This window comes from Camellia sinensis, chromosome 3, assembly GCF_055761805.1.
Source record: "Camellia sinensis isolate YWXY chromosome 3, ASM5576180v1, whole genome shotgun sequence".
NCBI classification, from domain to species: Eukaryota; Viridiplantae; Streptophyta; class Magnoliopsida; order Ericales; family Theaceae; genus Camellia; species Camellia sinensis.
This window is the reverse complement of record NC_138963.1, coordinates 171439861-171584039: the sequence shown is the minus strand read 5'-3', so window position 1 is coordinate 171584039 and position 144179 is coordinate 171439861. Positions and strand designations below refer to the sequence as shown.

The window sequence follows — 144179 nt, the reverse complement described above, 5'->3', positions numbered from 1 at the left end:
TTTTCATATATATATATATATATATATATGTAGAAAAATATTTTACAAACAAAATTGTATACATAAAAATTATATAAATTTACACATAATGATGTGACAATGATATTTTTATAACAAAAATGCTATCCATACATAAAATTCATACAAAAAGTCACACAAGAATGGTGTGGCAATACCATTTTGGTAAATAAATGTCATCTTTGTGTGTGTTTTGATTTAAAATGAATGACTTACATTAAGCCACATTGTTATGTATAGAAAGAGAGCTACTATTTGCCCATACCTTTTTACTTTAGCTCTCCCACTTTGTTGAACCCCCCAGCTAGCAAAATGAAATTCCTCCATTTTTCTTTCAATCTCTGCCTTAATACCAACTATACCCTTAACCCCAAAACCAAACCCAAACCCTAACCCTAACCCCAACCCCACCTCCACCTCCACCTCCACCTCTACTCCTTTCCGATCGGCAGCCTTCTCCGGCAACCACCCTCCCACCATCTCTCACCACCGCGACCCCCTTACACTTCTCTCTCTAATATGGGCTCTCTCTCTCTCTCTGTAGACATCCCATTTTGACTGGTCCTAAGACTTGAGCGCTTTCTTTTGATTTACCCTATGATGAATAACAAGAAGGTGTTTCTTACAAAATCATAAACAAGAAAAATGGAATTTGGTTTTCTCTCAAAAAAACCTTACGCCCCATTTTGGCCAAACTATTTTAGACCTTAAAACCCTATTTTCAAAATATTTTTCCAAATGTTTCTACGATGTTCCGAGGCTCCCATTTCAATTAACATATTGCACTTTTCAATAAACCAAGTAAGGACAAAGTGAAAATAAATGGAAAGGAGATGAACTCTTTGAAAAATATTTAAAAGCATTTTCTTTATAGGTTTGGAATTGAAGGAAATAGGAGGGGGTGAAGAAAACTGGTTTAGGAAACGGATGAGCACCAAATTGTTAAGAAAGAAATGAATAGCATTCACTAAATTAGGCATATCTCTTTGTACACTTAGAATTTAGATGTAAAGCCACCACCATTGGAAAGTAGACTTTTGGGGTTTTAATTTAGACTCAAGAATCACCTAAAATGGAGTTTGGATAAAGGAGATATGCCCGTTGGAAGTCGGGCTTAAGGGTAGATTTTGTTGACTCGGCCCGAGACAACTCCATTTTTTTGGTTTTGGTTCGGTTGGGACACCCCATTGACCCATTTTCTGATATATTCATCACCAAATGCATATACACTCAGTCTCCATTATCTAGTGCTTGATCCATTGAAGATAAGGCTCCACTTTTGTCTCCCATTAGCTCCATTAGTCTTTCATTAGCTCCATTATCTTCCTTTATGCTCTATCTTGTCTTCCACCTTGTCGCCCACCATTTCTCCATTTTGTTAGCCTATATGTATACATCACATTGTTGAGAGGAGCAAGAGGATAGATTAAGGAGAGAACATTTGAGCTAGAGAAAAGTTGAGTTTTTGAGCTAAAAACACTCCAATCTTCCATATACACCCTATACCTTCCATATAAACTAAAATTCTATCTTTTGTACACCCAAAACTCCTCCAAATTTTTTGAAATACTTGAATTTCAGTAGCTTTGATCAAGAAAAAGAGTGGGTATTGGTAAAAGTGAACAAAAACAAGAGAGATAATCACTTTTCACCACATACACCTCCAAGCCATCATTCTAGCAAGAATTCCAAGCTTTCAAATTGAGGGTTGAGAATATAATTCATACACTTGAGGGTGATCAAAAGGAATTTTGGAAATCATGAAGTTTATCCTTTCTTGAAAAGGTGAATTTTCAATTTATTTCATTTTCATGCATTTCTTACTTATTTAACTCTTTTGCTTTGATTTCTTATTATGTTATATATTGTTGTAATCTAATTGAAAGTCCCATATATATTGTTTTTAGTTCTGTTTTAAGCATGACTAAAAGACCTTCCATGCTTAATGGTTTAATCTCTTTGGAGGTTCATTACCAGGGCATTACCTCTCTCTCATGTTAAGAACAAACTTCTTGTTTGACGCTTCTCTTCATTAGTGGATGTAATTATTACTTTTGGACAAAATGATTAAAGAATGGAAAAATAATAAAAAGGGCTAATAAAATTGGACTAAAAGAGGCACAAGATAATCAAATTGAGTTGGGTTCAATCGGACGTCAAATTAAACCCATTGCATTTCTTACTTATTTTGCTCTTTTGCTTTGATTTCTCGTTATATTATATATTGTTGTAATCTAATTAAAAGTGGTGAGTTGAGACTCCCATATATATTGTTTTTAGTTCTATTTTTGTTGTGGAAATCTAAGAAAACAGAGTTTAGCTGAGCCTACTGGGCTACCCGGCCAGTTAGTTGGTCGGGTAGCCACCTAAAAGTACACCATCGCGCCCGTGACCTTCATGACCATACCCGCGACCTCTAGGCAAAATCGGACAGCCTTCCAACGTTAAGAAGATCAACCTCCGATGGTTTTTGAGGCACTTAAAGCTGCTATTTTCTTACGTTTATTTTATTTTGAGTGTTTGTGAGAATTTTTATATTGTGTTGCAATATTTATTCATCTCCTTCGGATTTGTAATATTTAAAGTGTTGTAATAATTCCCCATCCCCACTTCTTGTCTATCCTATTCTTTAATCACTGTCCCTAACTATACATATGTATATATCTTGCATACCATGCATATCCATGCTTTTACATACATGATTCATGTCTAGATCCGACTAAATTTGCATCTTCGCACTTTAATTAATTATTACATGATTTTGTGCGCTATTTCATGTTTTGCAATGTTTCACATGTCATGTTTTAGAAGACGGATCTTTAGAAGCATTCTTGTGTATGTATTGCAGTAGGATATATAAGATCATGCATATTTTACTAATTTTTCTTTGTAGCTGTTCACGGGACGTCGGTAAATATGTAAGTTGTAATGCTTTAACATTCCGCTTATACATAATTTTCTTATTATGTTTAGCATCCTACCATGTGGCTATTTGTTTACTTGATATAACTGTATGAATGCTAGTGAATGGAGGTCGTGTCGCTTAATTTGGAATGATGTCAATTTTTTTCATGTTTGTAAACTCAATTTATTTGGGTTGTACATCTTTCAAACTCTTTCAAAACTATATGAAATCAAGTTGTTCCAAAGTGGGTGACATAGTCTATACTTGTATGCTTCACACAGTAATTTTTTTAGGATTTATTAAATAATCGGAATATGAACACATAAAGGAAATAAAAATCATATCATGGTTAGTAAAGGCCGATCTCTTGATCGGGTGAGCGGGGGTGCTCAATTAATGACCTTCTCCCTTCATACTTAAGGTTCCAAGCCAAGTATCCTTGGTTACGACGAACAGTGGCCTTGGCATGAGTCACGGGTTTCCTAATTTTCCCAAAATAAATATTAGGTAGTGACTCTGAGATCTGACGATGCAGTCCATTTCTGACAAATGTTTTTGCAATAAAATAAATTTTCTAAAAGTTTCCAAATGTAGACTCTCGTCTACATTTTACATTGCACTCGTGAGACTAGATCAAAGAGACTGAGGGTCTAAATTGTTTAACGCGCATGGGTACCCCCCAGGCCTCTTACACACACACACACACACACACACACTCTCTCTCTCTCTCTCTCTCTATCTCTCTCTCTCTCTCTCTCTATCTCTCTCTCTATTTTCTTGCATTCCAATAAAGTATGAGTGAGAAACAGAGCAAGAGGAAAGACCCATCAACAATGGCCACCATTAAAATCACTATCATAGGCTATATGGCGAGTGATTTCATGGTAATATGTCTTGCCCTCCTTCTCATTTTTCTTCTTCATCTTCTTTTGAAAACCCTAGGTTTTCATCTTTCTCTCTCTCTCTCTCTCTCTCGCAATGGATGGGGAGGTCACGATGGTGGAGTGGGTTTGACAACATAGCGCTGAATGAACCTTGAATGTTCGGTAACACAGTGCTGAAAGAATCCTTCTGGTTCAGTAACACAATGCTGAATAGGTCAACGTCACAATCGTGATCTCTACCCCTACTACTATTGCGATCACAGCGCACGCAATAGAGATCAATTTCTCTCTCTCTCTCTCTCTCTCTCTCTCTCTCTCTTTCTCTCTTCTCTGATTTAGATTTGCAATAGGGGCTAAAGATGCTTGTCGGTGGAGGTGGTGGCTGATTGCGATAGAGGAAGTGGTAGTTGCGACGGTAAGGGGGGGTCGGAGATGGTGATATTGCTGGAGGTGATTGAGGTTAGGTTTAGGGTTTGAAAAATTAGGGTTAGAAGATTAGGAATGAGGGTAAAAATGAAATTTTAGGTTGGGAAAAATTGGAACTAAAAAAAAAATAAAGAACGCGGGGGGTTCTAAGAAGAAAGATAGGGATTAATAGCAATGCTCAGATAGAAATTATGTATGAATTTTTTGTTTGTATATCTGTTGGCACCATAAATCTATAATTTTATTATTATTTATTATTTATATAATTGCAGGACATGTGGCACCCTTCTACTTATTTGGAGGTTATGAGAAATTATGAAGTATTAAACACACATGGAAAGATGATAGAGGACAAAGTGGAGAACATGGAGCATGAAGTGGAGGTTGAAGGAAGCTATGGAAGATCATGGAGTATGAAATAGAGGAGATGGAAGAATAGAGTAGTTACTAGGTAGTTTTTTCCTACAAGTCTTTGCCTATAAATAGCCATTCATGGCTACAGTGTAATGATCCAACTAAAATCAAAGACAATTGATTTCTATTCTTCTTGTCATTTATCTTTCTTGAACTTTATTTTATGCACTTTGTTTACGAAGAATAGGAGAAGAGGTAATTAATGATTACTTTGATTGTTCACTCAATCATCTTTCTCCATCTCCCTCCTTATTCTTTTAATTTTTATTTTCTCTATACTTGGCAATTTTGAAATCATTGCTGGCATGCCTAGTGGGACGTCAAGTGTGAGAAATGAAAAATGAATTGGATTCATCCATTTCAAATAGCCTAAATGAAATAATCTGGCGTAAACAAAAAATTTTAGATCTTCAAGAAGAGATTCATGTTCTCGATGAAATAAACTTTCATCCATTACAATGTTATTTGGTGGAAGAAAAAAGACACTATTTAATTGGAGAAATTCCTCAACTTGATATGAAAATTCGCCAATGCAATGATGAGTTGCCAACTCTCACTACCAAGTCTTTAAATGAGGCTTTAATGGCCGAAATTGATGAATTTTTTCAAAAATTTTCCATGGTTGAATATAGCGAAAGAAAATAGTTGATTTCATCAATGGCCCGGGGGGTCAAAAACCCGTTTTTACATAGCCAACTTATGAAACTAACATAGATAAAAAGCATGTTGTTGAGCCAAATATGATTAAAATGGTGTTCCATATAGGGCTCGGATGGTTGAAAAACTCATTCTTAGAGAGTCAAACCATGGAAACAACATGCCTATGGAGGATTTTCATAAGCCATTAATGGTCAAAATAGAAAACAACCCATTAGGCCAAGAAATGATGAAATCTCACATGTTTACAGAAGAAATTCATAAGCCATTAATGGCTAAAATAGAAAAAACAGTTCATTAGGCCAAGAAATGATGAAATTCAAGTGGCCGAAGAATATATTCTTAAGCCAAACATAGTTAAGAATGATGAACAACCCAACGTTCAGAGTTTGAATTTTCAAAGCCCCCTTTTTTAATGACTTTCATTGTTCAAAACTTACTTTGGATTTGTGGATTCCACCAAAATATAATTTTGATGACGTGGCTAATAAAATTAACAAATTGTTCTTATGAGTTCGAAGCACTAAGAACAGGAGATGGCCATTTAAAATGCATTAACTTGGCTAGGAAAATGCTATGCATTTAAATTAGCGGTTGAGAATGGCTTATCTTTTCAAATTGATGGCCAATTTTTTATTTTTTTATTTTTTTTAAAGGTGCAAAATAATGACAGTATGTGTGTTTTGGTTGTAGTCGAACAATGGCTCTTGGATTCAAAGCATCAAGAGTTGTTTTGGAGGTTGACTACTTCACCTTCAAAGCTTTATAAAACTTCAAATCATATCATGAAGTAAGATTACTTTTGAATATATATATATATATATATATATATATGTACATGCATAAATACGCAATTGGTTGTTTAAAATAGCCTAATTTTGGTTCGTCTCTTTGAAATTTAGAAGCATATTGTAAGATGAGAGAATGTTCTAGTATGTGGCGACTACTTATTACATGATCATTATATTAATAAAAATGGTCGAATATGTGGTTCAAACCACTTTGTTGGTGTTATAATGGTATTTTAAGCAAGTTTGTTGCTCATACCAAGCAAAAGAATTTTTTGTAAAATTCACAAAATCAATTTGTTTGGTATTTATATTTGAAGATGAGAAACCAATTTTTTGGTTTGATCTTTAAGTATTCACCCAATTATTGGTTTGAGTATATTACCTTCGAAGATTTACATGAAAAAAAAAAACAATCATTGGTTTAATAAAAAAAATACCTTCGAAGACTAGTCACATGCCATATGTGTTGGCATACTTCATTACCACACCATTATATATTTCGAAGTAATTTACTAATTAATGTCAATATTAATGATTTTTTTTGTATTGAAGCCACATCTTTTGGTGATTTTAGTCTTCTTATATTACCTTAAAACAACTTTGAAGCTTCATAGGCCTATAAAGCATGCCACGGGTGCCTTTGAAGCATGATTTTGGCCTGTTATTGACTTCTTCGAAGCATGATTTCATATGTTATTGACACCTCCGAGCATGATATTGGTCCATTACTAATAGTGGCCACCCAAAAATTTATTTTTACATGTAGAATTGTTTGTGGTTTACACTTCCAAGGTCACATGTCTATATTCCTGGACATATGTTTATGTCAAATAGATTGGCCAAGTGTTCCTAACTTGGCCTATAATGAATTTTTGAATGTATGATGTTATTTGGGGTTGCATGCAAACATAAATTTCCATGATGTATAATACATTGCATCTATGAAGAACACATGTTAGTTTTGAAAACCCACATTTGAAACTCTAAAGGTCTTCCCTTGAAGCTTTTGTTAAAGCGTGTGGTGACATTTTCGAAGCAAAGTTTGTTCGTCTAGCATCACTCTTGACCTTTGAAGGGAGGTTTTGGCCCCTTGAAACTTTGTTGTAAGTATCTTCGAAAGATGATGTTCATCTTATATTAATGTCTCCAACCTTTGAGGGGTGATTTCGATCCTTCGAAGCTTTGCTGCAAGACCTTCGAAGTCATTTATAAACACTTTGACCATAAAATGGTGATTTTTGGTCCTCTATACCACCTTCGAAGCTTGTTACTAGTCCATAATAGCTAGTATGTGTAACAGCTTGTTAAGGTGAATCATGTTTGGATTGGCTTTGCCTTGAAAATATGAGGTTCTGAATGATTCTAAGTGCATGCAACACCAACCTACTTCAAAAGGTTCCAAGTTTTCAAAGTGTTTGAAGTACGAATAAAACAAAATTGTTTAATTTCTTTCAAAGGATTGATGCCAATTCAAAGCACATATATAATATCCCTTCAAAGCATATATATATTGTGATAACCCTACCATGCAGTACACTTACATTTATTTATTGAATGCTAATTATGTATTTGGTGTGTAATTTGTGTATATTTGTTCATTTGGTGAATTATATGCCATGATTTTTGTTCTAAATTTGAAATTGAAAGCCTTAGTGACTTTAGAACTGAAATTGATAGTCTAATTGGGTTATCATAATTTTTAGAACCTTTTGAGAAATTTGATTTAAATTATTTTAAGTTTAGTAAAATTAAGTTTTGATTAATCAAGCTTCAGTCCTGATTAACTAGCTTAATCCTTAATTAGCAACCTAAACTAATTGCATTTATATATATGTTAAAAAGAGGAGAGTTAGTCATTTTTGATCTCAAAAATTCTGCTGGAAGAATTCTAGAGTGAGAGAGTATTCAAGTTTTAGAGAGAGAGAGAGAGAACTTGAGAGCATGGAGAAATTGTTAGAAGATTGAAGAATTGAGAAGAGGAACTCAAGATTTTGCTAGAACAAGCTAAATTCAAGACTCTAGGGAAGAATTTGATCTTTAATTCATGTAATCAAGTTACCTAGCTAATGAATTCATGGAGGATTTGTGATTAATACAAGTAATTTGGAAGAAATGAGTTTAAGAATGAGTTAAATTGAAGTTAGGCATATACATACAAGCATAATTTTGTGAAGTTTCATCATTTTGAGCATGAATCATGTTATCTATGTTGAATTTAGAAGTTGTATCATACATGCATCCATGATTCATAGAGTTTCGAAGTTCACTTTCATGCTTTGAGAATTGTGGAAGAAGAATTTGAAAATATTTCAACATGCATGAAGATTTGAGTTTCATTTTGAAGAATTCTTGAAGTTTTGAGCTAAGGGTTTGAAATTGACTATGCATTCATGTGTTTCAAAGTATTTCTAAGTGTTTGGACAAGCCATGCAAGATCTTTTTCTTTGGAATTGAGTTTGGAGCATTTTTCTTCATGTTTTGGAAATCTAGAATTCAGCTTCATCTCTTAAGCGCACAATGAGGGCTTCCAGTATTTTTGCAGAACATTGCATATAGCTCGAGTGACCAATAGTCAACTCGAGTGACCTCAATTTTCTTCACACATTGGCTTGAGTGATCGTCGATCCTACGTTTTGACCATCCTGTACTTTTCCAGACCATGTGGTCCGCTCAAGCGACCAATTGTGTTGTTTCAGCTTATTTCGAAAAGTTGCATTATATCCGTATTTGCGTTCTCATTTCTTTTCGAGCATTCTTAGGCATGATGTGAAATCCCGTATTTTTGAGGTATTAATATTTTAATGAGAGATATTGGTGGTAGTTTGGTGGTGAGATTTTTAGATGAGAACCTAACTTATTTTCTTTATTTGTTTTTTCTCTATTTGTTTTATCTCTTTTTACCTCAATTTCATTATTATCATTTTTTATCCCATTTATTTATTTATTTATTTATTTATTTTTAGTTTGCTTGGGCTCCAAGTAAAGGTTCTTTTCTTTCCCTCTATGCAAAGGTTCTTTTCTTTCCCTCCAAGCAACCTTTATTTGTCTACAAGTTAATTATCTTTTGTTCTCTCCAAGTTTACTTGAGGCTACTCTTTGTTTTGCCTATAATTTGGAACTCATCCTCTCAACTTCTTTCTATTCTTCTTCTTGGTCCATCCATATCTCTCTCTCATATTGTTCTCTATTAAATTATAGAAATTTAGAGTTTAGATTAAGAGTATTTAGAGTGAGAGTTAGTATTTTATTCAAGAGGAGATTCGTAGATTTTGTTAAACTTTACATACATTTTGGATCCACAACCTTTGGAGATTTATGGTGATATAGCAGATGATTAAAGCATTGGTGTTGGAGGGATTTTGCATCAAGTGGTCATGGAATTGTTTTGAGGTAATTCAGGTGGTATACAATATACTTCCTCTAAATCTCTTCGCAAAGAGTTTTTATCTTAATTACTTCACATTTGTACTCCTTTGGATTAACCTAGTCATATGTTAAATTATGTGGAATCATTCTTGTTGATATGTTTGATTATTCTAGTCATTTGATAAATTATGTGAAGTTGTTCTGTGTAGTTAGTGTTGATTTGTCTGGCTAAATGACATGGAAACGTTCCGTACATGGATTGAGTGGACCTTGCCAATAGCTTGGACCAATAGCCCGGATAAGCGGTTGTGCTTAGGTGAGGTGGGTGAGGTCGGTCACTGGTCATGTACCAAGTAAGATCGGGTATTTGGTCCTGAATAAATTATCATACGTTGAGTTAACTTGTCTGTGCAATTTGGTAAATTGCTTGGTATCTCAAATCGAATTGTTTTTGCCATGTCATAAATTGTTGGATCCCTGTTAATTTATTCTCTATCCGAGCATTATTATTCCTGCCATATCGTATACTTCCTGAATTAATTTATTTTTCATGTGTGGAGCAAATCTAGTGGTGATTGGAGTTGAAACATTTAAAGGATTATTGAGTTGGAGATTTTTGGACCCATCACTATATATTATTTTTGGAGATTTGTATAAATTATAAATTATAGACATTTGTGTTGTTAGGTTTCTTTCTATTCCTAATATACTTAGGATTCTTGTATTCTTGTACACCTAGGTTTCCTATACACCTAGGCTTCTTGGCTTATATATACATGCTTCTCTTATTGTAATTGATAGATTGAATATATACAATACATATTATTTTCTCTCTCTCTCTCTACTATTGTCATAACATGGTATCGGAGCCTAGGTTTTTTTCCTAGCCTCATTTTCTTTTTCATCACGTTTTTTTTATTTTTCCTGGCAGATTGCTTCCTTCTGTTTCTACGTATCACGTCCTTTTCTGTTTCAACAATTATCCTATACCATCTTCTTCGTCTCTTCGCGACGAAGCCAACGCCACCAGCCTCATTGTCATCCGACGTTCCATGCGCCTCCAGAGGCTTGGCGAGCGCTGTACCGTTTTCCCACGCGCCTCTTGCAATTGTCTCACACTATCGTGCGTCGCGGCCTCATCTGCTAACATGAGCCACGCGTTTCTGACGTCAGCCCTGGTTTCTTGCGCGCCGTTGCTACTGTTGTTATCATGCGCTGTGCGACTCTCTACTAACGTGTGTCGCGCATGCTGACGTCACCCTCTTGCTGTGACATCAGCCCTCCGTTGACCAGACTGGTCACCCAGTTTGAACAGCTGTTTTCTTACCTTTTTTGGTGTGTTTTTGGCCTGTTCAGACCATATCCCAACTATTTTCGGCCTCCTGAATCCGCTAGTGGTTTCCGTTTTGGAAAAATCAGCCTCTACACAGTCTCGTCTTCTTTTTTTTCCCCCTGTTTGCGCATTATGGATCGTACCGAGCACATCCACTCTATTTTTGTTATCCTTGATGGGTCAAATTATGTTAGTTGGGCCCAAGCTCTCTCCAGCTTCATCAAAGGGAAACGTCTTTGGCGAATCATTACTGGTGCTCTTCTCAAACCCAACCAGACGGAGAATGAGACTGACTCTGCCTTCGATGACCGTCTTAATGAATGGGAAAGTAAGAATTATCAAATAATCACCTGGTTCCGAGCTACCTAAGTTCCCTCCATTTGTCTCCGATTTGGCCGGTTCCAGGATGATGTTCACATTACTTCCCTTGCCAAAGCAATTTAGGATTTCTTGAGAGACCGTTATCAGACCACTGGCCACGCTCATTAATATCAACTGTTGCAGACTCTTCATCATATGTGCCAGGCACCCGATCAGTCTATCAATGACTTCTTATCCCATATGTCATTTGTTTAGGACTAGCTAGCTCTTTCTGAGCCTCCATGGGCATTTTTTGAGGATACATAGCTGTTTATTACTTATTAGAATCATCAGCAATTATGACAGTTCCTTATGGCTCTTCATAGCACTTTTGAGCCCGTACTTGCTTCATTGCTCCATTGTTTACCCTTGCCCACTTTAGAGCAAGCCATTACTGAACTATAATCAGAGGAGATTCGTTTTGGGACTCTCAAAACTCAGAATATGGATGTTGTTCTTGCTACGCCATCATCACAGAGTTCCTCATCTTCACAGCCCGCTAGTTCATGCTAGTATTGTCTCAATCGTGGCCTGCCAGCCACTCATTCTTTTGTTCAGTGCCAGGTTTGTGAATGCTTTACTTGTCATAAGACTGCTCTCGGTCATCTTTAACGCTATTGTCCTCGAGCCCCTTCCAAGAAAGGGTCTTCTCGTTCTAGGTATCAGTTCAAATCTGGCCAAGGTTCTCGCTCTGCTGCTGTTGCCTCTGAGGGTTCTTCTACTCACCACTCCACTGATTCCGCTACTCCTTCATTCTTTATGGATGATGTTGAGTCCCTCATCTAACAGGTGCTTGCAAAAACCGGTACTCCTCCCTCTACTGCTATTTCCGTGACTTCAGGAAATTCTCCCTAGTATTTAGGTTTCGCATGCTGTTGTAGACACCCCATTTTTGACCGTCCTCAAGATTTGGACGTCATCGTTTGAACACTCGATGATTATCCATGTTTGTGTTCATCTTGAGTTCCCGGAGGTCTCGGCTATGCGCCCTGCCTCAGGATCTCTCGACTCGACTGTTTTGTGTCTGGTTTTGGACCAAACACTTATTGTTTTGCTTCTGAGGGTAGGAAATAGCTTGTTGGCCATCCCCACACCTCACCGGCCATGGCTTGAGGCCACCGGCCTTGTTTCCTTGCCACCGGCCATTAGTGATGGCCGGTCGGCACTATTGATGGTCGGTCGACATTGTGTTTGGTCGGCCGGCCACTGTTTCTGATCAATCTGCCACTTTTCCTGGCCGAGACCTTTTCTTGAGGGAGCTTGACCCTTTTGAACCCTTTTTTAGCTTCTTGAGGAAGCTTGACCCTTTTTTTTAGCTTCTCCAAGAAGCTTGACCCTTTTTTTAGCTTCTCCAAGAAGCTTGAACCCTTCTAAGCTTCCAAGAGAAGCTTGCACCTCTTGACCCCTTGTCTAGCTTCTCCAAGAAGCTTGACCCATTTGCCTAGCTTCTCCAAGAAGCTTGACCCTTTTGTCTAGCTTCTCCAAGAAGCTTGGCCTTCTTGGCCCTTTTGCTCCAAGCTTCTAAGAGAAGCTTGGCCTTTTTGGTCAAAGCTTCTAAGAGAAGCTTTGCCCCATTGGTTTCTCTATATAAAGAGAGCCTCTCCTCCCCTTTAGAGGGTTAGAAAAATCTAATATATCACATATATATCACTCCCTCTCTATATCTCCCTCTCTCTCTACATTTGTGTTGGTTAGAAGGTTCAAAAGGGTCTAGTTTTTGGCCATTTGAACTACAACTCTTGGCCTAACACCTCCATCATTAACCTAAGGAGCTTGGAGGCCATTTTTAGAGGTTGAGGGTTGCATTTTTGGGTCTAGAGGCTGCTGTCCCCTTTTGGCTACAAAGGTAACCCATTTTCCCTCTTTATTCTCCGTTTTTGCACACCATTTTAGTCTGTCTTGCTTGCTGATATGAGCTTTGTGTATAACATAAAAAAGTTCTGTTTTTTTGTGTTTAAGATACTTTATTAAGGACACTTTTGTGTTTGGGGTCGTTTACCCCCTCTTAGGCCTTGTTTGGCCCCATTTTGTGCTATTTTTGGTGAACTTCGGGACCACCTTGTTTGGGCCTCCTCACCACTGAAATCTTGAGGGATTTCAGTGGTGAGGATGGTGGTTTAAGGTCCTAAGAAGGAGAGGGTCATCCCCTCTCCTTGTTGTCTTCAAAAAGTGCCATTTTAGCCTCATCTGTGAGCACCTTTTTTAAGTTCATGTTGGCCATGTCTTAAGTGTTATTTGTGCTTATTTTGCCATGATATAGCACTGTTTTTAATTGGTTTAGACACACCATGCATGCTTAGCATACTTGTCTTGTAATGCCATGAAATTGCCTCAACATGTATCTAGCATTTAGACCACTATGCTTACTTGTTTTGGCTTAGCTTTGTGAAGCTTTTATGCTTGTTTTAGTGTGCTAAGGGACTGTTTTTGGTCATTTGAGGCATCAATGCTTTGCTTTGTATAGCTACCATGTAATCCCCCTTGGCTTGCCTTGAGCTTTAGACCATTGTTGCATGCTTGGCTTGTCTTGTTTACTTGGTTTTGCACCTTCTATAACATGATTTCGGAGCTTTCTATGCATGCCATGTATCCATGTTTATTCTCTTTTAAGTGTACTTAAAAGTTGCTCTTTGGTGCCTAAGTGTTGAACCTTGTGTGCATACATGCTTGTATGTGTTTTGGCCCTCATTTCCATGGCATTTGGCCACTGATTTGGGCCTATTTGAGAGCTGCCCATTTTGGTTTAAGACCATTCCCACATGTCGTTGCATGCTCATCCATCTTTCATGCTTGTTAGTTTGCATAACTTGCATGCTTGCATGTTTACATTGTTTGTTTGCATGATCATGTTGCACACTTAGTTAACATGCTTAGGTTGCATTGCATTGGCATGCATGCTTGGCCTCTTGACTATCCATGATAGAGGTTAAGTCCCCATTGGTTTGATTGTTTGCATTGCATTTGACATGGAAATGCATAACTTGGTCTCTTGGGCCATCACGCATTGAAATGCGCGATTGATGGTCCGAGAACCAAGGAGCATGTCCCTTTGAGTCACTAACATGATAAGGGACATGATTGGTGCATATATGCCTTGAATTGTATTGCCATGCTCTGCCTTGCCCTCTGTTGCTGTCAATTGCAGATTTTGCAGGAGCTTTCTGCCAACCGGCAGTTCTAAGTGCCGACCGGCAATCCTCCCTCTGCCGATAGCTTCACCAATGGCCGGTGATTACATTCCACTGCCGGTGGGCATTCTACCCAGCCGATGGCATTCCCCAATATCCAGAGAAGCAATCCTGAGGTTTTGGCAGCCTCCAGAGGAGTAAAGAAAGGAAAACAGAGGTAGCCTATGCATGGTGGTGCACTTCCGAGCAAGACCCGAGCACGCATTGCATCGAGCTCTCCTCCCGAGGCGGTTTATTATTTTTTCTAGCTTAGTTAGTTTGTCAGCTAATTAGGCAATTTGTAATAATTAATTAGCTTGTAGGTTAATTATCTGTATTATTCTTTTGGTCCCTCCGAGTGAGAGTAAATTTGTAATAAGTGTGGGTGCGTGTGTGCATGTCTTCCAACCCTCACTTCTTTCTCCCTTTTACTTACCTGCTTTTGATGGTTAGTATTAGGACATGTTTACTTTAGCATACCTTATGCTATGCATGCGTGCATCATTTATCAGTATTGCATGCACTAGGCTCGGCGCATCATACTAACTGCATAAGTATTTCAAATCTAACTTGAATACATGCTACTTATGCATTTTCACATGTCATTTATAGACTAGCCGAGCCTACTCTAATTGCATTCTGTATGTGATGCATTAGGCACTTAACATGAACTAGGATCACGCATGTTTGCTAACTAGTTTATTGTTTTGGCACGGAGTACGATGTAAGTATTTATGCTTTAGCATCTCACATGCGTGTGAATGTTAACATGATAGCATGCTTACCATGTGACTAGATGCTTATGTGATAAACTATTTGAATGCCTGTGGATGAAGGTTGGATTGTTTGAGTTGGAAAAACTCGTTGAAATCCGTATTTTAGCCTACTTGCGAGTAGCAAATTCCAAAATGTTTTTTAAGATAAACGGATATGCAATGCTTGTTTCCAAATTAGGCAATCTAGTCTATACTTGTTTGCTGTGCGCATAACATAGTAATTCTAGGCTAACAATTGGAATAAGAACATATAACGTTTTCAAAAAAAGGATATCACGGTTAGTAGAGGCCGGTCTTTGGACCGGGCGAAAGGGGGTGCTCATAGCTGACCTTCCCCGATCGTACCCAAGCTCCCGAGCCGAGACAACTCCGGTGATGACGGACACGTGGCCTTTGGCACCGAGTCAGGGTTTCCTAAATTCCCCCATAAAAAATATTTAGGTGGCGACTCTGTATCTGGCAAAGCAGTCCATGTTTGGCACTTCTTTCCTAAAATCTGTTTTCTCAAAACGATTTGCCAGATTTGGACTCTTTGGTTCAGATTTAGAACCGTGACACAAATCGAGTCCGAACTGTAGCGGGGCCCCTCGCGGGACGCGTTTACAGCTGTAATCATATGACTTCTGACTCCACCATGTTTTCTTCTATATCATCATCATCTTCTGTCCCCATCATACATACTACTGATGGTTCTCATATGACTGTCTGTCACACTAGCCACATTTCTACTTCTATTGTGTCTCTTTTTGATGCTTATCACATTCGTGCTCTTCACTTGAACCTTATCTCTGTTGGTCAGTTATGTGAACTTGGTCTAACCGTTACCTTTTCTTCTAATGGTTGTTTGGTGCAAGACCCTCAGACGAGACAGATTTTTGGGATAGGCTGCAAGCATGAACGTCTGTTCGAGCTTACCCATCTTCGCATTCCTTATAAATCATCTACTGCTGCTCTCCCCACATCAACTACTACTGCTCCCATTACTTCCTCTGTTGCATCTACTTCTTCATTGTCTTATTTACAACTTTGGCATTGTCACTTAGGACATGTCTTTTTTAGTCGTTTGAAAACTTTAGTTTCTAGTGGTCAGTTACGTCATGTCCATCTTGAAGATGTCGATTGTTTATCTTGTCAAATTGCTAAACAACCCGCTTTATCTTTTAATAACAGTACTTCTATGTCTACTGCTCCTTTTGATCTTGTGCATTCAGATATTTGGGGACCTTCCCCCACATCGACCATGGGGGGGTCAAGATATTTTGTGATTTTTGTTGATGATTTTTCTCGTTATACTTGGTTTTTTCTTCTCAAAAATCGATCTGAACTTAAACAGATTTATTATAATTTCTTTGCCATGGTTCGCACTCAGTTTTCTCGTACTATTAAAATATTTGATTCTGATAATGCTAAAGAGTACTTGGATTCTGAATTTCTGTCTTTTCTTCAGGCTAATGGTACCCTATCCCATCGCTCTTGTGCAGACACGTCCCAACAAAATGGATGAGCCGAAAGAAAGCACCGTCATATTCTATACACTACCCGGGCTCTTCTCATCTCATCTTCTTGTCCTGAACAGTTTTGGGGGGAAGTAGCTTTCACTACCATCAACACTACAAATCGTGTACCTACACCTGTCATAGCTAATATTTCCCCTTATGAGCGCTTGTATGGTTCTCCTCCTGACTACACCACTCTTAAAGTTTTTGGTTCTGCTTGCTTTGTTCTACTTCAGTCTCACGAACACACTAAACTAGAACCTTACTCTTGTCTTTGCTGTTTTTTGGGGTATGATATAGAACATAAAGGGTATCGTTGTTGGGATCCTATCTTCAAGCGACTTTGTATTTCCCGTCATGTGGTCTTCTGGGAACATAAAATGTTCTCCACACTTTCCAAGTTTCACTTACCACAGTCCACCCACTCACCGATCTTTACTGATCTCTCTATAGACCTGTTTTCTAATGACTTTGATGGAGATTCTGGCTCTATGCTTTCACAACCGCCTACGCCTATTGTCCATCCTGAGGATCCTGTGTTTGTTGATGGCCCTACACCTTCTAATGTTGAGGTTCCTCCTCCACAAGGGCGTCATTCCACACGGGGAAGGCAATCTTCTGTTCTTCTCCGTGATTATATTGTTTGTTCCACTGCCTTTTCCTCTCATGAACCTACTTCCTATCAAGAAGCTTGTTCTAATCCTCTTTGGCAACAAGCTATGACTGATGAACTGCAGGCTTTCGATAAGACTCATACCTGGGATGTGGTTGATCTTCCTCCTGGCAAGAGTACTGTTAGTTGCAAATGGGTTTACAAGCTCAAAACTCATTCCGACGGTTCCATTGAGCGTTACAAAGCTCGCCTTGTCGCCCGAGGGTTTACTCAAAAGTATGGCATTGACTATGAAGAAACATTTGCTCTTGTTGCTCGTCTTATTTCCGTTCGTAGCTTACTTGCAGTGGCTGCTGTTCGCCACTGGAGTCTTTATCAGATGGATGTCAAGAATGCATTCTTCAATGGTGATGTCACTGAGGAAGTTTATATGCAACCTCCTCTTGGTTTTTCTGTTCTATCAAACAAAGTTTGCAAACTTCGTCGTGCTTTGTATGGTTTGAAACAAGCTCCGCGTGCCTGGTTTGCCAAGTTCAGCTTTACCATTTGTGACTTTGGCTTTTCCTCCAGTGCCCATGATTCTACCTTGTTTATACGTAAGACGGAGCGTAGTACTATTCTCCTTCTCCTCTATATGGATGATATGATTATCACTGGAGATGACCTCGTGGGTATTTCTAGTCTCCAACAGTTTCTCTGTCGCCAGTTTGAGATGAAAGATTTGGGTTTGCTTAGCTACTTCCTTGGCTTGGAAATTTTTCAAGATTCATTTGGTTACTTTCTTACCCAGGCCAAGTATACTTCTGATTTTTTGGCTCATGTCGGCCTTACCAATTGCAAGACTGCCACTACTCCTGTTGATCCTCAGACTCGTCTTACACCTCTTGAAGGTTTCCTATTGTTTGATGCTACCAAATATTGTCAGCTAGTTGGCAGTCTTGTTTATCTTACGGTTACTTGTCCCGATATTACTTATGCTATTCACATTGTCAATCAATTCATGGCTGCCCCCGTTCTCCACACTATGATGCTCTGATTCGCATTTTGCGCTATCTCAAAGGCACTGTGTTTCATGGTCTTCACTACTTTGCACAATTTTCTCTACGGCTTCATGCCTTTTCTGATGCAGATTAGGTGGGGGATCCTTCTGACTGTCGTTCCACTACTGGGTTCTGCTTCTTCTTAGGCACCTCTCTTATTGTCTGGCATAGGAAGAAGCAAACTCTTGTTGCTCGTTCTAGTACCGAGGTTGAGTATCGTGCTCTTGCTGACACTACTCAGGAGCTTGTGTGGCTTCGTTGGCTTTTTTTTGATTTGGGAGTTTCTCATTTTTTTGCCACCAATCTTTATTGTGACAACCAGAGTGCTATTCAAATTGCACATAATGATGTCTTCCATGATCGCACCAAGTACGTTGAGATAGATTGCTACTTCATATGCCAACATGTTACTCGGGGCACTGTTCGTCTTCTCTTTGTTACCTCTGCTAAGCAAACCGCCGACCTCTTCACCGAAGCCCATTTTCCAGGACGCTTCTCTGATCTTCTTGCCAAGCTCAAGTTACTATCTGCCTTACCACCTTGAGCTTGGGAGAGGGGGGGGGGTGTTAGGTTTCTTTCTATTCCTAATATACTTAGGATTCTTGTATTCTTGTACACTTAGGTTTCCTATACACCTAGGTTTCTTGACCTATATATACAAGCTTCTCCTATTGTAATTGATAGATTGAATATATACAATACATATTATTTTCTCTCTCTACTATTCTCATAACATGTGTAATTATTTTGAAGCTAGTTTGAATTTTTGAGGTTATTAATTAGTTAAAATTTTAATTTTGAGGTTGATTTGATTTATTAATGGCCTGGAAGTTGGGGAGTTACAGAATGGTATCAGAGCGTAGGGATTACGTCTTACATGGAATCTGTTGGGTGATTAATATTTGGGTTCAATATTTGAGGTTAAAAAAATGATTGATATTTGAGGTAAAAATAAAAAATAAAAAAATCGTTGTTTATATCAGAGTGCGCAATGAAAGCATGTTATTTAAGGAGTTAGTAGTTATTAAATTTTGGAGTATTAGAGATTGTGAATTTCGAGGACGAAATTTGTTCAAGGGGGATAGATTGTGAAATCCCGTATTTTTTAGGTATAAATATTTTAGTGAGAAATATTGGTGGTAGTTTGGTGGTGAGATTTTAGATAAGAACCTAACTTATTTTCTCTATTTGTTTTATCTCATTTTACCTCCATTTCATTATTATCATTATTCATTCCTTTTATTTATTTTAGTTTGCTTGGGTTCCAAGTAAAGGTTCTTTTCTTTCCCTCTACGCAAAGGTTTTTTTGTTTCCCTCCAAGCAACCTTTCTTTGTCTACAAGTCAATTATCTTTCTTTCTCTCCAAGTTTACTTGAGGCTACTCTTTGTTTTGCCTATAATTTGGAACTCATCCTCTCAACTTCTTTCTATTCTTCTTCTTGGTCCATCCATATCTCTCTCTCTCATATTGTTCTCTCTTAAATTATAAAAATTTAGAGTTTAGATTAAGAGTATTTAGAGTGAGAGTTAGCATTTTATTCAAGAGGAGATTCATAGATTTTGTTAAACTTTACATACATTTTGGATCCACAACCTTGGAGATTTGTGGTGATATAGCAGATGATTAAAGCATTGGTGTTGGAGGGATTTTGCATCAAGTGGTCATGGAATTGTTTTGAGGTAATTTGGGTGGTATACAATATATTTCCTCTAAATCTCTTTGCAAAGAGTTTTTTTATCTTAATTACTTCACATTTGTACTCCTTTGGATTAACGTAGTCATATGTTAAATTATGTGGAATCATTCTTGTTGATACGTTTGATTATTCTAGTCATTTGATAAATTATGTGAAGTTGTTCTGTGTAGTTAGTGTTGATTTGTCTGGCTAAATGGCGTGAAAATGTTTCGTACATGGATTGAGTGGACCTTGCCAATAACTTGGACCAATAGCCTGGATAAGCGATTGTACTTGGGTGAGGTGGGTGAGGTCAGTCACTGATCATGTACAAAGTAGGACCGGGTATTTGGTCCTGGATAAATTATCATATGTTGAGTTGACTTGTCTGTGCAATTTGGTAAATTGCTTGGTATTTTAAATCGAATCGTTTGTGCCATGTCATAAATTGTTAGATCCTTGTTGATTTATTCTCTATCCGAGCATTATTATTCCTGTCATATTGTATACTTTCCGAATTAATTTAATTTTCAGGTGTGGAGCAAATCTAGTGGCAATTGGAGTTGAAGCATTTAAAGGATTATTGAGTTGGAGATTTTTGGACCCACCCCTATATATTATTTTTGAAGATTTGTATAAATTATAAATTATAGATATTTGTGCAATTATTTTGGAGTCAATTTGTATTTTTGAGGTTATTAATTAGTTAGAATTTTAATTTTGAGGTTGATTTAATTTATTAACGGCTTGGAAGTTGGGGCGTTACACATGAGTTAAACCTCACAAATGACTTAATAAGTTAGAATTGAATTTTGTTTTTTTTTTGTTTTTTTTTTAGGACTAAGCATCAAAATATGTTAGATAAATAACTTAATAATATCAGTTGCCAGCATATGTGCTGGTTGGATTACATTCGTTCCGACCTTACAAATATAAACATATTCAAAATCCTTACTATAATTAATAATATCACTAACTATAGACATAATTTGCCAATCTTGGACTTCTCTTTTGTTCTGTAGTAGCTTGACCAAGACTTGACAATCTATTTGAATAGTTAAAATTTTTATCGCATTTTCCTTCACCCATTTTAGAGCTTCCACGCATGCCTTTGCCTCGGCTGCCAATGGACTAGGGACTGGGTTCACAGCTGGAGCATTTTGATATAGATTTTGAACCCCATTGTCCATGCACACCCAAGCAATACCTGCACCTGTGTTAGATGTTTTTCATGCTCCATCTATTATGATCACCCAAGGAGAGAAACCAGTAGACTGCTTCTTTACTTGTGCTTGTTGCAAAACACGGAGGTTAGCTTGATAATTCCCAGGACCTGCATTATCAATAATATGAACATAATGACCATGATGTGCAACATTTATAGCCAAAACTGAAAGGTCTTTCACGGCCTCAATTGTGTCTTTAATACTCTTAGGACTATGATTGAATATAAAACCATTCCGTTGTCGCCATATAGCCCAAAGAATAGCAACGGATTGAATAATGACTATGTCATCCTTCACTTGCTCAACCCATGTTTTGAACCACCGAAAAAAGGATACCTGTACCCCAATGCTAAAATCCAGCCCCAGTGCTGATCCCCGCTATACCCTTTGCGAAAATGAACAGTCAAAAAACACATGTTTTAATGTTTCATCCTTTGTTTTACATTAGGGACACTCTGTTTCATCTAACATTCCTCGTCTTTTTAACTCCCATTTGACTAGGAGAATTCTATGAAGGCACTTCCATATAAATAAAGCTCATTTTGGAGGTAACCTCAACTTCCATAACTTCTTCCATACTATTTTATAATAACAAAGCAAGGCTTTGCATGCTTTGCTAATAAAGCTTGATTAAAACATCTAAGATCTCTAAACCCTAAACCACCCCATTCCTTTGGCAAGCAAACAGAGGACCACTTCTTCCAATATGTACCCATTTCACAATTAGACTTCCATAAAAAATTCCTAACCAAACATGTCAGCTTCGCTAAAAAAGATGAAGGCATTTGAAACACAAACATTAAATAAACCGGAATAGAATGCAACACATGACTGACTAACACCTCCCTTCCTGCAAAATTCAAGAATTCACATTTCCAACCCTGTAACTTATGCTGAACTTTGTCAATTATAGCTTGGAAAATTTCACCTTTCGATCTACCCCTAAAACCCAGATTAGCCCCAAGATACAGCCCTGGCTCATCTACCATTTTCACGCCCAATAGTGACTCAATCCACTGTTTATCATTCGAAGGCAAATTCAGACTAGGATGAAATTTAGATTTTTGAAAATTAATACGCAAACCCGACTGATCGTAAAAAGCACTTAAAAACCACTATAAACACCACACTTCCGACATTTCATACTTTTGAAAAATGAAACAATCATCAGCAAATAACATGTGCGAAATAGCAGGCGAAAACCTTCCAAAAGCAATACCCCAACAAATGCCTTGATTCGACAAATGTTCAAAACCATCTAATAAATCTTGCATTACAACCAAGAAGAGATAAGGCGATAGAGGATCACCCTACCTAAGGCCAACTCTTGGTTCAAAAAAATTTGATTCAGTCCCATTAAACAAAACCAAAAAAGTGGTCGTTGAAATACATTGTGAGATCATCCAAACCCATATCCTAGAGAACCCATTTTTTCCATCATAGCTAGCAGAAATTCCCAATTAACCCTATCATATGCTTTATTCATATCCAATATCAACCCAAAAACTGAGCTCCGCCCAACCTTCTTTTTTTTAATACATTCAACAAGCCCATGTACCAACAAAATATTATCTGAAATTAATCGCCCTTTTAAAAATGCACTTTGATTGAAAGAAATCAAGTCTGGTAAAATATCTCTTAACCTATTAGCCAAAACTTTAGTGCCAATTTTGTACAGAACATTGCAAAGACTAATAGGTCGATAATCATTCACCGTCAACGGACTTTTCTTCTTAGGGATTAATATTAATGTGCTTAAGCAAATACCCCAAATTAAGGAAACTAAGGACAGACTCACTAATTGACGCACCCACCTCTACCCAATATTTTTTATAAAAACCCGCAATAAACCCATCTGACCCAGGTGCCTTAAATTTGCCCATTTGAAAAATAGCCTTTTCAATTTCCTCCATAGTAAATGGTTGTTCTAACAATTCAACATGTGAAGAACTAATCTTACACTTGACAACACTTAAAATATTAAAATTGGTAGGTTATGAACCTGTATCCAAAAGTCCAGCTGCCCTAGCCGACGGTCTTGAAAAAAGTAGCTTGAAATAGTCCATGAAAGCTTTCTGAACGCCCAGTGGTTTAGAAATTAAATTACCCGCCTCGTGATGAACAAAATAAATATGATTTCAAATTCTCCTTCACGAAGCCATACGATAAAAAAATTTGTTGTTTCGATCACCTAGATCCATCGACAATTGTTTAGATTGCTGTGTAGGTTGATTCACGGAGAAGTGACAACAATCTAATCACTGTGAGTAATATCTTAGTAAAGATACTTTTTGTATAATCTACTTTCTAAATGTTCTATTGTGGTAAGTTTTTCTGAACTTATGATTTTGTGAATATGAATGAGTTTCCCATCTGTCTGATTAACATGATATCTATAAATGGAATTGATGAGTACAAATGTGTATGATAGACTCGAGGTTGTTCTATATATCTGATGAGATGGACCTAAGGTCGTTCTGCATATCTAAAAAATATGTGATATCTGTTTCGTGTTTGACCAAATGGTCGTTATATTAATTCGATACAACTGTAATCAATCAGACCCAAGGTCATTCTGTCAAGTTAAGATCTGTTCAGTTCAGTACATCTGTTATATGTTGGACCAGAAGTCGTTCTGTCATGTATTGAACCAGAGGTTATTCCTCTATGTAAAGAACTTGATACGAAAATGATTATGATTAAGCATTGGAACTCATTCATGAAACCCTTTACTTTGATGTTATTCATTGGGCTCTAGCTCACTCTTATATATATGTACGTAGGTTATAGCAATCCGATTTTGACCCGACCCTTGTTATAATCTGGATACGGGTTTCTTGGTTTCGTACTATTGGATATGTCTTTCTTATCTTCTTTTTCCTTAAACTTGGCTTTGGGATTGTTGTGATTGTGCTTGGAATAGGTTGGTTGCTCGTTTTCCCAACTCTTGTTGCCTGGAATTTTGCTCTTTCGCTCGAGTGACATTTCTTGGCTCAAGCGGGCTTTGCAAACTCTCAATACTTTTGCAGGCCTAAAAAAATACTGGGAGAGTGTATTCTATGCTTGAGCGACTGTGAGCTTGAGCGGCCATTTTTGTGCTCGAGTGATATTCTTCTGTCTGCAAAACTACTGAATGTGTGTATCCTGCGCTCGAGCGGACATTTCTTGCGCTCAAGCGGAACAACTTATTGTGTCTGACGCTTGAGCGTCAACTCTTGCGCTCGAGCGGACTGTGCGTATATCAGTTCACAGCAGTGTTAAATAAATCCACGATGAGACAAAAGTTGTGTCTATCTTACTCTCGATATGGGACAACCATAGCAGTGTTAAATAACACATACCGATGAGCCTATACCCATGTTGTGTTATCAAGCACAAAACCTTTTCCTTTTCCCAAAGCCCGTCCTATTAATATCTTAGGATTGTCGCTAATATCACAATTCCTTAATGGTCGATGCAATTTTGACTCGACATCATGCAAGTACCTTGATCAAAATGTCATACATTCTTCGACTAAGTATCCATGTGCAATTGAACCTTCAGGATGACTTTGATTACGCATGTATGATTTAAGTGTCATAAGGTACCTATAAACAAAAAATTACATGTATGACTTCCAAGTATAAACAAGCAAATATATACAAAATGGACATTGGAGTAGAATTACACACCTTTCTACAAAGTACATCCATCGATATTGCACTAGACCAGCAATCTTCGCATCATTTGCTAGGTAAATGGGCAAGTGCTCCATTATATTGAAAAATGATGGAGGAAAACTTCTCTCAAGATGGCAAAGTGTAACAGTAATTTGGAACTGAAGATGATCTAGACCATCTACCTCTAGGGTTTTGGAGCACAACTGTCTAAAGAAATTTCTTAACTCAATCAATGGTTTAACCACTTTCTTCGGTAACAAACTTCTCACTGCTATTGGAAGTATTTGTTGCATGAGTATATGGTTGTCTTGACTTTTTAGTCCAGATATGCTATGTTGTTTGAGGTTAACCCAACGAGAGATATTGGATACATAACCATCTAGAACTTCGATATTCTTCAGAAGTGTATAGAATAGACTTTTCTCTCTGTTGTTCATGGCAAAACATGCAGGTGGCAAATAATACTTGTTCCAAACCATTTTCTAATGATGTAGTGCCTTTCCAATTCCCATATCTTGCAAGTCTCGACAAGTAGTTAATTTGTCCTTCCTTTTCCCATCAACATTTAGTATCGCCCACAATACATTATTACACACATTCTTCTCAATATGCATCACATCAAGATTGTGGCGAATCAAATTATGCTCCCAATATGACAGTTCAAAGAAAATACTCTTTTTCTTCCAATTATGACCAGAGTCCTTTTCATTTTCCTCATTTCCCTTCACCTTTCTATTTCGTTTGCTAGATTGTTAACACGTAGAATTCAATTTGAACTTAGGCTTAGGCCCTAGTTGTCGTAGCACATTAGCCCTTGATAATCGAGTTGGACATGGTTCGAATTCAAGAGTGCCATCAAAAAGCGCGCCAGCTTTTCGAAATTTGTGAGCCACATTCAACCAGCGACGATGCCCTTATAACAAAATTTCTTTTTGTTATTCAAATATCGAGGAAATTCTATTTCCACACATCTAGTTATCTCAATCCACACACTTAATAAAATATTATTTTAATAACAATTATACCCTAAACTAAAATGGCTATACTGGACATCCACCAACACCCATAATATTATATCAAAATATTCTCTGTACGCATTTTTTCAAAACAAAAAAGATCTCAATTTACATATTTTGAGTATAAATAAAATAAATAAATAAACCCTAGTTTCTTCATTATTTGTCACTTCTTCCATTGTTTCTCACTTTACTTGCTACAAATTCTATACTGTTTTATTACTTGTAAAATAATACTCTCATAACAACTCTAATATTGTTTTATTTTACTTTGTTGTTGTCGTTTTAATGTGTTTTTCACTTTTTGATGTCCATCCATTCGTTGTACTTTTAATATCATGTATAACAACAGATTTATACAAGATTGTGAGTTATTTCATTGGCAAGTCCAATCAATTCATAGCCTGGTCCCACATTTATGCAAGAAGTTGTGATTGAGGATTAATATAAACCTTTATCAAATAATACCAGACCCTATTGAGATTGTCCAATTCCAAGAGGAAATAATCATTTCCTTACCACTTATCACTTTCATAATACCAGAAAAGCACGTCTTCCCTTCAAAGCCTCCCAATAGACACTACCGTGTAAGTTGTAATTCATCTGTTACACAATTAGAAACTCAAAATCAAATAAAGATATGTCTGGTGATAGCAAAAGCAGTAATAAAAAGGGTTAGTTTTTTTGTGTAGAAGTTTTTTTTTCCTGCGATTAATTCTGAGAACCAGTGCTGAAATATTATATTTTATTTGGAACTATAGTGTTGAACAAATCAATATATTTCAGAATTACAATGTCAAACAAATCAATCTATTTCGGAAACCAAGTGTTGAATTAAAAAATGAATTTCGGAAAACTAGTGTCGAATTCCCGAAATCACAACTCTTCAAGAAAAAAACAAGGGTTTGTTCTAATTTGTTAATGCACTCAACAGAGAAAACGAAATGGTACCAAATGCGATAACGAAATCGAAACAAAGTAATAGTTACCTTCAACAGCTTTCGGAACTAGAATGTCGAATGGAGGATAAGGGTCTTCAATGGAGTTAGTGTCAATGAAGGTTCTTCAATGGAGGGTCTTCGGTCTTCATTTTCTTCAATGGAGTTTCCCTCACTGTGAACCGAAATAGGGCAGACCGTTGTTCTTCAATTTTGAATAGGTGTGTGAAAAGAAGGTTGATGTAGTGTATGTACAAAATATGAGTTGAGGGTATGATTGGAATAATTAGTGTGTAGAATGAGAACAAAAATTAATAATCAAATTATTAAGTGTATGCACTGAGAAAAGATGTGCACTGAGATAATTAGGTGTGTGGAAATAGAATTTCTCCAAATATCAAGTATATGCGTTACAATAAGGACAAACTAAAGTGTCTTTCGTGCTCCATCTAGACAAGGAAAGAGAGAAAGGAGCACACGATCATGTCCCCTTTTATAGGGATTTGATCCTATCACCATCAAAACCATGATTGCAGTAAATCCACCACCAAATTTGTCACCATTTGAAATGTTAAGTTATCCACTTTTAGTCACTAACAAGACACATGGTAATTTCCCATTGGGATATCATATTCGGTACAAACAAAGAGTCACGACTGTGGGCATAAATTGAATTATGAAAATATCCATTGGGATGATGGAAGCATTAGAATGACCACAATCTGTTATAATTTATATGAATCATAAATTATTCCAAATGAATAACCCATTTCAGTGGATGTGTTCTGTATGTGCTATGGTGAGGTAGCGGTGGTCCCATAATGACTTGTGTTGTTGGAGGAAGTGAGGGAGAAGCAAATAGATATGAGAAGGTGGAGATAAGCCATGCTCAGAAGAAGGATAAGGGAGAGTGGTTCAGTCGCTGCTGTGCAATTATAGAGGAACAAGAAGAATAGAAGAACAAAAAATAAAAATAAAAGAAAAATAAGAGGGCAAAAACGTCTATTTAAGTGCTACTGCCTTTCGAATTACACATGCTAGTTTAGTGCGTGTTACACCCGCAGTGTTAAGTTAGCAGGAATCTGTTATTTTTGTATTTCACTACATAGTATAAGGAGGTTAAATGTGTATTTTTAGATCATAATTTTTGAAGTACAGTGTAATTTACCCTAGCTATATTTTATTTATTTAATTATCAGTCATATTTTAATTCATAATAGTTAATGGTTAATTAATTGCAATAGTAATATATATATATATATGATTCACACCAAATTTCTATAATATGCAATATTTATATAGCTATATTTTACCTTTTTTTTTTAAAAAATTTAAGGAGTGTAAAAATTATTAGTTAAATTTTAATGCATAATATTTAACATTAAAAATGAATGGGGCACTTACACACAAGTCCTAATTTATGAATTTGTACTCCATCAAGTCCTTATTATTTGGACCTTCAAATCCATTAAAATTTTAATAGTCGGACTTACTCTTCAAATAATGATAGTTCATCATTTACAGTTATCTATAAAAAAATATGATGATTTGATATTTATTTTGATTTTCAAAACTTTAAAATATCAATTTTTAAATTGAAGAAATTTTTAAAAAAAAAATTGAAAAAATTTTAAAAACTGAATTATTATTTTTTTTTTTTTGCAAAATTGAAAATTTTGTATTTATAAAGGAGCATGGTGATGGAACATTGATGTGTAAAACTGAAAAAAAAACAAAAAACAAAAAACAAAAAACAAAAAAATGAAAAAAAATTGATAATATTTTCAATTTTAAAATTGAAAATATCTAATAATATTTTAGATTTTGTTAGATAGTTGAATCAAACTAATAAGTAGATGTGTGGGTGATTTTCTTACCATACTGCCCGCCTAGTAATCAGCTGGAGAGCACCGGCAGAATAGATGGCTTTAGTAATCCTGTAACAGAAAGAAAAAGGCTCCGGCGGTGGCTTTTCCACCCAGGGACACTCCGACGATCAAGTCAGTATATCTCTCAAAGATAAATCAAGTGCTAAACTCATAAGCTTAAGCATGAAACTGCATACTTTAGACCCACGGGGGTGCCTCTCTTTTATAGTTTACTCAATCCAAGTCCCACTAGAAGCCTGACTTCTATGGACTCCAATTCAGTCCTTACTTTGGATTCCTTAAGAGTTAAGGATAAAACTCCCTAAAAGTTTTATTCTTATCTCAGCAAAGTTTTCTCTTTACTCTAGGACTCTTGTCCTTTATCCGCTTATCTCGAATTCCGATATCTTCGGAGATCACCTCGGCCTTGCTTAGGTAACCTCGGCATAACTACCAGGACACGTGGCACCTCGGCTGACACGTCGGCGTCACCATGCCACGTGTTGGTATTTCAGAAAATACATCCCCACAACTGCCCCCTAGGTTCTATTACCTCGGCATTCTGAGGTGATGGGACCTATATCTGTATTTTCTTCCAGTACCTCGGCGTGAGAATTCTTCGGCCGAGATCATTCGTTTTAGGCCGACATGCCTTCATCAGAGAATAAGAGCTCAAACGAACTCCCCCACGCGCATGAGCTGTCATGCACCTCTTCTCAACCGTCCCTCTTATGTGTTCTATCTTCATTGGCCCGTGTCTGTGACGCGCTTGTAAGCCGTCTTCCACCTGTCTGCGCCGTCTGACGCATACGTTCCTCCAGGCACAATAAATGCCCTGTTTTGCCGCCGTTTCAAGTTTTTTACAAAACTTTACTTTCTTTCTTCGTTTCTTTACTTTTGCACTTGATTCTCTGGCTTTCTCTCTCTCTCCCAAATCTGCCATTGCTCCAGCTTCAAGCTCTGCAACCGTCTTCATTCTTTCATTTCAGCGAGGATTTCGCCGTTTTGTCGTGTCTATAACCGTTGCCTTACTTCGGCGACTTTCATCCCGGCTTCATTTGTTCTGGTAAGCCTCTGTTCCTCTCATTCCCAATTTCTTCTATGTGCTTTCGTTTACTTACTGCCATTATTGCTCTGTTCAAACCTTTGATTTGCTGAACTATTTATCTGGATGTGTCTATTCCATGATTTCACTCATATTTTGATCTTTTGCATTGTTTCAATACTTTTCTTGCCACTGTTCTTGACCTTTTACTTCTGTATTCTTCATGTTCTTGATAGCCCATCCTTGTTCTTGTTTCTGAAATTTCGCCTTTGTTTTCTGTTTTTTGTGTCTTTGCCAGATCTCTGCCCTCTTTCAATCTTTGCCCCCATAGTTTTAGGTTTGGGCTTTGTCTATAGAACCTTCAATTTTTAGGGAAAACTGAAACAATCCTTACCAGCATATACCTAGGGTTTCGCCGAGGTCCCGATAACCCCTTAAGAACACCTATCTTTCTGAAACCTAGCCCTCTGTCTTTAGGCCGACGTTATGGGTATGTGGAGACATAGGGTAGATACCCCGACCAAACTCGAGTACTTTAGGCGGGAGTTCTCTATTCCTGCTGAGAGGGTAATTTTTGGTGAAAATTGGGCCGAGCTATGAGATGGACTTCATGGCCCAAAGTACGACGGACTGGGTAAAATGGGCCGAGAAGTTACTACGGCGCAAGAGAAATAAAATTACTTCGGCCGGAAGAGATAAAGTTACTTCGGCTCAAGAATTGTAAAGCTACTTCGGTTTGGACAACTTGGAGTTAGTCCGGTCTCCGAGTTAGTCCGGTCATGACGTATTCTGGATAGATCGGTCAAGACCTTGCTACTCGGTAGCTCGGTCCCAACATATCATGGTTCATGCAAAGGAGAACTGAGATGAGGAGTAAGAGGAAGGGCCGAACTAAGGATAGTTCGGCCTACCTTGTGGCTCTGCTTAGCCAGTTTACTTCGGTCAATTGGTAGTTCGACCGCAACCATCCCACTTGGTTTAAGCAGTGGGGGGGTGTAAAAGGATAAGCATTATCCTTTAGAAGTATGAATCCTAGGAGGACTCTGCATGGAGGAATAAAAGTCCTACTAGGATTGTGCCACTTGAAACCTATAAAAGCTCACAAGCATCACCTTGGAGGAGGTAACATAACACAACATACAATTTTGCTTTCTGAATACATTGAGCTTTGTCTATTTGTCAAGTTTTCTGACTTAGGCATCGGAGAGGTTTCCGGCACACACCCGCCGGCTAGCTCACGTTTGTGTTTTCAGGTAACAAAGCGACGTCGTACGGAGGAGCATGGACTTAGTCAACAGGATTATACGAGGAAAATTATTTCTTTCTCGTACAATTGGCGATGTCTGTGGGAAGAACAGACAAGAACAAAACCTCTTGATTAAAGCTTCTCCCCTTTACGATCAATGGCACACATCAAAGAATTGTCGCAGTCCGCCGTCGACGGGCTAACTCCAGAAGGGGGCGCAAGGCGTGAAGGCTTACCTTCTGTCCCTCCCGTGGCAGACTTAGAGCCCCAACGACATGGCTCCAGGAGGGATACTAGGGGAAGACGAAATAACAGCTCTCGTTCACAAAGCCCTGACAGACAAAGACGGAGGATTGACCCTCAAGCTCTGGAAGATCGCGTGAAAGAGCAAGATGAATTGTTAAGAAAGATGGCAGCGGACATGGAGGCCTTGAAACGCCAGATGAAGAAAAAAGAAATGGCGACAGGAGAGGGGCGCAAAAACAAGACGCCCCCTCGCCACTCAGAAAATCGTAGCAAAAATACTACGCCCTCACAAGGAGAGAGTAGAAGCCTCAGGACAGGCGATACTCAATCATGGTCTTCTAGAACTCGTCACTCCAGGTCTGAGAGAACGAAGTTTGAAAGATCATACACTGAAGGAAGCACATACTGGCCCTCTCATTCGCATCAAACTAGATCTAGACAGACGGAATTACCCAGATCATCTGACTTACGAACCGTGCTAGAAGAGAAAGCACGATGCAAGGAGGATGCCAGGGCGCGGGATCCGCACAGAGTTTCTGCCTTACAGCGGTTAGCTCCTCGGACGCATGGAAGCGTCAAGGTTGGAATGCCAATACCACGCCCAGCCTACGAACCAACGGACAAAGCATTGGCAAGACTACAGACTTCGCCGTTTGTTCCAGCGATCGAAAACGCGCCCCTACCATCAGGCTTCCTTCAGCCGAAATTCACCACATATGAAGGGAAGACGGACCCGTACTCACACTTAAGCCACTTTCGCCAAGTCATGGCCATTTACAGGCGAAACGAGGCCTTAATGTGCATACTCTTCCCGTCTAGCCTTGGCGACCTAGGCTTGACTTGGTTCGAGAAACTTCCTGAGGGCAACATAGCCTCTTGGGCATAATTGGCAGAAGCCTTCGTGACAAGGTTCCGGACAAACACTAAAACCCCGGTGGAGATCGACCAGCTACTCTCCATCGACATGGGTGATAAAGAGACCCTAAGATCTTACAACAGTCGCTACTGGGAGACATTCAATCAGATTGGGGACTGCCCCACCAATCTTGCCATTGCACAGTATAAAAGAGGCCTTCCAGTTGGGAATAGACTAAGGGACTCGATCACCATGACACCACCCCTCACTATGGAAGCCCAGATGGAAAGAGTGCATCAGCACATCAGGGTAGAAGAGGATGGCGCATGTGCCAAAGCAAAATCTAGTGCGACCGCAATACCAGAAAAGAAAACCTCAGCCAAGGTCAACACGGTAGACCGAAGTAATAGAAACGGACGTGGCAGACGAGATAACGGAGAAGACCCCAATAAGCGATGGTTGAGAATCCGCACTGCCATAACCACGGTGTTCAAGAAATCGATATATCGGATTTTAAGCGAGATAAGAGATGAACCTTTCGTCAAGTGGCCAGCCAAGCTAGGAGAAACTCAGAAGGACTATGACGAGAGATCACGGTGCACCTTCCACAAAGAAAAAGGGCACCGCACTGAGAATTGCACACCATTGAGACAACACTTGGAGGAATTGGTGGCAGCAGGTCACTTGGATAAGTACATCAAAGGAGGGACGCAACCAGCCCCCCAGGATCACAATAACCCCAACAGAATGCCAATTGACGCCCCGCCTCAAGGCGTTATCAATGTAATACATGGAGTCTTTGAACCTGAGCGTGTATGCGAGCTCAGGGGATCAATCAAGAAGGCTGAGCACTTTAGAGAGGTGTTAAGTGCCCAACCTGCCATCAAGAAGGGAAAGACAGAGTCAACAAACGTCATGTCTTTTTGGATAAGGACCTGGATCGAATATACTGTCCTCACAATGATGCTCTGGTCGTCACTCTCCGAGTCAAGGATTTTGACGTCAAGCGGATTCTGATTGACCAGGGTAGTTCATGTGAGATCATGTACTACGAAACATTCAAACAACTGAAGCTACAAGACAAAGACTTGGCGCTTGCCGTATCTCCCTTAACTGGATTCAACTCCATGCCAGAATGGCCCGTTGGCAAGATAATTCTTCTGGTCAGAGCAGGAAGCGTAACAAAACAAGTGGAGTTCTGGGTATTGAAGGTCCCCTCCACTTACAACATCATCTTGGGCAGAACATGGCTGCACGCCATGCGTTCGGTGGCGTCATCCTACCACCAGGTAATGCGATTCCCCAACGACACCGGTATAATTGAAGAAGTCTATGGAGATCAGATCATGTCAAAACAATGTTTCGCCACGGTAAATGGCAGCCGCGCTGCCAAAGGATACGTTCATTCGGTGGAGGAACCTGAAAGCAATGAACTATTCGCGGACGTCGGCAAAGAGGCTGATCAAAAAGCGGTGGAGGACTTGGTGGAGGTAAAAATAGATGAGAAGAACCCGGATAAGTTCTTCTTGCTTGGCTCATCGTTGTCCAGCACTGAGAGATTAGAGGTCTTGGAATTCTTGACCTCTAACATCGAAGTGTTTGCCTGGACACCCTACGACATGCCAGGCATTGATCCAAACTTCATCAGTCACCAACTCAATGTCCACCCATCCGCCAGACCAGTCATTCAGTGCACACGCAGATCGGCACTCCACCACGCCGAAATAGTGGCGGAAGAAGTAGGCAACCTGCTGGAGGCAGGAACAATTAGAGAAGTGCACTACCCAAGATGGATCTCCAACACAGTCGTAGTGCCAAAGAAAAATGGCAAATGGCGAGTCTGCGTCGACTACAAAACAGTCAACAAGGCGTGCCCAAAAGACAACTTTCCTCTACCGCGGATAGATCAACTAGTGGACCTAACGGCGGGGCACAACCGACTTAGCTTTCTGGATGCATACAGAGGCTATCACCAAATCGCCATGCATGAACCAGACCAGGAGGTCACATCTTTTACAACTCCAAGAGGATTATACTGCTACAAGGTCATGCCCTTTGGCCTAAAGAACGCAGGGGCAACATTCCAACGGATGGTCACTAAGATGTTTGAACCATTGTTAGGCAGAATAATGGAAGCTTACATCGACGACATGGTGGTCAAAAGCAAGGACGAGAATGACCATCTTAAGGACCTAGGCGAGATGTTTGAGATCCTGAAGAAACACAAATTGCGCCTCAATGCGTCCAAGTGTGCATTCGGAATAGGATCTGGCAAATTCCTGGGCTTCCTCGTGACTAACCGAGGTATAGAGGCAGACCCCTCTCAAATCAAGGCAATCCAAGATCTGGAGAGACCAAACTCAGTAAAAGAAGTGCAGCATCTCACCGGCATGGCAGCTGCACTCAACCGGTTCATAAGCAGGTCGTCAGATAGACTACGACCATTTTTTCATGCCTTAAAAGCCAAGTTTGAGTGGGATGAAGAATGCGACCGAGCTCTGGAAAGCTTGAAGGAGTATATGTCTTCCCCACCACTGCTTGTTACCCCAGTACCTGGTGAAGAACTCTTCTTATACTTGGCGGTCTCTCAGCATGTAGTTAGCGCAGTGTTGGTTCGTGCAGAAGGAATCCAACACCTGCCCATCTATTATGTCAGCAAGACGCTGCTGGGAGCCGAAACAAGGTATTTGCCATTGGAAAAACTGGCATTGGCCTTGATGATGGCCTCCAGGAAATTGGCACACTACTTTCACGCCCACACCATAGTCGTCCTCACAGCTTTCCCACTAAAAGCTTTGTTTGAGAGGGCGAACTTTTCTGGGCGAATTTTGAAGTGGGCAGTAGAGTTGGGGCAATTCGACATCAAGTTCCAACCCAGGACCGCAATAAAAGCCCAATCTTTGGCAGACTTTGTCGCAGAGTTTACTCTTGGAAGTCATCATATCTGCCCCGTCGACCTAACTGACACAACCAAACTAGGGACGGAAGTTGACGCCGGAATAGCACAACCCCTAGTAGAAGGTACTCAGTCAAACTCTAAGGCAGACCAGACTAAGGACAACAAGGAAGAAACAAACAAAGGCTCACCAACAATACAATCAGATGACGAAGGGCGGACAGCAAGCATGGACTTTGAAGAAAACACCACTCTTGACTCCACGACATCATCTGACCCCTCCACATGCTGGAAGTTGTTCGTTGGAGAGATGTGGAAGCTCTTTATGGATGGAGCATCCAACCGGCATGGTGCAGGACTTGGCATAGTCCTCATCTCCCCAGACGGCCTGGTTGTAGAGCAAGCAATCAACCTTGGCTTCCCAGCATCAAACAATGAAGCGGAATATGAAGCGCTTCTCGCAGGACTCAAATCAGCATGCTACATGAAGGCCACCGAACTAATGGTTTACAGCGACTCACAGCTAGTGGTAAATCAAATTTCTGGCGACTATGAAGCGAAGGATGATAGGATGGCCAAATACCAAGAGTTGGTCAGAACAGAGATCAAGAAATTTGAAGTAGTAAGGATAGAGCAAATCGGCAGGGAGGAAAACAGCAGAGCAAACGAACTAGCAGGTTTCGCCTCCATGGCAGATACCTCCATACCCCATCCACTACTGATCGACTACCTACCTAGACCAAGCATAGAAGACCCCGAAGCAGAAGAAGTATGTTGCACAGAACTAGGCCCCTCTTGGATGGATCCCATCATCTTGTTCTTAAAAGACGGCATCCTACCAGAAGAGAAAAAAGAAGCCAACAGAATAAGAGCAAAATCACAGCGATTTTGGCTCTCCCCATCCTTAGCATTATACAAGAAGTCATTCTCAGGACCCTACCTAAAATACGTACATCCCAGCAAAGTAGAAGCTTTCTTGTACGAGATACATGAAGGGGTGTGCGGAAGCCATCAAGGCGGAAGATCGCTAGCTTACAAGGCCATTTCACAAGGTTACTGGTGGCCATACATGCAGGCAGACTCAGAGAAATATGTAAAGAAGTGTGAGAAATGCCAAAAATTCGCACACCAAATTCATCAACCAGCAAGAGAACTCCTACCATTGACCAGCCCATGGCCTTTCGCAATGTGGGGCTTGGACATAGTAGGACCGCTTCCAACAGCACCCGGCAACAGGAAGTTCTTTATTGCAGCAACAGACTACTTCACGAAGTGGGTGGAAGCAGAAGCATTGGCATCAATCAAAGAAAAAGATGTGAAGAAGTTTGTTTGGCAGAATATCATCACTCGGTTTGGCATACCAAAGGCCCTAGTCTCAGACAATGGCACTCAGTTCGACGGCAGAATCTTCAGAAGCTTTTGTGAAGAATACAAGATAGAGTTCTACAATTCTACACCGGCATATCCTCAAGCGAATGGCCAAGCAGAAGCATCAGATAAAGTCGTCTTGGATGGACTTAAGAAAAGACTAGAGAAGGCAAAAGGCAAGTGGGCGGACGAACTTCCTCATGTTTTGTGGGCTTACCGCACCACACCTCGACGATCAACAGGAGAGACACCATTCTCCTTAGCCTATGGAATAGAAGCAGTAATCTCACTAGAAGTCGGCCTCCCCACAATTCGAAGCGAGAATTTTGATCCAGACTTAAATGAAGAAGCCATAGCATTGGAACTCGACCTTGCGGAAGAAAGAAGAGAAAGGGCACTAGTTCACATTGCTTCATACCAACGAGAGTTAATTAGAAAATACAACAAAAAGGTGCATCCAAGACAATTCAAGATCGGCGATTGGGTGCTGCGCAAAGTAATGGGAAACACCTTGGTACCAGGAGATGGCAAGTTAGGGCCAAACTGGGAAGGTCCTTACAAAGTGGTCGGGTTAGCAGGCAAAGGGGCATACCACCTAGAAGACAAGGACGACAAAGCAATCCCTAGGCCATGGAACACAGCCAATCTAAAGTTGTTTTATTTTTAGCTTTTTCTCTTTCAAACATGTAATTTCTTCTTTTCTCTCAATAAGACAATCAATTCTTTTTCGGCATACGTTGTTCTCTGTAAAAGTTAGCTTTAGTAAAATTAGGAATATTGCAAACCTTTTATTCTAGGTTAGCGGGAAAAAACTAACTTAGAGGTTGGCTGGAATAAACCAACTCCTATTATTCTTCAGCCGAAGTATGGGGATGGCTGACGAATGGTTGGCTGGAATAAACCAACACCCTTCATAAGCCCAGGATAAGGATCCAGGCTGCAGGACGTTTGGTCGGAATAACCAAACAATATTCTAAGTTAGCTGGAAAAAACTAACTTAGAGGTTGGCTGGAATAAACCAACACCCTTCCTAAGCCCAGGATAAGGATCCAGGCTGCAGGACGTTTGGTCGGAATAACCAAACAATGTTCTAAGGTAGCTGGAAAAAACTAACTTAGAGGTTGACTGGAATAAACCAACTTTAGTACTCCTCAGCCGAAGTATGAGTATGGCTGAAGAGTGGTTGGCTGGAATAAACCAACTCTTGGTACTCTTCAGCCGAAGTAAGGGTATGGCTGAAGAGTGGTTGGCTGGAATAAACCAACTCTTTGTACTCTTCAGCCGAAGTATGAGTACGGCTGAAGAGTGGTTGGCTGGAATAAACCAACTCTTTGTACTCCTCAGCCGAAGTATGAGTACGGCTGAAGAGTGGTTGGCTGGAATAAACCAACTCTTGGTACTCTTCAGCCGAAGTAAGGGTATGGCTGAAGAATGGTTGGCTGGAATAAACCAACTCTTTGTACTCCTCAGTCGAAGTATGAGTACGGCTGAAGAGTGGTTGGCTGGAATAAACCAACTCTTTGTACTCCTCAGCCGAAGTATGAGTACGGCTGAAGAGTGGTTAGCTGGAATAAACCAACTCTTGGTACTCTTCAGCCAAAGTATGGGTATGGCTGAAGAGTGGTTGGCTACAAAACCAACTCATCGTACTCCTCAGCCGAAGTAACAATGTCGGCTAAGGAGTGGTTGGCTGATAAGCATAGTTTAACCATTTAAAACCGGAATAGCAGTTGGAACAATAGAAGACATTACAAGTGCAAGCACACATCAAAACCGGAATAAGAGTCCTACAAAATTTTCATTCATTAAAAAGCAAGTACAGAGGGGCATAGCCCGGTTACAAAGAAAAGGTAACAAAAAAGAGAAAAAATCAAGAAAAAAGATCTTCAATTTCGGCGTCAAAGGCAGCATCGGCATCAACATGAAGACCGGTTTCAGGCGGAAGGACGTTTTCAGTCGCAAGAGTGGTTTCGGTCGGAACCACGGTTTCACCTGGTTGTTCAATAGTTAGATCTTCCACCATGGGCTCCGACCGAACTTCCTGATCTACATGCACAACCGGAGTATCCTCAGGGGCAGAGTCTTCATCAGAGTCTGAGCCCTCAAGAAACTGCTATTGCATGGCATTTGCATATTCCATGAAGGAGTTCGGTATAAAGTAGGCTGGAGGGTTGAAAACCTCGGTCTATGGATCATGACCGAGCTTCTCAACGGCTCCCCTCCAGCCGCACTTAAAGAACAGATCCTTGGCGGCCTCACACTGTTTGACATATATATCCTTTGCCTTCTTAAAGCCTTTCTTTTCGGCCTCTTTTGCGCTCTCCTTCGCTTGGGATATTTCGGCATCTTTCTTCTTTTCAAGCTTTACCAGCTCGCGCAGGTACTTGTCCTTCAGAGCAATGGCAGCCTTCTGCTTTCGGCTTCGGCCGAACTAACCAGTCCAGTCAGTCTACCGATCTCACCTTGTAGCTCGGCCAGTTGCTTTCTGGCCTCCTCCAGCTCGGTGGCTTTTGCTTCAGCTTCTGCCGTGGCTTGCCTTGTTATTTTCCTAAGCTCCAGCACTTTCCTATGAGTGATTTGGTTTTTTTGAATGGCCTGACAAAGCAAAGATTTCCCTTTAGCCGAAGTAAAAGTTGAAAAAAAAAGAAAAAAAAAAAAGAAAAAGAAAAGTATACAGAGAGACGACCGAAGTCACTTACCAGAATCATGGATTTTGTCAAAGACCGGATGGCCTTCAGTTCGGTGTTCAGTTGTTTTTGGTGGTGCTCCATGTCTTTGGGGAGGCACACACCCTTGGCCAGGTTGAAGGCCAACTGATGGTCTTTTTCAGCAACAATCGAGTCCGAGACTTGGATGTCCCGGTTGTTGAAAGTAAGTTTTGGTGCCCAGCTGCCGATAGTTCGGTCAGAAGGCTCTGGTTGGGGGCTTGGTGGTAAGCTCGGTGGAAAAGCAGGTTCTTCTTCATCAACCAAAACTTGTTCGGTTTCGGCAGTCCGGGCACGCTTGGTTCGGCGGGAAGAGGACGGCTGTTGAGAAGGGAGGGCCACAACCGCAGGCTGCGATTGGCTGGGTGGCGTTACTTCGGGCTTGGTTGTCTCGGTTAAAAGCGCCCTGACTCTGTTCTTTTTTGCCATCTCTTCTTCAGCTGTAAGTGGGACTAGTCTAATCTCGGGCAAGGATGGGTCCGGTTCTGGGGCGTCTTCAAGAAGGAAGTCAGTTACTCTGGCTTTCCGGCGACCACTATATCGATAGGTCGGCTCGAATTGCAGCAATTTGGCCCAGCTACGTTCAGGATATCGTAGTGCGGCTTGCAAAGTTGCAAGGTTTGGATAACTGTATAGAGAGTGAAGGTGGGCAAAATCTGCGAGAAAAGACAACTATTAGTCCGGCTGAAACATTAAAAAGCCGAAGTAAAAAATGCAAGGAAGAAGACCGAAGTTAAATTACCAGGCTCTCCTTTTTTCCAATTTATAGGTCGGCCAGGAATTTGGGCTTGAAAATCCTCAAAGTTCCCAGAGACCCAGAAAAAATCGTCGTCGTTTAAGTCTTTGTCCGGAGTATGTTTTATTATCTTCTCTCGGCGGCAACGTATTCTAAGGTAATAAACCCATCCATCCTCTTTTGAGCCAATGGAATATTGATGGAAGATTTCGGCCAGGCCAAGGTTTAGTCCGGCTTGACGGTTCAGTTCGGCTATTTCCATGATGATGCGGTAGGAGTTAGTAGATAGTTGGGTTGGGCATAGTCTGGTTTGCCTAAGGAATTTGCAAATCAATGGCTGGACTGGAAACCGTAGTCCGGTTTCTATGATGGATAAAAGGGTGAAGGGGACGAAGCCTTCATTGTCCCAGGGAATGACATCTTTTTCAGCCAAGACCAGATGGACGTCGTCAGGTATTTGGTAGTCTTTCCTGAATTCGGCTAGGCCGCCCGGAGTATTTACTAGGTATCTATACTTCCCCATCTATCGTATAATTTAAGAATAAGTTATATCGGTGCAAAAATTGTGCTCAGTAGCTCGTTGAGCGCACGCAGGAGTGCCTGGGCAACCTAAGTCTGCAAAGTAGAAGACATAGGGGTTAAGCACAGATCATTGGACCGTGCTACAAATTAAAAGCGAGGTAAAAAGTCCTACTTCGGCTTTATGGACGGGTTTTATCTCGGTTCAGCAAAATGCTTGGTAGCTCGGTTTGAGCAAAGTTCTTATTAGCCAAATCTTGGCAGGCATCTCGGCATACTGGCTTTAGAAACAATTTTGTTAGACCGGTTCATCGTCTAGGGGTAGCTTTCTGAGTTCGGTCTAAAAAACTAAGAAAGCTGGCTCAGCCCCAAAGGCCTAAATCGGTTGAACTATGAGTTTTGTTACTTCGGTTAAGCCTCTAGGGGCAGCTTTCTGAGTTTGGTTTAGAAACTAGGAAAGCTGGCTTAGCCCCAAAGGCTTAGCTCGGTTGAAGACCGAGGTTCCTTATTTATTAAAGTCAAACTTCGTTCGGTGGGCTTATCTCGGCTAGAGTTATTCAGGAGTTGATAACCTACTGAAACTACTGATTTCTGGAGTTCTAGTTCGGTTATTATCTAAAGTGATCTACCTATATAGGACAAACAGTATCCTAGTTCGGTTGCTACTTGATTTTGGATTCAAGACTAATTTTCTACAGAATTGGTCTTATACGCATAAGTTCTGCTAATGTTTTTTCAAGGAAGTACAGAAGCAAAGCAGAAATGGAAGAAAATATTTTGCAAAAATACAGTAAACAAAAACGCATAGAACGAATGCAAAAAACAAACAGAACAGGGAAGATGGATCTGCTTACCAGATTGAAGAAGGGAGAGCTGGAGACGAAAACAGTGGCAGCAAATGAAGAACACGAGCTTGGTAGTTGGAAAAGCAGAGGCACGAAGAGAGAAGATGAATAGAATAGATGAATGATCCAAAGATGAAAGGGCTGTTTTGTGAAAAGGGAGAGAGGGAAAAAAAACGGGAACTGTTCAAAATTTTCGTAGTACGAGGGCGGCGTGACAGCTGCTCATAGCCTATCAGAGCCTGCCACGTGTCATTGGAAAGTGAAGCGTTACAGTCAGTGATTGAAGAGACGTTTTGACCGGACAAGCGGAACCCGGACTAAAGTAAGCTCGGCTAGAGAGGCTAAAGGAGGGTTTTTAGCCCGGCTGGAAAGGCTTAAAACGTTAGCTCGGCTGGTCACTAGGTAATCCCAATCATGCTGTGCAGATGGAATTAAGGGGCAATTGAGAGGGTAATTTTTGGGGAAAATTGGGCCGAGCTATGAGATGGACTTCATGGCCCAAAGTACGACGGACTGGGTAAAATGGGCCGAGAAGTTACTACGGCCTAAGAGAAATAAAATTACTTCGGCCGGAAGAGATGAAGTTACTTCGGCTCAAGAATTGTAAAGCTACTTCGGTTTGGACAACTTGGAGTTAGTCCGGTCTCCGAGTTAGTCCGGTCATGACGTATTCTGGATAGATCGGTCAAGACCTTGCTACTCGGTAGCTCGGTCCCAACATATCATGGTTCATGCAAAGGAGAACCGAGATGAGGAGTAAGAGGAAGGGGCCGAACTAAGGATAGTTCAGCCTACCTTGTGGCTCAGCTTAGCTAGTTTACTTAGGTCAATTGGTAGTTCGGCCGCAACCATCCCACTTGGTTTAAGCAGTGGGGGGGGTGTAAAAGGATAAGCATTATCCTTTAGAAGTATGAATCCTAGGAGGACTCTGCATGGAGGAATAAAAGTCCTACTAGGATTGTGCCACTCGAAACCTATAAAAGCTCACAAGCATCACCTTGGAGGAGGTAACATAACACAACATACAATTTTGCTTTTTGAATACATTGAGCTTTGTCTATTTGTCAAGTTTTCTGACTTAGGTATCGGAGAGGTTTCCGGCACACACCCGCCGGCTAGCTCACGTTTGTGTTTTCAGGTAACAAAGCGACGTCGTACGGAGGAGCGTGGACTTAGTCAACAGGATTATACGAGGAAAATTATTTCTTTCCCGTACACCTGCCGATGTCCATCTGAGGCTAGCTGAAGATAATGACTCTATCATGCCCACAGATGATTCAATGCCCTTTCCTATAGTAGCTTTTATTGAGTGCGGACTCCGGCTCCCACTTAACATTCTCTTTCGCGAAATTCTTCACTTTTACAAGTTGAACCCTATGCAACTTGCCATAAACTCTTATCGAGTGATCAATGGCATCATAGCTTTAGCTAGGTAGGAGAACGCTAGGATTACCCTGGCCGACATTCAGTATTGCTATACCATGTGCCCCCTTAGCCTAAAGGAAAAAGGCTTTGTTTATTATCTTAAGCCGAGGTCTACAGAATACAAAATCGTAGCTGACCTCCCAGACTCCAACAAGGGGGCTGGAGATGACTATGTTATTGCTTCGGGAAATTGGGAGTTTGGCCCAGACGAGGACGCCCATCTCTACCCTCTTCCCTGATCTATTAAAGAGGGCAAGGGTAAGAGCCCAATGTCAATACTTTAGTTGTTTCTGTTCAAGTCTTTAATATTTTATCTGTTTCTAATGTTTGTCTCTTCTTGCAGACGTTCGTAAGTTACCAAAAGACTTTCGCCAATCCTACGTTCCCAGCAGAGACTTGAAGAAGCTCCTAGATCTGCCAATCCAAAAGCGCAAGGCCCCACTGGTACTGAATTTTATTCTGACGTACAAGTCGACTTTGTCCGACGTTCCAAAATGAAAGAAGAAAAGCCTTTCTCCTCCTACTGCCACAACTCAAACCGCCTCTTCATCACGAACGGATCAAGAGTCAACATCTGACCCAGCTGATCTGCCATCTACTTCAGCCCCATACTTAATACCAATTCCAGAAAGAAAACGTCGGCGACGACTTGTCAAGACTGCTGAGGTGGGTCGCCCGAAGCCTGTCGCTGTTGATCTCTTAGCAGACCTACCTGTCGACGGTAATGCTGTTCCAGCTCAATCCATGCCCCCACCAAAGCCAAAAAGAATTAAAAAGGCTCAGCCCAAGGCCAAAGCTACTGAGGTTGAGGCTGAGGATGCTTTACCCATCTCACAATTGGCTGAGAGTAAAAAGAGTGTTTCTGCTTCTACCAAGAGGTTTGCTGAGGCCCCGCCGTCAGAGTCCACTCAATCGAAGAAGCCGAGGTCATCGTCTACGACGACCTCGGGTTCCAAAATACAAAGAGTCCCTTGGGTGCCTGAAATCACCCTGGAGGATAAGCCTGTTCTAGTTTCTGACAGTGCCGAAGACATAAACGTCGGCGTGGCACTCAGTACTGCTGTTCTCCTTCCTGGTGATCTTGAGCGAAATGCCAAGATAAGCGAGTACGAGAACTACGCCCTCATGCTCCAACGCTCTGTACAAGTAAGTTCCCCATTTGGTAACTTGTTTTTCTGTCCCTTTTTCTATACTTGCAAGGTTTGTGTAATAACTTTTCCCTTGGGTTCTTTCAGGCCATTCAACATGCCTATTCTCTCTCCATGCAAGCTTTTGAAACAAGAGAGAAGTTGGCCGATATGAGGCGGGAGGTTTCTACCTTGAAAAAGGAAAACAAAACTGTTCTGACAAAGATGAAGAAGCTGGAAGATCAGGCCGAGGCTGCCACTAAGGCCCAACAGATGGTCGAAGAAAAAGCGGAGTCTGCTGAGGCTATCAGAAAAGTTGCCGAGGATGAGAAAAAAGAGGCAGAGGTAAAAAAGGCTGAAGCCGAAAAAGAGCTTCAGCAGGCTCTGGCCACCAAAAAAGCCGAAATCAAGGAAGCTGATGAGAAGGCTTATGCCCAGGGCATGGCCGACGTCACTGAGGAGTATAAACTTCAAGTCAGGAAGGCATGCAACAGGGGCTTCTCCCTTGGTTGGATGGCCCTTACCAAGAAGCTTAACATTCCTGATGATTCGCCCCTGCGCAAAGCCGACGCTATTCCTCTTCCATTTCCTTCACCTCCAAGCCAAGCTGAAGATGAATCTAAGTTTGAATCTGAGGATGAGGATAAGGATGATGATGAAGCTTTGGTAAGGAAGCCCAAGGATACCAGTGAGACCAAGTCTCCTCTTCAGGAGGATCAAGTCCTAGACTTGACTCATGAGGAGAATGAAGAGGTTATCAAGGAGACCACTCCTGAGCAAGCATCATTTGATGTTCCTCAAATCGGCAAGAGCATTGATGAAACCCTTGCCGAGATCAACGCCGAGATTGCTGCAGATGAGGAAGACGAGGTATCTCTTCAGGAGACCTCTGAAGTTCAGATCCAGCCAGATGCTGATATTAAGAAGTCTTAACTTTCATGTCTTTTCTTTTGTACCCTTGTACTTTGTTTTGTTTTCTGGACAATGTAAGTTTCCTCTCATGGCCGATGTGCCTTTCTTTGTTACTTCGAAACAATTTACTTTTGGTAGGCCGTAGTGCCTTCTTTTATATGCAACTGCAACTGTTTTTCTATGGATGCTGTAATCTTTTAATTTCTCTTGATTTGCTTCTGCATGGTTTCTATACTTAGAATATTTTGTATGCCTTTCATATCTTGCCACCTTTGTGCAATCTTCTCGGGGTTACATACTTCGGGCATAATAACTACAAAACTTTTACTTCGGCAAGATACTGACCTGCGAACTTTTCATAAGTTTCAACAAGAGTAAAACATATACTATTCAATGTTAACTTTGTAAACTTTTTCTTAAGTTTCAACAAGTATTTAAACAGTGATCTCGGTCTAACCTACTTGTAAATTGCTGCAAATTTCAACAAGTGTTAACATATACTGTAAATTTTTCTCAAGTTGTAACAATGATCTACTTGTAAATTGCTACAAATTTTAACAATATACTTAGCTTTTACCTCAACCTGTAAATTGCTGCAAATTTCAACAGATGATCACATGTCGGCTTAACATTATCTTGTAAATTGCTACAAATTTCAACAAGTGTTAAGCATCTTCTTTGGTTGGACCAACCTGTGGATTGCTATAAGTGTGCAAACTATAACATCGGTTTCACTTCGACTTGTAAATTGCTACAAATTTCAACAAGTGAAGAGAACCAGTAATCTCGGCTTAACTTCAATTTGTAAATTGCTACAAATTTCAACAAGTGAAGATAAGGAATCGGCTTAACTCTAACTTGTAAATTGCTACAAATTTCAACAAGTGAATTCAGGAATAATCTCGGCTTAACTTCAACTTGTAAACTGCTACAAATTTCAACAAGTGAAGATAAGGAATCAGCTTAACTCCAACTTGTAAATTGCTACAAATTTCAACAAGTGAATTAAGGAATAATCTCGGCTTAACTTTAACTTGTAAATTGCTACAAATTTCAACAAGTGAATTAAGGAATAATCTCGGCTTAACTTCAACTTGTAAATTGCTACAAATTTCAACAAGTAAAGATAAGGAATCAACTTAACTCCAACTTGTAAATTGCTACAAATTTCAACAAGTGAATTAAGTGTCTCAGTCTTCCTTCTGCCCCTAATGTGAACCTGAGTTCTACTTGGGTTCTCATTATTCATGTCTCCAAAAACACTGATATGCAACTTTTTCAATTATATGTGTTTTAAGGAATAGGGAAAAGATTTTATTGATGACATCGGTCAAAAATACTGCACATCTAATGATAGAAGAATTTCAAATTACAAGTGTTCCAAGGTCTTGGCAGTGCTTTGCCCTCGTTATCTTCAAGCCGATAAGCTCCACTGCCTAATACCGAAGTAATTCTGTACGGTCCTTCCCAGTTTGGGCCAAGCTTGCCCTCTCTGGGACCCTTCTTGTTGCCGACGACTTTTTTCATGACTAGGTCGCCGACTTGAAAATCTCTTGGATTGACCTTCTTGTTGTAAGCTCTGGCAAGCTGTTGCTGGTATACTGCGAGCTGTATTGCAGCTTTCTCTCTTCGTTCTTATAGAAGATCCAGATCTCGGGCTAAGAGTATGTTATTGGTGCCATTCTCTACTCCCTGGGTCCTGATCCCTGGGATACCGATCTCTAATGGGATGACTGCTTCTGTGCCATAAGCCATGGCAAAGGGGATTCCCCTGTTGATCTTCTCGGCGTAGTCCGATATGCCCAAAGCACGTTGGGCAATTCGTCTACCCACTTTCCTTTTGCTGCCTGCAGCCTCTTCTTTATTCCATCCAAAATTAATTTGTTGGATACTTCTGCTTGACCATTACTTTGGGAAAAACTTGGTGTTGAAAAGTAATTCTTGATCTTGAATTTCGCACAAAAGTTCTTGATGAGTTTGCTGTCAAACTGTGTTCCGTTGTCGATAACTATTGCTCTTGGAATCCCAAATCTGGCGATGATGTTTCTCCATATAAAGTTCTTGACGTCCATATCTCGGATTTTGGCAAGAGGTTCTGCCTCTATCTACTTCGTAAAGTAATCCGTTGCTACCAGCAAGTATTTTCTCTACCCAGTTGCCTGGGGAAGTTGCCCAACAAGATCCATGCCCCATTGGGCAAACGGCCAAGGGCTGGATACTGGGTTTAGGTCAGCAGCTGGCTGATGTATCAAAGGTGCAAACCTTTGGCATTGTTCACACTTCTTTACGTAGGCTTCAGTATCCTTTTGCATGTAGGGCCACCAATACCCCTGGGTAATGGCCCTGTGGGCTAACGATCTGCCCCCAGCATGGCTTCCACAAATTCCTTCATGAATTTCATATAGGAAATCTTCAACTTGCAAAGGGTGTACGCACCTTAAAAGGGGTCCAGTGAAGGACCTTCTATAAAGATGTCCATCTTCTGTCAGACTGAATCTTGTAGATTTCAATCTGACTTTGTGTGCCTCCTTACGATCTTCTGGCAGCTTTCCTTCTTTCAGGAATGCAACAATTGCATCCATCTAGCTTGGCCCCATGTCCACACACATTGCTTGCTGCTCTGTGTTCTCTAGTTCTATGCTCGGGCCCGACCTATAGTCGATCATAATTGTCCTTGTTTTTCCAGTCTGCATTGAACTTGCCAGGTTAGCTAATGCGTCGGTGTGGGTGTTGTCATCTCGGCTAACTTGGAGTAGTCGGCAGTTCTGAAATAGGGCTGCCAATCTGATGACCTCTTTTGCATATGCCGGCATCCTTTCGTCCCTGGCTGCAAATTCACCTGTTGACTGGTTAACAATAAGTTGTGAATCACAAAAAACTATTACCTCATCTGCTTCTGCTGCTGCTGCCAGTTTTAGCCCTGCGATTAATGCTTCGTATTCCGCTTCATTGTTTGAGGCCTTGAACCCTAAATGGATGGACTGTTCTATTATTTCTCCATCTGGAGATATCAGCAGTACTCCTGCCCCCGCTCCTTGTCGGTTTGAACTTCTATCCACGAACAGTCTGAATGAATCGCCGATGTAGATGCTGCAGGGTCTGAGTTTTTCCTTCCTTTGCTCTTTTGCCCTAGGCTGGGATTCTTTTTGCTTGCTGGGACAATGCTCATCCTGGCTCAACGGAGCCCGATGTTCGATGGTTTCGGGTGTGAATTCTGTCACGAAGTCGGCCAAAACTTGGCCTTTAATTGCTGTTCTCGGCCTGAACTCCAGGTCATACTGGCCCAGGGCTACTGCCCATCTTGCTATTCTTCCTGTTAAGTCTCCTTGTTGCAACAAGGACTTCAGTGGGTGCTCTGTTAGGACCACAATCTTGTGCGCCTGAAAGTAATGGTTCAACTTCTTTGAAGCCATTCCTAAGGCTAGCATTAATTTCTCCAGTGGTAGATACCTTGTTTCTGCATCGGCCAAGGTTTTACTTACATAATAAACAGCCTTTTGCTCCCCTTTTTCTTCTCAGATTAGTACTGCACTGACTGCGTGTTCTGAAACTGCCAAGTACAAAAACAGTTCTTCCCCTGATTCTCGATTGGAAAGAACCGGAGTTGTGGTCAAGCACTTCTTTAGGTCGATTAAAGCGGCTTCGCATTCTTCTGTCCACAGAAAGTCTGTGGCTTTTTTCACCGAGTTGAAGAAGGGTCTGCATTTATCTGAGCTTCTGCTGATGAATTTGTTTAGGGCTGCGGCCCTTCCTGTAAGCATCTGAACCTGTTTTGCCGACGTTGGGCTCTTCAGCTCTAGGATGGCCTTGATTTGGTCTGGGCTGGCCTCAATGCCCTTTCTTGTTACCAGATACCCTAAAAACTTACCTGATCCAACTCCAAACGCGCACTTTGATGCGTTGAGTCGGAACCAGAATGTTTTAAGTATATCAAAGACTTCTTTTAGGTCGGCAAGATGACCCTTAGATTCCTTTGTCTTCACGACCATGTCATCGATGTAGACTTCTACCGTTTTGCCAATCAGGTGCTTGAACATCTTTGTTACTAACCTTTGGTAAGTTGCTCCTGCGTTTTTCAACCCAAAAGGCATTACCTTGTAACAGTACAAGCCTTTAGGGGTGATGAACGCGGTCTTCTCCTCGTCTGGAGGGTACATAGCAATCTGGTGGTATCCCCTGTATGCATCCAAAAAACTCATCCTTTCGTGCCCTGAAGTTGCATCTACTAGCTGGTCAATCTTGGGCAGAGGAAAGCTGTCTTTGGGGCAGGCTTTGTTGAGGCTGGTAAAGTCTACACAGACCCTCCATTTGCCGTTCTTCTTTTTCACTACTACTGTGTTGGACAGCCATGTCGGGTAGTGAACTTCTCGGATGGCCCTGGCCTCTAGAAGTTTGTCTACTTCTTCTTCTACTGCCTCGACGTGCATCAACGTCGGTCTTCTGGCTCGTTGAATCACAGGTTTTGCCGACCTGTCGACATTCAGTCTGTGGCAAGTGACCTCGGGGTCAATGCCAGGCATTTTGTAAGGTGTCTAGGCGAACACCTCAATGTTGGCTTTCAAAAAATCTTCCAGTTCTCTTTCCTCATCTTCGGCTAAGCCTGAACCGAGAAGAAAGAAGCGTTCTTCGTTGCCCTCCTGGACAAGGATTTTCTTTAGTGTCTCTTCGCTCTTTTCGGTTGGCTCCTTGCCGACATCATCTAGGACCTCCATGTCCTCGTCTTCAATCTCTGCCTCTTTCGGCTCTCGAATGCTGCAAGTAGACTTCGTTGCTGCCATGGAGCAACTTTTTGCCTGCAGTTGATCTCCTCTGACTTCTTCAATCCTATGCTCTGTGGGGAACCGTAGTAGTTGATGCAATGTTGAGGGAACTGCCCCCATTGCATGCAACCATGGTCTTCCCAAGATGATGTTATATGGTGAGGGTGTGTCAATCACCATAAATTCTGTCTTGATCTTCTTAGTGCCCGCTTGTACTTCCACGCTTGCTGCGCCCAGTGGCCATGTCGGCGTTCCATTGAAGCCGACCATAGGGTTGCTGGATTGTTCCAAGTCGTCAGGATGAATGCCCAACTCCTTGTAACATCTGACGTGCATGATGTCGCAAGAGCTGCCTTGATCTATTAGGATGCGTTTTACTTGGCATTCCCCAACCTAGAGGGATACTACCAAGGCATCATTATGCGGATGCTAGACCATCTCTTGGTCGGCTTCAGTGATGGTTATCATCGGTCCTTGGCATTCTTCAGGCCAAGGTCTTTTGTGTCCGACCTGGTTCACGTGCTGCAGATGTTTGACTCTTTGGGTTTCTCCTCGAATGTCGTTTTCGCTCACTCTTGAGTGGATGACATTAACCACCCGTGGTCCTCCTGCCTGTGGTTATTGTGCTGGGGGAGGCGGAGCTGCAGGTGCTTGAGGCAATCTTGCTTGTTCTTCTCTTGTCCTGGCCTCATCAACAAGGTCCCTCAGATGGCCTTGCCTTACTAGGTCTTCTAAGTGTGCTTTTAAGGCTCTGCAACCCTGAGTTGGGTGTCCTTCTTCATTGTGGTAAGCACAGCGCCTACCAACGTTTCTTTCCATAAATTCCCCTGGTGCTCTTGCTGGTGTCCTGAAATAGGGTTGATTTCGTATTTGGTCCAAGACTTTATGGATAGAGATTCGGAACACCGTCGTCACTGCCTGTTTACCCTTCAATTCTGTTTCTTGTTTGGTCGTCCCGTTGTTACCTTGGCCTCGCTTCGGCGAGCCGTTTCCCTTCTCCTGCTTCATCTCTTTGTTTCCTGACGTATCTTCCTCGGCTCTGGCGTACTTCTCGATTCTCGCCATGAGTTCTTCCATGCTTTTTGGCAATATTTTTGCCAAGGACTTCCGTAATGGGCAGTCATCTTTCAGGCCGTTCTTGAAAGATACGACCGCTACTTCTTGGTTGCATTCGGGTATTCGATTGAACACCTCATAATATCTCTTCGCGTAGGCCCTAAGGCCTTCTTCCTTGGTGATTTTTAAAGCCATCAGGGCGTCGACCCTCAAGGGCTGTAATTTGTTCATCACAAACCTGGCCACAAACATCTTGGCCAGGCCTTCCCATGTTTTTACGCTTCCCTTCGGTAGTTTATGGAACCAATCGGATGCAATTTCCCCAAAGGATGAGGGAAATACTTTGCAGAGCAATGGCTCGTTCCCACTATATAATGCCATTGAGTTCAGGTATAGTCTAACATGAAAGTTGGGATTTGACTTACCATCATAAATTTAGAACCTTGGCATACTGAATCTTTTTGGCGCTTCAAATTTGTCTAGTTCCACCGAGAATGGTGTCCTCGGCTTAACTGGGGAAGTTACCTCGGCTTCAACATTCTGTTGCCTCCTCTTGAGGTAATCTCTTAAATCTTCTTTACTCTTCCCTGGAGCTCGGCAGTCTTTTGATTTCAATCTTTTCGACACACTACTTTCGGCTTCGTGATGAGCTCGTTTTGATCTCTCTCCATGTGTTGTGTCAAAGCAAAGTGCCAGCCCTTGAACATGGCGATGTTCTTTGGGCTCTGGATCCTTCGTGTGATACGTCCTTTGGGACTCTTCTCGTCTCGGTTCCTCTCGTCTGCCTTCCCTGGAAGGTCGGTGAGAGTGCCTTCCGCTCCTGGTGTGCTGAGGGACTTCGGGGATTATTCTTCTTCCTCCCTTCTGGGCATTGGTTGTTGGCATCGGTGTATCCTGCAGCGGGTATGGTGGCTGCATGACATTATTTTGCATCATGAAGTTGACGATCGACTGTAGGTCCGCCAACTTGTTTGCCAAGTCTTTTACTTCCTCATTCCTCCGTAGGCACCTATCCCTCCACACCTGAAGGTTATCTTCGTTATAGCTTTCCTTGGTCTGTCTTCTTTGAAGTGTTGCCCTCCTGGCCGACGTCTTTCTCTCCATGGCCCTGGCCATGAGTTTCTGTGTTGTGGTTGTCTCCTTCAAAGTCAAGATCAATTGGTCTGCCACTCCCAGCAGGAGTGTCGCCCCCAATGTTTTCCTTCCGTCCGTCACTGGCCATCTATTCTTCTAAGTTCCCACAGACGGCGCCAAATTGTGTGGGTGATTTTCTTACCACATTGCCCACCTAGTAATCAGCTGGAGAGCACCGGCAGAATAGATGGCTTTAGTAATCCTGTAACAGAAAGAAAAAGGCTCCGGCGGTGGCTTTTCCACCCGGGGGCACTCCGACGATCAAGTCAGTATATCTCTCAAAGATAAATTAAGTGCTAAACTCACAAGCTTAAGCATGAAACTGCATACCTTAGACCCACGGGAGTGCCTCTCTTTTATAGTTTACTCAATCCAAGTCCCACTAGAAGCCTGACTTCTATGGACTCCAATTCAGTCCTTACTTTGGATTCCTTAAGAGATAAGGATAAAACTCTTTACTCTAGGACTCTTGTCCTTTATCCGCTTATCTCGGATTCTGATATTTTCGGAGATCACCTCGACATAACTACCAGGACACGTGGCACCTCGGCTGACACGTCGGCGTCACCATACCACGTGTTGGTATTTCAGAAAATACATCCCCACAATAGAATAACAAAAACGTTTAATTTTATGCTCTTTTTTTTCTTCAATTAGTGATACAATTATCTGAAACATTACTATGCAAAATGTTCTTAGTTTTAAAATTTTAAAAAAACTGAGAATATTTTCAATTTTACTAAATAATATTTATTGATTCAAAAAATCTTAAATAAAATCTGAGCTCCCATAACGTTTGTAAATAAAAATTTTATATTATTAATTCAAAATTATTATCAATATATACATATATATATATATATATATATATATATATATTTATGTATATTTTTACGATTGATTTTCAAAAACATTGTCTTGCTATTTAAACAGGTTGACTACCAGAACCCGTTGGCGCTTCTCTCGCATATAATTGGTTTAGGGCTTGTCCCTCTGTCCCTCTGTCACTACTATTTTCTGATTAGGGCTTTCTGAGAGAACTGAAGTTGTGCGATTTCGACGATGAGGATTTCGCTTTCCCTTTCTTTTTTTCTTTTTTTTTTTCTACTTCAGTGGTGAATTGTAGAAGTTCTTCCATCACTTTCCAGTTTTCCAAAGTTTCGTTGTAAATTATAGCTTCAATAGTCTCCCATAAGTCCTCTGCTCTTCTCTCTCTCTCTCTCCCTCTCTCTCTCTCTTAATTTGTTTCAATGGCTTGAACTCATTACAGTTTATTTATTTTGATTTCAATTACACATTTTTTATTTTCAGTGTACACCATTTACGCGTCTGTGAAAATCTACTCTCTGTTTGTTTATCCATCTGTAATTTTAGTTATTATTATTATTATTATTATTATTATTATTTGTTTTGTTAATTAAAAGTGTAAGATGTACAGAGGATTATTTCACATGGAGAGTGGTTGTTTTGGCATTTTAAACCCCGTATATTATACTATTATGGTGAAGAAATAAAAGGCATGAAGATGAGAACAGGGAATAGAAATTTTCATGTGCATTAGTCAAATTTGGCTTCTTAGCTTGACTTGAATTGGGACAGATACTCCTAACTAATACACTTAGGGCATGTTTGTTTGAGTGGACATGTGCTTGGGATTGGATTAATAATCCAATAAAATTATTAATTCGATATTTGGTTAAACAATTGAAGTAGGGACTAATTATTTTAAACTTAACTATTAGTTAAGATAGGATACATAATCCAACGGATTCATAGTCTTAGGATTATTAGTCATGGGAATGCTAATCCAGTCCGCCCAAACAAACATGGCCTTATATTCTTTTGATTACGATGTGATTAAGATTTGTATAATTTCTATTCCCTTCCGGTCTATGCACGCCAATGACTTCCAAATTTTGAACAAGTTACATGACAATTTCCAAGCAGTTATCATTTAAGTAATAATAATAATAATAATAATAATAATAATAATAATAGTAATAACCATCATATATTGCATTTTTCTAATTTTTATACGTAAAACAATGATGTGACGATTATATTTTTGTAATTTTGAGGGAGTGTTTTAGCTTGATGTGAAACACAAAAGGATAGTTATATATGAATTTTTTGTACGAAAAGTTTATATTTCTCTTAAAGTTACCTACCCATAAATACCTCTCCATGTATTCTATAAGAAAATTGAGAGAGATTGAGAGAGCAATTTAGCTCTGTATGTTTTTGATGTATTTAGCAATCAAATGGAACCTCCATTATATAGGAGATGGTTTACAAGACAGAATGATATGAAGCCACCGAAAGGTAGCAAAAGGAAAGGAAAAGCAAGCATCTCTGTGCTAGCACCAACTATGCAACAACTAGCAAAAGGAAAAGAAAAGAAAGCATACAACTCTCTACAGATATTATCTATTAAATATAATATCTACATATATTATCTACTATTATAATATTAACATCCCCCCTCAAACTCAAGGAGGACAAACATCAACCAACTTGAGTTTGGAGACAAGGTCAATGAAGCGGCCAGGAGAATGAGCTTTGGTGAAGATATCAGCAGGTTGATCAACAGAAGAGATCGGATGGAGATGGACAGTACCATGAGTAACGTGTTGCCGAATAAAATGACAGTCAATCTCAATGTGCTTGGTGCGATCATGAAAAACATCATTGTGAGCAATTTGAAGAGCACTGTGATTGTCACAAAAGAGGGCAGTAGCGCCAGAGGGAGTAACACCCATGTCAGCAAGAAGCCAACGAAGCCAGAGAAGCTCCTGAGTAGTATCAGCAAGGGCACGGTATTCGGCTTCGGTACTAGAACGAGCAGTAAGAGATTGTTTCTTACTGCGCCAAGAAATAAGAGAATCACCCAAAAAAAAGCAAAACCCAGTAGTAGAGCGGCGGTCAGTAGGATCGCCAGCCCAATCAGCATCAGAGAAAGCACGAAGCTGGAGAGAGGAGCGGGCGGAATAATGAAGACCATGAAACATGGTGCCTTTGAGATAGCGAATGATACGAATTAAGGCAGCATAATGTGTGGTACGAGGAGCCGACATAAACTGACTGACAATATGGACGGCATAGGCAATATCAGGACGAGTAACAGTGAGATAGACAAGACTGCCAACCAGCTGACGATATATAGTAGCATCAGAGAGAAGAGTGCCATCAAGAGGGGTAAGACGACTCTGAGGCTCCAGGGGAGTTGAGGCAGTCTTGCAATCGGTAAGACCAGCACGGGTGAGAAGATCAGATGTGTACTTAGCCTGAGAGAGAAAAGAACCCGTGGAATCATGGAAGATTTCAAGACCCAAGAAATAGCTGAGAGGACCAAGGTCTTTCATCTCGAAATGATGGCTAAGAAATTGTTTAAGATTAAGAATACCATTGACATCATCACCGGTGATAATCATATCATCCACATAAAGAAGAAGCAAGGTGGTCCCTTGAGCAGTTTTGCGGATAAACAGTGCAGTATCATAAGAGCTGGAGGTGAAACCACAGTCATGAATAGTAGAGCTGAACTTGGCAAACCAAGCGCGGGGAGCTTGTTTGAGACCATATAAAGCACGTTGAAGTTTGCAGACTTTATGAGGTGGATAAGTAGACCCAGGGGGAGGTTGCATGTAGACCTCCTCAAGAAGAACACCATTAAGAAAGGCATTTTTCACATCCATTTGATAAAGATCCCAGTGTCGGGTAGTAGCAACTGCAATGAGGCTGCGAACAGAGGTGAGACGAGCAACAGGAGCAAAGGTCTCCTCATAGTCAATACCATATTCTTGATTGAAGCCTTTAGCAACAAGGCGAGCTTTATAGCGCTCAATAGAGCCATCAGAACAGGTTTTGATTTTGTATACCCATTTACAGCCAATGGCAGTCTTGCCAGGAGGAAGATCAACAATGTCCCAAGTGTGAGTTTTGTCTAAAGCCTGTAATTCATCAGTCATAGCTTGCTGCCAAAGAGGATTAGAGCGAGCCTCCCGATAGGAGGTGGGTTCATAAGTAGAAAAAGCAGTAGAACCAACAATAAAGTCACGAAGACGAGTAGAAGGTTGGATTACCCGGTGTGGTCGAGCAGGAGGAGGAGGAGCCACAGGAAGAGACTCAACAGGGGGTGAGGAGTCCGAGGGAGCAAGATCAGGACCATCAGAGCTGGCAGGTGCTTGAGAAAGACCAGTAGGCAAGGCAGTCTCAAGAGAGTCAGGCATGGGCAGTGAAGGAAGCTCATCAGAAAACAGATCTGCAGAAGGGTTAGTAAAACACAGAGAGGGTGAGGGAACGGATAAACGGAATTGAGAGAGGGAGGAAAACATTGTGTGTTCCCAAAAGACCACATGACGAGAGATACGGAGACGCTGGGAGAGAGGATCCCAACAGCGATACCCTTTATGTTCAATACCATACCCCAAGAAGCAACAAAGGCGAGAACGAGGTTCAAGTTTGGTACGTTCATGAGGTTGGAGAAGAACAAAACAGGCAGAGCCAAAAACCCTAAGGGTGTCGTAAGGGGGACGGGTGCCATGTAAATGCTCATATGGAGTGTGATTATGAATGACTGGTGTAGGGATACAATTGATAGTGTAAGCAGCAGTGAGAGCGGATTCACCCCAAAAATTTTCGGGACAAGAGGAAGAGAGAAGGAGGGCTCGAGTAGTGTCAAGTAGATGCCGATGTTTTCGTTCAGCACGGCCATTTTGTTGGGACGTACCTGGACAGGAACGATGAGGTTGAGTACCATGACTCCTAAGGAAAGAAAGAAAGTCAAAATCTTTATATTCCATGGCATTGTCGGAGCGAAAAATCTTGATAGTTTTAGAAAATTGGGTTTTAACCATTGCAGCAAAATTGTAATAAAGTTGTTTGAGTTCAGAGCGATTTTTCATAAGAAACAACCATGTAAAACGAGAAAAATCATCTATAAAAACAACAAAATAACGTGCGCCTCCCATAGTAGGAGTAGGAGAGGGTCCCCAAATATCAGAATGAATGAGATCAAAGGGCGCAAGAGAAACAGAATCACTTTTATTAAACGACAAAGCAGGTTGTTTTGCAAGTTGACAGGACACACAATTGAAAGCATCAGAACTTACAGTACCCAAATGACCACTAGAAATTAAAGACTTCAAACGACCAACAGAAAGATGGCCCAAACGATAGTGCCAAAGCTGAAAATGAGATAAAGGAGGAGCAGTGGTAGCAGTGGTAGGAGCAGTGATTTGAGAGGAATTCGGAACATGAAGATGGATAAGTTCGTAGAGACGTCCTTGCTTACGGCCGATCCCAAGAGTTTGCCCGGTCCAAGGGTCCTGCACCAAACAACCAGTATGGGAAAAGGTAACAGTTAGACCATGCTCACATAATTGACTAATGGAGATAAGATTTAAAGTGAGAGCAGGCATAAGATATACATGGGATAAAGATAAGTGAGAGGTGGAAACAGACCCAACATGACTTACAGACAGAAGAGACCCATCAGCAGTATGGATAGAAGGAACATGAGAAGTCGAAGAGAGAGGAGTAAAAATAGTAGGATCAAAGGTCATGTGATTATAACAAGCGGAGTCAAAGTACCAGGAAGTGTTACCTGCGGTGGTAGACAAAGCAGGAGATGGAGGAGTACCGGAATGCTGCCAAAAATGTTGAAACATGGCTTCAACATCGGTATGAGAGAAGACCGGAGTGGAAGGATCTACAGGGACAGAAGAAGGTGAATCTTCGGAGGCGGCAGCAGCAGTGCGTGGAGCAGGCATGTTTTTAAATGGAGTCCCAGAACGGTGAGAGTTGCTGCGGGAAAGATTCCCGGTGGAAGGACCATGGCGAGAGGCACGGGTAGGATTGCGGAAGCAATCTTGTTGGAGATGACCGGGGCCAGTCTTGTTGCAAAATCGACAAAGACGAACGGGACAATGAACCAGAAGATGAGTCGATGGAAGATTGCGGTTGTGACAATAGTTGCAGGTAGTGGACCGCTGTGGTGAAGGAGAACTTCGAATCTGGGGAGTAGCAAGAACAGAGTCCACAGGGTGTGGATGGAGAGTACCAAACCTGGTTTCCTCGGACAGGAGTTCAGAAACGGCTTGCTCAAGAGTGGGTAAAGGAGTGCGATGTAGGAGAGATGCGCGGACGGGCTCAAAACGAGGAGTGAGAGCCATGAGAAACTGAACCAAGCGTTGTTGGTCACGGTAGGTAGTAAACAAGGCAGCATCCTCAGTATGAGGCCATGGAGGCTCAGAAAGAGCGAGTTGATCCCAAACATAATACATTTGGGAGAGGAAATCATTAATGGTCTGAGTGTTTTCTTGGCGCATACGGTGAAGATGACTTAGAAGCTGATATTGGTGAGCAAGACCGGTAGTCTGATAGCGTTCTTGCAAAAAATCCCAGATGGCCTTGGCTGGAGAGGAAGCAGACTCAAGTTGGAACCTACCAAACTGAAGGCTGATGGATGTAATAGAAGTATTGCGAAGCCAGGTGATGATCTGATAATTTTTACTATCCCAATCTTCTAGTCGGTCGATATATTTGGCAGCGGAGTCCGTGGCAGCGGATTCCGTGGTTGTTGGGACTGGTTTGCACACATCCCCAGTAATGATACGCCAAAGTTTCTTGCCTTTGAGGAAGCCAGACATGGCTTGTGCCCAAAGGACATAATTAGTCCCGTCAAGAATAACGGAAATAGGGTGATTAGAGGAATCCGGGCGATCCATGAGGGAAAAATAGCACAATGGCGGTAGAATCTGAAAAAACCGAGGTTACCAATGAATTCAGAAGGCCGAAATTAGTGGGAAAAGGAGTGAAACGACCCAAAATATGACCACAGAGGCACAAAAATGAGAGGCAAAGGGGCGCGGCGCACGTTAGCAAGAAAGGCGCGGCGCACGTTAGCAAAAACAGGCAGGCAGTGCACGGTAGCAGAGAGGGCTGACGTGTGCTGACGTCAGAAACACGCGGCGCACGTTAGCAAGGTAGTGCGCGGTGCACGTTAGCACGGGACAGTGTGGAGGACGCGTAGAGCGCGTGTGTGGCGGAAGGCGGAGGCAGGCGACGCGCCGGTCACAGAAGCGGCGCGTGAGAGCGCGTGTAACGTCTGATGGGGCTGAAATTGGTGGCGTTAGAATCGTCCGGAGGAGACGAAGGCTCTGGTGTGGTGAAAAATGTATTTCAGAGATGGCGTTAGAATCGTCCGGAGGAGACGAAGGCTCTGGTGTGGTGAAAAATGTATTTCAGAGATGGACGAAAAAGGGATACAGATGAAATGCAATCTGTAGAAAAAAAAAAATATGTTGGCAGAAGAGGCTAGGCAGAAAACCTGTGCTCTGATACCATATAAGAAAATTGAGAGAGATTGAGAGAGCAATTTAGCTCTGTATGTTTTTGATGTATTTAGCAATCAAATGGAACCTCCATTATATAGGAGATGGTTTACAAGACAGAATGATATGAAGCCACCGAAAGGTAGCAAAAGGAAAGGAAAAGCAAGCATCTCTGTGCTAGCACCAACTATGCAACAACTAGCAAAAGGAAAAGAAAAGAAAGCATACAACTCTCTACAGATATTATCTATTAAATATAATATCTACATATATTATCTACTATTATAATATTAACATATTCAAAGAAATAAATACTCTCCACCCCTCCATCCAACAACTGCTCCTCATACCTCGTAATAACAAACACAACAATGAAATTGTTAGCAAAGAGGCTTTCCAACAAGTTCATTCCTTTACAAGTCATGTTTTTCTTTGTCATCATCGTCCTTGCATTGGTCTCTTCTTCTAATGTTGCTGCTTATGCTTCCTTTGGAGAAGAAGGAACTGAAGCAGTGGCTCTTTTGAAGTGGAAAGCTAGCCTTGACAATCAAAGCCAATCTCTCCTATCATCATGGGTTGGAAGCAACAACCCTTGCAATGATTGGGTTGGCATTGGTTGCAACAATGTTGGAAGAGTCACATCTATGAACTTTACAGGTTGTGGCTTACGAGGTACGCTTCACAATTTTAACTTCTCATCCTTTCCCAGTCTTCTCCGGATGGACTTTGGTAACAATTCACTCTCCGGAACCGTCCCCCCACATTTCAGTAACCTTTCCAAACTCATCTTCCTTGACTTGTCCCTCAACCATCTCTCTGGAACAATTCCATTTGAAATGTGCCTATTGTCAAATCTTAACTTCTTTGACATGTCTTTGAATCAAATCTCGGGTTCAATCCCCCAACAAATAGGAATGCTTAGCAGTCTCAATGACCTCTCTTTGCAGGGAAAGTCTATAGTACATTTTGTTTAAAAAATGTATGGTACATAAAAAATCAATGGTTCAGATTGAGCCACATCATTAAAAGTGACCTGGTAAGCAGGTCACTTTTTATAGTTATGAGCCAAAATCATATTTGTTCATAACTAGAATCAAATTAATCATAACTTAGTTATGAGCTCTCATCACATATCTCATAACCACATCTCATAACCAGCACCATTTTGTTGATAACCAATATCATATATTTCATAACTACAATCACATATCTCATAATTATATCTCATAACCAATATCCTTTAGCTCATAATCACACCACTTTGATCATAACCAATATCACATATCTCATAACATTAATCACATATCTCATAATTACTACCCATATAACTCATAACCACATCTTATAACCAATCCCCCTTTGACTCATAACCAACATTACATATCTCATAATCAACACCCTTTTGCTCATAACCACATCACTTTAATCATAACCAATATCACATATCTTATAACTAATAATCACATATCTCATAACCAAACACTCTTTTGACTCATAACTACATCACTTTACTCATAACCAAAATCACATGTCTCATAAACAACAATCATATATCTCATAACCATTACCCACATATCTCATAACAAACACTCTTTGGCTCATAACTAACATCACATATATCATAACCACTAATCACATATCTCATAACACCCTTTGGCTCATAGCCACACCACTTTGATAATAATTAACATCACATATCTCATAACCACATCTCATAACCAGCACCATTTTATTGATAACCAATATCATATATTTCATAACTACAATCACATATCTCATAACTATATCTCATAACCAATATCCTTTAGCTCATAATCACACCACTTTGATCATAACCAATATCACATATCTCATAACATTAATCACATATCTCATAATTACTACCCATATAACTCATAACCACATCTTATAACCAATCCTCCTTTGACTCATAACCAACATTACATATCTCATAATCAACACCCTTTTGCTCATAACCACATCACTTTGATCATAACCAATATCACATATCTTATAACTAATAATCACATATCTCATAACCAAACACTCTTTTGACTCATAACTACACCACTTTGCTCATAACCAAAATCACATATCTCATAAACAACAATCATATATCTCATAACCATTACCCACATATCTCATAACCAACACTCTTTGGCTCATAACTAACATCACATATATCATAACCACTAATCACATATCTCATAACACCCTTTGGCTCATAGCCACACCACTTTGATCATAATTAACATCACATATCTCATAACCATTAGTCATATATCTCATAATCAATACTCTTTGGCTCATAACCATACCACTTTACTTATAACCACTAATATATCATAATCACTAATCACATATCTCATAACACCCTTTGGCTCATAGCCACACCACTTTGATCATAATTAACATCACATATCTCATAACCACATCTCATAACCATTTTGTTGATAACCAACATTATATATTTCATAACTACAATCACATATCTCATAACTACATCTCATAACCAATATCCTTTAGCTCATAATCACACCACTTTGATCATAACCAATATCACATATCTCATAACATTAATCACATATCTCATAATTACTACCCATATAACTCATAACCACATCTTATAACCAATCCCCCTTTGACTCATAACCAACATTACATATCTCATAATCAACACCCTTTTGCTTATAACCACATCACTTTGATCATAACCAATATCACATATCTTATAACTAATAATCACATATCTCTCTTCTTTCTATCTTTCTCTCTGTCTCTCTCGTTTATCTCTCTTCTCTTTATGTCTCTCTCGCTCATCTCTCTTCTCTCTATCTCTCTCTATCTCTCTCGTTCATCTCTCTTCTCTCTATGTCTCTTTTTTGTCTCTCACTCTCTATCTCTTTTTCTTTCTTTCTCTCTCTCTCCCACTGTGTTTGCGTTGTTCACTCTCTCACTCCCGTCTTCTCTGTTTGCGTTGTTCTCTCTTTCTCTCCCACTGTGTTTGCGTTCTTTCTCTCTCTCTCTCATCACTCTGTCTCTCTCTTTCCTCTATCTGTCTCTCACTCATTTATCTCTCTCACCACCCATCTCCTCTACCACCTTCACCACTACTACAAACACTATTCCACCACCACCACTACTTCCACTATCGCCACTTCACCTCTACGACTACCATTACTACTGCCATCGCCACCACTTCATTACCACCACTACCACTACTGCTACTACTATTACCATTACCTCTCATTCACCCCTATCACTCCATTTACACTACCACTACCACAACTTCACTACTAATCTCTTTTACCATCACCATCACCATCACCATCATCTCTTATCCACCATCTTCACTACTATTGCCGCTCCCTTTCCTCTATCACAAAAATTTAGTTCATGATTTTTAGTAACAAAAAAAAAAAAAAAAATAGGCCGCAGAAAAATATTTTTCATTGACTACAAAAAATTAACTTTTATTTTAGTGAAAAATATTTTTCATTAAAATATTACCCCTACTTCTACCAAATAAATAATAATAATATTTTTTAAAAAAAATTCATTAACTACAAAAAAAATATATTTTAACAAAAAATAATTTTTTTTGATGACAACAACTCCTGTCGCAAAAAAAAAAATTTAAATTAAATGACGTTATTTTATTATTTAAATTTCATATGTGACTAAAAAATATTTTTTTTTTATTTTTTATTCCCGTCCCCTTTTTTTTTCCATTCCTGCTCCTCCGTTCCTTTTTTTTTCATCCCACCCACCCCCCAAAAAAAAAAACAAAAAAAAATCCCCAATCTCAAACTCAAAAATCCCTAATCTCTTCTTACCCTCTCTCTCTCTCTCTCTCTCTCTCTCTCTCTCTCTCTCTCTCTCGATCGATCGATCGATCGATCGATCGATCGACGTCGAGCGGCGTCGGAGCAGCAGCAGCGTCGGCCTCCTCAACTTTACGCCTACATTTTTAATTCCTAATAGGCAGTTACAACATACCCATGCAACTTTTGTGAGGGGATTCTTGAATCCAGTGAGTATTCTAACAGTTGTAGTATTCAAAAATTCATTACTCATATGCTTAGTTACACTGTTTTCACTATAACAAAAGTAACCTATGGTGACAAAAAGTAGTGAAGAAAATAAATTTTGTCACTAAATAAGAACAATTTGTGACGAATTATAAAATTTTGTCACATATAATAAAAAAATAAAAATAATAGGTGATGAAATTTATTTGTGTCAATAAATACTTCTTTTTAGGTGAGAAAAAATTAAGTTGCGTCATTGAAGGCTTTTCCGCCAAATTTTTTTGGTGGCGCCAAAATTTTGAGACTTTTGGTGAGAAAAAAATTTGTCACTAATTATAAAACTATTAGTGAGGAATATATTTTCGTCACCAATAATTTTACATTTTGTTTTTAAAAAAAAACTTGATTTTAAATATTTTAAGATTATTTAGTGAGAAATATATTTTCGTTACTAATAATTTTTAATATTTTGAGACCTTTTACTTAGAAAATTATTTTGTCACTAATTTTGGATGAAAAATTTTGACAAATTGGGCAATAATGAAAAAAAAATACTCTACTAATTTTTTCTCTTTTTTTTTTTTTTGTGTTTATCAGTTTTCCTCTCATATCTCTCTCTCACTACAACAAATTATAATTTTAACAATTAAAAAATTTCATAAAACACACAAATTTATTTTTTAGCAGGAATAATTTCACATTACCCGTCCAATTTATGAATTATGATTTATTTTTATTTTTTTTTCATATTTTTCCATGTCTTTACATAAACCCAAAATTAAAGCACTAAAAAAATTCTGATTTAGCGCCAAAATTGTTTTCAACTCCTTGGTTAGAACTTTGTGCCCTAATAATCTATCCATAGTTCTTTCACAAAGCAGTAGCAGAGAACAACGTGAGCTCATCCTCCACCGTGAGGACGATTCATCCGTGAGTTCATCCTGCACCGACATCAAGCTACAACACCACCGTGAGTTCTAGGTCAGTTTGTTGTCTCTGTTTCTCTTTCTCTACCCCTCTCTCTCTCTCTTCTGGTCTCTGGGTTTCTCATTCTCTACCCTCACTCTGTTTTCGGACGTGTTTCTGTAAATGGAATTCATTGTTAAGATGAGATTAAAGTCATTCCATTCATTAGTTCTAACATCTCCAAACCTTCTCTACTTTAAAGGGTTCCATGAATAACTTGAATGATTTTAATTTGGGAAAAAAAATATAGAAAACAGAATGATTAACATGTTATGTATTTTGATTATGATATTCATATTCTACCCAATATAATCATTGAAGTGAATAAATTGTTGGTGATTCTACACACACAGAGAGTAAAGTCTCATGCTTCTGATTATGGGTCTGCTAGGTGTTTGATAAAATGCCACAATGGCTAGTTTTTTCTTTATTGTTTTGTTTGCGTTTTTTTTTTTTTTTTAAGGAACAGCAGGATTGGATAATTATAAAATCAGATTAATCTTCCCCCCCTTTCTCCAATCACAAAGTTATTGCAAGGATAATGACTGATAAATGACAATGATGCCCTTGTTTTGCATTTCACATCCTTGGTTCTTGTAATGAATGATAAATGATAATGATGTCCCTGCTAGACATGGTCTAAATTCATGCCAGAATTGCTCATTTGCTAAGTAATAGAAATTCCCTTTCTTTTGTTGGATGTCCTGTATTTTAATGCATTATCTTGCATCTCCCACATGTAAGAAAATTTAAGCAACATTGTAGGTAATTCTGTGATGAGTTTTGTTAATTTGTAGGTTTTGAATTATTTGAAATTATTGACGCCCTTCTTTTTTCAATTGACAACAATTCACATAACTATTTTAGTAATCCACAGTAATGTTTCTCTTTATATGTACTATTCATTAATTCAAATTCTAACCTTCTCGGATTTTTTTCATGATCTTGGAAAATGATGAGAGGTTCATAAAGCTGGTTCATTCATTTGCAAAACAAGAAGTATATAATAATTGACAAGTCAGAAGGGAAAAATGTGAAAATGAGAAAACAAAAAATAATAAAATAAAAAACCATGAACATCTTTCCACAACCGAATTCACATTGACCATGTTCGGTTTATTACCTGTAATTCTTTAGGAGACGAAGCTTCTGATAGAATTCGATAAATTCAAGTTTCAACCTTTCTTCAACTTTTCTTAGCTCCTCTTTATTAAAACTCAAGCCCTTTTCCTTGGAATCCTTCAGAACACCTTTTATAGTTGATATTGGACTTTCAAGTGTATTGTTAATCTTCACATGATCAAGGATTTCTAGAGGATCTGGTTATGTGTTTTTATTAATAAGAGATAGATTTACAAAAGGTGCTAAAAGTGGATACAACTCATGTAGAAAGTCCAAGGGAAACACATGCTATCATCCCATACAAGTACAAGAATCTAGCTAAATCTAAGAAGCATGGATTCTTCTAAAAAGGTTCCATGTCCATGTTGGACATGTGTTGGGCACCCATTCAGACATGCCCTATTATATTTTTAGACGTTTTTAGGTGGACTTTGGACATTTAGAATACATGTCTATCTCGTAGACACACATAAACACATTGTTAGTTTGGATTTGATATCCCTTTACAAGGAAAAAATACTTACAATCTCCAATCAATTGTGTGTACTAGTACTTGACCTCAAAACCTCCAAACTTGGAGGTTACCCCTTGCAGAATTCTGAGTTTGAACAAGTTCTGTCTCAAGAGCAACCCCTGCCCCCTCTCTTCTGGCAGCCTACGTTCATTCCAAAACCTAACCCTATATGTCCTCTGACAATTACATATGTTCAAGGAACTTCTTCATAAGTATTCCTGCTCTGGGTGTTGTGTCTGGTTGTTGTCTCAGTAATGTGAGATGCCTGCTCTGCATAAGTATTCCTGCTCTGGGTGTTGTGTCTGGTTGTTGGTTGGTCTATTTAACTCTTTGTATCGCCTTGATGCTTTTTTAATAAAGTTTGATTATTTATCAAAAAAAAAAAACATTATATTTAACTCTTTACTTCCAAACAAAAATTCTTCTAATGATACTGATTTTAATCCGTGCAGATCAAGGATAAAACTGGTGAGCAAATAGGTGAAACTGAACTATGATGTGTGATTAAAAAGAAGTTTTTCTTAATGTTAGATGACATTTATGAAAATTTGCTTCTGATCTGTTACTGTTGCATGCTGTTTCAATGGTGATTTTATTTTGATGGGAAAACATGACAACCATCTGAACAGTATGATAGCTGACCTGGAATTATCATGAAGAAATTTTTTTTTGAATTGATAGTGTTTTCCTGTTTCAAGCTAATAAACTACCATAACTACATTTAATCCCAAACAATTGCCCGATTTTGAGTAGTAGTCCCCCCATTCACAAATATAAATAAAAATCTTATGAACAAGGTAAGTTGTTCTAACTTATTGAACTTAACTTACAGGAAAGTGTAGTGTTAAGAGCTATATCATTTCAAAAAATGTGGTATGGACATCATTTCATGATCCTTTTGGCTATTATGGAGTTTCAGTGTTTCATTTGTCTTTGGAATTTCAGAATGATGTAGTGAAGAACCTAGTGACTAAGTTACACTCTGCTAAAGCTAAGCTTCATTTGGTGACACAAACAAAATGCAAAATTGTTTTGGAGAATAGAAAGGTTCATGTATTAAATTCTGATTTCTATAGCTTGAGTGGATGTACATAGATACTAAGGGTAGAGTGTTTTTTTATTTTATTTTTTATGTCATTGTTATTACTGTTTATATTTTTACTAGCCTTTAAGTGTTTTGAATTGTTTAAAGAGTTAATGCTGTTGTTCAGAGAGAACTTCACAAACCCGAGTCTGATCGTTCTTGCATACATCTGGAGTTCGATGTATTTTTTCCTTTTATTTTTTGGTTGTGTTTGTTGTTTGATTTTGGTTTAGAAATAATCATGCAATGTTTGCCTAAATTCAGTCAATATATTCAAATAGCAGTTAAGTTTTATCCATATTATTGCTATTTTTCAGCTTTATTACAAGTCCATTTGAGTGTAACTTATTTAAGTACCAAACTGGGTGTATCAATTTGAGTGTAAAGTCCATGTTTTTCTGTGGTAGAATCATAGGGGGAATTGTAGTATCAAAAATCAAGTGCCTAGTAATTTTTCAAAATTTTATATAATTCTGTTTATGATGACATGATAAATATATGAATATTTGCACAAATTTGCGTGATTTATCATGAAGATAACATAAATAGTATCAAAAATCAAGTGCCTAGTAATTTTTCAAAAAAATCCATTAATTGATGTTCTTCTGACAAGCACAGATATCCTAGAATAATATGTGATAACCTAAACTTTCTGTGACATGCAGCATGTCAGTCCTAGATTCCCAAAGTTGGTGGCTGACATGTTACCCCTTGATTAAGTCACATGAATATTAGGAGACCTTGTAATAATTGTTTATTACCAAAGATAAAGAAAAAGTCAATGCTGTTTTGCATTTGTGGCTCAATCTTATTGGTATTCAACATAGATTTTGCTGATAGTAAACAATTATTTCTGGAAAATACTATTCTCACAGCTTTCTTGGTGGCATATACAGCCTTCTAATAAAGAGGGGACAATTTTCTCATTTGAGAAAGCAACCAAAGAAGCTGTGGTAATAAAGCATCACATCTTTTTTCCTTCACTTGTACTGGTGGTGAGGAAAGTCTTATATGATATATGAATTATCTTCTACTTACATTCTCCATGAAAACAAATTTCATCACTCCAGTTAACTTTCCCATTGAGGTTGTCCATACATTGCCGAGGGTCAAGTTTTCAGAGGAGAGCAATCAATACATACCAAAGAGACATAAAGATTTCTACCCATAACGCAGTATTAAAGATTTGAATCGACAAACATAATTTTCCGTCCATGTATGATTCAGATTTTTGCTTTCAGATTAACATGTCAACCTTAACTAAATTCTGCACAAGAAAATCAAAAGACATTAAAAATCCATTAGTCAGTGTTGGTGGCTAGGAAGGATGAATTGGGTATAGGGTACAGACTTTTAACTTTTGGCATTACTTGTACAAAGTGGGGGTCCTTAGACTTGAACCCACATTCTTAGGCTTGACATTCCAACAAACAATGTTCCTGCAAAGCAAAACAGTGTCAAAGAAACATTTTATCCAATATGAATCATGCACAAAGAATGTTCATCATGTTCTAAAAGCCCAAATAATCCTCAAAAACCTTACCAGAAATTCCACCTGAATGAGGCACTGTGGCTAGTGGAAATTTAAAGCTATCTGCCTTCTCACTCATCAGAGAACAGCCAGGATCAATTTGTCTTGTGGATTGATTTAAATTGACATGGGTACCACTTCCTCCCACTTGCCAACAGTGGCCAAGTTTGAATATATTTGAAGCACATGAACACCAGGTTTAGAGTTGTGTGAGTCAGAATTCGATGGGTATAAATCACTTATTTATAAGAATAGATCTTAACTTATACAAGGAGGATAAGTCAAAAAAATTCTGTGAAGTTTGATTAATTAAAAAGTTATAAAGTTATAAGTTTGATTTTATTTGCTATAAGTTGGACAGTGTATACAGTTATACTTGCGGGTGTGTTTTAGAGCAATCCAAATACCTAAAAATAACCCAAGTCAATTAAGAAAAATACCAAAGAACCCAAATGAATTGCCTTAATGAGTCTCCATATATTTATTCATATTTTTTTTATTTGTTACGATTTCATTCTTCTTTTAGAATCTCTGCTATAAATGGGGTGCAAAACTGACTCCATCAGAGGTGGCTAATAAAGTGAAGCACTATGACAAGATAAGTGGAAGAAGTCAAGGGTTTGGCTTCGTGACGAGGAGGTTGTTTTTTTGTCCTTTTATTTTTTTTTTAAATAATCTTAGCATGATGTTCACATTTTGATTTGGGTTTAATTTGATTTGATTGTAGAAGTAAGCAAAGCAGGGCCTCTGGTTGAATTTCTTGAATGGACTTCTACAGGTTGAATGGAATTTGATTTGATTTTGAATTTCTTGAATGGACTTCTACAGGTTGAATGGAATTTGATTCAGAACATGTTTCTATAATGATTTTTGTTCATTGGTTCCACTATACAGATTCTGAATCTGTTCAAAAGCTGTTCTAAATCAGATTCTGAATCTATCCATTTATCAGAACAGATTTTTGTTCATTCGGAACAGGTTTCTATAATGGAACAGGTTTTGAACAGATTCGGAACAGGTTATGGACTTCTATGGGTTCTGGACTTGTTCATAGTTTAATACCAGAAATGTTGAATTTCTTGAATTTCTATAATGGTCTTGATTCTGGACTTGATTATACTTGATTTAGAATTTGATTTTGAATTTCTTGTTGAATTTGGGCATTATGGGATGGCTGTTAAGGTTTTGATTATGCTGATTTTTGTTTTTTATTTACTGTTCTTGTCAAAATAACAAGTTTAGCTAAGCACAAGTTCAATGTTGTCTTGAGTTAAAATCTATGGCTTAATCTAATATGTTTACTAATGTATGTATATATATATATATTTATCTTGTATTGTAGCAAATGTTTTGGTCCTTGAACCCTAATCTCATTCTCAGCCCAGATATTCATCTAAAAGCTTATCTCTAAGTTATTAATTCATAGTAGCTATGTTTACTAATGTATGTATATATATATATATATATATTTTCTATTTTGTATGTAGATTACAAAATGGCTTCTTCCTCTAGTAACAATAGCTACTTAAGATTGATACCAAGATTTTGTGATTGTGGGAGAACAGCTGCCATACACATTGTGCGAACCAATCAGAATGGAAATAAAGGGCGTGTGTACTTTGTGTGTCCATCAAAATATGTAAGTACTATGGAAATTTGTTTGGAAATTTGTTTGCAAATTTATTAGCCTGATTTGATTAACTGATTGTCATGCATTGTAGATTAGTGAGGAACACTGCAATTACTTCAAGTTCGTAGATGATGATGACTACGACGTGATCTCCAATGTTGCACCTCGTACATCTATAAGAAGCGAAGAATTTAACGATCCAAGCACAAGGGTTTATGAGATGGATAATGAATTTCAGAAGCATGGTAGAAGGCTTCGAAAGACGGAGAAGAAATTGAATGTCGTGCTTTATGTCATTGTATTTTGTATTGTTTTATATTTTATAATGTAAACTACTGAGTTCATAGCTTTTGGGGAATTTGATGGATGTACTTATGGATTGAATGGACTTGATGTATGTCCTTATGGATTGAATGAACTTTATAACTTCAATGGACTTCTATTTTCAATTACTGTTGATAGGTTGAAATTATTGTTGAATTTGTTGTTGAATTATGATGTCAGACATATATGGATTGAATTATGAATTTCTTGTATGGATTGAATGGACTTGTTGAATTATGATGTTAGACATGTTGAATTTATACCAGACATGTTGATTGAATGGACTTGTTGGATTATGGATTATGGATTGAATGGATATGTTGAATTTATGGATTATGATGGACATGATGATTATGAATGGACATGTTGAATTGAATGGATTATGGATTATGACGTCAGACATGTTGAATTTATACCAGACATGTATTATTATGGATTGAATGGACTTGTTGGACTTGTTGACTTTATACCAGACATGTTGAATTTCTCGAATTTCTATAATGGACATGTTGAATTATGAAATAATTATTCACCATTGTAATTGAATGGTCATCCTATAAGGAGACTAAAGAAACTTTTACTTTAGTAAATCAAACATGGCATTAAAGAAATCTACTTATCTGTGCATAGATAACATAGCACAACTGATAGTTCCTTCACTTGGCTTCTTTAAGGTTTTGTTTCAGGTGTTATTATTAGAGCTTGTTGGTTGCTTTCTAACATTACTTTTTTAAGGAAAAGTGGTGTGGTGACAAGGTTTGGCTGTAAAGTGGAAAGGTGGGAAGGTTCATGAGTGTTATGTTTGTCATATCCTGTAAAAGAATTTATTAGAAAAAAGGCACGAGAATCACCATGTTAGTACCCAAATTGTCATTTTTTCCCCAAGAATGTCCATATTATTAATTGATCTAAGAAATAACTGCTAACAATTGTTAAATTCAACTCACCATCATCTTCATTCATGAAATCATTAAAACATTTAAACAGAAAACAGAAGGATATAGGTACTTGAAACCCAAAATAAAATTTATTTCTTAAGCTTCAGCTTCGATGGACAACACTGCAAAACTCAATTCCATTAAATTTATTTCTACAACCTCTGTTCAACAATCATCATATTGACCTCAATTTAACTCTTACCATGCTACTTAGACATTCATAATCTATGCTACTTACAGCCAAATGTTACTAATAATATGTAATCTCTTACCATGCTACTTAGACATTCATAATCTATAACAACTCCAAAAAATTACATATTATCCAGCAAAAGATTACATATATCCAACAACAGATTACATATTATTGCCAAATGCTTAAACCTCTGTTCAACAATCATCATATTGACCTCAATTTAACTCTTACCATGCTACGTAAACATTCATAATCTATGCTACTTACAGCCAAATGTTACTAATAATATGTAATCTCTTACCATGCTACTTAGACGTTCATAATCTATAACAACTCCAAAAAATTACATATTATCCAGCAAAAGATTACATATATCCAGCAACAGATTACATATTATTGCCAAATGCTTCATTTTGGACTGCTCAATACTACTTTAATAGTGCATAGCCATGCTGCTTCATTCTGGACTGCATCATTCTGAAATTCTGGACTGCATCATTCTGAACTTCATGTAATTCTGGACTGCATCATTCTGAGCTTCAATTCTGGAGTGCTTTATTCTAGACTGCATCAGTCTGAACTTCATTCTGCTGAACCTGTCATTCTGCTTCAAACAATCAACCTGTGATTCTGCTTCTGAACCTGTCATTCTACACAAATTGACTAAATCTAAAATTCAGATTAACCTCTTCAGAATCTGAATCTGAAAATCAGATTAACCTGTTCACAATCTGAAATTCAAAATCTGAAATTAACCTGTTTAGAATCTGTTCAAAATCTGAAATTAACCTCTTCAGAACCTGTTCAAAACCTGTTCAAAACCACATTAACCTGTTCAGAACCTATTCAAAACCTGTTCAAAACCAGATTAACATGTTCAGAATCTGAAATACAAAATCTGAAATTAACCTGTTCAGAATCTGTTCAAAATCTGAAATTAACCTTTTCAGAACCTGTTCAAAACCACATTAACCTGTTCAGAACCTGTTCAAAACCTGTTCAAAACCAGATTAACATGTTCAGAATCTGAAATACAAAATCTGAAATTAACCTATTCAGAATCTGTTCAAAATCTGAAATTAACCTCTTCAGAACCTGTTCAAAACCTGTTCAAAACCAAATATAATCTGTTCCGAATCTGTTCATGTTAGAATTTCCCATCTTTACCTTCACCTACTCCACTACACACTCCACTTCACCTACCTCTACTCCACTACACACTCCACTTCACCTAACCCACTATCACCTCCACTACACCTACTACCACATTACCTTCACCTACTCCACTACACACTCCACTTCACCTACCTCTACTCCACTACACACTCCACTTCACCTAACCCACTATCACCTCCACTACACCTACTACCACATTTTCTTCTATATATAGATTGTATAGGAATTGTAATTAATGCATCTTGTAATCTATCAATCAAAACACATCAATCAATAATACATAAATTTTTACATGGTATCAGAGCCAGGTTAAGACCTTAGTATTTCTCGCTTCACCGGCGGGCGGCAACCTCGCCTTGGCCGCCCGCCGGACCTCAACCTATTCCGCTTATTTTCTACACATACCTTGACTTCTTCAACATTTTCTTACACCCCTCCTCCGCTATGTCGGCGGCGGCACCCGCATCATCGTCTAGCCTCTATCGCCGTTCACCTCGCCTCTCACATATCCGTGGTTGTACTCTTACTCGTCGTCGTCGTTGGCGTTTCTGGCGCTGCTTTTCTGCTCGTCACTGCTGTTTTTTTCCCGATTTGCTCTCTCCCCTTAGCCATGGATTTGGGTGTGGGGTGTAGAGCTGTGGCTCTGTTGTTGGTAGCCATGTTTGCTGGCTTGAAGGTTTCAATGGCAGCAGTGTACAAGGTTGGGGACTCCGCTGGTTGAACCATCATTGGGAATATTGATTACAAGGCCTGGGCTGCTTCCAAGACGTTTCATGTTGGAGATGTCATCATTTTCGAATACAATTTTCAATGTCACGTGTTGCAAGTGCCCCACAAAGAATACCAAGCCTGCAGAAGTGTAAGACAGTAACATGCATCTTCACATACAGCTTGGGTAATGTGTAACTGTCAAAAGCACAAGCTTCTTGGACATCCCTCTCTCTCTCTCTCCATGGACCCAACATCATCATCATGCACCCACTCTATCTCCCTCTCTCTCATCTTTTTCCACTTTCAAACCCACTTTAATCATATCTCTCCTTTCTCTTAATTTATTTCATCCACAAATATTTTTCTCTATTTTCTTTATCCATTATTTTCTTTTATTTTATTTTTCTTATTAAACAAAACAACACCACAAAATAACACCAACAACATTCCACAACCTTGTCATTTTATTCATATCAGGGGATCAACCCCGATCACACTTTTACATCAAAAAAAAAAAAAAAAAAAACCACACAAACAAAAACAAAACTACCACACTCACAGTGGGATTTTTCTTCTCTACTCAGCCGCCGGTCTTTTCTTCTTGCCTCCGTCCTGGGTGGTCCTTGCCAGTGTTGCCTCCGTGCTTCCTAGACCACCAAGCAAATTGCCTCCCCCCTGCTCCTCCACTACAGCATATGGTGGACCTCCAAATCGGAACATCACGGTGGCCTTCCGCTTCAGCTCCTTGTTTTCTGTCTTTAGCACACTTATCTCTGCTCGCGCATCCTTATACATGCGTTGGAGCAGAGCCAGCTGGGAGTTTAACTGTTGCACCTCATTTGTCCTGCTCTGCAGCCGGTGCGACAGGTTTGTGACCGCAGTCATGGTTTCCACACATGACTTCAGAGTATACTGATTGGCCTCAATATCAGTTTGCACCGCCATTTTTTGCTCCACCGACCGCATCGGAAAGTTCAACGGAGCAAAACCAGAGGTGTTTGGTTGAGGTTCACTGGCCACCGCACCAGTTATTTCTCTTGTGGACTCGTTCAATTCTGGAAAGAGCGTGAGCAAACCACGGGAAGAGGAGGCCATGTTCTGGGTAGCTGGACGGGAAGAAGAGGCCATGTTGCTGAGTGTTTCAGAGACGGGTTGGTTACAGAGTATTACAGAGTTTCTTTCTCAGCAAAGGAAGAGTTGTTTTCAGAGGATTTTCAGAAGTTTTTTTGCCTGCCTCAGCCTCAGCATCAACCTTGGTTAAATAGCGAGGCAGCCACGCGTATCGCGTGCCTCTTGCCACCAGACGACAAAACGGGCGCGCAAGCCAAGGCGCCCATGTGCCTCGCCATCATGTCCGGCACACCTTTTGATAAATTGGGCACGCCTTTTGATGGCACGCCTTTTGACAAAATTGGGCACACCTTTTGAGGGTGCAACTTCTACAACGGTCCGACATGACCCTATAAACTGTCCCGACATTAATTTCGGTTAGCTCCTTTATGGGTCCGACAAGACTCTGTAAACTGTCCCGACATAGATTCCGGTTAGTTTCTACAAGAGTACGACAAGACTCTGTAAACTGTCCCGACATTGATTCCGGTTAGTTTTTACAAGTGTCCGACAAGACTCTGTAAACTGTCCCGACATTGATTCCGGTTAGCTCCTTTATGGGTCCGACAAGACTCTGTAAACTGTCCCGACATTGATTCCGGTTAGCTCCTTTATGGGTCCGACAAGACTCTGTAAACTGTCCCGACATTGATTCCGGTTAGTTTCTACAAGGGTCCAGCAAGACTCCGTAAACTGTCACAACATTGTCTTCTACAACGGTCCGACATGACCCCATAAACTGTCTTCTACATCGGTCTGACACCACCATACAGTGTCCTCTACAACGTTATGACACCCCATACAGTGTCTTCACCAACGGTCTGACACGACCATACAGTGTCTCCTATCCTTTTTTATTTTTATGTATTTTCTTGTTTTGTTACTCTCTCCAAACTCAAGTTGGTTAGTTTCTCTCCTCCTTGAGTTTGCGGGGGGCTGTTAGAATTTCCCATCTTTACCTTCACCTACTCCACTACACACTCCACTTCACCTACCTCTACTCCACTACACACTCCACTTCACCTAACCCACTATCACCTCCACTACACCTACTACCACATTTTCTTCTATATATAGATTGTATAGGAATTGTAATTAATGCATCTTGTAATCTATCAATCAAAACACATCAATCAATAATACATAAATTTTTACAGTTCAAAACCTATTTAGAATCAAATATAACCTGTTCCGAATCTGTTCAAAACCTATTCGTCATTCCTGATTCACTGAAGATGAGCTTCCAATTTTGTCCACCATTTGCAATGCGCTCTCTTGTGTCCCATCCATACACGGAAAATAATAGGATTGACCTTGCGGCACCTAAAAATACCATAATAACAAAATATCATTAATAAGTTCAAACATAATGTAATGAACACCATACAAAAAATTGTACTGGACCATGAAACACATACTCGCTCGTACGTATTGTCTTCCATCCCATTCGTACAACCGAAATTCAACTTATGAGGTTCACATTGACCCATCTTACGACCCTATAGTAACACACATTGGTGAAAAAGTTTGACAAAAATAAATTCAAGTCTTTTACATACAAGCAGAAAATGAAATTTATACCTGGACTAAAAATTTATACTTTCCATAAACCTCTTGCTTGCTTGGTGATTATCAGCACGTTGGCATCTAAGATGGGGAAACCATGCCATTGAAAGAAGCTTTAAACTGATAAAACCTCCTTCAAACCTTCTCTTTCAGAGTCACATTGATGATTCCTATTGGAGATTTAGGTCGATAATGTTCATCCGTATCCACCCCTTCAATTTCCTGGTAAGCACATTGCAGGACATGCGTTCAAACATCAATAAAGAATATGATTTAATGACTTGAAAACTAAAAGCATGGCATATTTTTCCCCCATTAACTTAACATGATCCAACTGGCTTGACATAGTGCCATTTGACTATATTAACGACGAATGCAAGCATCTTTTCTTTTTTTTTTTTGTGGCCCAATGTAATGGGCTAAGACGATTGGGGAGCCACCACCACACCACCAAAAAAAACTTTACTAGTTTATCGAGATAACAATCTCAACTTAATATATAAAAGATTTATATAACAACAAATGTGCTATAGCCTCCTTTTTTTTAGATCAGATACAGTCATTAGAGTACTACAAGCAGCTGCCTTGTGTTGAATCATCATGAATCCATGTCAATTTATCAGCATAAAAGGAGATGGTCCTATTACATTGTCTCAAGAATGTGGTAGTCTCAATCCTATGATACAATCATTCATTGCCAAAACAAATAAAAATTGCCATCATATTCTTCATGAAAAAGTTTGAGAATAAATATGATTATGGTTCATATGTCCAGAAAGAATAGACTCTCAATTGCTCCTAGCATGCAACAACTTTAAGTAAAACATCCACATGCTCATAGTTCACAAAAATCAGAGAGAAATAGAGCAAAAGGCTTATAACCTGAACAACATCCTCTCTCTTAATGACCCGCCCAAACACAATCAGCTTCTCATTTAGATCAGGGATTGGTGCAGCTGTAATAAAAAGCTCGAATCCCTCTCTGTCATGTTTAGCCTTTGTAGTACCAAGCATAAACGCCTCATGCTTCATGCTGGATGAAAATCACAAATTCAGTAACCAGGATAGAATAAGAAACTACAGAGGTAAAAAGGGAACTCCACAGGTTGGGTCAACAGGAGGGCAAACCTTGTTTCAAGTTGGTTGTTATGCTTTACTTTCAAAGTCCAATCATCTGTAGCTCCAGGTATATCAGAATTACCTCCTTGAATCACAAAGTTCTTTATTACATGGTGAAAAGGCATCCCCTTGAAGTGCCCCCTCTGACTAAAAAATCGTTTCAATTTAAAACTTCAGTATATGTACAAAGTCAAAAATTATCCCCCCAGGTGGAAGGCTTGCGTGGAGACTGCCTACACCATTTTCAAGTGATGTATTACATAAAGATGATGCACTAAGCATATGCAATAATTGAACTACTTCTTTAGTGCAAAGATCAAATTGATGATATGTGTTTTGATTATACACTTGCAAGCATCAGATTGCCCAACCAAATTAAAGTTTCCATAGCTTTGCTTGACTGAAGGCAAAGCTTGAGGTTCAAGTAAAATGATAGATTCCAAAAAAAATATGTGATGAAATGTTGGAGAAGCATAAAGACCACAAAAACACTAAACCCTCTCATCTCACTGCTGTTAACGTGTCTAAAGAACCACTCAAGTGATTAACTATGTACAAGGAAGAAAGTGCAGTAAGCAAATAAGTAAATAAGGATTTGGGAAACAAACAAGGTCAGCCATGTGAACAATGAAAATAAGAATCCACAACAACGGATCGAAATATAATAGAGTTGAGTCCAGTACCCACCATAAGTCAATAAATGCATCAACCACCTCAGGAGAGCCTTCTTTGTATAACTCGATTGTTATTGACCCTTTTGAGGTATTTAAAATCTATTAAAACAGGAAAACAAAAAAATATACAAGTTTATCAATAGACAATAAACAATAAAATTTTGAGAAGACTCTCCAAAAGAACTGATACCCCCTGCATGTCCCAATAAAAAGAAAAAAGATAAATGGACATTATGCGAAAACAACAAACAGAGAAATGGAGAACTAAATGAAACTTTATTAACAAAACAGTAGCTCCCTGCCACATATTGGTATCTAAACTAAAGCCTGTAGCATCCTCTGAACTGACCAATAAGTGAAATGATTCCTCAGGAGCAGATTAAATCTAAAAGCAATACCTAATATAGTGGATCGACATTTAAAATAAGAACAAAATAAAAGCAATTTACAATGACTAGGATATAAAGAAACTCACAACATATCCGGGGACATCAGATTTCTTTCCATCTGCAAAAGCATCGTCACGCTGCAGCACACACAGAACCAAATACGAAGAGAAAGAATAAAGAAATAGTGATGGTCACTTGAAAGGAATTTGTTCAAACCTCAATAGCATTAACACTGTATAATAGACAAACACAAACACACACACACAAAGTAAGATAAACTTAATAAATCTTTAATTGTCATTATAAGTCGTCATTATGACTTAAAAGGCAAAGAGAGAAGAAGATATCAGCAATTTGTAAGTCTTTCTAATCAATAACCAACACTTATGCTCGCGAAAGGTACAACAACAACAACAATACACAGGTAACAACATTATCCAGAAAAGAGTACCTCAATAACTGATAACCGATGCTCTGTTTGAATTATTGACCTAAACACAAGTTAGCAGATAAAAGTTAAAAGCCATATAAAGCCCTCTTTGGTCTATAAAATAATGATTATTTCAAGTGGTTCTATTTTGTTACTAAATAAATGCAGATACCACTGCAACAGACCTCCTGCAATATTTCAAAACACCAGGTCCAGGATTAAATTAAAATTCTTTTTATCACTTATTAAATACATGGGTTGTTGCTAAATTTAGAATTCAGAAATCATTCCAAGAAAACAGATATAGGTCTTTCACCAAACCCACAAGATTCAAAACATATGAATTAATAATCAAACTAAAAATTAAATTCGGTTAACAAGATACAAGGTGTCATGCTAGTCCCTCTGAATCCCAATTTATCAAAATAACAAGTATTTATTCATCAAAGAAGATTCCAACAAACCTCTGAATCCAATGTCTATAACTAGCAAACAGGAAAAACACCATCACAACTATAATTAAGCTGTATAAAATAACTGTAGTGGCACCGATACGACTTGGACCCTTCTTCTTGCTTTGTTGTAGCAGAGCTTGAGGTTTAATCCTTGCCATGATGTATAAGCCTCAACTCCCAAGGACTACAAAATTCCAGGATCCAGCACTCAGTTCCAAATCTATATAACCAAACACCATTTAAAGGAACTCCATAACATATAAATCAAACAGCCAGGTTTTGGATCCAATCTGAACTTTCATAGAACTTCATTGGTATCTTTGAATAAGAAACAAACACAATAGCCAGAATTCAAGAGGGTCCAAAGTTAGAGATACACAGATAAGTGAGAAAAATAAAAACTTCAGATTTTTTTTTGAAGTTTGATCTACAACCTCACACTAACAATCGATTAGACAGCTATGAAGTAACAAAAAATTACATAGAAAAGTAAATATTCATTCTTTACAATTACGGTTTTGAAATCAAAGCCCCAATGGCACATTTAGATGAAGCTTAGAGTTAGCAACAAACCTGAACTACGGAAAAGAGTTCTCGGAAAAATTCGATTCGACTGGAAGGGAAGGGAAAAGACGATGACTAGGTCTTTGGTCATAAACCCATGGTGGAGACGTCCAGAGAGTGAGAGCTTGTGAAGAAGATGTCGACATGGCTGAAGCTCGGATCGCCGACGAGGCTGGTGATCCTTGGAAGCTTCGGCTATGGCGGAAGAGAAGAGGGAAGAGAAGAGGGAGGAGAAGAGCCAACAAGAGGGCCAAACATGACTGATTCAATTTTGTTTCCCCTTCTAACCGGCTACACCGGTCGCCTATTTGAGAGTTAAATTATTTAAGTAATTTAGTTATGACTTGATTATGAGATAGTATGGTATAAATAAATAACTGAATATAACTAAGTTATGAGTCAATATGATAGTGGTTATGATTAATATGGTATTGGTTATGACATAAAATCATATAAGTTCATAACTAAATGTATGGTACATCTGTTTTTAAGCAAAAACTCTACTCTACCTGCATCACTGATCTTCCTGATGGCCATATTCAGAGTGTCAGCAATGTAGATATTTCCTCTGTGATCTACAGTAATCCCTTTTGGGTGATTCATCCTAGCTTCTCTTGGCTTTCCATCCACAAGCCCCGAATACCCATCAGGTGATCCAGCAATCAACTTGGGCCGGCTATCTGCACACAGCGGTAGAGGAAGAAAGAAACTTTAGCCATGATGCATATCTGAATCGTGCTTCTTTGTATGAACTTAAAAAGGAAAAAGAAGAGAGGATTCAAAGATATGTATCACAGCTGGTAGTTCATGTTCCTTTTTTCAATTTCAATGATACATATTCTCTTTTTTTTTCTTTTTTTCTTTTTTTGATAAGTAATTTCAATGATACGTATTCTTACTTGTTCTACCTTATGATTTGTTCTTACCAAGAGATTCTAATTAACAAAAATTGGAAACAAATAAAATAGACTAAAAAGCCTTCAGGGTTGGAAAGGAAAAAGAAGTGGGAATTGAATCTAAAGAAGACTAAACAAGTTCAGGTGGTCACTGGAAATATTGGTCTCAAAATAAAATTAAAAAAAAAAAAAAAAAAAGACGGAACCCCATATAAAGATGGCAATGAATTTGCATAAACGAAATTTAGAAGACCGAGTTAGTAAAAAAGTGGAGTCTTCTGCTAAACAAAAGTAAATTGCACAGTTTTTTTGGAATTCCTTGTGGGCTTGCCAAATCTGAGATTAAAAAAACACAAAAATTATATATAAAAGAAGACACGGACAGTGACAGGTTCAAATAAATTCTTTTCTTAGTGAATGACTACAATTGACTGTTTGGAAATAATTTTAGTAAAGATATCAACACCACAACTTAAAAGAAAATGGATTTAATCTGCAACAAAAAATCTACATTGCAAGCCTTTAGCATAATAAACTTATGATGTGACAAAAGGGTTGAGATTTTGCAAATGTTAATACTTTGGCAGTACCGGCCCAGAATCTTCTTAGACACGGGTTACTTAAAAAATCAAGAGTATGGAACTATGGATATATTCAATGAATGTTTTTTATATAATTTTCAATTTTATCATCTGATCAAAAATGAATATAAAGAAGAATAAAGAAGAAATTTGGTCAGTCATTGGAGAAACTTGGCCTCAGACGTAAAGTGCAAGTTCACAAATTTCAAAAAATATAGAATTGATTCTACAAAACAGAGTGAAAAGGTCTAGTGTATTCTTATACAAGTTATGCATTATTTGGTTTACTGGATTGATATGGAAATGAAATGGAGTTATCATTCCTTAAGTTTCTCTATGGAATGATAATTCTTTTACAATAATGAATTGTAATTTTATTTACAATATAATTTTAATTATTTTTTATTCAACCAAACATATAAATGAATATTTTAATGAAATAATTTCATTCCAATGAACCACTCATTCCTTAAAAGATATTAAGAATTCCCAGAAATGCACAGTTCAAAGAATAAAATGAGTGGGTTCATTCAGAACATTGCTGACTTTTATTCGTAAAACTTCACATACCTAATACTCATTTTGCAAATTTCATTGGGTTCACATGAACCCTCTTTGTTGACGTGCCGTCGCCCCTGCTTGCCCATATAGATTTTCATACTTACTTTGAGGAAGAAATGGTGATTCAAATTCCCATCAAAATTAATTTCTTACTATTAATTTCCAAGAGATATTTCCAAGAAATGGTTAGGGTTTTCAAATCAAAAGCCCTAATGTAAATGAAGTTTAGAGTTAGAAACAAACCTGAGCTATAGAAAATATCTCTTGGAAATATTCGATTAGAATGGAAGAAACTCTGGTTCTTGACGTCAAGACAGTGAGAGGTTAGGAAGAAAGATGTCTACACCGAGAGAATGGTGGCCCCGACGCCGACGGGGCTGGTGGTCTTCGGCAATGGCTGAAGCTTCGGCTATGGTGGAAGAGGGGAGGGAGGAGAAGAGAAGAGCAACAGCACGAGCCAGAGAGGGAGACCAACTGACTTCCGACTGTTGGACTACTCTGATCTTTTGCTCTGTTTGGTAACCGGTTACACAAGTTGCCTAATTTGAGAGTCAAATTATTTAAATATCTTAGTTATGACCTGGTTATGAAGTAATATGGTATAAGTAAATAATTGAACATAACTAAGTTATGACTTAATATGATAGTAGTTATGACTAATATGGTATTGATTATGATGTAAAATCATATAAGTTCATAACTAAATGTATAATACATCTAAATGTACCATAGCATCACCCCTCTTTGCATAGCAACTATCTCACAGGTTTAATCCCTGCCTCTATAGGGAACTTGAGTAGCTTAAGTACCCGTTTATACCTCAATTCCAACAAACTCTCTGGACATATTCCTTCCAATATTGGGAATTTGAGGAAGCTCCAGGTGTTGTTCTTATTTCAAAATCAGTTAACTGGTACCATCCCTCCTGAATTGAATAATCTCACGTTTTTGGTTGGATTTGCGGTATCTCAAAACGAGCTTACTGGCCATTTACCACGAGATATATGCTCCGGTGGTTTATTAAGACTTTTGGCAGCCAATGACAACCATATCCAAGGCCTAATTCCTAAAAGCTTGACAAAAAACTGCACTAATCTATATAGAGTTAGGCTTCAAAGAACCGAACTCACTGGAAATTTATCCGAAGATTTTGGTACGTACCCTGCATTGAATTACATTGATCTGAGTTACAATAAATTTTATGGCCAGCTTTCAGAAAAATGGGGTGAGTCTCGTGGTCTGACTAGCTTTAGAATCTCCAACAATAACATTTCGGGAGGCATACCTCTTAGCTTGCAGAGGCAACACATTTGTGTGTACTTGACCTCTCTTCCAATCAACTAGTTGGGGAGATCCCAATAAAATTGGCAAGTTTGATTTCGTTGTTTCATCTCAGTCTAAGTGATAACAAACTTTCAGGAAAAATTCCATTGGAAATTTCCAAGCTATATGAGTTGGAACACCTTAACTTGGCAGCAAATGATTTAAGTGGTCCAATTCCCAAACAATTAGGAGATTGCACGAAACTATTGAACTTGAATTTAAGCAAAAATAATCTTGGGGAAGGTATTCCATTTGAATTAGGTAATTTACATTCACTTCAAAGTCTTGATCTCAGCCGAAACCTACTGACAGGTGAGATTCCACAAAAACTTGTAGCATTGAAAAGCTTGGAAATATTGAATATTTCCCACAATGAACTCCGCGGCTCCATCCAATCCACTCTGGATGGAATGTTAAGTTTGACATCGGTCGACATATCCTACAACCAGTTGGAGGGTCCTCTTCCTAACATCAAAGCCTTCCAAGAAATTCAATTTGAAGCACTAAGAGGGAATAAAGGTTTGTGTGGCAACACTGCAGGTTTGAAAGCTTGCTCACTTAACAAGACAGTTGGGAACAAGGGCAACAAAGCTATTGTCTGGATTTTACTTCCATTTTTTGTCATTTTATTTATCTTTTGTGCGGTTGTCTGTAGTTGTGTCTTCCACTCTAGAGTGAGGACAAAAGAAACGGAGCTTAGAGGAGCAAACAATCAAAATTTGTTTTCCGTATGGAGCTATGATGGAAAATTGGTGTACAACAACATCATTGATGCAACAAATGAATTCAACTCCGATCATTGCATTGGGGAGGGAGGATTTGGTGTTGTTTATAAAGCTCACTTACTGAGTGGTCAAGTTCTTGCTGTGAAGAAATTTGAAGTATCACAGGCCGGTGAGTTGGCTCATTTGAAAAGTTTTGAAAGTGAGATCCGTGCATTGACAGAAATACGACATCTTAATATCGTGAAGCTTTATGGTTTTTGTTCACATCCACGACATTCATTTTTGGTTTATGAGTACTTGGAAAGGGGAAGCTTGAAAAAGATACTAAGCAATGAGGAAGAAGCTGTGGATTTTGAATGGATTAAGAGGGTCAATGTTATTAAAGGTGTGGCAAATGGTTTGTCTTATATGCACCATGAATGTTCGCCTCCGATTATCCATCGGGACATATCTAGCAAGAATGTTTTGTTAGATGGAGAATATGTAGCTCACATTTCAGATTTTGGCACAGCTAGATTTGTAAAGCCCGATTCATACTATTGGACTTCATTTGCAGGGACCTTTGGATATGCTGCCCCAGGTATATATTTTTTGTTGGCATGATTTATCTGCAGCTCACTCACTCATATACAGTTTATTTCAGTTATTATAATGACATGTTGAAAGATTGTAAGCTTTCCACATGGATGAATTAAATGGGTGTCCATTTCTAATTATATGTTTACAGATGTCTGATCAAGCTAATTTTTCCATGGATGATCTCTTTGGGTGAGCCCTATTAGATGAGCAGTTTGGATCACCGAAGTGGGCTTGACGTGGGCCTACAATGAGCCAATTGGACCTCTCCAGTCCGATTAAGGACTAGAGAGAAGTTTGTGCCTTTCAGTTATATTCATGCTAATCATGATTTGATATTTGAATCTTAGCATTAGCAATTTGGCATTTATCCATCAGTTCCTTAAATTTCCTTGAACTGAAGCTGCATCTATGAACTCACCCCATAAATCAATAGCTTGTCCTCATGTGCATGTTAGTGTTATCAATTTTATGATAATACAATCTACTCAAGTTTCAAAACAGAGCATGGCCAACAATTTATTTATTATTATCATTATCATTGTTGTTACTATTATTAATTTATTTTATTTATATTTATCTATATATATATATTTTTTTTGTAGAACTTGCTTACATGGTGGAAGTGAATGAGAATTGTGATGTTTATAGTTTTGGAGTGCTGACATTGGAAGTGATTATGGGAAACCATCCAGGCAGTCTCATCACTTCTCTGCCATCATATTCATCACCATCATGGTCAAAACCAATTGCCGATAGTATATTACTGAAGGATGTTTTGGACCAACGCCTACCACCACCCAGGAATCAATTGATGGTAGAAGTGGTTTTTATGGTCAAGCTAGCATTGTTGTGTTTGCGTATTAGTCCAAAATTGCGACCCACCATGAAACAAGTTTCTGCAGATCTATCAAAAGAAAAACCACCTCTTCAAAATCAATTCTACAAGATTACTGTTGGAGAATTGTTTGATGATATCAACAAATCAACTTTCTGACTGCCGCACCTTCCTTGTATTGTATGTCTTTCTTCTTCCTTTTTTCACTTTATTTATGACTTGTTTCTTTGCTTTCTTCCGGATGATATAAATAATTTCACATGTCCCATATTGTGATCTTGTAGTGGACTATGCCCTACGAAAAATTCCTTAATCGATTAAGTCTCATGCGCGACCCACTAGGCTAGCTACCCTCACTGTGGCCTAAAACAAAATCTCAGTTGGAGGCTTTTTAATATTTAAATATTCATTTAAATGACATCTAGACTTCTAAAGCCTCTATCATCCAATTGGACTTTGTTTGCAGGAACCTTTGGACTTTTCTTCAAATCAACAAGCAAATTTCTTAACAACCCCCCCCCCCCCCCCCCCCCCCCCCCACCACCACCACTTTTATAGCATGGTCTTTCTCTAAATCAGTATGCAAAGCCTTTTATTCTATTCTTCTTAATTTTCTATGAACAAACTGTCTTTTCATTTACCTTTTATCCCTTTATTTTCTTTCCTATCTGTTTTTCTTTCTTTTTTTTTTTTTTTTTGACAGAACTTGCTTACACAATGGAAGTGGATAAGAGGTTGGATGTTTATAGCTTTGGAGTTTTAACACTGGAAGTGTTAATGGGAAGCATCCGGGCAATCTCATCTCTTCTCTTTCCTCATCACCGCCCACTATTTATGGTATATTGTTGGAAGATATATTGGATTCACGCCTCCCACCTCCTAGGACTCATGTGGAAAAAGAAGTGGTCCTTGTTGCAAAATTAGCATTGGCATGTTTGCACACTAGACTACAGTGCTGACCAACAATGCCACAAATTTCTATGGCACTATCAAAACAGAGGCCTCCTCTGCTGAATCCATTCCACTTGATTTCATTGGGACAACTCATTGATGTCAACTGTTTGACATCCTGGGCATTGTCGTTTTCCCTTTATTAGTTATATGTCATTGTTGTCTCATTTCTGCTTTGAAATTTTGATTTTCACTATTTTTGTTATCTATTTTTCTACCATTTTCTGTGTTCAAAGTCAAAAAGACACTGAAATACTGTTTGAAAAAAAAACTTGTTCCAAGAGAAGGCTACTTTCGTTTTTAGAGAACTGATGAGAGTTACCCCTTTTCATTTTCCTTTATTGTACATTTTTTTTATGTACTTTTAGTGAATCAAAGTGATCAATTGATTCAGCCGTGCTGTGTTTGGTTGGGGGATTTAAGGAGGGATTTGGAAAGGGAAATGAAAAAGGTAAGTGAAATGTGAATAAAACATACCTATATTTCACTTAGTTGCACACACATTTTCCCTTTCCCTTTTCCTTTCCAAATCTCTCTTAAAATCTCCCAACCAAACACATGACTCAATAACAAAAAGATCAGGAATGAAAAAAATGATTGCATTAGATATGGAGGATTGTAAACTAAATACAAAACAGTTATTAAAAAAATATGAAAAAAATACCCTTCATTGTCTCTGCCTTTTTCCCCTTCCTGTCTTCCCTTCAAACCATAATTTGAAATAGAATAAAAATATAAAAATCCTGAAAATCTTATTTTATATCCTGAAGGGTTATCATTTTAGTTATGAACTGAGGAGGAAAGGATTGTCGTGCCAAAGAGCTCTCCCAACCATGCTCGCCAGACCTAATAACCAATTATGGTGCTAGTATGGATCTAGTTTTTTGTTAGGAATACATAAACTAAATGTAGAATATGGATGACTAGTTTTTCATTATGAATTTAGTTTCTTTATTTCTATATATGTGTTTAGTTTTACTTCCTAACATTAGTGGACACATTGTAAACAAAATTTCATGTAAAACTAATGTCAGAGGAAAAGATGTCCTTCAATCGCAACCTTTCAATCAATGTAGGTGAAGCTTGCTTCTTCCGTTCCTCAATGTTCTAGTATTGCTCTGTCCTGCAAAAAGTGGACAAATCTTCAAGTGTAGACACTGCAAGGCAGGCCGATGGGCTACATCAACGAGGATTAAGGACAGATGCAATGAAGGACTAGGGGCACATGCAATGAAGGACTAGGGGCACGTGACCCCCTCACCTTTTAAAAATTATACTTGTACAAATGAATATTAAGAATATTTCTAATATATTCTTTGTAAAATTATACTAGTGCCCCTACTTAATTGTTTCAAGGTACTTTGAATTTTTCAAAAATAATCCCTATATGATGTTTTAAGAAAAGAGTAATGATATACAAACATAATGTTTTGATAGAAATTCTATACAAATGAGTTGACATCTTGTGATACCTTCATTTCCAATCAAAACATCCACTATTGTCTTTGTAATATTACAAATGCCACTGACACATAAAACAGAATATTTGTATAGACATTCAGGACAAAATTAGTTGACATCTTATAATACCTTCATTTTCAATCAACACATATACTATAATCTTTGTAATTTTACAAATGTCATTGAAACATTAACAAAATGTTTGTGTACAAATTCGATACAAAATGAGTTGGCATCTTGTAATATCTTCATTTTCAATCAAAGCATCTACTATTGTCTTTGTAATTTCACAAATGCCATTGACACATCATTATTGACACGCATAATTAATCTCACTATTACTGGATTGTTAGTTATATTTGACATGTAAGGTTGTTTTACTATTGGTTGGTGATATCACATCTTAATGATGACATGGTATCACAATTATATTAAATTTTGACTCAAGTTGTACCAAAAAAATTTATTTTATCATTATATAATTTATTTTATATACATAATTTTTTTATATATTGTCCATAATATACTAGTTACAAGCAACATTATCTTGATCTTTCTTGAAGTTAATCATAGAAGTTTATGTGAAATATTTTGGTAAAATTTTTTAAAATTTAATCTATTTGGTAACGTTTACGTTTTCAGTTTATATTTACAAAAATTTTATAAATTGGTTTTTGTTTATTTTTTGTTTATTTTTAGAAAAACACAAACTATAAACGCATTTGGTAATTGACAAAATATTTAAAAACTTTTAAAAATATAAAAAAGAGTGAGAAATGGCAAGTGGCGGCAAGTGACAGCGGAAGACGGTGGTGGAAAGTGGTGACGGTGGGTGGTGGGTAGCAGGTGGTGGTGGTGGGTGACGGTGGCGAGTGGTGGGTGGTAGCGAGTGGGTGGTGGTGGCGGGTGGTGGTGGTGGTGGTGGGTGGGCGGGTGGGTGGGTGACGGTGAAGGTGACGGTGACGGTGACGGTGACGGTGACGGTGACGGTGACGGGTGGTGGGTGATAGCGAGTGGGTGGTGGTGGCGGGTAGGTAGCGGGTGGTGATGGTGGGTGACGGTGGCGGGTGGTGGGTGGTGGGTGGTGACGGTGGCGGGTGGTGGGTGGTGGGTGGTGGTGGGTAGTGGTGGCAGGTGGGTGGGTGGTGGTGGTGGGTAGCGGGTGGGTGGTGGTGGTGGGTGGTGGTGGTAGCGGATGGTGGATAGTGGTGGCAGGTGGATGGTGAGTGGTGGTGGCGGGCGGTGGATGGTAGTGGCGGGTGGATGGCAGGTGGGTGGTGGTGGTGGTGGTGGTGGTGGCGGTGGTGGCAAGGGGTGGGTGGTGGTGGCGAGTGGGTGGCAGGTGGGTGGTGGCTGGTGGTGGCGGGTGGGTGGCAGGTGGCTGGTGGTGGCGGGTGGCGGGTGGTGAGTGGCAGTGGCAGGTGGTGGTGGTGGGTGGGTGGGCGGGTGGTGGTGGCGGAAGACGATGGTGGAAAATGGTGGCGTGTGGTGGCTAGTGTTGGGTGGTAAAAAAAAAAAAACTCAAAATTCAAAACGGAAACACATTTTTTGAGTTTACATTTTTTGGCTAAATTTATAAACTGAGACCATTGATTTATAAATCAAAAATTTACTAAACAAGTTTTTATTTGAATTTTTAAAATTTTTGTAAATATAAACAGAAAACTGAAAACATAAGGATTACCAAACGGCAATTTTATGGTTCTGCCACTGATGAGGCTGTTGATGGTTGGAGTGGAGGAGACCAAATAATAAAATTCAGATTTGTAAATCCCAGCTCTGTCCAATGGGGTTGGCCTAGGGTGGGCTAATGGACCGGCCTATTGGTCAAGTTCAAAAATTGATATTTGTGTTTACTTTTAGTATTTATTGACAACGTCGTGAAGAAAATCATATTTGTTGCAAAAATCCAACTTTCTGGATTCATTCCTCGAGAAGTTAGAATGCTAAGGTCTCGTATTGAACTTGATTTGTCAACAAACAGTCTCACAAGTTCAGTCCCAGTGTCTATAGGGAACTTGGCTAGCTTAACTCTTTTACACCTTTTTGAAAATCGACTCAGGAAGCATTCCTTCTAGTTTTGTAAACTTACCTAAGCTCAAAAAATTGAATTTACATGATAATCAACTATCCGGTTCCATTCCTCCGGAATTGGGAAAACTAGACTCCCTTGATAAATTGATTTTGTCTGAGAACAAACTCACAGGCTCCACTCATTTGTCGTTTAATAATCTTACACATTTACAAAACTTGCAGTTAGCTTCTAACACGCTCACAGGTCATTTACCACACAATGTTTGCCTTGATGGATTACTTGAATATTTTTCTGCATCTGATCGTTAATAATCTCACAAGCTTGATCCCAAAAAGCTTGAAAGTTTGTGCTAGATTGTACAGACTTAGGCTCGACAGAAACGAACTTAGCAAATATATCAGAAGATTTCGGTGTATACCCAAATTTAAATTATATTGTCTTGAGTTATAATCATTTATATGGTGAGCTATCTCAAAAATGGGGACTTTGTCATAATGTGACAATCCTGAAGATCTCCAATGATAATATTTTTGGGAGGATGCCATCTGAACTTGGAAATGCAACTCAACTACATATACTTGACCTCTCTTCAAATCATCTAGCTGGGGAGATCCCACATAATCTGGGAAAGTTGCACTCATTGCACTCATTGTTCGACCTCAGTTTGAGTGATAACAAACTTATTGGCAATGTTCCACTAGAAATCAGTAGCTTATTTGACCTACAACATCTTAAATTGGCAACAAATAATCTCGGTGGCTAGGTCCCAAAACAATTAGGGGAGTGCGTGAAGCTACTAAACTTGAATTTGAGCAAGAATAAACTTGGGGGAGATATTCTGATCAAAACAAGGAAGTTGCACTCTCTTCAAACTATTGATCTTGGCCAAAATTCACTAGTAGGTGAGATACCACAACAGATTGGAGAATTGCACAACTTAGAGACATTCAATCTATCAAATAATGGGCTTTCAGGTTCCATCCCACATACTTTCAATGATATGCTAAGTTTGACATCTGTTGATATATCTTACAATCATTTGGAGGGTCCTCTTCCCAACACCAAAGCCTTTCAAAGAGGCTTCATTTGAGGCATTCAAAAATAACAAAGATTAGTGCGGAAATATCTCGAGTTTGAAGGCCTGCCCTCCCAAGATGAGCAGTGGGGTGAAGGGGAAAAAAGCACAACGAAATTGTGGTTTTGTTTATAGTTCTTGTGTTGGGTATTTCATTGTTTTTATTTGTCACGTTGGCAATTTTTTGAATTCTTCACAAAAGAGCCAGGAACAAAGTCAATGAGCCAAGACATACATCTGAGGAAAATTTGTTTGAAATATGGAGCTATGATGGAAAATTGGTGTATGAAAACATCGTTGAAGAACCTCAGCACAAAACATTGCATTGGAGTCAGAGGATACAGTACCATTTATAAAGTTGAGCTGCCAAGTGGTCAAGTTATTGCTGTAAAGAAACTTCATAATTCACAAGATGGTGAGTTGGTTGGGAAAAATTTTACAAGTGAGATTGAAGCTTTAACAGAGATACGACATCGTAATATTGTGAAGCTTTATGGTTTTTGTTCACTCCCACGACACCTATTTTTGGTTTATGAGTTCTTGGAAGGGGAAGCTTGAGGAAGATACTAATAAATGAGAAAGTAGCAGTGGATTTTGAATGGACCCAGAGGGTGAATGCGATTCAAGGGGTGGTAAATGCTTTGTCTTATATGCACCATGATTGTTCCCCTCCTTTCATTCATCAGGACATATCGAGCAATAATGTTTCGCGTTTTTGATTTTGGCACAGCTAGACTCAAAAACCCTGACTCCTCAAATCAAACTTCATCTGCAGGAACTTTTGGATACGCTGCTCCAGGTACTTATTTTTCTATCGCAAAGATTGTATGCTTCTCTCTCTTTCTCTCTCCCTCCCCATGTCATGGAATTTTGCAAGAGTGTAAATTGTCATTCCAATTGAGTAATAAACATCACATTTTGAAGCTAGTCGAACTCGCTGAGGTTGAAACCTGGTAGGTCTACGTCTACCTGTAAGTTGATCTAGCTCCAATTTCAGTTCCAAGTTTCATAGGCATCGTTGAATTTTTGGCTTCTTCATAAACCTAGCCTGGGCCATGTAGTCTATGCCTAATGTGACTTTTAGTGAACTGTTTACCCCTTTTCGTTTTCCTTTCCTTTCAATTTTTTATGTACTTTAGTGAATCAAAGTGATCAATTGGTTTGGTAGCTGACTCAGTAATTCAATTGAATAGATCTCCTTATGAATCATGTGATTTAGAGTATGTTTGCAGTTTTATCTAAGTTGAATGGTGATAATCTACAAGAAGAATGTAAAAATACCCTCTCACCATTTTTTAACAATCAATTTTTTTTTTTTTTTTTCCATTTATTTAACCTAGTTTTAGTACATATGTAGAAATTATAGCAAACGACAAAAAATTTCAAAGTCAAAAAAAGAAAGAAAAGAAAGAAAGAAGGCATTTGATTAGTAGCTGATTAATTGATTTGACAATTCATAGTCATAATGTACATCTCCAATTGCATGCATCTGTCGTGATAATTCAAATTAGAATACACTTGAAAGTAGAGCGTAACCAGTTTCTTGTTTATTTCTTTTTTTCCTTTTTCCCATCTGGCAGAGCTTGCTGTCACAATGCGAGTGAGTGAGAAGTGCGATGTTGATATCTTCAGAGTGCTGACATTGGAAGTGATTATGGGGAAGCATCCAGGCAATCTCATCTCTTCCCCGCCTTCACTGTCGTGGTCATCATTGTTGTCGTCGAATTTTTGAAGGATATTCTGGACAACCGCCTCCCGACTCCCAAGAATCAAGTGGCATAGAAACTGGTTTTGATTGCAAAGCTAGCATTTGCATGTTTGCGTGCTAGTCCACAGTCTCACCCAACCATGCAACAAGTTTTTGTGGTGCTATCAAAACAAAGTCCACCCCTTCAAAATCCACTCCATGATTTCCTTGGAACAAATGTTTGGTGATATCAGATTTTCAACTTTATAAGTTTTGCACTTCCCTCAATAAATCTACCGATATAGAACTCACACAAAATTTATTTAGAAATACAATGTGTGGTCCAAATTCAACTTTTTTATGTGAATTCACATTTAAAATGAATTTAGACCACTTCTTATTTTTTCTGGATATTTTTTGTGTGCAATTTTGGAGTCTGTAGCAGCTCTCTTTCTCATAGTGTATTTTAATTCCTTGTGTACGTACCGACATTTTGATCTCACCTCAATTTGTGTTGTATATCTGTGCCCTTTAGTACATTGGTTGCTTCAATGAGTAAATGATGTTTAAGGTACTTCAATCTGTGAATTTTCCAACAATTAGTGAATGCTAAAAAGCAAGTCTTTTGGGTTGAGGTTCAATTGTTTCGCTGTTTGAAATCCATGTAATGGGTTTAATCTTCTTCTTTTTTTAAGTAATGGGTTTGATAAAGGGAAAATTACAAATAATTGGGAGGAATAAAAATAATAAAAAAGATGGGGAATAAAAATTGATTGCAAAAATGTGATTAAAAAATATCCTCCCTCCCCCCACTCTCCCGGACACTACCTCACAAGATATAAAGTTGGATTTAAAAATAGACTAACAACTCAAAAGAGAATAGAACTCTAATTAAACAGACACGATTTTAATGGCACATTCAAAAAAATACTTGACTCTGAGGGTGCTTTGAGAAAATGGTTAAAAACTAGTTTTTTGACTTTTTTATGTAAGAGGTGATATAACCTAAAATGAGTTAAAAGCTGGCTTTTGACTTTTTCATGATGTTCCCAAATGGCCCCTAAGTTGTAAGCTAACATCAATGGAATTTAGATTTGAGCATCTCTCATCATTGTCCACAGGATTTGGTAAGATTTCTTCCCCATAAATAATATCCTTGCAAACTGCTGTTGATGTTTGATCAACAATTGAACAGTTAATAATCTATCATTTTGGTGTAATAATCGTTCACTAAAATTAAAAATATAAAATATAAATATAAATATAAATATCCCTAAAATCTCTAAAATCTTGTTTTAAATGATGAAGGGTTACCATTTTGGTTCTGAAGGAAGTGCTTAGAATTGTGGTTTCAAAAACATTTGGTCATGTGATATGATCAGGAATACCATTCATTCATCAAATAGAAGTTGACATTAGTGCAAAAAAATCTGGATTCAAAAAAGAATTGATGCTTGGTTGGGGCCCCACAACTTTGTTTGAGAATGATTATCAACCCCGAGTTCAATTATCAACCCAGAGTTCAGAGTTGGGGATCGCTAGTGTATAAATTGACTGCATTTGAAGTTTTGATAAGAATGGTTTCAGCAGATCAAAAGATTATCTGCTCTTAAATTCTTAATTTATTTATTTTTATATCAATACATTTTCAATTACTTTATTACTAGTGAAAATTCGTGTTATGGACAAGAATGAAAAAATTAATAAAATATATTTATATGAAATAATATAAATAGGTAGATTTGTGTATGTAAATTATGAAAATAAAAAAATATATATTAAAATTTACAATTTAAGTTTTACAATTTTATCACAATTTATGTAGTGGGAAATATCATTTTGTCCCTCCAAACTTTCACGCATTTTTTAATTTGACCTCCAGACTTCGATTAATATCAATTTTATATTCAAACTTTCAAAATTTTGATCAATTTGGCTTTGGCAATCACATTCCGTCTACAATTGGACGGAATGTGCTAATGTGTTACCAAAGTTCATTTGAAATTTCATTTTACCCCCTAAATTATACCTTAAAAATCAATTTGCCCCTCAAACTATACATTAAAAATCAATTTGCTCCCTACGTCAACACATTCCGTCCAATTGTAGATGGAATGTAACGGCAGGAGCCAAATTGATCAAATTTTGAAAGTTCGGGTGTAAAATTGATATTAATCGAAATCTGAGGGTCAAATTGAAAAATGCGTGAAAGTTTGGGGGTCGAAATGATATTTTCTCATTTATGTATTAATTTTTAATTTGTTACAATTTCAATAATATAACTTTCAACTCTCTTATTAAAGTTGTAAATTTGGACGAGTTGAATCCAAGCAACTCAAGTTAAGCCTGTAAGTTTTTAAAGATTGTGCAACATAATTTTTAATTCAGTGAAAAACATATGTAAAATTCAAAAATTCGAATAAATTTGAATGGACTTGGATAGAGACACCAAATAACCTGAACAATCGAAACAAAATTGTATATATAAATATATAAAATTATTTGCTAATTTTTTTAATAATGAATAAGATTAATTAAAAATTTACTATTAATGAACAAAAACAAAAACACCTTTTAGAAAGGGATCATCGAATAAGTTGAAATTAAAAAAATTATATTTTATAATGGCATAAAATAATTTAAATATTGTTATTCAAAATTTATTTTTAATTTAAAAATTACAATAAAATATTTAAATATAATAAAATTAAATTTCTACAAAATAAAAGCATCTATATAAAATAAAAAAAGGTAAGAAGAAAATTTAGAATGGTATTCTCATTTAATCTGAAAATAATTATAGATGACCAATAAATTATCACTTATAACCCTCATTTTTTTAAAATAAAAAATGATATTTCACAAACCACCACTTTTATTAAAAACATAATTTCTATTTGTTTTAGCAAAACTCACTTTTTAGCAATTTGAGCCAAAAATTTTTCATTTTTTATTTAGTTTGTCCATTTGACAACTGAGATTTAAAAAAAAAAAAAAAAAAAAAAAAATTTAACAGGATCCACCATCCCTCGCAAGTGATAAAAAAGTCTAGATGAACAATAAGAAAAAATTTGAGACCCATAAAAAACACCGACGATTGTATCGACAATAATTTGGTATCATATGTGTCAACTATTGATTAATATTTACTCAATGACATGGGGCCCAACTGTCACGCCCCAAGCTCCGTGATAACGCCGCACACTCATTTAAGTAAGCATGCAAGGCTAAGAGTCCAACACATAACTAACAATGTAAAATACTCAAATTAAATCCTTAATTATCATAATGCTAAAATCTATACAAATAGATAATTCTTATCATATGAAATTGTCCACCAAGTCCACTAATATAATCCACTAACAAAATAATAATCCAAGTACTTAAATCATAGTCCTACTCTCGGCACTCCCACAAGTAAAAACCCCGCTCAGCTCTACTCCTTAGAATCTGGAAAAAAAAAAAAATAATAAAGGTAAGCTAGACAGCCCATTAAATAACCCACCATCACTGCTAACTGGATCAAGTATACAAAAAATAAAATAAATAGTCGATAACCAATAAATATAATTTTTGCTACAATTCAATAAATGAACAATTATTTGTAAGATGGTTTCATAGCTAAAAATAAACAATGTACAATACATTTTAATTGAAAAGCTAACAAGATAATTCAAAGTAAATTCGTTGTTCAAATCGATGGTTCGATATTCAGATGGTTCAATGATTTGATTCATAAAACCCAAGTCTTGGTGACTACGGTCACTTAGTCCGTGACAAGGCCCAGAACCACACATAGGCCGGTGGTAAAACCCCAAAAGAAAATAGTTTCTGTGCTAATAAATAACCCCCATTGGCTAGGGTCCAAATCATAGTCAGACTAAAGTGATGTTCAAAATTCAAACAGCACACAACTTTTAAATAAAATATTCAATATTTTCAGAATAAACATTTTGTACAATTTTCAGAATAGTTTCGCAGAATATCAAAATAATTTTCATAATAATATTTGATATTGTTTTATACTTGACCCATATTTTATTTTAAGAAAACATGAAGGCTATAAATAAATATTTATAATTTTAAACGATTCAGTAGGAATAAAAATGAACCAACAGTGATAGAGGGTTACTTACCTCAAACGCTTAAAAAATAATATTCCAAAACCCACTTTAATCACACAAACCTAATAATTAGAATCTCAAATAAATTAATATTTTTGTGTCTTTCACACATCCACAAAACCCACTATATGTATTAAAAGCACAAGAAATACCAAATCAATTCTCCAAGTTAATAGTCAAACACACCTTATCTAATATATCAAACTCTATTGTTAAAACTACACCCACACAATAGATTGTACTTTTATCATCAACCTACACAAAACACTATGGGTGTGTTTGGTAACGTTTACGTTTTCAGTTTATATTTACAAAAATTTTATAAACTGGTTTTTGTTTATTTTTTGTTTATTTTTAGAAAAACATAAACTACAAACGCGTTTGGTAATTGACAAAATGTTTTAAAAAAATTTAAAATATAAAAAAGATTGAGAAATGGCGAGTGGTGGCAAGTGGCGGCGGAAGACGGTGGTGGAAAGTGGTGACGGTGGGTGGCGAGTGGTGGTGGTGGTGGTGGTGGGTGGCTGTGTGGGTGATGGTGGCGGGTGGTAACGAGTTGGTGGTGGTAGTGGTGGTGGTGGCGGGTGATGGGTGGTAGTGGCAGGTGGGTGGTGGTGGCGGGTAGGTAATGGTGAGTAGATGGGTGACGGTAGCGGCGGAAGACGGTGGTGAAAAGTAGTGACAGTGGGTGGTGGGTAGCTGGTGGTGGTGGATGGTAGTGGTGGTGGGTGGGTAGGTGATGGTAGCGGGTGGTAACGAGTGGGTGGTGGTGACATGTGGGTAGCGGATGGCGGGTGGTGATAGTGGGTGGGTGGGTGACGGTGGCGGGTGATGGGTGGTAACGAGTGGGTGGTGATGGTGATGGTGGCGGGTGGTGGATGGTGGTGGCAGGTGGGTGGCGGATGGCGGGTGGTGGTGGGTGGTGATGGTGGGTCGGTGGATGACAGTGGCGGGTAGTGGTGGTGGTGGTGGCGGCGGCGGGTGGCAGGTGGGTGGCGGATAGCCGGCGATGGCGGGTAGGTGGCGGATGGTGGTGGTGGTGGTGGTGGTGGTGGGTGGGTGGGTGGGTGACGGTGGCGGGTGGTAGGTGGTAACGAGTGGGTGGTGGTGGCGGGTGGCGGGTGGTGGTGGCAGGTGGGTGGGTGGTGGGTGATAGTGGTGGTGGTGGTAGTGGTGGTGATGAGTGGTGGGTGGTGGTGGTGGTGGTGGTGGTGGTGGTGGTGGTGGGTAGTGGGTGGTGGTGGTGGGTGGTGGTGACGGGTGAGTGGCAAGTGGCTGGTGGTGATGGGTGGCTGGTGGTGGCAGGTGGGTGGTGAATGGTGATGACAAGTAAGTGGTGGTGGCGGGCAGTGGATAGTAGTGGCGAGTGGTGGGTAGTAGTGGCGAGTGGTGGGTGGTGGCGAGTGGATGGTAGGTGGGTGGCGGGTGGTGGCGAGTGGATGGTAGGTGGGTGGTGGGTAGTGGTGGTGGTGGTGGCGGAAGACGGTGGTGGAAAATGGTGGCAAATGGTGGCTATTGTTGGGAGGTAAAAAAAAAAAAAACTGAAAACTCAAAATGAAAACACATTTGTTGTGTTTTTATTTTTTTGCCAAATTTATAAACTGAGACTACTGAATTATAAATCAAAAATTTTGCCAAACAAATTTTTATTTAAATTTTTATAAATATAAACAGAAAACTGAAAATGTAAGTTACCAAAAGACACCTATACATATTGAACCATACATCCATTAGGTATACCCACAGGTTTTCTTTTCCATCACCTTTAGTCTGCCTATTGATCTATTTACATATAATAAACAATGGTGCAAAAAGGTACCTTAATCAATCAGCATAAAGAATGCTCCCCTCAATTCCTACCGCCGCTTCCCCCGAATCTTCAGCGCAATTGTGATAACAAAATAATATAAAATCCTTTTTCCATTTTTTTTTTAAAAGGTTAAAAACCTAATTCTTAAGATTATTAAATTACCTATACAATTTATTTTAATTATTAATCAATCCAAAAATAATTCTATAAATAACTTGGTTTTTCATTGTCACATCATTGTGGGTGAAAGTGTGGGTCTGTAGCATTGCTGAAACAATAAATTATCACATATAACTCTCATTTTCTTTTTTATTATATAAAAAAAATAAGTTTTACCAACTATCACTTTTTATAAAAAAAAATGTGTATTTCTATTTAATTTTAGCAAAAGTCACTTCTTAACTATTTAAGCTAAAAAAAATTATTTTTTATTTTAATTTGTTTAATTGACAATTGATATTTAAAAAAAAATTAATACAATCCATTATGTTTGGTAATTATTAAAAAAGTCATTCATTTGTTTTTGTATTTTGTTAAAAAAAATATTTTTATTAAAAAAATTTATTGTTTAAGTCCATGTAGCTTAGAAGGACATAAATTTTTTTAATAAAAAATTTTAAAACAAGAAATGACAAAAAAAAAAAACAAAAATATAAACTTTTAATAGTGATTAATAATTTGAATACGTGTATTTAATAACATATTATGTTTAGACCAATAATATTATGACACATGTGGACATTGATCTCATTATAATTGTAGTAACATAATTTTAAAAAGAATTTAAATTTAAAATTTTATTTTATAATTTAATAAAAGATGCATAAATTAAGGAATGAATATTGATCTTATTGAGATAACATAATTTAAAAAAGAATCTAAATTTAAAATTTTATTTTAAGAATATAAAATTAATTTATAAACCAATCATATTGTGACACATATTAACAAAAATTAAACAAAATAATAAAAAAAAAATTGCAACTTTAATCTTTAATAGGATGACGTTTTTCAATTATAATAGCATATAGATTTTTTATGAGATTTTAAAACTCTCATAATATCTCTTCTTAAAAATATTCTTTTGTAAAATATAGAAATAATCTCAACGTCACTCTCATTGCTCTTAAAGACAAAAATTATGAGCTAATTATGATAATTTTAAATTTGCATTTAAAACTTTTAAATCATGGGATAGATCATTATAATATTAAATTTATATTGTGTCAATTTAAAATTTAAATTAATAGATTGCTTTCCATATTTAGTGACCCTTAAATTTGAATTTTAAAATGAATTAGTATACTTTTTATTTTTTTTAGATTTGATATACTTTCTATTTGAAAGCCATAAATTAAGAGATATTAATTTTTATTTATTTATTTATTTTTGCTTGAATAAGAGCTAGCTAATAGAAGATTTTTTTAATTTTAAAAAATCAAAAAATTATGAAATTTAGATTAGGAACTTGGGGTTCCCACAAGACTTGTGAGTTAAAAATTTCATTTTCCTTATACAATATACAAATTATATAAAATTATTTTAGATATGAATTTTTAAGTATAATTCAATAATTGGGGATGCATTTGAGACGAAAAATAAGAAAATTTATAATAGGGAATTTTGTGCCTATTAGGTGATATCGGCTTAATGAGTAGACAAAATGGAGTCGCAACATTTTCATATGTCTCAAGTTGCGTCGAAGAATAGTTTAAAAATTTCTAATAAAATACTAAGTACAAAATACTAAAAATACAAAAAAAATTTGGCTATAAACCCCTTTTTACCTTCCTTTCATTGTTAAAAGGATTAAGAAAAAAATTATACTTTCTAAACCCTCAACTAAATTTTCCCACCTTTTTCACCCACTATCTCCCCACCTTCTCTGTCTCTCTCCTCCCTCTTTCCCTTCTGACTTTGTTCTCCGCCGACGTGCTCCTCCTTACAGGTCTGAAGCTCTGTTTCTCGACAATTTTGGTAACTTCTTCTTCTTCGGCGATGATAGCAACGTCATCGTCATTACTCTCCTAGCCAAGTCCGGTCAGTTATCAAGCGAAATTCCGGCGATCAACAATGCCGAAACCGATCTCTACGATGAACTCATCAAGAACATCGGGAACGAAATCAACTACGGGCCGAAAAATTGTCCTCCGGTGCCGGAATCGAAGGAGATCGTCTACGAGGAGAAACAGATCGTCTCTAAATTGAGGCATGTTTGGTAGAGTTGTTTGGTTATACATATTTTTTTAAACACAGATTTGAGTTTTGAATATATGTATATATATATATTTGTGTGTATGAGTGTTGTTGAACACATGTATTTTTTTCATTGAGATTTGTGTTTGTGATTGTTGATCTAGTTTTAGAAGTTTTTTCTCTCAATTAGATATGTTGATTTGTTGATTAATTTGTTTTGTTTTTGTTTGTTTGTTTGTTTTTTTTTTTTTTTATTTATTTTTGTTGTTTTTTATCTAATTTCATTTGACAGAACCAGAGTAAAATTTTACTCTGGTTCTATCGCTCTGTTTTTTGTTTCAGATAATGAGAGTAAAATTTTACTCTTGTTCTATTGCTCTATTTTTTGTTTGAGAGAATTAGAGTAAAATTTTACTCTGGTGTTAGAATGACAGTAAAATTTCACTGTCAAAAGGTGGTCATTGCCAAACACTACCTTCGCTTTTTTACTTTTGTGCAGAATAACATTTTACTTTTAGCTTCAGAGTCTCACAGTTTACTCGTTTTTCAGAGTAAAATTTTACTTTTATACAGAGTAAAATTTTACTTTTGTGTAGAGTCTAACATTTTACTAGTTTTTCAGAGTAAAATTTACTTTTATACAGAGTAAAATTTTACTTTTAGCTTCAGAGTCTCACAGTCTGCTCGTTTTTTAGAGTAAAATTTTACTTTTATACAGAGTAAAATTTTACTTTTGTGTAGAGTCTAACATTTTACTAGTTTTTCAGAGTAAAATTTTACTTTTATACAGAGTAAAATTTTACTTTTAGTTTCAGAGTATAACATTTTACTCTTATTCAGAGTAAAATTTTACTCTGAAATACACAGTGAATGTGACTTAATAGGAGAGCTGATAGATATGAGAGTAATATAGTAAAAGAAACAAGTTTTAAAATATTAGGGGGTTTTGAAAGTACTTATATAATTCTTGTCCTTTTGAAAGACAAATTAAATAGTGAGGGGGCTATTACCAAATCCCCCAATATACAAATATAAAAAATTTCTAAAATCTCATCCCTATAGTATTCTGGATCCAAACAAGAATGTTGGTACCCACAGCTCTATTTGAGAATGATCATCAACACGGGTAGGACATTGTTAAACAAATTTAGAAGAAAAAAAATCATAACATTTTCAGAATTTACAATTAAATTTCAAGATTCATTTATGGTATGATCTCTCAACAAGGTACTATAAATTTAAAATTTTAAATAAAATTTTGAGTTTTTCTCTCGATGCCTATACTTTTTGACATTCATGAAAGATACATTTCATTATATTCATATTAAACATTCATTTTAAGTTTTCACATATATCACTTAGAGTTCTGCTGCGTAACTTGAATTTAAACTTGACCCGAATGGCTCGAATTCCATCTTGTCTGTCGTTCGGTGAAAAGGCTGATAGCCGCAATCGATAAGATAACAACCACGGTAGACAAGTGTTTCACCTGGTCATCCGGGTGGTCATCTGGCCAATCGACTGGTGAACAGTGATTCAAACCATTCGGGGCAGCTCAATTCGAGCTACCAAACATTTTCCCATCACTTATAACATCTACATGGAATGAAATATTTCATTAGAATCCTCTATCTCCTATGTGACTTTTTTTTTTTTTTTTTTTTTTTTTTTTTTTTTTTTTTTTTTTTTTTTTTTTTTTTTTTAACAGGGAAATCCTCCCACTCTCTCGTAGGTCCAAGGCAGCACCCCGAGGAGATCACTAGGGTGTCCTGTTGTCCGTTCCGAGTAAGAGACTATAACCTGGAAGCTTGTCTCGACCTCCCAAGGCAAGCTCCGCTTAAGTCAGGACTCGCACAGCGGGGGAGAATTAAACCCACACCAAGTAGCTGATAAGGCATCCTTGAGGTCAATCTCCTATGTGACTTTTTACCTGTTACAATGAGTCTCATTATTTTTTTAACAGGACTGTTTTACTTTCTACATCAACTCATAATTTTAGTCTTCCCACTTAATTGTTACATTGTTACTAGTGATGACTCGACACAAACCCTTTAAAATGTTCAACAAGTCATGCTTGTGAGCATTGGCATGGAATGGAAGTGCTAACATGGAATGACCTTGGTGTATATATAGAATGCCACGCATGCAATTGTTAGCCCAACCCAGAAGACCCGGTGCCCATTCCAAAGTTGGCCTCCTCTCACCATAGTCGGCCCAAAATTGGGTTCATTCCTGCTCCAGCATATCCCTTTGTGGTCGTGACCGTGGTTGAGATAAACACCAAAAGACCGATCACTAATCCAACGATAGAAAAAACAACAACGTGGCCCAATGCCTTTGCTTCATGATCATCGAAAGCAATCCATATTGAAGCAAAAAGGAACACAGAAGTGCATATGATCTCAAGCCGAAGTGCCTGGCCCATGGCGAGGCCTATCACAATGGGCCCATTTGGCCCGGGTGCAATGACTGAGAGGGTACAACCCGCAAGTGAGAAGGTTTGCTCAATGGTGCTACTGACCACGGCTTTGAGTGCTAGTGCCCCTAGAGCACCTCCAAGGCATTGGGCCACAATATAGACCATGGCATGCGAAAATGATATAAGGCTGACCAGGGAGGCTGACCAGGGCGGCAGAGAAGGAGATGATAGGGTTGATGTGGCCTCCAGAAACAGGCAAGAAGGCAAGAATTAATATTGTGATAGTAAGTCCTACAAGGATTGATACTATTAGGTTTGGTGCAATGATTTTGGTTTCATAACTAGAGATGACTATGGTATCGATCATGAAAACAAGGATCGTCATGCCAAGTAGCTCTCCCAATGATGCTCGCCAAACCTAATAACCAGTTATGGTGTTAGTACAAATTGAGTTTTTGTTAGGAATACATAAACTAAATATAGAACGGATGTGTGTTTCTATATGTGTGTTTAGTTTCTGTGTTCCTAACATTAGTGGACACATGTAAACTAAATTGCATGCAAAAACTAACATTAGAGGAAAGATGTCCTTTAATAGCAGCCTTTCAACCAATTTAGCCGAAGCTTGCTTCTTCCCTTCCTCAATGTTCTAGTATTGCTCTGTCCTGCAAAAAGTGGACAAATCTTCAAGTGATTAATGACTATCTAACACCAAAGAGGTGTGATGGGGCCATATCTTAGCTCCAAAATATTTAGACTACAAAATAAGAAGAAAAATATACCATCGAGAATGTTTGAATTCAATGAATAATTTCCTTTACTAGACAGAATAAGAAAGTTTTTGAATTATTTCAACTACGTGGGATGATCTTTTGAATTAGTAAAGAGAATGAACTATCCAATTTATAGTCGACACTCTATGGCTTATTTGTTACTTCAATAAATTTGCTTAATTATATTGTATAGGCTCCTGATTCGACTTTGATTATATAGTGTGAGGAAACAATGAAGTTAATTAAGGAACATACTCTGCTTTTAAAGAGAGAGGTTGAATTTTATCTTTACCGAGGCTTTCTTGATCTTCTTCAACTCTTAAATTCACAGCCATCTTTTGTTAATTTGCAAGAACACTTGTTGTTTTGGCTTTTGCTATTTATAATACATTTTCCTAGAACTAAAGAGACATAGTAATGTTATATAAGCAAAATTTTTATATAGAATGATGTGGCTCTGGCTCTATATGATCCTCTCATGAAGAATTATACTTATACATAAAAATTTTGTTTGTATTTACTTTGTTCATTAAGTAATATTATACAAAAAGAAAGATTAATTATAATTTTTGTGCGATTGAATTAGAATAATTTACTTTAGGATAAAACCTATTAGGTTGACTTTTAACTATAAAAGCATCATCTTTACATCACTTTGACATGTTTTTTTGCATAATTTTCTTTACATCACTTTGACATGTTTTTTTGCATAATTTAGTTTTGTAAGATCGAATCTTTTTTCTTTTTTTTTTAAATTTACTTTTATAATCACAAGTTTTTAGATACTTTTTTTTAACTATTGTCAAACTTAAGTTTAGAATTTGAACCGAGTCGTCCATGGTATTGAAGTGTAAGTCATGCATAATGGTGAAGTATAATGATGACACATTTCATTATCATGACCCATGAGCAGTGACAAAGTGGGTTACATGGTAAGCAAGATTAATAGCAAGTTAAATCTGTCAAATTTTTTATTTGGACAACATTGGCAACCATGAAAGCAAGAGAACAATTGGGTACAAAAAAATCTACTCTAAGCACATATATGTGTTCTCATTAGGATTTTATTTCATTTTTTCTTCAAAATGGACCACAAGTTACTTCTGGTGATTTATGAGCCATTGAGTGGTAAACAAAAGTCATTATACCTTTTAAACTAAAATGTATAATTTTATCATAAATTTATGAGCCATTGAGTGGTAAACAAAAGTCATTATACCTTTTATGCTTCGTTTGCTATTTTGGTTTAATTAATCGATAAAGACAAAATAGATTAATTTAGTTAATATGATAAAATTTCATATCAAAGCTATAATCATTTCATCTTTTCTCTCATAACCATCAAATCATTTATAAAAAAAAAAAAAAATCAAAATTTATTCTAAACACAACTTTTTTAACCAAACTAAAATAGTAAAAAAAAACCAAGCTAAATTAGCTCATCCCAAACGAGGACTAGAAAAGCCAAAAAAATCAACAAACTATACAAAGAAAAAAAAGTCAAAAATTCTATTTTCTCTCTATTTTTTACAATTTTTTCATAGAAAGTCAAAAAATAATCCCAAATATATTAATTTTTTGACCTTATATTTTAACTAAAAAATTACTAAAATTGTCCATTCCCAAGACTTGAGATTTGTGTTCACTTTTGCATTATTATGTTATGATGTGCACCCTTTAGGGGTACATACGATATGCACCTACTATAAAATGTATAATTTTATCATAAATTTTCATAATATTAATTTCAAAATATGTAATCTTCCACAAAATTAGTATAACAAAAAATATCATAATCAAACTACAAATTTTTATAACATCAACTGTAAAATTTTAAATGTAAATTACTTCAATTTATAACAAAATTACACATTTTATAATTAATATTATAAAATTTTATAGTAAAGTTATAAATTTTTATAATAGAGTACATATAAAGGGGTGTAAGCCATTCGATTTCTTTTGATGACCATGACTTTGTTCCACCACCAACAGCAGTATGTCCCTCACCCCTCACCAGATCGTTACTTTGTTCCAATGTGTCCTCTATTTTGCTATCCGTAATTTCTGGTAAGACTCTCCTGTTTGGATTGGATTGAGAAATTGTAAAAAATACGGACTAAGGTGAAATTATAAGATTTTTTATGCACCTTGTTAGTATTATATTATGTATTAGATAGTGCAGATAGTGCATTTGCTTTCGGTTCCTTTCGGCTACTTTCCCATGATGGTGTTTGTATCATGTTTGTAGCATAGCATATTCTCTCCTATGTAAAGGAGTGTGTGTACCTATTCAAATATGAAATACACAATTTCAATATATACACAATTTATTCTTTCTTTCTATATACATAATTCTAACATGGTATAACAGGTTTAAAACCTAGTATTTTCGCTTCACGGGCGGGCGACAACCTCGCCTTGGCTGCCATCGGACCTCAACCTATTCCGCTTGTTTTCTACACATACCTTAACTGACTGTAACATGGTCATATGACCAGACCTTCCCAGCAGGGACAGACTCATCCTACAAGACCGTGACGGTCACTCTGTTATGCACCCATCAACCAAGTAGACCGTGCTTGGAGGAAGACAGTGGACAACCTTATGAAGGACAAGACCTGCCAGTTCAAGGTGGTTGTTCAACCAAATGGCGTTGAAGTGGGTGGTACTGGTGTACACCGCGGCAGCAGAGGCGATCATGGTCCTCTTCCTGATCAGCGTGATTCAAAAGCTCCTCAAACCATTCCTGATGATGATGGATATATACTGGAAATACGAGACTCGACCTTCATGCGAGTCCCACACTTGGGTTCTTCGCTAGCCAGATTGCATGCAGAACCAGTAGCAAGAAAGTTACCAGGAAAATTACTTTTTGAAACCAAACCAGAGGATCAATTAATCAATCAATTGTCCATATGAAATAGACGTAGCTTCCGGAGGAGGACCTAAACCATAGCGATTTGCTTCCACAAAGCCCTCACCGTTGCAATCTCCCACCTTTCTTGTAATCGTTTCTTCCTTAAACGATTTCGACTCCGTCAGCCCAATCCACTCAAGGCTGGATCATCATCATCGGCTCTCTCGCATGGGCTCTCTCTCGGAGATGATCACATCAAACTAATCTCTCTCTCTGCAGTTTGGGTGTTGAAAAATGTAAAGAGGAGACACAAATAGACACACACAGGGACACAAGGGGGGGACTGATCTCTCTCTCCCTCCGGGTTATCTCTCTCTCTCACTTTTCACCCACTCTTCCACTACCTCACCTTTATTTTCATTAGTAAAATGGTGGTTTGGGCGGTGGATGAGAGAGTCTCTTCGTTCTTTCACAGGCAGTTCCCAAACACATCCACTACCTCACCTTTATTTTCATTATTATAAAGCTCTATTGATAAGCCCCTTTTCCAGCATGTTCCCACTCTCTTCAACTTTCTTTTATTTTCTATATATACTAGTTGGACCCCACGCACTACGGGCGTAGGGTCACGTTGCAGTTACAATACTTATTAAAGAAATTTCTGCATGTACAAGATGAGTTCTTTTTTTTTTTTTTTTTTAAAAAGAAAAAATTCTTTTACTAACAAAAAATTTATTAATAAGATGAGTACAAACGAAGGAGAGAAATACGATCAGTTCAAAACAAACACCAAACTGCACATCTCCAATACAAAACAATCACACAACTACAAAACACTAAAATATGAAAACATTACGTATCATTACGTACTTGCTAACAATATAGTTATATACCAACATATAAGACCAAAGGCAAACAAAAGAAAAACACAACCCAATTGACCAATGAATCAAATAAATTAAACAAGGAAATAAGATGAACCTGCACTCATATCTCTGTTGATATCATCTCCTCCTTTGATTTTTCTCTAGGGGTCATATAGCCTCACCTTTGCCATTCTCTAGACTGCATATTAGTTGATCTCCTCTTCAATTTCTTCCGCTCTCCTAGTGCTTATTATTCTTTCTTATTCAGCCAATAACTTACCATAATGATAAAAATCACTTTTGTGGTTAGTGCCTTTCTGCTAGTTTTGGAGATCATTTCATTCATTTAACCAATAAACTATATCAGGGAGGACCTTAAAAGCACTTTGGATATAGGCATTAATATAGTGACGTAAGAGAATAGAAACTCAACTTAGTTAACAGATTTATGTAGTTATGTTTGGTTCAGTTATAAGTTTCACTACCCCAACTGTTCATAAGTACTGCATTAATACTCTCTTAAATAACAAAGGAATAACATGATTACGCTTCAGTATGTTTATTATCATTATTATTTATTTTGTTTCTAATTATTGTTGTTATCATTACTATTTTTGGGGCTGACAAGGTTCCCAATGAATTTCACATTGTGTTTTTTTTTGTTTGGTTTTTTTTTTTGTGGGGGGGGGTCTTAATTTTTATATCGAATAGCGGTAACATATACAATGAGGTGCCGTTTAACATACCAAATAATATTAGGACTGGAAACGAAGTACAAATATGCAGATCAACTTAATTGTGTCAACAGTCACTATAGCAGCCATCAAAATATGTTCTCAATTGGCCCGATGCAAACACAAGATTCTGGAAATCGCAATTGAAGTTGGAGAAGCATACCAGATTGGCAACATTGCCAACACATTCTCCCTTTGCAGTAACATCCCCAATGTTTTCTCCTTTGGCAAAGGCTTTGTATATTGGAGTGCGAGTTGAGGTTGATGTGACAGCACCAACATTCTGCAAGTGAAACAATATGAAAGTAAAGCAATAAAGCTAATTCATCACATAGATCAGATGGAACTTATAAAATGGGAAGAAAATGAGAGACAGAGAGAGGGGTTAAACCTTGGCCACATTGGCAGCATAAGCTAAAGGCAGAAAAAGGTGTGGCACAACTGCAGTGGCCAACTCTACCCCAGCACCTAACTCCATTAGAAGATCACTCGCAAAATGAAGCTGAAGGGAATCATGATTTTCAGTAAAGATTACTTGTTAGAAATCAAAACTAAGTTCAGTGAAAATCAACCACAAGAATAACTATGATTGAGAGCAATTTTACCTGCTTCAAATCATAATCAAATTTTTTCCCTTGCCGAGAAAAAAGCAGTTTTCCAACCCAACCTGCACCATCCTATAAATAAAGCATATGATGTATTTAACAAAATCATATTTAATACCTCTGATAAGGAAGCTTCAAATGCCAAAGGAAGCATGTAAAGCCACAATGCTAGATACAGTGAAAGTATCATGATTCATAAGGCAGTAAAGTTTTTTAATCAAATTAACAATAGACTTGAAATTTTATTGTTGGGTTTTCAAGCATAAAGAATTTAATCTCAAATGAGCCTAATATATATTTTTTAAAATTTAATTGCCAGTGTAGATTATAGATCAAATTTAGACAAATTGCTATTAAAATCTTCCACAACCTCTGCTTTGTTTGCAGTTATTCTGCTTAGGAGGCATTTTTTTTTTTCCCTAATAAAAGTTGGTTTGGAATATGTCCCATGTACTATCTTGTGAGAGATTTGGAAGCCAACCCAAAAAAAAAAAAAATTAGAGAGAGAGAGAGAGTGCTCAAGTTTTGATGAAAATTTTCAAAGATAAGAAGGAAAAAAAATAAGTGGAATGTGCTTATATTTTTGGGTGAATAACATATCAGTGGGTATTTTGGGGAAACAAAATTCAAATTAATGATAAACTTTATAGATTTTAATTATTAAGGACATAAACTTTTTCATGTGTTAGTAATTAATTTTTGAAAGTGCAACTGATTTGTATTTTCCCCTATATTTTTTAGGCAGAAGGTAAAACCAAGTATATATTGTTTGGTTGGGTTTTGTCTTCATTCGTTTTCATACGAGTTACACAAGGAGAGTAGTATAACAACTCAGATAATATTTTAAATATTTAAGTTACTTCCAGCCTACCTATACGAGAATAATTTTAACTACAAATAATCTACAATCAACCTAAAATAACTCTTGGTTTAAAACCTTTGTTGGTAGTTGTTTAGCTGGCCTTTTGTTTAATTTCCTTTGTTCAAAAAAAAAAAAAAAAAAAAAAAAAAGAGGAAAAAAGAACCTAAAATAACTCTCTCAAATTTTGAATTCCCAAAATATCAAACAGGAAAAAACAAAACCTTAAATAAAACCCTTGAGCTCAAGGATTATTAGACCTAATTTACAATTAAGTGCTTTGTATGGGCTAACCATCTGAAGATCTCCAAAGCTGAGCTACAAAGCATACCATACATTTAAGAAAACAATGATAACAGCATTGAAATTCCCCATGATTGAGTCCATGCAATTAGATCTCAGTTAAAGATAATAAAAGCATAAGTCTACCAGATAAATAGAACTATATAGAAGGTAAAGAAGTATTGAGAAACTGATGTTACTGTCTCATGCAATTAATAGTGCTTTCCAAAAAGAGATGTCAAATCCCAAGCAACAAAGTGTTTTCAAACATGAACGAGTTATCCAAATGCGAACTATAAAAACATTAGCATACCTTGAGAATCCAATTGATAGCTACAGCACCAAGAGTGGCTCCGTGTTTGGAGACTCCAACTGAACCCAAAAGTGTCTGCGTTGTGAAAACACCCATGGCTCCACCAAAGAAGTGCTACAATAAATGTTTTAATCATTATTACAGCATTTAGTAACATCAAGACAACACAAGGCTCTCACCCAGAAAATAAAAGACAACATAGGACTATCAATATGAATCAAATTATCATACTAAACCACACAAAGGTTGCATTTGGAATAGTAAATCAAAAAATTCCATTTAATTGTCTTGAGTTAGTTTCCTTCGTATTAAAGATTAAGTCATTTGTTGCCTTCCACAATGTTTATACTGAAAACCTTATACAGGTTCATTTTTTAGTTTTCAATTTCAATTGTGTATTACTGGTTTAAAGGTCTAGATATGTTTTTATGCATTTACTTGTTTATTTAGGATTTAGGCATTTTGTCAAGCAGGTGATGTGCCTAATTTGTCTATGCACTAACAGGTATCCATGAAAACAGAGACATACCAATCAGATGTCAATATATCCATATATATTAGGAAAAGGAGTAGACAAGTTCTAAATTACATACCAGATTATGGATTTGGGGTAGTAATCTATGAACCGAGAAACAACGAAGTTGAACCAAGACAAGAAACGAAACAGAACAAAGAGTATACACACATATCTATATATATATATAGACATGGCTTTGTGCACTAACTAACTGACTCTCTTTTGCAACACATTAGAAATCTTTCCAGCAGCTGAGCAAGCAAAGAAATTAGTTGAAGTTTTGGCAGTTGCAGAGGCGATATTGCTTAAATGCTAGCAATTGTTATCCGAGCGGTGCACCAAACAAATGAATCTTCTAGGAGAAATCAATTTCCACCGCTTCGCAGTTTCAGAGCAGGAAGGAATCAAGAATTTGTAGGAGGAATGGTGAAATTTGTTTTGTTCTACTGTCGCGTGTGTGGCTAAGTTGAAGGCCACATAGCCAGCCCAAATCTGCTTTACAAACCAAATAAGCAACAGAGCTACACCAAGAAGCCCAGCGTTACACCACCCTTATGTTCTTTTTATATTGGTTATAGATATATACATTTTTTTTATTATAATATATTATACCAACATATCAGCCCACAGTTTTTTTTATTATAATATATTATACCAACATACCAACCCACAGTTTCAAACCGCCTCTGATTTTTCAAATCTTTATTTTATTTCATTCCACACAAAAAACCAAAACAACAATACAAGAAAAACAAAACAAAACAAAACAAAACAAAACCACCAACCATAACCACCACAAACACCGACCTTACTTTTTCGCCTTTTCCGCCGCTCTTCCTCTTGCCTCCGTCTTGGGCTTCCCTTGATGGCCCTGCCTCTGTGCTTCCCAGTCTACCGAGCACGTTGCCTCCCCGCTGCTCCTCAAACGCTGCATATGGTGGACTTCTGAATCGGAACATGACAGTGGCCTTCCGTTTTAGCTCCTTGTTTTCCGCCTTCAGTGCGCATATCTCTGCTCGCTCATCCTTATACGGACGCTGGAGCAGAGCGAGTTGGGCATTTAACTGGTGCACCTCACTAGTTCTATTCTGCAGCCGGTGCGACAACTTGGAAACCGCAGTTACTGTCTCCAAGCACGACTTCAGCATAAAATGGTTGGCTTCAATGTCCGTTTGCGTTGCCATTATTTGCTCCACCTACAGTATCGGAAAGTTCAACGGAGCAAAGGCAGCTGCACTCTGTCCAGAGGCGCTTGGTTGCACTTCAAGGGCGACAGAACCGGTTATCTCTATTGTAGACTCATTCAGGTTTGGAAAAAGGGTGAGCGGACCACGAAAATAAGAGGTCATGTTATGTTAGGGGTTGCAGAGTGTTTCAGGGAATGTCAGAATGGTTTTGCAGCTATCAGAGAATGAAGAGATTTCATAATGGTTTGTTTTGCACTGCCTCTATCCAGCCTCAGCCTCGATTTAAATAGAGAGCGAAGAGACGACGACGCCAAACGGGAGTGAAAGCGACGTGAATCGCGCGACACTTGAAGGCACAGTGTCATGCGCGACTTTTGATGTATTGGGCGCAACTTTTGAAGGCACAACTTTTGAGGGCATGATATATATATACATGTATATCTTTGGGCTGCTTATATACATGACCATATAGTGTATTCTCCAACGGTTCGACATGACCGCATAGTGTCTGCTACAATGGTCTGACACGACCTCATAGTGTCTTCTACAGCGGTCTGACATGACTACACAGTGTCTTCTACAATGGTCCGACACAACCATACAGTGTCTTTTACAACGGTTCGACACGACCATACAGTGTCTTCTACAGCGGTTCGACACGACCTCAAAGTGTCTTCTACACCGGTTCGACACGAGTCATACAGTGTCTTCTACACCGGTCTGCCATAACCATACAATCTCTTCTACAACGGTCTAACACGACCATACAGTGTCTTCTACAATGATCCGGCATGACCCCGTAAACTGTCCCGACATTGATTCCGGTTAGCTCCTACAACGGTCTGACACGACTACACAATGTTTGCTACAACGGTCCAACACGACCATACAGTGCCTTCTCCAACGGTTTGACACGACCATACCGTGTCTTCTACAACGATTTAACACGACCATACAGTGTCTCCTATCCTATTTTTATTTATTTTCCCATTTTGTTACTCTCTCTAAACTCAAGTTGGTTGGTACCTATCCTCCTTGAGTTTGAGGAGGGCTGTTAGTATTATAATATGTATTAGATGGTGCAGATAGTGCATTTGCTTTCGGCTACTTTCAACTACTTTCCCATGATGGTGTTTGCATCATGTTTGTAGCATAGCATCTTCTCTCCTATATAAAGGAGTGTGTGTACCGATTCAAATATGAAATATACAATATCAATATATACACAATTTATTCTTTCTTTCTATATACATAATTCTAACACACCTAAGTAAAATTCATATAGATTTTGGAGGTTTAAAATGCTAATTTCTTTTATAATTACTTGAAATTATATAGGTAAATAAGATTTTTGAGAATTTAGAATTACTGATAATCTAATTACTATAGTATGTCCTTCCCCTCTATGCATGGCAGAACAATGGTGAGAATTGAGAAGTGAGTAAAGGGTTTGGAGGCCCGACCACTGCTAATTTGGTCAACTCATATATCTTTACCTATCATTATTTATTGCAAATTCCTAAGCCTTCCCCAATTAGAATTTCTTCCCCATTTCCTTCATGCAGATATGAGATCTTCTAGGTCTATCAAACTGAACCAGTGTGAACTTCATAGCTAAGTATTTGATTACGTATTGCATTTTCTATCTATAAATACCTTCCCATGGACCAAAAGAGCTTCATGCCCTTCATCATCTCTCTTCATTGTTTGTAATAACAAACCAACAATGACATCCTTAGTAAAGAGGCTGTCCAACCAGTTCATTCCTTTCCAAGTTTTGTTTGTTTTTATCATCATCCTTGCGTTCGTCTCTTCTTCTGACTCTGCTGCTCATGCTTCTTCTGCAACTACAGAATTTGGAAAAGAAGGAATTGAAGCAGTCGCTCTCTTGATATGGAAAGCTAGCCTTAATAACCAGAGCCAATCTCTCTTATCATCTTGTGATGCAAGCAACCATTGCAGTTGGGTTGGAATTAGATGCAACAAAGATGGTAGAGTCACCCATATAGACCTTGAGAATTACGGTTTGAGAGGTACACTTTTCAATCTTAACTTCTCTTCCTTCTTTTATCTCATCAGCCTTGAACTTTATAACAACTCAATCCATGGGACCATCCCCTTAAACATTGGTAGCTTTTTGCGACTCACCCTCCTAAGCTTGTCCTGCAATCGTCTTTCAGGAACAATTCCATCCAAAATAGGAATGCTTAGCCCTCTCAAGGAACTCTTTTTGTATTCTAACAATCTTTCAGGTCCAATACCTCTGTCTATTGGAAACTTGGGTAATTTAACCAAATTATGCTTTCCAAAAATAAATTTTTTTGACAAATCCCTCAAGAAGTTGGGATGCTAAGATCTCTCATTGATCTCCAAATATCAAGGCACAATCTCACAGGTTCAATCCCTACTTCTATACAGAACTTGGCCAACTTAACCATTTAAAGCCTTTATGAAAACCAACTTTCTGGATTGATCCCTGAAGAAGTCGGATTGTTAAGGTCTCTATATAAGTAATCTCTCACTTTTAACAGCCTCACAGGTTCAATCCCTGCCTCAATAGGGAACTTGACCAATTTAACCATTTTATACCTTTATGGAAACAAACTTTCTGGGTTTATCCCTCAAGAAATCGGAAAGCTTGTCTCTCAATGAACTTGATTTGTCAAGAAATAATCTCACAGGTTCAATCCCAACCTCTGCAAGGAACTTGGCCAACTTAACCATTCTGAACCTTTATGCCAACAACCTATCGAGAAACATTCCTTCTAGTATTGGAAACTTAAATAAGCTCAAGCAATTGATTTTATTAGGTAATCAACTGTCTGGCTTTATTCCTCTGTCATCTAATAATCTTACACATTTACAAAGCTTGTAGTTAGATTCTAACAGGCTCACAGGTCATTTACCACACAATGTATGCCTTGGTGGATTTACTTGAATATTTTTATGCATCTGACAATAATCTCACAGGTTCAATCCCAAAAAGCTTGAAATTTTGTGCTAAACTGTACAGACATAGGCTTGACAGAAATGAACTTGTAGCAAATATATCAAAAGATTTTGGTGTATACCCAAATTTAAATTATATTGACTTGAGTTATAATCATTTATATGGTGAGCTATCTCAAAAATGGGGACTTTGTCATAATCTGACAAGCCTGAAGATCTCCCACAATAATATTTATGGGAGGATACCGTCTGAGCTTGGAAATGCAACTCAATTACACGTACTTGACCTCTCTTCAAATCATCTAGTTGGGGAGATCCCATATAATCTGGGAAAGTTGCACTCATTGTTCGACCTTACTCTGAGTGATAACAAACTTTTTGGCAACATTCCACTAGAAATTGGTAGCTTATTTGACCTACTAAATCTTGACTTGGCAGCAAATAAGCTCAGTGGCTTCGTCCCAAAACAATTAGGGAATGTGTGAAGCTACTAAACTTGAATTTGAGCAAGAATAAATTTGGGGGAGATATTCCTATCAAAATAAGCAAGTTGCACTCTCTTCAAAATCTTGATCTTGGCCAAAATTCACTAATAGGTGAGATACCACAAGAGATTGGAGAACTGCACAACTTAGAGTCACTGAATCTATCTCAAAGTGGGCTCTCAAGCTCCATCCCACTTACTTTCGATGATATGCCAAGTTTGATATCTGTTGATATATCTTACAATCATTTGGAGGGTCCTCTTCCCGACAGCAAAGCCTTTCAGAAGGCTTTGTATGAGGCATTCAGAGTTAATAAAGCTTTGTGTGGCAATAACTTTGGTTTGAAGGCTTGTCGTCCCAAATGAGCAATGGGGCGAAGGGGAAAAAACACAACAAATTTGTGATTTTGGTTATAGTTCTTGTGTCATGTTGGCAATTTTTCCATTCTACACAAAAGAGCCAGGAACAAAATCAATGAGACTAGCCTTGCAGCTAAGGAAAATTTGTTTGAAATATGGAGCTATGATGGAAAATTAGTGTATGAAAACATAACTGAAGACATTGAGAACTTTAACACCAACCATTGTGTTGGGGTGGGAGGATATGGTACCGTTTATAGAGTTGAATTGCCAAGTGGTCAAGTTGTTGCTATAAAGAAACTTCATAATTCGCAAGATGATGAGTTGGTTGTTGTGAAAAGTTTTATGAGTGAGATTCAAGCATTAAGGAAGATACGGCATCGTAATATTGTGAAGCTTTATGGTTTTTGTTCACACCCATGGCAACTATTTTTGGTTTATGAGTTCTTGGAAGGGGGAAGTTTGAGGAAGATCCTAAGCAGTGAGAAACAAGCAGTGGATTTTGAATGGACTAAGAGGGTGAATTTCATTCAAGGGGTGGCAAATGCTTTGTCTTATATGCACCAGGATTGTTTCCCTCCTATCATTCATTAGGACATATCAAGCAATAATGTTTTGTTGGATTCAGAATGTGTGGCTCACATTTCTGATTTTGGCACAGCTAGACCCATAAATCCTGACTCCTCAAATTGGACTTCATTTGCGGGAACCTTTGTAGACACCGCTCCAGGTATCTCTCCCTCTCTCTCCCTCTCTCTCTCTCTTATGGAATTTTGGAAGATTTTAAGCTTGTCATTCCACTGAGTTTTAAGGGCTATTACATGGCCATTCCACTCAGTTATGAACATCAAATTTTGGTGCTAACCCAACTCGCTGACATTGAAACTTGGTGTGGTCTCAATTAGAAGGCCTTTGAAGTTGGTTAGAATCAAGAGGATAAGTTGATCTAACGCCAATTTCTGCTCCAGCTTTTATAGGCCTTGTTGAATTCTTGGCCTCATAAACCTAGCATGGACGATGTGATCTGTGCCTAATGAGTTTTAGTGAACTGATGAGAGTTACACTTCTTTTCATTTTCATTTTCTTTTGATTTCTTTTAATAAATATATATATATATATATATATGCTTTAGTTGATCAAATTGACAAGTTGATTTAGGTGGTGCTCAACTCAATAATTCAATTAATCTCTTGCGAGTCATGTGATTTAGAGCTTGTTCGTTGTAACTTTCTCCAAGTTGAAAACTAATAATCTATAAGCAGAAACTAAAACCATACTCACAGTTTCAGAATTTAAAGTATATAAGCTGTAAGTAGAAATTACAACAAATGGTCCTACAAAAAATTCCAACATAAAATTGCAACTAACTGATGAAGTAGTAGCTAATTAATTGAGCTGAGGTTTCATAGTTATCATGTACATCTCCAATATAATTCAAATGAACATACTCTTGAAAACAAAGCATGACCAATATCTTTATTTTCTTTTCCCTTTTTTCCCACTTAACTTTTTATTTTGCTTCCTTCTTTTTCTTTTCTGCATTTGCTTCCCTGGCAGAACTTGCTTTCACAATGGAAGTGAATGAGAATTGCGATGTTTCTAACTTCGGAGTGCTAGCATTGGAAATGATAACGGGGAAACATCCAGGCAATCTCATCTCTTCCCTACCATCATCATCATTGTCAGAGTCAAATATACAGGGCATGTTTTTGAAGGATATTCTGGACCTAAGCCTCCCCACATCCACGAATCAAGTAGCACATCGAGCGGTTTTGATTGCAAAGCTAGCATTTGCATGTTTGCGTGCTAGGCCACAATCTCGCCCAACCACGCAACAAGTTTCTGTGGTGCTATCAAAACAAAGTACATCCCTTAAATTCCACTCAACATGACTTCATTGGAACAATTGTTTGGTGATATGGAATTTTCAACTTTTTAAGCTTTGCTACTTCTCTCAAATCAATAAATCTACCAATATTGAACTCATACACACAAAAATTTAATTAGAAATACAATGCATGGTCCCAATTTAATTCTTTAATGGTGGAATTCACATTTAGATTGAATTTAGATCACACGCTTATTTTTTCTAAATATTTTTTTGTGTGCAAATTTTAGGTCCGTAGCAGCTTCCTTTCTCATAGTGTATTTTAATACTTTTCGTACATACTGACATTTGGATCTCACATCTCTTTGTGTTGTATATCTCTGCCCTTTTGTACATTGCTTGCTTGAATAAATGATGTTTAAAGTACTTCAATCTGTTTTAAATGTCCAACAATTAGTGAATGCTAAAAGGCAAGTCTTTTGGCTTGAGGTTTAATTGTTTGGCTGTTTTAAATATGGTTTTATATTTTGAGTTAATTACCTAAAAGTTCTATTTACAAATGTTATGCCAGCTCTGATCTTATTTAAGATTTTTTTAATCAATAATTCCTATTTAGTAAAACTGATAATATTATTGTGTTTGGTTTGAGTTTTCTGGATTAAGTTTTTTGAAAACTGACTTTTTTGGTTTTTGTGTTTTTTTTGTTTTTAGTGAATATTTTTTAAATTTTAAACATTTTTTTTACTTTTTTAGATGCACCTTACTTAGATGTATCTAAAAAGTAAAAAATTTGTGAAAAAATATTTTTAAAAATTAATAAATACATAAAAATACAAAAAATGTACTGAATTCTTGTATTTTTTTTGTATTTTTGGTATTTAATGAATTTTTAAAAGATTTTTTTTTACAATTTTTTTACTTTTTAGGTGTATTTATGTTAGGTGTGTCTAAAAAGTAAAAAATTTGCTTAAAATATTAAAAAAATTCAGTAAAAACAAAAAAACACGGAAAATAAGAGAGTAGAATTTTTTGAAAAGTGTTTTGGAACTGGAAACCAAGCATGGTATTTTTTCAATTTTTAAAACTAAGAACATTATATCAATTTTGCATAGTAATATTTCAGATAATTGTTTCACTAACTGATTAAAAAAACAGAGCATGAAATTAAATGTTTTTTCCCTTCTACTTATTGGTTTAATTCAAATATCCAATAAAACCGAAAACATTTTGCTTGTTTTTGGTTAAACACTTTTCAGAAAATTATACTTTCTTGTTTTCTGTGTTTTTTTGTTTTTACTGAATTTTTTTAATATTTTAAGCATTTTTTTTTTAAAGTTTTAGACACACCTAACATAAATACACATAAAAAGTATAATTTTTGTGAAAAAAATCTTTTGAAAATTCACTAAATACCAAAAATACAAAAAAAAAAAAAAATACAAGAATTTAATATATTTTTCATATTTTTATGTATTTATTAATTTTTTGAATTATTTTTTCACAAATATTTTACTTTTTAGATATATCCAAATAAGGTGAATCTAAAAAAGTAATAAAAATGCTTAAAATTTTAAAAATATTCACTTAAAACAAAAAATACGAAAAATAAAAACTTAGTTTTCAAAAAACTTAATCTAAAAAACTCAAACCAAACACACAAATTAGTTTTTTTTTTTTTTTTTTTTTTGCACATGATTTTTTTTTTAGTTTTCTCAATTTGAAAGTTAATGTTTTAAAGTTTTGAAAATCAAAATAAATGTCAAATCATCATGTTATTTTATAGATAATTATAAATGATGAACAATCATTATTTAAAGGGTAATTCCAACTATTAAAAATTTAATGGGAGTTGAAGGTTCAAAAAATCTTAGTTAGGATTTAATGGAGTATAAGTTCATAAATTAGGACTTGTGTATAAATGCCCTTTTATTTATTAATAGTAATGGGTTTAATAAAAGACAAATTGCAAATTAATAGGAAGACTAAAAAGTCTACTACTATTTTAAAAGTGTGAAGAGTCTACCATATTTTTTATTTTTTTTAAATTTTAATTTTACCCTCTTAAATACTCATAATTCTACTATTATTTTAAATGCCACTAAGCAACTTTTTTTTAAAATGCAATTTTACTCTCTCAAACATTCACAATTCTATTATTATTTTAATTGTTTTCTAGCATGTTTTCTATTTTTTTTTAAATTTCAATTTTACTCTCTTAAATACTCACAATTCTACTACTATTTTAAAAGCCACAAAGCAAACTTTCTTTTTTTTTAAATTTCAATTTTGCCCTCTCAAATACCCACAATTCTACTATTATTTTAAATGTTTACTACTTTCTTTTAAATTCTAATTTTACCCTCTCAAATACCCACAATTCTACTTTTTTTAAATTCCAATTTTACCCTCTTAAATACCCACAATTCTACTATTATTTTAAAGAGGGCTACTAAATGTCTCTACCTTTTTACTTTGGACCCCGCTATTTTTTATATTTTATTTTATTTTATTACAATTTTAACATCAAATTCCAATTTTGTCCTCATCATATCCTTCCAAGTCTAAGCCTAACCCTAATCCCACCACCACTTCCACTCCCGCCGGCGGCCTCTGGCAACCAACCCACCTCCGCTATTTTCCTCCTTCGGCGAGCCTCTCGCCATCACCTATTGTTTACAAAACTATCAATGGCAGCGAAGGTTAGGGTTTCGGCGGCAGCCGCGGAAAATGAGCAATTGATTCATGAACTCTCTTTCGCGATCTTCATCTTCATCCTTCGGAACCTACTCTCTTTTCTCTCTTTTGTGCGTGACTCCCTCTCTCATCTTCGATTTCTTTCTCTACCTCACAGGTTGGTTAATTTCTTTTCATTTGGTTACACAGAGCTAAACTTGTTGAATATATTTTGTGCTCTACAACTGAACATATGCCTTTTGTTCGGCTACATAGTACTGAACATTAGGCGTTTGTTCGGAATTGGTTTTCTGAACAGCGGCGAACGAAGTCAAAAAGATGGATTTTTCGAACTGGTTATCCACCATTCATCTTCAGCAACATCAATGTGATTCTCTAGAGGAATCACCCTTCAAACTTGAACCCATTACACTTCCAAGGTTGTTGCATTCCTTAAAACATAATTCGCATCTATCTGATATTCCGAGGAAACAGACAATTACTCTGTTGTTATTGTTGTTGTCGTTGTTTGAGCAAGTTGTAGGAGAGAAAGAGTCGCCAGAGTGGGAGGGAAACTGTTAGAGGAAGGAAGGAGGAGTTGAAGGTGGAAGGCGTAGGGTGGGGTTCAAAGGGTATATTTGAGATTATGGTAAGGGTCTAAAGAAAAATAAAGAGGGAAGCAATTTTAGTGGTGGGGGGCCAAAGAAAGTGGGGGATTCAAAGTAGAAAGATAGAGACATTTAGCAACCCTCATTTTAAAAGCCACCAAGCAAACTTTTTTTTAAAAATTATAATTTTACCCTCTCAAATACCCACAATTCTACAATTATTTTGAATATTTTCTGCCATGTTTTCTACTTTTTCCAAATTTCAATTTTACTCTCTTAAGCACTCACAATTCTACTATTATTTTTAAAATCCACCAAGCTAACTTTTTTTTTTTTTTTTAATTTCAATTTTACCCTCTCAAATACCCACAATTCTACTATTATTTTAAAAGCTACCAAACAAACTTTTTTTTTTTTTAAATTTCAATTGGGAAATTTACCAATAAATCCTATATGTTGATATTATAATCCAATTAGTCCCAAATGTTTTTTAATGCTCTATTTAGTCCTGTTTGTTATGAAAGGACCCAATTGCCATTAGTATTTGTGGATTGTTTCTGTGATACGTCGCTTGCGCGTGTGGCACAGATGAGCTAAAATGGCATGAGATTTGTCACATGTCACACAGTTGGCTGTTACGCACGTGAAAAGTTTACTAAGGGTTTTTGTAGAGAACGTTTGTGGTTTTTGGTTGCCACGTATTCCACATATTGAAAACCCATACCCATTAAAAACACAACCCGATTTCAGCATCCACATCCCCACACACAGTGAAGTGGAAACGTAACATAGGAAACCCTCGTTTTTGCGATTTGCTTGGATTTCGAAATTGGGATTGACCATATATACCGTTCGCGTGATTTGGGGGGAAATTATAAAGATTGAGTGGGCAATTTCCATTTGTTGCTGTGATTAGTTAGGCAAATGTGTTTGTGACAGGGCAGATCGTGGACGACGACGAAACCCTAGTGTTCATATTCCGCAGTCCTTGGTTGTGGGCGTATAGTTATGGCCGAAAATGGTATGTACCATATCTTTATGCTGTCAGCGTTGTGTGACAATGTGGATTGTGAGTGTTTGATTATTCGGTTTGATTACCCGATTGCAGTTTTTTTTTTCGATCTTTATTTTGGGGTTGTCTGTGTCGTTGATTTGTTATGTGTGTTGTGATGCTATTTTTGTGTGTTAGGGTGGATTGGTGTTGGTGATGTTGTGGGGAAGGTTGTACTTGGTTGTGGGTGTAGGGTTTGTGTGGGGTTCTTGTGTGTGGCATGTGTCGGTGTAATTGCTGACAAGTAGTTGGCATGGGGGGACGTAAAATTTGGTTGGGACCACACAAGTGGAAGATAATGGTGTGTTGTGTGGCTGGGATGGGCGGGGTTTTGCTTTTTTTTGGGGGTGTGTGTTACTTTCTGACGTTGTTAAGGGTTTTTTTTTAGGGTTGTGTTTGTGAATGTAATGAACATATGTGGGGTGTGGGGATGTGGGATGTGTAATGGTGTTTTGTTTTTATTTTTTGTTCTGCGTCCTGTTGCTGGGATTTGTGAAACGAATTGTGAAGTACCTGTGAGGTGCTGATGTGAATGACTGTCGTGTTGCTTTTCTTTGTGGGACGAGTGGTATGTTGGTGTTAAATGCGTGTCCCGCAGTTTTGTGGTCTGTAATATGGGTGTGGCGTAGAGTTGAAATGGTGTTGTTGACAGTACTAATGCTAGTTATGTTGGTTGTATGTAACTTATATACGGTGTAAAAGGTGTGTGTTTTATTTTTTTGGTGCATGACATGAATGATAAGGGGTTGGTGTTATGTTTGCGAGGCGTATCTGGTTATTTGTCTGTGTTAACTGTGGTAATTTTTTGTTAATGCTAGTAACGTTGGTTGTGTGTAACTTATGTATGGTGTAAGGGTGTGTGTTTTAGTTTTTTTTGGTGCATTACATGAACGATAAGGGGTGGGTGTTATGTTTGTGAGGCGAATCTGGTTTTTTGACTGTGTTAACTATGGTTTTTTGTTTTTTGTTGGCAGAGTGCAAAAGGGCAAGTAGTCCGTGGACACGTTCATGTGAACGGAGAAAGGCTGATGATTGTAATGGTTCGAAGGGAAACAACCTAGGTGTGAAAATGCAGGGGTGCATTTTGTTCAAGCAGTCGAAAAGGGTGAACAATGCGGTTGGACGAAAAGTGGCTGAGGATATAGTAGCACCCCCGCAGCAGACACACACGCAGATGAACTTTCGTTCGAATGTTGCTGGGATAGTTAAACTTGTGCGGGAGGCAAATTTGAGGGACGCACACTTGAAACAGTTACGGAAAACACCATTTTGGATTATGATCGAGGCGATACACATGAACAATTTGAACCATAACGAGTTTAGAAAGTGTGATGATCTTATATCCAAAATTATAAGATCATACAATCAGCGAGATAATGCATTCAACATTGGAGGTGTCAGTGTCAAATTCGGGAGCAGCGACATCAAGTTAATATTTGGTTTGCAGTGCGGGAAACGACGTTTAGATTTGTCACCCGGTCAGCGGCCAGTGTCGGACTTCATTCAACGTAGGTGTCGTGACACTTCGCGCCTGACGTTGAAGTTGGTTAAAACGTTATTTTTAGAGGCTTTGAATGGCCAAAAAAAACTAGATGAAGAAGACACAGCGAAGTTGTTGGGGCTGTACATGTGTGGGAAGCTTTTTTTCTCTAACTCTGGGGAGACAATAAGTTGGGCTTTTGTGCGCTACATGAATGACCTGAGCACCGTTAGGATGTATGATTAGACTGGAGCTATACTGACAACATTGATGGCGTCAATCAAGGAGTTTCATCGTACCCCAGGGAAGGTGACAGGCTGCGTGGTTGCGTTGCTGGTATGTGTACATTTGGACAGTAGTTAGTTATTGAATATATGCAATTTTTTTGTTTTTATTTTTGAATCAATAAATGCCTGATGTATTGTTTTCTGTTTTGTTGTTCATGTAGTATTGGTTTTGTGAACATTCGAACATAGTGGAGCCTCAAACCAACAACATGTTTCCGAGGTTCCTCAAATGGGACATTGGGGCATTAATGAATAAAATTCAAGGGGTGGATTTGGCTGGTCCAATTGGTTTTCAGGTAACTTGTTGCGTTGAGTTATGCACTTTATTACTGAAGTTTGTACTAGTGTGAATAAGATGTAACTATTTATTATGATGAGTTTTAATTATTTGCAGGTTAAAGTTGACCGTCTGAGGTCTTTTGATTATGAACGTGAAGTTATGGGCACAGACATTCAGACGGAGGAAGAAAGTTTGGCAGATATCAATGGCGGAGGTGAGGATTGTGACGGTGTAGACGAGCATTTCATGGCAGAGGGGACGGGAAAAAATGCAAGTGCTGACCAGGTGGTGCAGGGCCGCAACATTGCTGTGAAACAGTTCACAGAGCATGTGGATCGCAATTCCGGTATTGAAAGGGATAGTAATCACAAATTAGAAGAGGCACTAATTGCAGTCGCAGAGCTTGAAATGCAAAACAAAAAGAAAGACAAAATGGTATCGTCGCTTGAAGAAGAAGTTGTTGGTTTGAAGAGAAAGATGGAGTTGCAAGCTGTTAACATAGTGGGGGGATTTGAGTGTGTGGTGAAGATGAAAAACGATGAGTTGAGTAAGTTAAAAAATGAAAATGAGGAATTGCGGAAGAGAGTCTTAGTGCTTGAGGACCAATTAGAGGACCGTGATGTCCACGACGTAACGCAACGGTTCCGGGAAGGCGTGGATATTGGGAGTAGTGGTGTGGTTAATGTGGGGAACGATGGATGTGATGGTGTTATGTTCTGTGATGTGTCACCTTTGCGTATATTACTACAGTATGGACGCAGTGGTGATGAGGGGGGGTGGACAATGTGGCGAAGTGCAGACCAGGGATGCTTCGTGGTCATTATGGTAGCAGTAGTTCTACTGCTGAAGCTGAAGGCTTGACTAGTGATGTTGAATGTGTTGTAGGATTGGGTTATGTAAATTCATATGTGCGTAAAATCAAGAACAAAGTTAGAAGGGAGCGAAAAATGCCTGAGTTTGATTACCCACTGTTGGGTGGGCATACTAAGAAGACAGTCGGGAACAATTGTGACGCAGTGGATGACAGCAAACGTGACGTGCATAATGCAATTATTGACGTCGAAGCGGTGGTGTTACCTGAGAAAAAGTGGTCTGGGTTTGATTTGAATAACCGGTTGGGGGTTTGGAAGATGATGACAATGGATGAGAATGCCAGAATCACCAAAGCATATGAGCGGCACGGTGATGGGTACGTATTTATTTTGAGTGTTATTTGTGTTGTTTGCATTCATTTGTAAATTTGTATAATGTACGTCAGTAATATGTACAGGGCGGTCATGTGGGAAGACAATATGAATAGCGTTGTGGTTTGTAGACACCCCATTTTTGACCGTCCTCAAGACTAGGACGTCACCGTTTGAACACTCGGTGATTATCCATGTTTGTGTTCGTTTGGAGTTCCCGGAGGTCTCGGCTACGCGCCTTGCCTCAGGATCTCCGAACTTGACTGTTTAGTGTCTGGTTTCACACCAAACACTTGTGTTTTGCCTTGGAAGGGGAGGGAATGCCTTGTGAGACATCCCCACACACCACCGGCAGCGTCTAGAGGCCACCGGCTGGTTTTTGATTCCATCGGCAATCTTTTCTGCCGGTCGGCACATTTTGTTGCCGGTCGGCACTCTTTTTTGTCAAAATGACATTTTTGGGCAGCCGACCACTGTTCATCTACTTTATGTAGATATTTTGTGCCAGCTGTGATAGCTGGCACCAACTCTGCCTCCCTCCATACACGTGTATGGAGGGATCTCCCTCTAAGCAAGCTTGTTGTATAAGCTTTGCAAGAAGGAGTTCTATAAGAGGACAAGCCTCCTCTTGGCTCTAGGTTAGAACTTTTGAAGGCAAAACCAGAGCTTCCATAGATAGATACACCCTATCTCTATATCTCCCTCTCTCTCCTCCTTTGTGTGTGTTTCTTGGCCTAAAAGTGTGATTTTACCTTACTTTTGCACCATTACACACACTATTACACCTTACTCCGAGATTGAGGGACTTGGGGGGTTGATTCTTGAGTTTTTGGACTGATTTTGATCAAAAGAAGAGAGCTAGACCATTTGTTCTTCAAAGGATCTTCAAGGGTGAGCACTTTACTTTAGATTCCCCAAACATGCAATAGTTCTTAACCTATCTTGCTTGCTGATTTAGCCTTTGTGCATAACATAAAAAAAGCTTACATTTTCATGCTTTAGAACTTTCATTAAGGTTGTTTTGTGGTTTGAGTGCAAACTCACCTTTTTAGGCCTTATTTGGCCCCTTTTGTGCTTCCCTTGTGAGGCCTTGTTTGCTTGAGTGTGTTGGTCTTTTCACCACTAAAAACCAGTTGATTTTCAGTGATAAATAAGGTGGTTTGAAGTCTTGCATAGGGGAGGGACACCCATCTCCCTTCATTGTCTTACTTCCTTGCATTTTGGCTTAAAGGGTAACATGCATGCTTGCTTGATTTTTGCCTTATTTCAGAACCTTTTAGGTGTTTTTAGGTCATATGTAATCTCTGTTTTTGGTCGGATTTATATCTCTTTGCATGCTTAAAGTACTTGCTTTGCATTGCTCCTTTTGGCCTAGAGTTGTATCTTGTGTTTAGGCCATGATTCTTGCATGTGTAGGCTTAGTTTCATGAAGGTTTTGGCATTGTCTTGCCTTGTTTAAGGCCTGTTGGTCATCCATTTCAGTCATGCTTGCCTTGTTTGATGTCATCCCTTTGTGTTTTAGTTTGTAAGCTTTGAGCATTTTGATCTCTAACATGTGTAGCTTGATCATCCTCATGATTTGGCATCATTTAGGACCCCATTTCAGTCCATAAATCATGCTTGTATGCTTGCATTTGTGACATCTTCCATGCCTTGAGGGTGTGCCCTTTTAATGCCTAGATATGAGCCTTGGTGCACACACCTCTTTGGAACCACTTTAGCTGCCATATTAGGAGGGTTTGGAGTCCTATTTTGTCTGTAAAAATTCTGTTTTTTTACTTGCCTAAATCATGCCATGATTGGTCTTGTTGTTGGAAATGAAGTGGCCCTTTTTGTGCCTTAGCTTTGGGACCATTGGATTGCTTGTTGGCATACGGTTTTTGTCCACCCTTTTAGGCACTTTTGGCCGCTGTTTTGGGATGGAGTAAGGTCTGCCCCTTTATGGTTTGAGGCCCCCTTGCATGCTTGTCTTATGACCATTGCATGATTGCTTCATTAAGTGTTGTAATATTTTGGTCTCATCGCTTAAAGTGTCCACATTTACATTGCATTTGCATCTTGTGTGCCTAACATTGCATACTTGCCATACTAGTTGCATGACACTTGGCATGCCTTGCATATTGTTATCATATTGCATTTTGAGCCATGTTTGCATAACATGCATTGCATTACTTGGCTTGGGGTGTCAAACCAAGTGTGAGGGTTAAGGGGCGTTCATACCATAAGTGATGTAACGTGCCTTAACTTTCGGTCACCGGGGCCTTTGACTTCAACATGATAATGCCTTGGTCTTCATTTGTATGTTGCATGCATCTTTACATCAAGTGGCAAACTTGATCCCTTGGGCTATCATGCACCATTGATGGCTCGAGGATCGAGGGCCATGCTTCCCTGAATTCAAAGCATGATAGGAAGCATGACCATGCTTACATGTGCCTGAAATCCCATGCCATACTGTCTGTCCTCTGTTTGCTGTCAAAACTGTCTTCTGCAGGAGGTTTTTGCCGACCGGCATAATTCTGCGCCGGCCGGCAATCTGTTTACAGCCGATAGATCCAAAAACGGCCGGTGGAAATTGTGCACTGCTGGTGGGAATTTCCCCTGGCCGGTGGTACTCTGCAGCATGCAAGGAACCTGTCCTAGGGCTTTGGAAATTTTCAGAGAAGCAGGGTAGTATAAACAGAGGTGGCAGTGGTGTGGTACAGGTTTTTCAGGCGAGCCGGGTTTCGAGCATGCATCATTCGCGCATCCCGAGGCAGAGGCTGCGGCCATCCCTTTCCTTTCTTTTTGCATTCTTCCTATTAAGCAAATTAGAAATTCTGTAATAATTTTATTTTCTTATTATTTCGACTGTAATATTTATTCGTATCCTCCGAGCGAGGGCAAATCTGTAATAAGTGTGGGTGAGTGTGTGAATGTCTTCCAACCCCCATTTCTTTCTTCCCTTTTATTTACCTGCTTATGATGGTAGATTAAGGCATGTTTAAATTAGCATACCTTATGCTATGCATGCGTGCATCCATACATCCGTCTTGCATACACCGGGCTCGGTACATCATGCTAACTGCACTTGTACTTCAATTCCAAATTGAATACGTGCATCAATTGATTGCATTTCACATGCCATGTTTAGGTTAGCCGAGCCTACTCTAATTGCATCCTGTATGTGTTGCATTAGTCACTTTAACATAAACTAGGATCACGCATGTTTGCTAACTAATTTATTGTTTTGGCACGGAGTACGATGTAAGTATTTATGCTTTAGCATATTGCATGCGTGTGAATGTTGCCATGACAGTATGTTTGCCATGTGGCTAAGTGCTTATATGTGATAAACTGTTTGAGTGCCTGTGGGTGAAGGTTGGATTGTCTGAGTTGGAAAAACTCGTTGAAATCCGTGTTTTAGCCTACTTGCGAGTAGCAAAATTTCAAAGCGCTTTTCAAAACAAACGGATATGCAATGTTTCTTTCCAAATTAGGCAATCTAGTCTATACTTGTTTACTGTGCGCATAACATAGTAATTCTAGGCTAACAATTGGAATAAGAACACATAATGTTTTCAAAAACGGATATCACGGTTAGTAGAGGCCGATCTTCGGATCGGGCGAGAGGGGGTGCTCATAGCTGACCTTCCCCAATCGTACCCTAGCTCCCGAGCCGAGAAACTCTGATGATGACGAACATGTGGCCTTCGGCACCTAGTCAGGGTTTCCTAAATTCCCCCATAAAAAATATTTAGGTTGCGACTCTGTATCTGGCAAAGCAATCCATGCTTGGCACTTCTCTTTTCAAAAAATCTGTTTCTCAAAACGATTTGCCAGATTTGGACTCTTTGGTTCAAGATTAAGAACCGTGACACAAATCGAGTCCGAACTGTAGTAGCGATGGCCCCACGTGGGCGCGTCTACAGTTTCTGGCGACTCTGCTGGGGACATTAGAGAGCTTGACTCGAACTCGTGATATCCCATTTTGACTTCATCTATGTGTCTCTTTGCATTGCATTTGCATTGGTGCGCCTAGGAACACAGTGTTTGCCATCTGCCATTCCTGAACGGTTTGCCGGAGGCTTGTCTTGTCAAGGCATGACCATAAGGCTGACCGGTTATGGGCTCTGACAGCATGGGAACACAAACCCCGGTTTACCGGGGCACCCTTTTCGACCATTCGACCTAGTGCATATTCGGATCCATAGTGACCATTCCAAGTTAGGACAGGCTGCTTACCCGATGTTAGGTTGTTTGAGAACCGCTGCGTGCATAGTGAAACCCTAGCTCCTGACAAAATAGGACAGGGAAACCCTACCCCAACATAGGGGTGTTTTGGCTCTCTTTACTTGCTATGTGCTTTTAGAGTGTTGCTCTACAGGAACGTGCATATCAGTTTGCGAGATTGAGTATTAGGCCTGAGGGTATCAGTATCAGTTTAAGAGAATCAGCTATCTGCGGGTATCAGGATTCAGTTTTGGGAACAGAGATTTTGGGGAACAGTGATCAGTGTCGAGGAACAGTGTGTTCGGCTTACCGACTATGTATTATGAATATCCAACTGTGTATTGTGCGTTTATTTTATGTCGTTATGCTGTCCGACTGTTAGTTTATTTACTGCTTTATTTATCTTTTTGCTAGGTAGTTTAGCGTCATTGCTTTCAACCCGGTAGATATTCCCCAAGCACTCTGGATCAGAGGTCGTCGGCTCCATCGATCTGAGGATCTGATAGAAGGACAACCGGTGTACTATTCTCTACCCCCGATTACTAAACGGAAGGCAACTAGGCAGAGGGCATTGGTTCAACAGTCAGTACAGAGGGCTTCATCTACCCCACCTGTGTACAGTAGGGATCAGGATCCTGTTTCACCCGCAGAAAGGGAACATACACTGACAACTCAGTCAGAACAGAGCAGCATGGCTAATTTAGAAGAGATGGTGCGCCAACTCCAAGAAAGCATGAAAATGATGTAGCAGGATGCTGTCCGACAGGCAGAATTCGCCAGACAACAAGCCACAGTTATGAGTGAGCAAGCGGAGTTAATTGTGAGATTGCAACAGCAAACTGGGGCGTCAGCTTCACAACAAGTCCCTCCCCCACTAAGGGTTCCAATACCCGAAGAGACGCCAAACGCCCGGAATGTCCAAGAAGATACAGACATCCCAATGGGGCCGGCTCCACCCCCGATTCCGCCTCAACAATCCAAGGCACCCATTCCTATCAATCTATCGGATTCTCCCTTCGAGTCCGAGGTAGACCCCGTGGCATTAACAATGCACAAGCTTGAAAAGCTGTTCAAGAAATCTCAAGGTGTGAAGTCCATTCCGGACATTGGAGACGGATACACTGACGCAGCCGTGACGCTGCCAGATCGGTTTAAGATGCCACAAATTGATCGTTTTGACGGATCTGAGGATCCCATGGTACACCTGCGACTATTTTCAGACGTCCTAAGGCCAATGGGCCTCACTAGATTACAGAAGCTGTCTTTATTTGGCCGGACCCTGTCGGGTGTAGCGGCCGCATGGTATGCCAAATTGGAGGATGATGTCAAGAGAAGTTGGGACGAGATGGCTGAGGCCTTCATCCTGCAGTACTCGTATAACACACAAATCGAGATCACGACCCGGGATCTCGAGACAACGAGGCAAGAAACCAAGGAGAGCTTCTCAGAATTCGTAACCAGATGGCGGGCTAAGGCTTCGATGATGACCTTAAGACCCACGGACAAAGACCAGATTCGGATGATTGTGCGCAATCTTCAGCTGAAGCTAATGCAAAAGATGATTGTAATCCCCTCTCCTACCTTTGCTGATCTGCATGAAAAGGGGGTGCAGATCGAGGATGCCTTAAGACAAACATTGATTGATAATGACCGGGAGCAACCCCGCAGAACTTTCAATCGTAATACTAATGCTGGCCCGAGTGGCGCTACGACTACCAGGACTTCCGAAGTGAGTATGGTCACCACCAATCCTTCCCCGAGAACTATGGCAGCCACACCATTCTCCGGTGCGTCCGGAAGCAACCCATAAACAGCCAAATACCCCCCCAAAAATACCAGAACCTTCGCTCCACTTTATATGCCCCTGTCCAAAGCTTTGGGGGTTTTGATCAGAAAAGGGCATCTGAAGCCCCTAGAGCCGCGGCCCCTACCGGAAAGACTCCCCGCTGCCCACAATCCAGCCAAGTATTGTGCGTTCCACCAGCAGCACGGTCACGACACCGACCTGGGCTTTTGGTTGCGTCATGAGATTCAAGATCTCATTGATAATGGGGTGATTTTACCTCCTGAGAAACCCAATGTTACTACAAATCCTCTCCCCACACATAACCAAGCTCCACCACCCAAAAGAATCAATTTCATCCACACTGGGGTCGCATTCTACGATCCTAGTATCTATATCACACCCTCCTACCTGCCTAAGCCGGAGGTTTCCCTTCCTGATTGCACCGATTTGTGCATGATGGACGTCTCCATAACCCAACCCAAGCCAGTGGTGGTGACCATCGAGAGCAGGAGGGAGAAGACTCCGAAGGAAAAGGGGGTTGTCAAACCAGAGTCTGCGGAATCTGGGAGTGATGTTGGGAACGCTTATAATCCGAGTGGCTACATTTCACCAGTGGGCCAGAACAGACCAGATGTCGAATTTCCAGCCGAGGGAGAGCTGTGTGCAATCCAAGGGGACAGTCCAGGACAGGGAACGGATGATTTGGCAGCCGTGGAAGAGGATCTTGCCAAGTTCCAGTTTTACGATAACCAAGATCCAGAAGACTCAGCCATCAACTGGTTCGATTATGAAGAATCGGCGGAGGCCACGGGATGGTTGGACGATCAACCAGATGTGGTAGGAGGGTTTCAGTCAGAACAAGGCCCGGTAGGGGCAGAAATGTCAATAACAGCCGGGATGGTTGAAAAGCAGAATACATCGCCGGAGAGCGCCGGTGTCGAGAGTTTCGCTCGGGAATGGAGCATTTTGAGTACAGGGATCATTGAGCAATCTACTGCATTGACACAATCAGAACAGGAAAGATTCGAAGATTCTGAGAGGATCAGGAAGGCAAAGGGCCACGTGGGGGTTGAAACTGCCACAAGTACAGAAATGGAGAATGCTGCGAGCATAGGGATAAAAGGTACTGCAAGTATCGGGACAGTTATGCCAGAACCAGACAGATGCCTGTCAGCTGCAGATGGTATGTGGTGGGAAAACGACGATCTATGTCTTGTCCACACGGACGAGGATTGGGAAGGTAACCAACCAGATGATACCTGGTATATCGGCGAAGTTGATCACATGACTAGGAGTGGACGGTATTTCAAGCCTCCACACCTAGATCAACCGGAGGCGTCTGGAAAAGATAAGGAAGCAGAGAAGCAAAAGGAAAAGCAACTCGAAGACGAGGCCGTATTGAGACAATTGAAAAAGATACAAGCAGACATCTCCATCTGGGGGCTGCTTATGGCTTCTCGAGAACATAGACAGGCTGTCCTTTCAGCCATGGACAAAGCCAAGCTTTCTATAGACACCACGCCTGAACAGCTGGTGGGGTTAGTCTTTTCGGGAGGAAGCTCCCCGGCATTGAGTTTCTCTGACAAAGAAATGCCACCCGAGGGTGCGAACCATAACAAGCCACTCTACATCTCTGTGGAGTGCAGAGATAAATGGATACCCGTGGTGCTTGTTGACACGGGGTCTGCCATCAACGTCTGCCCGGCAAGGACAGCTTATGCGATCGGTTTGAAAGTCGCGAATTTTGTGCCAACGGCCCAAGTGATTCGGGCGTATGACAACACAAGCCGGGAAGTAATGGGAACGGTTAAGATTCAAACAAAGGTTGGGCCGGGACAGCATGGGATAGATTTCCATGTCTTGGAGGTTCCTGCAACTTTCAACCTGCTTCTAGGGCGGCCGTGGCTGCATCAGGCGAAGGCAGTCTCCTCCACCCTACATCAAGTGGTGAAAAACCCCTATGGGAGAGGGGTAGCCATTGTCTTCGGAAATTCATCGATTCATCCGCCGCCAGAAGTATCCACGCCAGTTCTAGAAATTGAACACGATATGGAAGATGTGTTCATATCGGGTTTTACCTTGGCTGAGGCTCGGGTTGTACAGGACATTATGGCTGCTAGTGAAGGGATATATGTCAGTGCTCAGGCAGTCTATCTCATGAACAAGCTCCAACATATCCTCGGGATGGGATTGGGCAAGAGCGGCCGGAAAGGCGTCACAGCATTGGCCGAAGTGCCGCACAACCCTCATACCTTTGGATTGGGTTATCTACCCACCAAAGAGGACTGGATAAGGAAAGGAAAGGAAATGGCCGGAAGAGCCAGAGCAAAGAAGGCTGGGAAGCCTTTCGAGTTGATGCATAGGCCCATTCGGGGTACCCTAAACGGACGCTTCGTCCGGGAGGGGGAGGACTTTCTGTTTTGTGGCTTCCCAGAGCCATGGCTGAACGCGGAGAAGAAACGCGTGCCAGGTTTCGAGATCTTCTTTGACCTGCAGCTACCTGAGAATGACAACGTCGAAGGGGAGGCAAACCTATCGGTTGAGGCTGAACAAAGTAAGGAAGTGCAGTCTGAGGACGCTGAAATGAAATGGGGGCAGCGCTGGCATGTCTGCTTTCAGATCCTCCGATCGAACAGAAGTGCTTGGGGGATAGCTCCTCGGTATGTGTGATCGGGAACGAAACGGCTGCGAGCCTACAAACAACTATTTTGGATGCATCCATCGCACCCTCTCTCGTGTGGCAATATGAAGAAGGATTTTTGTCCAGCAGCACCGGGTCAGGTAGTGAGCCGGAATCTGATTCCACCGAGTCCTGTGAGTCAGAATCAGGTTCCAGCTCGACTGAGTCTGAGTCCGGTATTCCTATCACCCGGATGCCACAGTCCTGTCTAGGTCGTCATTTTCTTTCTCTTTTGAGTCTGATGTAACAGAAGAATTAGACGGCTTGGAAGTGTTTAATGAGAACGACGTGGATGTTGTTTCTGAGTATTTTTCTGTGCCTTTGATTTATTGCTTAAATCAGGATTTTCAAAATTTTGATGAAAACGACGAGGAAGAAATTCCTCCGGTTTTGCAACGGTTAATTGATCAAGAACAGGAAAGATTTGTTAAACCCTTAATGGATGAAATCACTACTGTGAATGTTGGTACTGAGAAGGACCCGCGGCTGGTCCAGATCGGGTCCATGTTGTCTTCTGAGGAACGCGAGCGCTTAGTCGCTTTATTAAAAGATTTCAAAGATGTTTTCGCGTGGTCCTACGAAGACATGCCTGGAATCGATCCTGAGATTGTACAGCACCGGATCCCTCTTGAACCCGAGGCCCGACCTGTCAAGCAAAAACTCAGAAGGATCCGCCCTGATTGGGCCATTAAGATCAAGGAAGAGGTCACCAAACAAATCGATGCAGGCTTCCTGCTGGTATCCGAATACCCGACTTGGTTGGGCAACATTGTTCCGGTGCCGAAGAAGGATGGCAGAATTCGGGTCTGTGTAGACTTCAGAGATTTGAACAGGGCCAGTCCGAAGGACGACTTTCCCTTGCCGCACATTGATGAATTGGTAGATTTCACGGCAGGACACGCCTTGCTTTCGTCTATGGATGGCTTTTCAGGCTATAATTAGATAGTAATGGCACCCGAAGACCGGGAGAAGACTGCATTCACTACCCCGTGGGGTACATATTGTTATAGAGTGATGTCATTTGGGTTGAAAAACGCTGGAGCTACTTATCAACGGGCAGCAACTACAATACTGCATGATATGATCCATAAAGAGGTCGAGGTGTATGTGGACGACATGATTGTCAAGTCCAAAGAAAGAGAAGGCCACTACACCGCCTTACAAAAATTCTTTCAAAGGATCAGAGAGTTTCGGCTGCGGTTGAATCCCCAGAAGTGTACTTTTGGTGTTACAGCGGGAAAAATGCTAGGGTTTCTGATTACACAAAGGGGCATCGAGGTCGACCCTTCCAAAATCAAGGCCATCTTAGAAATGCCACCACCAAGGACTGAAAATGAGGTGCGAGGCTTTCTGGGTAAAGTGCAATTCATAAGACGGTTTATCTCTAAATTAACCTTGACTTGTGAACCACTTTTTGGTCTCCTGAAGAAAGGAAAGAAGTTCCAATGGGACGGCCGATGTCAAGCAGCTTTTGAACAGATCAAAGAGTATCTACAGAACCCGCCCGTGTTGTCACCACCAGAGCCGGGGAGACCGTTGATATTGTACCTTTCGGTAACTGAGACTACCATGGGCTGCATGCTCGCACAAGAGTCAGAAGACAAAGTGGAAAGGGCCATCTACTATCTGAGCAAGAAGATGCTGGATTACGAGACCCGCTACACTCCGCTGGAGAAGGCTTGCTTGGCCTTGGTATGGGCTACCAGGAAGCTGCGGCACTACCTGTTAGCTCACTCTGTAATGTTGGTTTCACGTTTGGATCCCATCAAATATCTTTTCGAGAAATCAGCACTTACGGGTAGGCTAGCTCGTTGGCTGCTATTGCTTTCTGAATTTGATTTGAAGTATGTAACACGCAAGTCAGTGAAAGGAAGAGCGGTAGCGGAGTTCCTTGCCGACCACCCGGTTGAAGAGGATGAAGCGGTTGAGTACCTGTTCCCAGATGAAGCCATTCTGCACATCGAAGATGAAACTTGGATGATGTACTTTGACGGAGCGTCAAACCAATATGGGTATGGGATAGGAGTATTGCTGATAGCGCCGGACGATTCCCGTATCCCTTTAGCATTCAAGCTCCGGTTCAAAGTCTCGAACAATGAAGCAGAGTATGAGGCATGTATTGCCGGCCTAGAAGTAGCCCTAGAACTAGGGGCAAGACGGTTGGACGTCGTTGGGGACTCAAACCTTGTTGTATCTCAAGCAAAAGGAGACTGGAAAGTCAAAGAGGAAAGGATGATAATTTACTACCAAACCTTGGATTTGTTAATCCCTCGGTTTGAGAAGCTAAATTTCACCCACCTAGTAAGAGAGAACAATAGGTTCGCCGATTCACTAGCAACTCTATCTTCCATGATAGACATCCCGTCCGGAGTCCGAATGCGTCCAGTCATTATTGATCAGAAGTTTGCGCCAGCATACGAATCAATTTCTGCCATAGATGAGTCTCAAGACGACAACCCCTGGTATTACGACATTTGGAACTTCTTGGAAAAGGAGACGTATCCACTAGGGGCAAATGCCAAGGATAAGAGGGCAATCAGAAGAATGGCTGTTCAGTTCATCATCTGCGGGGGTAAGCTGTACAAAATGGGTCATTTGGGAATGCATAAGCTCTGTGTAGAAGCTGAAGAGTCGAAGCGCCTGATGGAAGCCATCCATGGAGGGGAGTGCGGCGCGCACATGAATGGAGTAATGCTGGCCAGAAAGATCCTCAGACAAGGCTACTACTGGTCTACCATGGAGGAGGATTGTATCGGCTTTGTTCGGCGATGTCACAAATGCCAGATCCATGCAAACCGTATGAACATCCCACCGTCCAAGCTGTACAACATGACGTCCCCATGGCCATTTTCCGTTTGGGGAATTGATGTGATCGGAGCTGTTACCCCGAAGGGGTCGAATGGGCATGAGTATATCCTGGTAGCGATAGATTATTTCACAAAGTGGGTCGAGGCCCAATCATACGCGGTGTTGAAGGCGTCGCACGTCGCAAAGTTTATCAGAAACAACATCATCTGTCGCTACGGGGTGCCAAACGAGATTATTTCGGATAATGGATCCCACTTTAAGAAAGAAGTGGTTGACTTGTTGGAGAAGTATAACGTGGCTTTTCATAAGTCATCTACATACCGGCCGCAAACCAACGGAGCAGTTGAGGCCGCCAACAAGAACATCAAGCACATACTGCGGAAGATGGTGGAAACCTACCGGGATTGGCCAGATAAGTTGCCGTTTGCTCTGTGAGGCTACAGGACTTCAATTAGAACTTCTACCGGAGCGACTCCGTATTCTTTGGTTTATGGAATGGAGGCCGTTCTACCTATCGAAATTGAAGTTCCGTCTTTACGGGTATTGGCTGAGTGTCAGATAGCTGAGGCAGATTGGCAGCAGAGCAGGTTTGAGGAACTCATGCTCTTTGACGAGAGAAGGCTGAAAGCACTGTACCATGTCCAAAGTTATCAGCGGAGAATTGCCCGGGCTTTCAACAAGAAGGTTAAGTCCAGAAATCTAAAAGAAGGGGATTTGGTGCTCAAGGACAACCGAGCTCCCATCCACGACCCAAGGGGCAAGTTCAGACCCAATTGGACCGGCCCCTACATCATCAAAGCTATTTGGTCAGGTGGAGCTGTGGTTCTGATGGACTTAGATGGCTTGGAATTCTCCCAACCGATCAACATGGACAAGTTGAAGAAATATTACCCTTGAGAGGCTTGCTAGGCCGAAAACCCGAAAGGGCGACCTAGGCAAAAGTTAGAGCACAAAAAATTAGAAAATATTAAAACTGAGCTCGCAAGGCTGAAAACCCGCAAAGGGCGGCCTTGGCAAAAGTTAGAGCGCAAAAGGAGAGTGAAAATACTCGAGTGAACCTGAACCGGAACTACGTGAGGCTTGATTCCCATGTTTGGGATACGTAGGCAGCTTCATCCTGAAGTTCAGCCATAACACTTCCCCGATCAACTTTGTCCATTTGATCATCTCAGTCATCTTTGTCTATCAACATCCGTTGGAATCTCCAGTGTAGTGCCACTCAGACTAGGGGCAACTTTCCGTTGCTGCGCAGTGCTGCGACGCTCTTCAGACTAGGGGCAACTTTCCAGTTGCAGGGATCTGGGGTTGTGCATCTCAGTGACAGATCTCAGGCGTGTCCAGTTCTGATCCATATCGAAAATGTCTTTGAGAAGTTTTAATAAAAGCTGACTTTGTTCAAATAATCTTTTTACAACTTTGACCATTTTTGGACCAAAGCGGAAAATTTTCTGTACCACAACCTTCAATTTCATTGATTTCAAAACAGAGTTCTCCTGCTCTTGCATACAATCGAAGTTGCTTTTTATTACATTCATAAAGAAAACTTGAAAGTACTAATAAAGCAATAAATCTGGGGCATAGTCAAGTCAAGTGTTCCTGCTCCCCCTCCCAGAGCTGGTCGAAGCCTCTGATGCGAAGCTGGGCCCAATCTGTGCTTCTTCGTTGAGCCAATCCACGCACTCGTCAGACAAAGTGCAACTGAAAGTAAGAGCGGAGGCCAGGAGTTCTCTCATCCTCCACGCGGTGGCCTGCCAAGCAAGCTGTGCGCCTCGGGCTGGGAATGCAGCAGGATACTCTATCCCCTCTGGCGGGCAGGTCTGATCATGGCCAAATTGGCGTCGAATCCGAAATGGGAAGTAGAATACACAGTGAGTGAGACCAACCAATTGAATCCCAGTCTGTCGGGGCATATTGTAACTCGTTGCCGGAATGCTCAGCCAAGGGCACCGCCAAGCAATATGGTCTGCGGACAAGCGGTACATCCAAGCGAACCACCATCCCTCATCCAAGGCATTGACTAGACGGTGCCGGAAGAAGTAGCCGCGAGCTGAATATGCTGGGCAAGAGTCCACAACCTGTAGTTTGTCCATCAACCATACTTGGGGAGGGATGAAAAATGAGAGAATAAAGAATAGAGAGATGTACGAGGAGAGAAAAGTGAGAATAGGGTTTTGTGAGAAAAAACCGAGCTTGAGGGCCGAGTGATGTGAGCAATACATAAATGCGAGATTGGGTGGGAAAACATTACCTGTAGTAGTAGTGGACTCCCTGCTAATCTGGTTGTCTCATGACGGTAAAAGGCGTCTAAGCCCATTAACGTCTCGGCCAGAGTCATCGCAATGCAGCTCTTGCCCTCCTTCAAGCCTTGGGCAACCTCAATCAGCCGGACACTAGCCCCTCCAGAGCCTGAGACAAATAGAAAATGGGATAGCATGCACAAACAGAGGGCGTGTCGCCAGAAGCCTTGCCAGTGATGGTTATTGCGATCACCAGCATCAAAAAATCGATCGGTCAAACTCGGAATGTCCAGCATCCCGTCACAAATCAGAGACCGAGCGTCACGCATGCTGAGTCCACACATTCACCCTAAGGATTGGGCATGGCCAAAATTAAGTTGGGGCAGGAGCTCCTCGTCGCGCTCGGACTCCATTAAGGCTCGGAAATCTTCAAAGGTAGGACATATCTCTTGCCCGGCGAAGCTAAAGACATGTGTCACCGGATTCCAAAACCTTGCCGCAGCTTGAAGAAACGGGAGGTGCAACGGGGTACGACCCAAAGTGAATAGTGCATTCATGCCGAAACCCCGGAAATTCAACTTTTCCGAGCCATCCAAGCTAGCAATCCAAGCAGTGAGATTTTGATCAAGAAACTCTTCCATCAGAGCAAATCAGTGTGGAATTGAGAAAAACTACGAAGTTGGGGTCTTTTGGAGGAGATAAGGTTGGGTGGAGGATAGGTGTCAACATTCTGGTGATTCCCTCATTCATAGCCGGCCGGCCAAAAACTCTGCCGACCGGCCATCACATTTTGCCGACCGAACAAATTTTTGGCCGATGGCCATTCCACGTGGCCGATGGCCTCTCCCCCTGGCCGATGGGCTTCCTCCTGGTTCCCTGAGCTGTTTATGTTAGGGATTGGGGAACTCCACCACCTTCGATCCCTCCCCCGGTGATCGACTCTTGCGAAGTCACGCCTGCTTGCTTGTCGAGTTTTTGAACATTTGCTTATCGAGTTGTATTTCACTCTCTTTGAGTTTTTGATTTATTTATCGAGTTGTACTCACGCTTGTTTGGTCCTATCATGTCTTTGTACATTTGCTTATCGAGTTGTAAGTCGATTCACTACCTGATTATTACGATGCGAATACTTGGTGTTCAAAATGAGTTCGATTTTCGTTCACATTGTGGTGTGATACCTTGCGATGCGATGCATAGAAAGTTTACAAACGCAAACATCTTTTGGATAAAATGGTTGTCTCATTCCCGTCACGTGATTTGCAAAAGTGTGTAAATTTTGAGAAAGAATAAAACCTGCCCGACGCAGTGCAATGTGCTTAAACTACTAGTAAAAAGGAAAGTAAAACATAGAATGACAGGGTAGCCAAGTCTCGGAATGGATACCAGCGAAACTCCCTTTGCGGTCAACGCACCTTCCATGCCTTTGTTCGGGAAACGACGCGGTTTCGCACCTTCGTTACTTAAGACCATACGGGAAGCACGCTTTTGAAACATGGACCTTCGAGTTGACCTCAGGCCACAACTTCTGCCAATGATGCTCGATACGTACGAAGAACGTTCCTTCCCATATCCTTTTCTTGTCTTGAGGGCTCACACAAATCGCTTCAATTACGCTGTGTTACAGTGTTTTACATCCCTGCATTGTGAACGATATGTTCTCACTCACATATGTTCAAGTTTCTGTTCATTACACTACCTGCGTAGACCGCATGTTTGTAACCACTTTCTTTACTTGCGTAGACCGCATGTTAATTACATTACCTGCGTAGACCGCATGTTTGTAACCACTTTCTTTACTTGCGTAGACCGCATGTTAATTACACTACCTGCGTAGACTGCATGTTTGTAACCACTTTCTTTACTTGCGTAGACCGCATGTTAATTACATTACCTGCGTAGACCGCAAGTTTGTAACCACTTTCTTTACTTGCGTTGACCGCATGTTAATTACATTACCTGCGTAGACCGCATGTTGGTAACCACTTACTTTACTTGGGTAGACCGCATGTTAATTACATTACCTGCGTAGACCGCATGTTGGTAACCACTTTCTTAACTTGCGTAGACCGCATGTTAATTACATTACCTGCGTAGACCGCATGTTTGTAACCACTTTCTTTACTTGCGTAGACCGCATGTTAATTACATTACCTGCGTAGACCGCATGTTGGTAACCACTTTCTTTACTTGCGTAGACTGCATGTTAATTACATTACCTACGTAGACCGCATGTTGGTAACCACTTCCTTTACTTGCGTAGACCACATGTTAATTACACTACCTGCGTAGACCGCATGTTTGCAATCACTTTCTTTACTTGCGTAGACCGCATGTTAATTACATTACCTGCGTAGACCGCATGTTTGTAATCACTTTCTTTACTTACGTAGACCGCATGTTAATTACATTACCTGCGTAGACCGCATGTTTGTAATCACTTTCTTTACTTGCGTAGACCGCATGTTTGTAATCAATTTCTTTACTTGCGTAGACCGCATGTTAACTACATTACCTGCGTAGACCGCATGTTTGTAATCACTCTCTTTACTTGCATAGACCGCATGTTAATTACATTACGTGCGTAGACCGCATGTTTGTTCAAAATTCATTACTTGCGTAGACCGCATAATTGTTCAATTCCATTACCTGCGTAGACCGCATGTTTTGCTTGCGTAGACCGCATGTTTGTTCAAATTCATTACTTGCGTAGACCGCATATTCTGTTTGCGTAGACCGCACGATTAATCAATTCCATTACTTGCGTGGACCGCATATTCTACTTGCGTAGACCGCATGTTTTACTTGCGTAGACCGCATATTCTACTTGCGTAGACTGCATGCTTACGATCAAATTCATTGCCTGCGTAGACCGCATGCTTACGATCAAATTCGTCGCCTGCGTAGACCGCGTGTTCCACTTACACATCTATACCTTCACAGCATTGTTGTGCTCCCCACTTGCTTCGCGTTGTCGCGCATTTCGAGTACACTATTATGCATGTTGTTAACGATATTGTACCTGTTAAGTTTATTTTCTTTGCAGGCGCGATATTGTATGTACGGTTCATCTAAGGCTGGTGCAACCAGACGAGCCACACAGGTATTGTATCCTCCGAGTGAGACGTATTGAGAATTACATAATTCTCTTGCATCCCTTCTGCATTGTAGTGTAGTTCGGTGTATGCTAGCTTGAAATTGTCGCATGTGTGCTTCGTTACAGCTTTCTTTGCATGATCATAAGTTATGCTCGGCTTCATGCATTGTCTTGCATTTTGTGGTTTGAGTGCAAACTCACCTTATTAGGCCTTATTTGGCCCCTTTTGTGCTTCCCTTGCGAGGCCTTGTTTGCTTGAGTGTGTTGGTCTTTTCACCACTAAAAACCAGTTGATTTTCAGTGATAAATAAGGTGGTTTGAAGTCTTGCATAGGGGCGGGACACCCCTCTCCCTTCATTGTCTTACTTCCTTGCATTTTGGCTTAAAGGGTAACATGCATGCTTGCTTGATTTTTGCCTTATTTCAGAACTTTTTAGGTGTTTTTAAGTCATATGTAATCTCTGTTTTTGGTCGGATTTATATCTCTTTGCATGCTTAAAGTACTTGCTTTGCATTGCTCCTTTTGGCCTAGAGTTGTATCTTGTGTTTAGGCCATGATTCTTGCATGTGTAGGCTTAGTTTCATGAAGGTTTTGGCATTGTCTTGCCATGTTTAAGGCCTGTTGGTCATCCATTTCAGTCATGCTTGCCTTGTTTGATGTCATCCCTTTGTGTTTTAGTTTGTAAGCTTTGAGCATTTTGATCTCTAACATGTGTAGCTTGATCATCCTCATGATTTGGCATCATTTAGGACCCCATTTCAGTCCATAAATCATGCTTGTATGCTTGCATTTGTGACATCTTCCATGCCTTGAGGGTGTGCCCTTTTAATGCCTAGATATGAGCCTTGGTGCACACACCTCTTTGGAACCACTTTAGCTGCCATATTAGGAGGGTTTGGAGTCCTATTTTGTCTGTAAAAATTCTGTTTTTTTACTTGCCTAAATCATGCCATGATTGGTCTTGTTGTTGGAAATGAAGTGGCCCTTTTTGTGCCTTAGCTTTGGGACCATTGGATTGCTTGTTGGCATAGGTTTTTTGTCCACCCTTTTAGGCACTTTTGGCCGCTGTTTTGGGATGGCGTAAGGTCTGCCCCTTTATGGTTTGAGGCCCCCTTGCATGCTTGTCTTATGACCATTGCATGATTGCTTCATTAAGTGTTGTAATATTTTGGTCTCATCGCTTAAAGTGTCCACATTTACATTGCATTTGCATCTTGTGTGCCTAACATTGCATACTTGCCATACTAGTTGCATGACACTTGGCATGCCTTGCATATTGTTATCATATTGCATTTTGAGCCATGTTTGCATAACATGCATTGCATTACTTGGCTTGGGGTGTCAAACCAAGTGTGAGGGTTAAGGGGCGTTCATACCATAAGTGATGTAACGTGCCTTAACTTTCGGTCACCGGGGCCTTTGACTTCAACATGATAATGCCTTGGTCTTCATTTGTATGTTGCATGCATCTTTACATCAAGTGGCAAACTTGATCCCTTGGGCTATCATGCACCATTGATGGCTCGAGGATCGAGGGCCATGCTTCCCTGAATTCAAAGCATGATAGGAAGCATGACCATGCTTACATGTGCCTGAAATCCCATGCCATACTGTCTGTCCTCTGTTTGCTGTCAAAACTGTCTTCTGCAGGAGGTTTTTGCCGACCGGCATAATTCTGCGCCGGCCGGCAATCTGTTTACAGCCGATAGATCCAAAAACGGCCGGTGGAAATTGTGCACTGCCGGTGGGAATTTCCCCTGGCCGGTGGTACTCTGCAGCATGCAAGGAACCTGTCCTAGGGCTTTGGAAATTTTCAGAGAAGCAGGGTAGTATAAACAGAGGTGGCAGTGGTGTGGTACAGGTTTTTCAGGCGAGCCGGGTTTCGAGCATGCATCATTCGCGCATCCCGAGGCAGAGGCTGCGGCCATCCCTTTCTTTTCCTTTTGCATTCTTCCTATTAAGCAAATTAGAAATTCTGTAATAATTTTATTTTCTTATTATTTCGACTGTAATATTTATTCGTATCCTCCGAGCGAGGGCAAATCTGTAATAAGTGTGGGTGAGTGTGTGAATGTCTTCCAACCCCCATTTCTTTCTTCCCTTTTATTTACCTGCTTATGATGGTAGATTAGGGCATGTTTAAATTAGCATACCTTATGCTATGCATGCGTGCATCCATACATCCGTCTTGCATACACCGGGCTCGGTACATCATGCTAACTGCACTTGTACTTCAATTCCAAATTGAATACGTGCATCAATTGATTGCATTTCACATGCCATGTTTAGGTTAGCCGAGCCTACTCTAATTGCATCCTGTATGTGTTGCATTAGTCACTTTAACATAAACTAGGATCACGCATGTTTGCTAACTAATTTATTGTTTTGGCACGGAGTACGATGTAAGTATTTATGCTTTAGCATATTGCATGCGTGTGAATGTTGCCATGACAGTATGTTTGCCATGTGGCTAAGTGCTTATATGTGATAAACTGTTTGAGTGCCTGTGGGGTAAGGTTGGATTGTCTGAGTTGGAAAAACTCGTTGAAATCCA

General features: G+C 39.1%; 3 protein-coding genes, 1 long non-coding RNA gene and 2 pseudogenes across 30 annotated transcripts; 3 read left to right on the top strand and 3 right to left on the bottom strand.

Annotated features, from left to right (window-relative positions):
- Positions 1 to 63659: 63659 nt before the first annotated feature.
- LOC114303671 (uncharacterized) lies at positions 63660 to 70169 on the top strand. Of its 2 annotated transcripts, none has more exons than XR_014364762.1 (5): positions 63660 to 63851; positions 68614 to 68726; positions 68815 to 68865; positions 69575 to 69726; positions 69809 to 70169. It is a non-coding gene; the product is annotated as an uncharacterized LOC114303671 (long non-coding RNA). The 2 variants fall into 2 exon arrangements; XR_014364763.1 differs by having other exon boundaries at positions 63661 to 63851; positions 69653 to 69726.
- Positions 70170 to 71046: 877 nt separating this feature from the next.
- Positions 71047 to 81792, bottom strand: LOC145822907 (peptidyl-prolyl cis-trans isomerase CYP21-4-like). Of its 15 annotated transcripts, none has more exons than XM_082921424.1 (15): positions 81651 to 81792; positions 79879 to 80049; positions 78815 to 78989; positions 78372 to 78411; positions 78007 to 78057; positions 77545 to 77630; positions 76867 to 77004; positions 76621 to 76771; positions 75754 to 75960; positions 75591 to 75671; positions 75359 to 75495; positions 72227 to 72281; positions 71932 to 71986; positions 71818 to 71844; positions 71047 to 71771 (listed from the first exon to the last, which is right to left on the bottom strand). In XM_082921424.1, exons 3-9 carry the CDS (start codon positions 78961 to 78963, stop codon positions 75874 to 75876), a joined length of 702 nt encoding a protein of 233 aa, XP_082777550.1. In that variant the 5' UTR covers positions 78964 to 78989; positions 79879 to 80049; positions 81651 to 81792; the 3' UTR covers positions 71047 to 71771; positions 71818 to 71844; positions 71932 to 71986; positions 72227 to 72281; positions 75359 to 75495; positions 75591 to 75671; positions 75754 to 75873. The 15 variants fall into 15 exon arrangements, with proteins under 15 accessions (XP_082777550.1, XP_082777545.1, XP_082777546.1 ...); XM_082921419.1 differs by lacking the exon at positions 72227 to 72281 and adding an exon at positions 72085 to 72170; XM_082921420.1 differs by lacking the exon at positions 72227 to 72281 and adding an exon at positions 72085 to 72170 and having other exon boundaries at positions 71818 to 71838.
- Positions 81793 to 82134: 342 nt separating this feature from the next.
- On the top strand, positions 82135 to 86149 carry LOC114258754 (MDIS1-interacting receptor like kinase 2). Of its 2 annotated transcripts, XM_028198745.2 has the most exons (3): positions 82135 to 84035; positions 84637 to 85049; positions 85573 to 86149. In XM_028198745.2, exons 1-2 carry the CDS (start codon positions 83141 to 83143, stop codon positions 85026 to 85028), a joined length of 1287 nt encoding a protein of 428 aa, XP_028054546.2. In that variant the 5' UTR covers positions 82135 to 83140; the 3' UTR covers positions 85029 to 85049; positions 85573 to 86149. The 2 variants fall into 2 exon arrangements, with proteins under 2 accessions (XP_028054546.2, XP_082777535.1); XM_082921409.1 differs by lacking the exon at positions 85573 to 86149 and having other exon boundaries at positions 82147 to 84035; positions 84637 to 85176.
- Positions 85587 to 92678, top strand: LOC145822022 (MDIS1-interacting receptor like kinase 2-like; annotated as a pseudogene).
- Positions 92679 to 95338: 2660 nt separating this feature from the next.
- On the bottom strand, positions 95339 to 111012 carry LOC114258753 (protein root UVB sensitive 6). 10 transcript variants are annotated; one of them, XR_014364761.1, is made up of 7 exons: positions 110513 to 110990; positions 109920 to 110033; positions 108466 to 108537; positions 108252 to 108362; positions 108024 to 108143; positions 103200 to 103292; positions 102861 to 103045 (listed from the first exon to the last, which is right to left on the bottom strand). XR_014364761.1 is itself a non-coding variant. In XM_082921406.1 (6 exons), the coding sequence occupies exons 2-6, from the start codon at positions 110013 to 110015 to the stop codon at positions 95475 to 95477; spliced, it is 453 nt and encodes a 150-aa protein (XP_082777532.1). In that variant the 5' UTR covers positions 110016 to 110033; positions 110513 to 110990; the 3' UTR covers positions 95339 to 95474. The 10 variants fall into 10 exon arrangements, 8 of the variants coding, with proteins under 8 accessions (XP_082777532.1, XP_082777529.1, XP_082777534.1 ...); XR_014364760.1 differs by having other exon boundaries at positions 110649 to 110809; XM_082921406.1 differs by lacking the exons at positions 102861 to 103045; positions 103200 to 103292 and adding an exon at positions 95339 to 95528.
- LOC114258777 (uncharacterized) lies at positions 100420 to 103187 on the bottom strand (annotated as a pseudogene). The gene is made up of 2 exons (XR_014362858.1): positions 103158 to 103187; positions 100420 to 103045 (listed from the first exon to the last, which is right to left on the bottom strand). The product of XR_014362858.1 is annotated as an uncharacterized LOC114258777 (transcript).
- Positions 111013 to 144179: the final 33167 nt, after the last annotated feature.

Bases quoted from the DNA above. Each gene is read 5' to 3' on its own strand.
- LOC114258754 (XM_028198745.2), top strand. From the start codon at position 83,141: ATGTTAAGTTTGACATCGGTCGACATATCCTACAACCAGTTGGAGGGT. The intron at 84,036-84,636 runs GTATATATTTTT...TTTTTTTTGTAG, and splicing joins CTTTGGATATGCTGCCCCAG to AACTTGCTTACATGGTGGAA.
- LOC114258753 (XM_082921402.1), bottom strand. From the start codon at position 110,669: ATGTGTTGCAAAAGAGAGTCA. The intron at 110,034-110,648 runs GTTAGTTAGTGC...CATTTATTGTAG, and splicing joins TGTGTTGCAAAAGAGAGTCA to CACTTCTTTGGTGGAGCCAT. The intron at 108,363-108,465 runs GTAAAATTGCTC...GATTCCCTTCAG, and splicing joins TTGATTATGATTTGAAGCAG to CTTCATTTTGCGAGTGATCT.
- LOC145822907 (XM_082921411.1), bottom strand. From the start codon at position 78,963: ATGGCAAGGATTAAACCTCAAGCTCTGCTACAACAAAGCAAGAAGAAG. The intron at 77,005-77,544 runs GTGGGTACTGGA...ACGATTTTTTAG, and splicing joins GATGCATTTATTGACTTATG to TCAGAGGGGGCACTTCAAGG. The intron at 75,961-76,620 runs GTTATAAGCCTT...TGTGCTTACCAG, and splicing joins AGAGAGAGGATGTTGTTCAG to GAAATTGAAGGGGTGGATAC.